Genomic DNA, 121,896 nt, shown 5'->3' with positions numbered 1-121,896 from the left:
TTGTTTACTGGGATATTACCTCATGTTTACTCTTGCTTGTTTTTATATTATGACTGAGGCAGAGAATGTGGATTTATATATATATATATATATTAGCTACGTTATTTTTTTATTTAATAATTAATTAATTAATTGAACCTTTTAGAAGGATGTTTGACAGACGTAGTTAGACGTAGGTCTTAGAGAAAACTTAGGTCAAACGGTTAGAATGATTCACAGAAAAGAATCGATTCGATGGCTGCAGTGAGGGCAGCTGACAGCCTCATGACAGCGGGCTGGAGCCTGCGCAGAGCCGCTCTGTGTGCGAAGAGCGAACATGGCGGCGTCCTGACTGTTTTTTCGGTCTGAGGGAAGCGCAATCCAGAGGCTCGGCATCTTAAGTTCAGAAGAAGAGAGCAGAGACGTTCATGCACTTTGGAGGGTGGGGGTAAAGGGAGCGAACCGAGTCGCGGCTGATACCGAGCGCTCAGGTAAATGCGCTGCCTGTGTGTGTCTGTGTGCTCTCTCACTCCTCCGTCCGAGCTCCATTGATGCGGTGGAGCCCGTTCGCTAAAGCTAAACCTGAGCTTAGCCGCTTAAGCCGTGGAGCAGTGACATATCTCACTGGAAACCAAAAATAAAGTAAAGGTGGTTAAAGAGGAATTGTCGGCGTCAAACCTTGGGGAAAACAGCCTTTCTTGTCTGCATTATCTGCCTGTTGGCATTCTCATTACAACTCGCTGAGCTAACGTCTGCTAGTGTAAGTTAGCGCTCTAACTTAACCCAACTTCAATGTAACTCTCCCTTAATTCACCCTTTCTCAGGCATCCTTTACATAAATTGTTTCATCCTTCAGGTTAGCTTGAAAATAAGTAACATTTGTGACACAGTCCTTCATTATTAATATATTTATTCGTGGTAAAAGGCCTGACAACTTGATGCACTTGACTGGACCAACAGAACCGGGCTCTCTAATCTCTCTACACTCATTAAATAGTATAACACACAGGTCATGAAACTGCTTCTGTAAAGTTAGTTAATTCATTAAATATTAGACGGAGAATAACACTTTGTGGCTGTATATAATTTATTTTCTGATGTGTGCTGCACTGTTTATGTCGTGTCCTACACGGTGTACCACAGAGGAGCTCGTAAACGAGTAGTTTCCGTCTTTTTGACCGTGACAGAAAAAAATAATATTAATGAATAATTCCACTAAATTAATAATGATAAAACTAAACCAGCCAGCCCCGGTTACATTCGTTAAATGTGTCAAATTTAGCTGAGAAAATAGGAGAGTATTAAACTGCTGAAGACGACAGCGCCCTCCTCTTTGCTCTTAACTGTCAGAGAAGCACGTGACGGTCCTTACATTTCAGAAAAGGATAAATATTAAACTGCGGATTGAGTTGGTAAAATGAGATTAAACGCGCACACCCCATGTTTAATGATTGACTTTAAGAGCTCTAATGTCTTTAATGAGCATTGTGTCTGCTAAGTCGGTTAGCCCGCTTGCTTTCTACCTTTAATATGATTCAAAGCTAATTTGGGTCTGTAAAGTTTCCTTATGTTTTTCATATTAGTTTTTTTATATTGCACTACATAATGTTGGAAGTGTGGTAAAGCCATTAGACACTGGTGAAAAGACTTGTTGGGTTTTTGTGAAGTTTTACTTGGTTCAATATTTATTTTAACAAACCGTCTAAGTGACGTCGACAGTGTAAGAACCAACGTTTATGGTTCCACTGTATTGAGCTGGGCTTAAAAATGGCTCGAACATCTCAGTACATACCTGGTTTGTCTGAGAATATGTTTGTAATTTATTTTTTTTACTGTATGCTATGTAGCGACTAACTTTACTGTAGTCATGTGACTGCTGTCTTCAGGCCTGTCAAACTGAAGGTCTCTTAAGGAGGCCTTTTTTTATAGAGTGCTGGATATAAAAACAAGTATACCATTATCTTTGGGCTAATGAAAAATGTTATCAGATTTAGCGATAATTTCCATAAATTTAGTTTAACGTCTTGAGTTTTCACATATGTCCATTTTTATTTTACCTCTTTCACGTTGTGATTTTCTGTTTAGCCATTCACACTGGCGTGTTCATAAAAGAGATTTTACTCAGTTATAGACTGACTTCACAAATGCATTCTTTAAACATAAATATTATAGTTTCCATCCTGAGTCTGGCAGAAATTGGTAGTGAAATAATGAAACAAGCAATATCCACAGGATGAGAGTTTCATTTTCACAAAGGGTAGAGTGCACAAACGTGTGCAGGAGAAGGGTGCTAGAATGGAAAGTCTTTTCATTTTGAACCAAACCAACATGAAGTGTTATATGCCGTCTGTGCTGAATAGTTATTTTCATATCTATATTAAAGAAACTAGCCCAGTTCTCACACTGGGAACTTTGGAACTGAATTTGGAACACATCAGTGTTGTTTATTGTCCTAATCCACCAGACCATTACAATAAAAAAAAGTTATTGTCCCAGCTGAACAAGTCTGAACCTGACTTGATGGAAGCAGTTAGAAATTCAGTGAATTACCTGTCAAGGCTAGACTGCCCCAAATCTTCTGTGTCCTCTTTTACTCTTTGAAGCCTGTATTGTAATTCCTCAGATTCAGAGCCCTTGTTAAGAAAGGCTCTAATTGCATGCATGCAGACACCCAAATAAAAGAAATGAGTAAATCTTCTACAAAAGTGCTTCAGAATTGCTGAATTCTCAGATTTAGACTCACTATTGGTGTAAATTTTATTTATATATTTTTTTACTAGTCCTCCATCCATCCATTATCCACCGCTTATCCGGATCCGGGTCGCGGGGGAAGCAGTCGGAGCAAAGAAACCCAGACCTCCCTCTCCCCAGCCACCGACGCCAGCTCCTCCGGGGGTATACCGAGGCGTTCCCAGGCCAGTCGAGACATATAGTCTCTCCAGCGTGTTCTTGGTCTGCCCCGGGGCCTCCTCCCCGTTGGACATGCCCGGAACACCTCTCCAGGAAGGCGTCCAGGAGGCATCCGAACCAGATGCCCGAACCATCTCAACTGGCTCCTCTCGACGTGGAGGAGCAGCGGCTCCACTCCGAGTCTCTCCCGGATGTCCGAGCTCCTAACCCTGTCTCTAAGGGAGAGTCCAGACATCCTGCGGAGAAAACTCATTTCAGCCGCTTGTACCCGCGATCTCGTTCTTTCGGTCACTACCCAAAGCTCGTGACCATAGGTGAGGGTTGGGACGTAGATTGACCGGTAAATCGAGAGCTTTGCTTTTCTGCTCAGCTCTTTCTTCACCACAACGGACCGGTACAGAGCCCGCATTACTGCTGACGCTGCACCGATCCGCCTGTCAATCTCACGCTCCATCTTTCCCTCACTCGTGAACAAGACCCCGAGGTATTTAAACTCCTCCACTTGAGGCAGGATCTCACTTCCAACCTGGAGAGAGCACTCCACCCTTTTCCGACTGAGTACCATGGACTCGGACTTGGAGGTACTGATCCTCATCCCTACCGCTTCACACTCGGCTGCAAACTGGTCCAGCAAGAGCTGGAGGTCCCGGCTCGATGAAGCCAACAAGACCACATCATCTGCAAAAAGCAGACATGGGATCCTGAGACCACCAAACCGGACACCCTCCGCCACTTGGCTACGCCGAGAAATTCTGTCCATAAAAATTGTGAACAGAACCGGTGACAACGGGCAGCCCTGACGGAGTCCAACTCCGACTGGAAACCAGTCGGACTTACTGCCAGCCATACGAACCAGACTCCTGCTCTGTTTGTACAGGGACTGGATAGCTCGTAACAAAGAGCCCAGTACCCCATACTCCCTGAGCACCCCCCACAGAATACCCCGAGGGACACGGTCGAATGCCTTCTCCAGATCCACAAAACACATGTAGACTGGTTGAGCAAACTCCCATGCACCCTCCAGGATCCTAGCGAGGGTAAAGAGCTGGTCCTGTGTTCCACGACCGGGGCGGAATCCGCATTGTTCCTCCTGGATCCGAGGTTCAACTATCGGTCGGACTCTCTTCTCCAGTACCCCCGCATAGACCTTACCGGGGAGGCTGAGGAGTGTGATCCCCCTATAGTTGGAACACACCCTCCGATCCCCCTTTTTAAAAAGGGGAACCACCACCCCAGTCTGCCAGTCCAGAGGCACTGCCCCCGATGTCCACGCGATGTTGCAAAGACGTGTCAACCAGGACAGCCCCACAACATCCAGAGCCTTGAGGAACCCGGGGTGAACCTCATCCACCCCCGGGGCCCTACCACCAAGGAGTTTCCCTACCACCTTGGCCACTTCAGCCCCAGTGATAGACGAGCCCCCCCCCGGGGTCCCCAAGCTCTGCTTCCTCTGCGGAAGACGTGCCGGTGGGATTGAGAAGATCCTCGAAGTATTCCTTCCACCGTCTGGTGACGTCCCCAGTCGAGGTCAACAGTTCCCCACCCCCACCATATACAGTGTTGGTGGAAAACTGCTTTCCCCTCCTGAGTCGCCTGACGGTTTGCCAGAAACTTCTCGGAGCCGACCGAAAGTCGTTTTCCATGTTCTCACCGAACTCCTCCCACACCCGAGTTTTTGCCTCAGCGACTGCCGAGGCTGCGAGCCGCTTGGCTCCTCGGTATCTGTCGGCTGCCTCCGGAGTCCCCTGAGCCAACCAGGCTCGATAGGACTCTTTCTTCAGCTTGACAGCCCCCCTCACCCGGGGTGTCCACCACCGAGTGCGGGGATTGCCACCCCGACAGGCACCGACAACCTTGCAGCCACAGCTCCGTTCAGCCGCCTCAACAATGGAGGTCCGGAACATGGCCCACTCGGACTCAATGTTACCAGCCTCCCCCGGGATGCAGTCGAAGCTCTGCCGGATGTGGGAGTTGAAGATCTTTCTGACAGGTTCCTCTGCCAAACGTTCCCAGCAAACCCTCAACACACGTTTGGGCCTGCCAGGTCTGTCCGGCATCCTCCCCCGCCATCTGATCCAACACACCACAAGGTAGTGATCAGTTGACAGCTCAGCGCCTCTCTTCACCCGAGTGTCCAGAACATATGGCCGCAGGTCAGATGATACGACTATAAAATCGATCATCGAAATGCGGCCTAGGGTGTCCTGATGCCAGGTGTACTTGTGGACACCCTTATGTTCGAACATGGTGTTCGTAATGGACAAACTGTGACGAGCACAGAAATCCAATAACTGAACACCACTCGGGTTCAGATCAGCGGGGCCGTTCCTCCCAATCACGCCCCTCCAGGTCTCACTGTCATTACCTACGTGAGCATTGAAGTCCCCCAGCAGAACAATGGAGTCCCCAGAATGAGTGTTCTCCAGCACTCCCTCTAGGGTCCCCAAGAAGGCATGGTACTCTGAACTGCTGTTCGGTGCATAAGCACAAACAACAGTCAGAGCCCTTTCCCCAACCCGAAGGCGCAGGGAAATTACCCTCTCGTCCACTGGGGTAAACCCCAACGTACAGGCGCTAAGCCGGGGGGCTATGAGTAAGCCCACACCTGCCTTACGCCTCTCACCCTGGGCAACTCCAGAGTGAAAGAGCATCCAGCCCCTCTCGAGGAGATTGGTTCCAGAGCCCATACTGTGTGTCGAGGTGAGCCCAACTATATCTAGTCGGTACCTCTCAACCTCGCGCACCAGCTCAGGCTCTTTTCCCACCAGAGAGGTTACGTTCCATGTTCCAAAAGCCAGTTTCAGTAACCGAGGATCGGAACGCCAGGGCCCCCGACCCCGACCACCACCCGATCCACAATGCACCAGACCCGGATTACTACCTCTCCCACAGGTGGTGGGCCCATGGGAGAGTGGACCCATGTATCCCCTTCGGGCTAAGCCCGGCCGGACTCCATAGGTGAAAGTCCGGCCACCAGGCGCTCGCCAAGGAGCCCCTCCCCCAGGCCTGGCTCCAGGGTGAGGCCCCGGTAACCCTGCTCCGGGCAAGGGAGGCTGTGTCCTCGTTGTCTTTTTCATCTGTGTCTTTATGGATCACTCTTTGTCTGGCCCATCACCTAGGACCAATTTGCCTTGGGAGACCCTACCAGGGGCTATTGCCCCCGACAACATAGCTCCTAGGCTCACGCAGGCACGCAAACCCCTCCACCACGTTAAGGTGGTGATCCAAGGAGGAGATTTTACTAGTCCTATTCACATTTAAGAGAAAAAAAATAACAACAAACACAGATCATAAACAATATAACTGTCATAACTTGTCGTCATATTGTTGAAATAGTTAAAAATAAAATTCTCATTGTTGAAATATACTGTACTTTAGGAATTCAAACACTTCAGTCTTCGTACTAGTTTTAGCTATGGTTGGTCCTGCTTGAAGACACAAGCCTGACAAGCCCTTTCAGCATCCTAACTTCCCCTCCCGAATATTTCTACATAACTGAGCAATTTATCCCTGGGTGTGAATCCCAGTCCATGGACATGCACATAATTGCACTTTCACTGTGTAATGTTGTCCTTATTGATCCGTACTGAGAGCTGGGAAGTATAGTCACATGACCAGCTCCAGGAAGCTTTATTCACCTAACTTGCCATTGTTTCCAATTGACTTTCAAAAAATAGACTCTTCAGAATAAATCTCCTTGCATTTTGTCAGGGGACAATGAGCAGAAATAGAAGCAGAATAAGTGATAAAATAAGCCAAGTTATAATTAGGATTGATTCTTCATCACCATTAATCTCTGAAATGCTGGCACATTGAATTGAGATAGCAAATGAGACCAGAGATTAGGTTCCATCTATGAAACTATTTTGTATACGGACACAGTCTAGAAAGCCATTACTCTGCTTCAGCAATTGTTTTTATTCACAGTGTTGTCTTCTTTGACATTTGAGGAGACACTGTAGTGGTTAGTGGTGATTTCATTTGCTATATTTACATGTGTTTTTTTTTTTTTTTTTTTTTTTAATAAAAACAACATTCCTTCCCCCTTTTAATCTCAACTTCAGAAAATTCACGTCCTCATTTTGCATTTTGCTTAAGGTAGTACACAGAAGCTGTGCTGCACAGTATGATGATACGGTTTTCTGAGCGTATTGAGTATTTAATCAGTACATAAAGGACACTGATAATTAGTGCAGTATCTGACACACCGGATAATGCTTAGATGAAAAGTTATGTGGAACAGTTTAATAGTATGTGTAGCAATAGTATTGCATAACATTTTATTGTGGCAAGTTGCACAAATACTAGTGTGCCTTGCCACATTAAAAACCTCAGAAGTATGAAATATTGCGATACTTATTGAGAAAATGTGTAATCACAGCCATTTTCAGCAGAAAGTGTAGTTGCAGACAGCTGCTTCCCTGAAGTAACGCTTTATTCTTCCACTTGAGCTTCATAGCCTCATTACGCTGTCAAAATCACTGGAGTTTTAGTACATTAAAACCTACTTGCTTTGATATGTTGAAATTGCTATAGTAAAATGTATTCTGGTTTAATTGTTAGAGAAGTCCCTGGTTCTAGAAATTTCCTGGTTCAATCCACATGACTGGCAGGAAATTGAGAGTGGAGGGAGTGAAGGAAGAGTCTTGTCTCCTCCCTCAACATCCACGGCTAATGGGCGCAGGTTTGTGTGTGATCACTGAAGCTAGTGCTCTAGTGTGTGCTGTGGGCTAGGGTTACTAGTGTTCAATGCCACGGATGACAATTTACTTTCAGTTAATTCAACAACAATATTTCAGACTTTTAAATGGCTCAGTGGATTTTATCGCAGTCTGTTCACCCAGTCTTCCCAGCAGCACAGGAATACTAAAGAATGCTGTAATGTAACTTGCAAGCCACAAGCTAATTTGTTAGCCTTGAGCTCACTCTCTAGCCCTGAGATAACATGCAGGCCACAATGGGGAATTCATTCATTGTCTATAAACACTTATCAAGTTCAGGGTTGCGGTGGGTCTGGAGCCAAACCTGAATCACTGGGTGCAAGGCGGCTTTTAAAATGTGCCGATATAAAGTAATGTTTTTTACTCCTGATTTTAATGCTGTTTGATATCAGTACTTTGAATACTTTTGAATAATGTTTGATATCAGTACTTTGAATACTGACATAATATGGGTCTGTGCTGTGTTTCTGGTGACTTAATAGTGCTCTTAAATGTAAGGTAGTAATATTAGCTCTATGAGTTTTTAATCTGTTGTTTCAGTGGAGTAATGAACCATTGTGAAGCCTCAGCTTGCCTGTCTTGTTAGTTGCTGAACACTGGATGGTAAGCATTTTGTTCTTTAAGTAGCCTAACATCTGTCACAGTTGCATCATTTATGTTTTGGTGATTGAAGGCTATTCTATTTTGCAGAATAGATTGTCACAGTTCATCACTATTTTTATATATTTGTTTGGGTTAGGTACATTAACATGTTTGTTATTAAAACATGATGCTATATATCCGAGTATAATATAACAAAGGTTATTTCTTTGTATTCTATAATACTGACTGAAAAAAAGGTGACCCAGGTTAGCCATATTGGCAGTGGCATCATAAGTGGTGTGAAGAATAATTAGTTTAGGTGATGAGAGCAGTTCAAAGCCTTACAGAATGCAGACCTGCACAATGCAGCTTGGTTGCTGCGTTAGCATTTTAGCACAGGCGGAGGAGAGAGAGGAGAGGAAAGGAAGGAAGGATGGAGTCAGTCTCTCTGTCCTGTCGGAGAATGCTGACAGAGGCACTGTGCCCTCAGCCTTTTACAGTGGACACGGTAAAACTGATCTCCTAGCTTCTTTCTTTTTTTTTCTTTTCTTCCCTCCCCCGCAACTTCTCTTTGTTCATATATTTTTGAACTCAGTGCCCCCATTTCCTCTACCTTTTCTCTTTTGGCATGTAGTTTTATTTACTAATTTCTATTAAGAATATGAGTTGCTGTAGAGTGAGTATCACTTTAATAAGCACGCAGCATTTTTTCCACATGATGGCATAACACTGGTGCTCCATTTTTGCTCAGTGACTTCATCCCCTTTTAAATGAAATGCTTTTGTCTGAGTGAAGAGAAGATTTGCTGACTCAAGTTAGAATGCACATAGTAGCAGCTGTTTGAAATGTGTGTGCTTAAATGTTAGCTGCTTTTTCAATTTAATATGTATGCTAATTTTCCAATTATTTCATGATTGAGTGATGACAATGAGGTTTTGAAAAAGGCAAAGCAATCAGAATGGATTGTAATTGATTATAATAAATCCTGAACACAGCTTCTCAGAGATTCCATAATATTTTGTTGCTAAAAGATCTATAAATCTTTAAAATAACAAGGTTTTTAATATGCAATACTACATTTATCAAGCTGTTGTTACAGGCATAGTTTAAGTGATAGAACTGTTTAAGATGGAGCCCTTGTCAGACTAATTGACCAGGCCAGTATGGGCAAAGCTGTTCTGTTTGTAGAGCATCTGTCAAGAGGCATTAAATATGAGGTGTGGAATGTGCATGTCCAGTGTCAAGTGTGTTCAGGGCCACGGGTCTGGCTCTGTGATGTAGCCTTGACTGTATGTAAGACCTTGCATTTTAAAATGAATACCAAATACCTCTGTTTGATTTTTTTTTTATTTTTGAATGACATTATAATGCATTGTTGGATATTGGTGATGCACTTTGTGGGATCTCCAGTTGTAATCCTTTGTAATATATGTGGATCCTTTTACTTTTCAGTCTAAATGTTGTTTACAGTTTCTTTGTTGTCAGGCAAAGTTTACTTACATAATAACATCTTATTATGAGCTAAATGGGGAATGTAGCTCCTCTTGTGATTAGAGGAATAGCTAGTTTGCTTGTCGTATGATTCTAGCGCTGGCTTCGATGGATGTCAACGTTGCCCTGGTTCAAATTGTTTTATTTTATTTTTTTAAAGAAACTTCATTAATCCTATCACTTAATAACCAAACCATTCAGCAATGAATTGCATGTGCTGTTACAGGAGACATATTAAACATTACAGAACATACAAAACATGAACTTTTTTTTAGATTAGTACAAAGTATCTTATAACACACTCCCTTGCTCAGATTTCCCACTCATTTCAGTTCTTCATAACAGTGAAGTCGCTACCACACAGCTTCAGGGTCCTGGGGTTGTGTGTTCAATTTTGGCCTTGGCTCACTGTCTGTGAGGAGTTTTTTGTGTTTTCCCAGTGCCGCGGGGGTTTCCTCCGGATTGTCCGGTTTTCTCCCACGGTCCAAAAATATGTTGTCTTGCACTGTATTGAGTTTTCAAGTTAAAAATAAAAAAAAGTGTGCTGCTCTTTGAGAAAAATAATTTATACAAAAGTATTGTATTTAAATTGCATTTAACAAAAGCCCACAATTTGATATGGCAACATTAAGTGGCTATAAGCTTAAACTGGAAAGCAGAACATGTTTAAATACAGAGATCATTCATTCATCCATTTTCTGTAACTCTTTGATCCTAATCAGGGAAAGAATAATTTTTTTACATCTCTAATGGGATAAGTTTACATGTATGGATTCTGTTTCAGCTCCTATGTCTCTCTTTATGTATTTTGACACTTTTTCTTTTTTTGCAGGCCTTGCCAGAAGATGAACGTCCTCAAAGACAACAAAGACTTGGCCTGTTTTTACACAACCAAACACTCCTGGAGGGGAAAGTAAGTTGTCTCCTTCCCTTTTTTGCCTTGTAGGCCAGCTTACTGACTGGAGTTCATGTATCTCAGCATAAGTTTGTGCTTTCAGTTCTTGCTGATTTAAATTTTTTTAAATTTAGTTTATTTTATAGCTGAATTACCTGTCTGATGTATGTCTGGGATTTGATACTAAATACCAGCTGAAAATGAAAGTGTTGAGTGTAGGCAAACACTTAACCTCCAAATAAAAAACCCTCCCTCTCATCTGAATTCTCCTTGTTTAATCCTTTGTACAGTACTACTTCCTCTAAAAGTCAAGGTTTATAAAATTCCTTGAACTGACTGCGTATAATTTTATGCTCTTAAATTAAGTTCTTTGATTTGGTTGTGTAAAATCTTATTTTGTTTTCTTCAGATGTTGAGGTTTTCTTACCTCACCCTGTTTTCACCCTCAAAACTCCAGGATGTTACTACTTATTTCATTTTTTAATTTACTGGTATTTGCCTTTATCATGAAAATCCTGATATCATCAGAGCATTAACAGCTAATTGTTGCAAGTGGGGAAAAAAACCCAAAACGTAAGGCATAATTGTATAACATTTCTCTTTTATTGTAAAATTAGGTATTGCAGAAAACCTAATTACTAACCTTTCTGGTTCACTTTTGCAGAGTTGCAACTATGTACACAGTACTTTAGTACCTCAGTTTCTTAGAATTAAGAGTGTGTGAACTGTCTGCTTTAATTTAAGGAACATTATTACTTTGTTTAAAATGAATTTGTGAAGATCTACAAGGCGTCTTACAAATAACATGGTCACATAAATTCCTCTTCATCTTCAGTCTGAAGGCACTGTGCCAAAATTCACTGATATTTGGAAGTTTTCATAATTCCTTCCACCTTCACTAAAGCCCCAGTTCAAGCTAAAAAAAAAATAAAGCCCCAAAGCCTAATGCTGCCACCACCATGCTTCATTGTGGGTTTTGTGTTCATTCTGTGATACGCAGTTGTTTTTGCACCAAATACACTTTTTGGAAATGTGGCCAAATATCTAACCTTGGTCTCATCAAACCATAATGTATTTTTGCCACATTTTGTAAATATGTAAAGAATACCAGAAGATTGTTGTCACACAGCCCGTACTTGCCAGAAATTTCTGCAGCTCCTTTCGTGTTGCCATAGATATTTTGGCAGGTCTCCCACACCAGTTTTCTTTTAGTATTTTCATCAGATTTTACAGGGGTGTTGAGTTCTTTGTAAAGCCAGTGTTGTGCCCTGTTTTATCCATTTGTTGATTACACTTTTCACTGTGACCATCTTTACTGGGATGTCTAATGCCTGGGAAACTTTTTGTACCCGTCTCCTGACTACTATTTTTGAACAATGAAATCCCTTTAATGCTTTGTAAGCTCTTTGTGAACAATGACATTTGCTGTAAGGGACAACTAAGTAAATGTCAGGGAAATCCTTCTAGAACAGCAAAACCAAACATTCGGTTAAGCAGCGTCACTTAAAACGAAAGCAGATGTGTACTGAATACTGTTTTAACATTATATTGAATGTGCTTGGTTAATTCTGAGCATAGCCACATCCCCTTTTATGAGGGCATGGAAAATTTTTCAACCACATTAGTTTAGTTTATATTTAAGTTTAATAGATGTTTTAGTTTAAATGATTTCTACTTATTTTCCCCTTTTTCCAATTTTATTTGCACTTCTTGTATGTCATATTAAAAGTGGAAACATGTATCTGAAATTAAATAGTTTTTTTTGTAAATAAATAAAAAAGTCATAAAAAATGGCTTTTTAATAGAGGTGTGTAGACTCTTTATATTTACTGTTGGTGCAATTTATAGTTCTGGTTTCTAGTTCTTTTAGCCCCATTTGTCATTGTTATTCAACGGTCGGTGGAGGCCAACAAAGTTCACTACAGAGCTACTACAGAGTTCACCAAAATGGTAAGGATTACTGTCAACCAAACCATTTTCATTTTATTACGGGTGTTTCCTTACCTTAGGGATGCCCTGAATTAATTAACCAACAGCTCATAACTTGTTAGGACATAGGCAGTGCATATGTTCTTATAGGGAGAAGCTTAGTGGGAGAGGAATGGTCTTGAGTTATTGAATGTTTGCTATTTGACTTAAAACATATATACACCTAAGGAGTCTCTGTGATCCTGGGAAATGATTTCTCATGGCCTTGTTCCATTAAGATGTCCATTAACTGTGCTATGGTTAATGCAGTGCCTTTTGAACGGGCCTAATGCAGCTAGATATCCTGTTTCATGTCTGTTTGAAGTATCCGGGCTTGCCAGAGTGAGTTATCACTTTAGCTGGTGGACATAAGAGCATAGGGAGATGTGCTTTGATGTGATGTGGGAGAAAACAGAGAGACGTACATCAGTGGAGTTGCGTTTCGTTTTCAAGGGGTAAACTGAATTAATACATTTCCTTATACTTTATTTCCATACAATCATAGGATCTACAATTCAGATATTTTCAGAACTGGCCTTCTTAGATTTGACAATTTCATTTTTTTATTTTTAAAATAGTATTTGAATTCACATAATTTTAGTGTTTATTGCTATACTAAACATAACATAACGGTTTGATTTGGCCGTCTGCTTCCATGCATTTCTCTTTATCTTTTGAGACATCAGAGATGGATGAGAGTAAATGCAACACTCATAAAAAGAAAGTGTTGCTTTTGCCAGGCTTCATTGGTAGCTGCATAATTGTTTTACAGAATCTGATCTTCCTACGTACATTTTGTCAAAAACCAGATGACTAATAACTAAATGTTACTAACTGTATTCCTTAAGAGAGGAAAAAAAGAGTTTAATACTCCTTCTGCGGCTTATCTTGCTTTTCATAGCCCTTCATACGAGTGACTTCAGGCTGCACAAATGTGCAGATCTCTTGTGAATTAGAAAATATGACTCAAGCGTAGTTTTGCCAAGTGATTCATGAGGGTTTTAATTAATTAATTAATTTATTTTTTCTTTGTGTTCACTGTAACATTTAGACTTTTCTGTTCATCTGTTCCCTCCTGGAATATTGTAGTGTTTTGATAATTACATGGTCACAACTTTCAAAGGGGACATATTACATCCGGTTTCCACACGTTAATACAGCTGCCTAATTTTGAACATGGTCTAAACACACTTTGGTCAAAATATCACAAGGTTCAAACAACACTGCACAGTTCTGCCCCTGTCTTTACTGTGTGTAGTGTATGTATTCTTCTTGGCTTTTTAATTAAGTTTCCACTGCACTTGTTGGGGGCGAGGGTGTGTTGGTGGGTTACGGGTGCCTGCCAATGCTGCTAAATAAAATCTATAGGAAACACTATACTGAAATATTGAAAATGGTTTTAAAAACCATGTAATTGTTATTGTGACATTTATATCGATTTTGAATTATTTTGCAGCCCTAGTTTTAAGGCATTTTGACTTTGTTGTCTTTCTTTCCTGTTCTATTTTTACCCATATTTAATCAGTACACTTATTATAATCTCAGGCCTTTAATATTATTATTTGTCAATAATTTGCCTACTCGTTTCGTCTTCTATATATATTATTTCTGGTTAATAAATGGAATTATTTATTTTTGATTTTGTACTGAATATAAAACACTTGGATGATATCACTGCTTAACAGTCCACAGTGAGATACATTAAGGTGGTGTGTTGGGCTGTGGATGAATCTTAATCATAACTGACCCTGTGAGGGCTTGTTTTCTTTTGGGGAAAGCCCATGAATTCTGTGGGGAATAAGCGTTTGGAAGACTTTAAAATAGCAAATGGAATTTTTTTCTGAGCCTTGTGAGTAGAAATGTACAGTTCCACAATGAGGTTTCTGTATACTGCTTAATATGGAATACTACGGAAAAAATACTATTATTGACAGGGAAATCTGCAGCGATATCAGGTTTTTAGTGTTGTGTGCCTACCAGATTGTTTATTCATACAGGGATTCTCTGCTTTAATGAAGCTTGGGGAACACAGAAGCAATAATAAATCTCTGAAGTGCTGCAGCCATTGATATGCTAAGCTTTGGCTGCTAGTTAGATCCCTCTTTCCCCATGCAAACCAGTCCATAGCAGTGGTGGGTACCACTTGATTGAAAGCTAGTTTCAGGCTTTCACATGTACTTTTTTTAGACCAAAATTGAGCAGGCGTTCTGAGCTTTAAAGAAACTGTTCCGTCTTTCACAAGGTAATGGAATAGAAATGCCTGTAGCCTGCGCTTAATTATCTGTGACCTTCTCCATCCTCCTTTCTCCTGTGTGAACACACTTTAATCACCAGTCGTCTTCATATATAGGACATCATATTACTTGTCTGGGGTCATCTGTAGTCTGATACCTGAAGAGGATAGACATTTTACATAATAGATTTTTGCTAATTGTTCCCAAGCTGCAGAAAGGTCTGTGTGCTTTTCATTCAGCAGCTTTACTGGTATTTCCCAATTCCTTGCTCCATTTGCAAGTATGTAAATTCTTAACAGTTTGAGACACATCTGTCAGCTTTATAATTTTACTAGTGAATCCATATTTTTATCTGCAATCTTTGCAGAGTTGCAATGTCTCTTGCTTTGCATCGGTGTGTGTCTCTGGGTGTCTGAGTAAAAGATGATAAATGTCTGAGGCACTAAATTATTAACAAGCCATGCGACAAGGTCCAAGAAGCCTCTAAGTGTCAGCAAGGTCACGCAGTGGAGGAGCGTGGACCAGAGTGTTTGGAGAAACAATACAGTCCTGAAATTAGGACATACTGTTTTGTGGTTTTCCTTTACAAAAACACTAGAGGAGCTGAGGATATAGTTTGAATGAGTTAGAAAGAGGGATGGAATGAGAAGGGAGTGGCTAGAGAATAAATGGGCCAACATAGTCTAAAGCAAACTGCAGATCAGTGTTTCAGACCTCTTTAGATTACAGCCTGTTGAAAACATGAGACACCCCACACATAATGACTTTTGTCACAGATTTGTCGGTGCTTCATCGTTGTTGGTCCTCGGAAGTCCCCACTCTGCACGATCCGCCCTGAATGAAACACCACGTTTTCCTATTACACGCACCAACAGATAGTTGCGCTCCTCAAAACCTCGCAGGAGTTTCTCAGAAAATGCTACAGCCAGAGAACAGGCGAGAGTTTCTCACACACTAGGGCTCTGTCCAAAACAGAAAGTAGCAGACACCTTGTGCTCTTGTTGCTTCACAAGGCAACATTTTGAAATGAAGCTATTAGTAACTGTGTCACGTATTAGAGCATTTAATATTTCAGTGCGTTGCCAGGGCACCTGTACACTAATGCTCCCTTGCCAGAATAATTACAACTTTAAAGCAAAAACCACCTGCTGCTAAATAAACAAGCTTTAAATACAGACATGACTCTGCCCCTTCCTCCCTCAGAATACTGCCACTCTGCTCATTTCAGACACAGCCTAAACAAATACACTGGATGGCGGTGAAATGACCCCAGCTTGAATCTCATTGGTTTATCGTCTTTCAGGCATGACCTTAATGTGGCGTTTCACACCCGAGAATCAGCGTCCACCCCACGGTACAGGATTCTGTGTTGTAAATATTGAACATGTTTCATATTTAAGATTCACAATCGGGGCAGCCCCAGCTGCACTGGGGTAAGATTAAAGGAGTAAAGATTGGGTTATAGACTCCCCACACGATAGGATAATCTGGGAAGATAATCCTTTATGAACACCCCAAAATTGGCAGACCTCTTGATAGTTTGGAGGACTGAATTGGCCTCAAAATCGGCCCAATTATTGTGTAGTGCGGGCCAGGCTTAAAGCATATTGTCCTTTTCTTTTTCATCTGAGTGACTGTTCTTGCACATTGTTAAATTATTGTTAAAGCTGATGTTCAGATATTCTTTGCTTAAAACGATAGTGAAGTTCCAATATCAGCACAAAGTAACAACAGCCACAAATGGCATTTCTGAAAAGGTACAATCTGAGAGGACAAGTAATGACAATTTGAACAAAAACAAATCAGTGTTTTTAAATTTTGAATGCCATTTCTGCATCAAAATGAAAGGGTGACAAGCCACATCTGTGAGAAATTGTGTCGGAAAAAAGGAACTGAATATGTCCTAGATCTTGCAGGGCAAAACGAATCTTAACTCATTCTAATCATTACATCACTATTTCCGTTTTTAAACTTGCTCTCTTTTCTGACACAACCAGAACTGTTTTTCAGATTAGTTGCTAGTAGTGGTGCTCTACTGTCTGCCGAAAGGACTGCTGACTACTGTAACGTCATATTATCACTACTTACTCTAATCCTGTGAGCAAATCAATGCCATGTATACATCTGAATGTTGACATGGGTTTTGTTTTGGTGTTTGCCATGAGCTGAACAATGTGTGAGATGAGATGTTGTTTACCATTTCACCATGAGTCAATGTACTTGCTGACATTTGTGAACATAGTGCACAATATTCTTTGGTGCAGCAGTAGTAGTCATGCAGCCTTGAATTCTAAATGGCCATAGACTAGACCATAGAATATCACATTTGACCATGCATAGCCTGAAGGAATTCTGTTACATAATTCTGAGAGATTATCAAAGAGGTGTTTAATCTAAAAAGACACTGGACGTCTCCTTTTGTTTAAAAAGTCTAAGAGGTGGATACAATCTGTGAATCTTTGCCTTGCTGCATTGCTGTGTCTTGTTTGTGTAAGAGATTGAAAGAATTACAATTCTTGTACACATGACATTGTTGATATTTCTATTTTAAGCTGTAATGCAGCCTCTCCTTTCACCTGCAGAACTGGTGTTGTCTGTTGGAATGACGTCATGTTTGCCATTTAAACTAAATTTAGGTAATAGTTGCTCGCAGCTGTGTGATTGTTATCGTGTTACACCTCTAATTAGCTTTCTAAGTTTCACAATCTTGGCAGTTGGTTTCGAAATTATTTGATTGGATTTCTCGTTTTATGTATTGCAGTCTAAAGAGCTCTAATGATATTTTTAATACATTTTTTTTTTGGACACAGAAACATTCCAAATTGTCAAAACAAATTATTGCAAAGTCACTTGTCCTTGTGAAAAGTGATGATCTTGACAACATTGTAGCGCATTCATAAACAATACAAGGATGCAGAAGTTTTGTGCAAAGCCGACATTTCCACAAATCGTTCTAATAAATTACTATATTTTTATTGTATTGCTTCAGGTTCTGACAGAACAGAAGTTTTCATTTTATTGTTACCTGTTTTGTTACCTCTAATATAGAAAGTGAATGGGAACTGTAAGCTTGTGTGCATGTCTAGTTTTGCATGCCTACAGCAGTTCCAGAGTTTGTTCCATGTTTTCATGCCTGCATTACTTCTGACAGGATAGTTTTCCCTTGGAAAAGAGCTACACTTCCATTTGCATGTGGATGTGGCCTCACATGTCTTTTCTTTGGTGAATTGTAGTTGGAGCTTATGAACGTAAAGCCTTTAGTTAGCCAAACTCTTGAGATGTATCTACATTTATCTGTTTTTGGACCAGACTAAGTGACCATATGAGATGTAGATTTTTATACATCCCGGCTTAGCTTTTATGTTTGTTTTAATTAGGGCCTGTTCTATATGTTGTTAGCTTTGCTGTAAGTTTATTTTGTTTATTTTGAAAGTTTAACGTTGGGAGTCTTTATGGTATTTACCTTTTGTAAAGTTAAGTTCACATGGCACACACAGACACTCACATACATTTTTTTTACAGTGGATATTTTAAGCCCTTAATTTTGTCAGTGACATCTCTGCATGAGCCTTTGTCTACATTTAAATTATTTTCATACTCTGATCTGCTTGGCTAGTGGGTGTCTGGTATAAAGAAATATTATCGTAGAGCGGTTTATTTTTTCCCCATTAGCTATCTATTTCTGTACTTGCTTTCTCTTCTTCGTCTCTTCCTCTCCTTCAGTCCTCTTTGTCTGAGCTGTAGTGACATTTTGGTGGCTCAGCCAGTGGAACGAGACATGGGAGTCCTCTTTGTTAGAAAAGAATTTGAATGGGGTGTTACATTTTCTTTTTTCTGAAACTGAGACACACACACACATCTGATGTTTTTCACACAGGATATCCTTCACCTCTCACACGCGTGCATCAACAAACACCCCATCCTAATGAATCAAGATGAATCAAGAACAGTTTCACTTTAATTAAGTTCGGTTAGATTCATCATGACAAACCCCTTTGCCCTTTTTCATAAAGTATTCACCAAGACATTTTGTCAGAAACTGACTACTGTTTTTTTTTCCAGTGTGGATGCTGTTTAAGTTGTGATGTTGACCTGAATATTGATAAAAATATTTTAAATAATACTGTGCATGAATAATATGTGTATATATAAAACTGTTGCATAATGCTGTTTATTACATTTTTGTATCTGTCTAGGTATAAGCGAGTTTTCTCTGTGGGAACAAATGGCATCACCACATACAACCCTACCACATTAGAAGTTACAAACCAGGTATGATAATGTGTGATATACACGATTACAGATGAAATATTGGGCAAAATACTGCTTATTAGTCCTTATTACAATATTAGCCCCTTTGATACTGAGACCCATTCCAAATAGATTCAGATAGATTTAAAAACTAAGGTCTGTGTTTTGTCTTGTCTTATGTCACTGAAAACCCTCTCCGAGGCGGACATTGTTGAAATTTCGGATGTCACATTTTCTTTTTCATGTGTACGAGGAAAACTCAGCTTTGCCTGTCTCTGGCTGAAATACAAACAGCTCCTCCCTCCCTATGTAGTGAATTACAGAAGTCATAAAACTGCAATGTACACATGCGGGATAGCACCAGATTTCAGATTTCCACCTATGAATGAATATAAACGATGTTGTATTAGAGATATATAATGCATTATTAAGATTTATGTTAATTAAATGCATGATTTAAGCAGTGCACTACATAAGGACTGTAGGGTGATCTGGGATGAAACCTCTTTCATGCAGATGGGGCCTGAGTATGTTTCAGGCAACAGCATGAAAATAAGTGCTTGGTATCATGCACAATTGTGCGCAATTTTACTTTTTAAATGCCTGTGACTGCTGTGTAACCGGGTGTGCTACATTGCCTCCTACAGTGGCCTTATGGAGATATTTGTGGCATCTCTCCTGTGGGAAAAGGCCAGGGCACGGAGTTTAACCTCACCTTCCGAAAGGGCAGTGGGAAGAAGTCAGAGACGCTGAAGTTTTCAACTGAACATCGCACAGAGCTGCTGACGGAGGCATTGGTGAGAGGCAGAACCTCTTGATTATCATGGATTGACTTATCTCTTCTATATTTTGTGTTTGTCTGATAACTCTTTCTGTTCTACAGAGATTCAGAACAGACTTTTCTGAGGGAAAGATAACTGGAAGAGTGAGTATTATATTGTTTTTTTACAAATAGCTTTTTTTATATTTATATTCAGATCTCTGAAATAACAACCAGTATTCCACACACCCAATAGCTGTGAAAAAGATGTGACATGATTAATGTTGGGATCTTAATAGTTGGCTCAGAAATAAAAGATGCCCTGTGTGTGTTTACAGATAAAGCGTACTAATGCCATGTTAATTTATGGACATAATAATGAGCCCTCTGTATCTAAGATGTTGTGATTGTTTCATATATATTCATCGTGTTAAGCTACAGTCATATTAATCACTGTCATTGCATCTGCTATATGTTAGCTTATTTTTCATTGAGATTTACTTACACAGACATCACTGAGCAGTGTCTTTTCCTGTGTGCTTTCATCCTCTATAAGTTTTTAATTTGTGTAAAAGCAGAAGTTCTGCTTTCTTAATGTTTAGATGTAATAGTAGGTGGGCTAAAGGTCTAGCTGTCCGAACAAACATGAATATTGTCACTACCTTGTTTTCCCAGCGTTACAATTGTTACAAGCATCACTGGAGTGACACACGGAAGACAGTGGGCTTGGAAGTGACACCAGGGGGCATTGACCAAATTGACCCCCACACCAACCGGGTCATCTGTTCCTATGACTACCGTTCCATTGAGGGCTTTGCTGAAGTGTCTGACTACCAAGGGGGCTTCTGCATACTTTACGGAGGCTTCAGTAGACTGGTGAGTGCACGTGCTGGTCAGTGTGTTGCATCAAATATGCTTTTATATATTTTTAAATGAAATAATGAGGTTAACGCATTTAACAAGTAATGTTTGCATTTTTTTTAATAGCTAGCAAGAGAAAAGTAGTAAAGTTCAGATGCCAAGTACTGCATTCAAACATTAAATGTGTAAGTGGACTCTGAGGTGTAGGCTGTATTCATATTGTAGGTCAATTTTCTAGGTCTGCACCAAACACATTTTTACGATTTGGTCCAGATTTGCTTATTGATTTGGTTCATACTGTGTTCATTCTTGAAACAAACCGCACGAGAGTTGAATTGAAATGAACCGAGACCCATCTGATCAGTTGGTCTCTTTCGGCTTGTTTGTCGCACACCAGAGTTCGAAAGAAAGCTTTCATATTTGGTCTCATGCAGACTGCGCTAACTGAGCAATCACAGCAGGATTCTAGTCAAACCAAAGCTGACAAGTAAGACACACTTGCATACAAATATTAGAACTCAACTCTCATTCTTCATCTGTGTTTCTCTTTGTCTGTCTTAATATTATGCCCTTCTTTAGCACCTGTTTGCATCAGAGCATCGTGAAGAAATCATCCGCAGTGCAATTGAACATGCTGGGAACTTTATCGGGATCATGCTTCGTCTCCGAAAGGATCCTCTGACCTTTGAGGGCTTTGTCAGTGAGAGGCTCGGCAAATATGCCTCAGACGAGAGCATCACCTCACTTGCAGAGTTTGTCGTACAAAAGATCTCCCCAAGACATGTGGTGAGACCACACACACGCGCGCACACATTCTGATTGCATAAGAGATAATATTTACATTTCAAATTCTAATGTCAAGATTTTCATAAATTTCTCTTCCAAAAGTTGTTACTTTAGTTTACTGGTGTTCCTGATGCACCAAGAAGTCAAACTATGAGACAGAAAAAGGATGCATTTTTAATATTGATTTAATCTGTTAATGGATCGAATTATTTTGCTATCGTGGTTTTGTGTGTCTTTCTTAGGAACCTGTGAAGAGAATCCTGGCCCTTACAGAGACTTGTCTGGTGGAGAGAGACCCTGCTTCATACAACATTGTCACCATAAAACCATTTGAAGAGGTCAGGCAATGTTCATTATTTATTTCAAATGAGATAAATGTAAGTATATATAGTGAAACCTTGACTTATGAGTGAATCAGCGTAGGAATTTTCAGACATACAAGCTGCCGCTTGATTTTAATTTTTTTTTTATATTTATTTTTTGCTTTTTTCGTTTATGCCGCGAGCCGAGATGTGAGTTACGAGTGTGCGAGTTTATGCAACCCAGCACTAGGTAGCCCAGCGAGCATTCCGTTCACTTGGTCATCTTGCCGTGCAAGCACCTCTGTCATATCGCTGTTTATTGTAGCATTAAGTGTGTAGTGAGTACATTAAATTAAGCGATAGAGCAAGAAAAGAAAAACTCCTCTACTTCTGCCAGCATCTTTGTCTGATCTTTAAGGTAAATACACGTAATAGAACCAGTTTCCATCTTTACATTCTTATTTATTATGTATTTTTTTATACATTTTTTGATATTTATAATTTACATACATATTAAAAACACCTAACAAAAAAATTGATATGACTTTTAGGGGGCTGGACGGATTAATAGCATTTCAGTTCATTTTAATGGGGGAATTTAATGTGATATAAGAGCAAATTGAATTACGAGCTCGGTCACAAAACGAATTAAACTCATAAGTCAAAGTATTACTGTATATATGTGTGAACATACACACACACACACACACACACAAAGTACCAGTTAAAAGTTTAGACATCATGTCATTAGTCATTGGTGGTATGCGGCTATTCACTGTAAAGGACTGTGTACCAGCCCAACCTCTGCACAACCCAAGTTATGATCTCAAACACATTAAGAAGGCGAACGGTTCTACAAATTAACTCTTGATTAGGCCACAGCTGTTCACTGAAAACCATTCCAGTTGACAACCTCATGAAGCTGATTGAGAGAACGCCAAAGGTGTGCAAAGCTGTCATCAAAGCAAAAGGTGGCTACTTTGAAGAATCTAAAGTATAAACCATATTCTGGTTTAACACTTTTTTTAGTTTAATGTTTTCCGCACATTCATTTACAATGTAGAAAACAATAAAAATCAAAGAAAAACCATTGAATTAGATGATGTCCAAACTTTTGACTGGTACTGTGTGTGTGTGTGTGTGTGTGTGTGTGTGTGTGTGTGTGTGTGTGTGTGTGTGTGTGTGTGTGTGTATGTATGCAAAGATTAAAAATTCAAGCCTTGTTTAAGTTAAGTTCATACTGCAGCCTTAAATATTAGTTTGCAGTACATCATGCAGTGAAACCACTACCGAGTTGTACAGAGAGAATGTAAATATCATAATAATGAGAAGGCTGATGTAGTGTTGGTGCTCCTACAGGTATTTGCTCTGATTTGTGATGGAGAAAACCCTCAGGTGTTCACTGTAGAATTCATCAGGGGACAGATACGAAAGTACTGCTCCACAGAAAGGTAATGTCATGTACACACACACACACACACACACACACACACACACACACACACACATAGCTTAGATAGTATTCCTGTATGTATTATATATAATATGTTTTTTTTTCCTTGTCACAAGTAATGAAACTCCTCTTTTCCTGGCTGGATTGCTCACTGTGACATGACAGTTGGCTTTAGACCAATTTAAATCCTTTTGTTGCCAATCTGCATGCAATATAAAAGTGCATTTTAAGAGTTTGTCCTTATGTTGTCTTATATTTTAAAAAAAGAGTGAATCTCTTATCTCTCAATAATCCCTTCTCTTTTGCTTCCTATAGGGACTCTCTTTTGGCAAGTCTTTTGGATGGGGTGAGGGCTTCAGGTAACAGGGATGTGTGTGTTAAGATGGCCCCTACACAAAGAGGTCAGCGCTGGGGGCTCCTCAGCATGCCTGTCGATGAAGAGGTTGAAAGCTTACACCTCAGATTCCTTGCTGCTCCACCGAGTACGTACAGCAGCCCTGTAATCTCCAGGATCACAGATACTCAGTACTGTTTTGTGGGGATTTTTAACCATGCTCATAATCCATATTTGGTTGTGTCTGTCTGCATAGAATTTACTTTCTTTTCGGTTAACAGTTTGACTCAAAAGAAAATTAATGCATAATTATGTTTTTGTTGTTCAAAGTTTAATAAAAATTAAGTGTACTGTCATATTTCAGATAAAACTGCTGTGGTTTTCATATAGAAACATTTTTTCCCTTTAATGAAAAAGATGTGTTTGACATATTTATGTATTGTTTTTTTCTTCTCTTAGATGGCAATTTTTCAGACGCAGTGTTTAGGTTTAATGCTAACATCTCCTACAGTGGAGTTCTGCATGCTGTCACTCAAGATGTAAGTGTTCTCTGTTTGGTATCTGTTGGTCTTAATTGAGTCTGTCATGGAAGATGTAGTAAAATAGTGCTTAGATATGGGATGATGTTGAAAGAATGAAGAGTTATGGACCCTGAGCAAAGTTTGCAAAAACACGGCCTGCTGGTAAACAACTTAGCCGATCAAAGTAAAATTTTAAAATGCTAGAATTTTGTAGGGGGAAAAAGGATTTTTCTCAGTTACCTATGCACTACAGCTGCTGTGTTCAAATGATGTAGTAGGGCAGGGCAGTTAATCGAAAAATTAATCGAAATTGGCATTCAGATCTTCTACTTTATATAATCTGGTCTATATCGATTATATTGATTATTTTTAATATGTCCCCACTGCATGTTCATGTACTGTCCCTTTAAAACCATAAAACCATGCTGTAGTCACATGATTCTATCCCCTATCTGCTACATGGAAGCAACCTAAAATCAGAGGCCAACCAATGGACTTGAGGAGTTCATACCAAAGAAAAATACCTCGTCTGTAGTTTGGACGTGCTCTGTTTTGACTATAATTAAGACAACACTGAACAAAAAGAAGTCAAATGTAAACACTGTAAAATAACAGCGTTTCAGGGACCAAAGCGCAATCACACACCAAACATAAACAGTGCTCACAAAACAATAGAGGAACAAGTTCCTAGTAACTGTAGAAAAAATTTTCCAGCTTTAATACTAGAGCATATTTACAGGGCAAGCCTCGTCACAGAACTATTAGGGTCAAAAATACAAAATAACAAAATAATCGTTCATTAACTGTAATCGTGGTAAAATGTACAATTTATCGTGATATTGATTTGTGCTCATATCGCTATGCCGTAGTACAATAAAATGTTTGGATATTTTCTTTCTCATTTTTACAGGGTCTTTTTTCAGAGAACAAGGAGAAACTGATCAACAATGCCATCTTGGCCTTACTGTCTCAAGAAGCTGAGCTAGCAGGGCCTAACGCTGATCTGGAGGCCCAGTTTCAGGCCATTCGGCGCCTGGTTGCCTCTAAAGCTGGCTTCCAGGCCTTCACGCAACTTCCCAAGTACGTCAAGCTGTCTTAAGATGTGTTTAAATGTGACAGACTCCTGGAGGATCAAAACATGTCAGTGCTGAGTGTTTTCCAAATGCTGATTCTGACACATGGAGGCCTTGGTAAATATGCATTGAATTGTGTGTTAAGTCAGGAATGCACTGAGGTCTGCTCAGTGCTCTGAGCCCTCTGGGTGTGGAGTCTGACACCTCTGCTTTAAAGAGTTCATCCAGAAGGTTAACACCCATTACAGTGAACATGTGAATAATGTGTAACCTTAATATCATATTGCCCACTCTTAATATTGTTCATGCAGTAAGGCTGGCTTGAGGTGTTAAATTATTCAGGTATTGGTTACTCACTCTCAGATTTGCTTCGTTATTTTTTATTTAGTATTCAGAGACATTGTTTAATACTTTATACCCCAACAGAATTTGTTTGGACAGCATGATTTTATTCATCTACGTGAAAAGCATTTTTAACCTACAGTTGTGAAACTCTCTAGAACAGCTTTGTTTTTTCCACTTCTTGTACTATCCTTGTGCTTATTACCTTTTTGGGTTTTATTGTTTTTGTTCTTTTACTTTCCACTCTGTCCATTTCTCTTTCCACATTATTCTACATTTGCTCTCTCTGTGCTGCTTCTCTGGTGCTTTGTCTGTGTTTTTACTAAAGCTGCTCTGCTCTTCTAAGGTCTGTTCAAGTGGCAGGACCTGAACAAAAAACGTAATTATGAGTGCATATATCTCAGTGTATCCCTCTTCTTGCACCTCAGAGCTGTCTGCCTGTTTTGGTGATCCTATGTAGCAGTCCATTTTTTTTCCATATCATTTAAATTCTAATTTCTCTCTCTTTTTTTTTTTTTTTTTTTTTTATCTGTTTTTATTTCCTAATTCATAGCTGATTTCTATCTCTGTTTGCTCTTTCTCATATATCTTGACTCTTTCTTCATGGGGTCACTGAGATGTATGAAGGGTCTGTGCGTCTGTACTGGATTCGGTTCCTGTCCAGACAATGAATCGTTGTGTATAACTCCATACTAAATACAGCCCAAACATGTTTTTTGGGCTGTCATTTCTTTATTTCAATTAATAATTTTCCAAAAAGACCCTCTTTAAAAAGTGTGTGTGTGTGTGTTTTTTCCAGGTTCAGGGAGAAACTGGGTGTAAAGACTGTGAAGGCACTGAAGAGGAACAACAATGGAGTAACACATGCTGCTATAGACATGCTCTGTGCCCTTATGTGTGTAAGTCACTAACCAAATTAAATTAAGTACTCCCCTGGTGCAATGCTATGTAATCTATGTGAAAGTGCTTTTCTATAATATACAAAGACTGTTAGCATTTTAATGAGGACAGCTGCCATGTTCCATCTTTCTGTTTCTATTACAGCCAATGCATGATGATTATGACTTGAGGCAAGAGCAGCTGAACAAGGCATCACTGCTCTCCTCCAAGAAGTTCCTGGAGAATCTTCTGGAAAAGTTTGTCAGTAATGTGGTATGCAGTGGGCAATGTTGGGGTAGTTTAACATGTACATAAATACATACATACATACAAACATATATCATAACAAAGTAGAAACAATTGGGAACGACAGCAACTCAGCCACAAAGTGGTAGGTCACATAAAATGGCAGACCTAGAGCAATAGAGATGTGTTCTCGAGGGTGACGAATCATCCTTCTCTGTCTGGCAGTCTAATGGATGGGCCTGGGCTTGGCGGTTGCCAGGAGAACGGTACTTGTCTGACTGCAATGTGCCAAGTGTAAAGCTTGGTGGAGTGGGAATTATGATGTGGGGTTGTTTTTCAGGAGTTGGGCTGGGCCCCTTTGGTCCAGTTAAATGAACTCTCAACTTGGAGGGGTTTTTCTTTGGGGATAGCTTCTTTCTTTACCAACATGACTGCCCAAAGCAAGGTCCAAAAAGACATGGATGGACAAGTTTGGTTTGGAAAAACTTGACTGGCCTGCACAGAGCCCTGACCTCCGCCCAATAGAACAACTTTGAAATTAATTGTAGCGCAGACTGCAAGCCATGCCTTCTCATCCAACATCAATGTCTGACCGCACAAATACGCTTCAGGAACAGTGGTCAAAAATTCCCATAAACACATCCTTAAACCTTGTGGAAAGCCTTCCCCTGAAGAGTTGAAGCTGTTATAGCTGCAGAGGGCTATATGAAATCATATGGGTTAAGAACAGGATGTCAATGGCAGTGTCACTGCAGCACTTTTAGATTCATGATGATAATTTGCCAGTCAGCTGGCATTATTGGTGAAGCCAACGGTTGAACATGTATGTGTATTCATACACTCTTTTCCTTGTGAATTTGGCTCTTGTTTTCCCTCTTTCACTTCATCTCCTTTTCTCTTCCACTTTCTTTCCAGGATCATGGTACAGGTGCTTTAGTCATCAGTTCACTACTGGACTTCTTGACTTTTGCCCTCTGCGCACCCTACAGTGAGACGACTGAAGGACAGCAGTTTGACATGCTGCTGGAGATGGTAGCCTCCAATGGAAGAACGCTCTTCAAACTCTTTCAGGTCAGCTGTCAAATGGAGAAAGTCAAATGTTTAGATGTTGTACTAATGGAAATATATTTGTTCCAATTCTGCTATGTGTATTATCCTGATATTCCTTTAATTCTGCAGCATCCCTCCATGGCTATAGTGAAGGGAGCAGGCCTAGTTATGAAGGCAATAATTGAGGTGAGATTGTGTTCACTTTTAGAGTGATATGGTGTGATGTTCATGTAATTTATGTAAGTATGTATTTGTGTTTAGGAGGGTGATAAGGAAATAGCCACAAAGATGCAAGATTTAGCACTAAGTGAAGGTGCCTTACCCAGGCATCTCCACACTTCAATGTTCACTATCAGTGCTGATCAGAGGATGCTTACCAACAGGTAAGAATTGAACTCAAATGTAAAAAAAAAAAAATAAATAAATAAATAAATACAATGTATGTGTGTGTAATGACAGTAACTGTTATTTCCTTATTTGGACTTTAAGCAAATAAGGAACTCCAAACAAAACATATGAACTGGTTTCATACTGCCCTTAGGAGGGGGATTCAGTTCAGATGTTCAGTTCTCCTGTTTCTGACCTCAATCTATTGTCAAAAATGGCTGATTTGCATATCAAAATCCAATAGTGCATTTATTGTTTATTTAGGTTTGAAAGTATCTATCTGTATCTGTATCTCTGTGCATATGTGTTTATTTATTTATTTGTTTATTTATGTATGAATGTGTATGTATGCATTTATTTATTTTACAGCTATTCACATGTCAAATTTCAGACACTGTAATTTTGTATGATGATGCTGTGTCCATAACAGTGATATGTGATGTGTACCCTGGTTGTACCTGAATCGGCTGATGCATACATTGTTGAGGACCACATGATCTGAATCAAACGTGTGATTGTTCTTCTGTTGCAGACAGTTGAGTCGACATCTTGTGGGTTTGTGGACAGCGGAGAACCCTGTCGCCATGAATCTGCTCAAGAGAATTTTGGTGAGAATTCACAGCTGCTCTATCTCTTTGTTTACTAAGTTTGGGCTGAAAAGGAACCGTTTAAGAGTGGGGAACTGAGGGCTGGAGTCTGGTTTGGTAATTTCCATGAACAAACACCTGCTAACCTCTGCATCTGCATATGGAATTGAACTGTGTGTGTTTGAGCAGGAAAATCACCAGACTGTTAAGGAATCCAACCCTCTAGGACTGGAGTTTCCCCACTTCTGCACTGTATTATGCAGACTGAAGTTGTTGACATGTACAGAATGATTAACTAATAGAGTTGCATGAGGCAATGAAAACTTGATGCTTTTTCAATACTAAAACACCACAAAATACATTTGGAAACATTTGATGTTTTTAAAATTGTATACCCTAAGCAGCTACATCAGTTTTTTGAATAAGTCAATTAAATCATGCTAATTTGACTTGGCTGGGTGATAAATACAAGCCAGCTGGAGCAGTTAGAAGGCACTAAATTAGTTAGCATGGAAACACCAAAAGCAAAAGATGTCCTCTCATGTTCATGACTTGTTAAAACACACAGCTTCAACAAGTCAACTGTGGACATGTTTAGCCTTCATCAGTGATGACATTAAAATTCAGTTCATAGAGTTCAGAGAGCTACCATAGCGTCTGTTCTAGACAGATAAACTATGGCAAATACTCCAAAGAATCCTTAAGTCTAAATAGAGCTGTAGCAGAGTACATCAACATGTATCAAGTGCCTGTATAACTTATACGGCAGTTGGAAATTGATACAGCTGCTAGAAATTACTTCATGCAAGAAAAAATCCCAGAAATCTACAGTGAGACCTGAAAGGTTGCAGATGCGCAACTGGCTGAGGTTTCGTTCTATGCGTGTAATACAGACCTCTGGACAAGCAGAGCTACAGATGTGTATGCATGGCTGTGACCTTTCAGTGCACAACAGAGGAATGCAAAATGCAGTCATGGTGTTTAGATTATACAGATGTGCATACAATTCTTACTGTAGAGAGTTAACTTTTAGGGCATTGAGGAAAAAATAACTGAAGAATGGAAATTCGAACTTATGCAAAATGGCTGAAATAACAGTGTGTTGTGCCTTTACGAATGCTTTAGGGGAGCATTTGAAGAATACAGCTTGGTTTCATGTTTTGGGCACAATTTGCAGCTGGCAGTAAACCAGGCCTTGGATAGATCACGTAGAGCATGGTTATTCTGGTTAAGAACGTTAAACAGGCAAAGAAACTCCCAAAAATGTAGTTACAGAACCACAAAGAAGCTATATTCTAAGTATTTAGCTTATAATATAGTAATGTTACTTGCTTTATTAACATGGTTTCATTTGAAAATCAAAACTTGTGCAGTCTGACTTGTGGTTTTCAGATTGCAGTTCAGACAAAGAAATTTCTTTTTTTGTGGAGTGTTTTTTTTTTTTTTGTGTGTGTGTGTGGAGTGTCATAACATTTCGGTATCGAGAATTGTGACACTACACTCACTATTGGTGTTGAAGTCATTCTTCTTTCTGTCTCCCTCCCTTATATTCACCTCCCCTAGCCGACTGGTCTCCTGGCATATCTGGACAGTTCCGACGCTGTGCCCGAGAAAGACGTGGACAGGATGCACATTCGTGACAACCTAAAGATTGCTTCAGTAATTAACACTTTTTTTTTTTTTTTTTTTGTGTTTCCCACCCAACGTTGATACTCTTAGTCTTGATGCCAAATACACTACAACTCATCTGTGGTCTGCACTCTTTCAATGTAGGATCAGTTTGGACGGAACAAGGTACCAGAATGGCAGAGGATAGCAGGGAAGGCCGCTAAGGAGGTGGAGAAGTTTGCCAAAGAGAAGGCCGACCTGGTGCTCATGCACTGGAGAGATAAAATGGGCATTGCACAAAAGGAGGTGAGCTGTGTTTGGCTTCGAGACTTAACAGCTTTCTCCATTATTGTGGCCTGGTTTCAGTCAGCTTGTCCCATATGTAGAAGTTTCACTCACCTTTTTCCCCTTCCAAAAATCACAGCAATCACACACATTCAAATGTTTGTAGATGTCTTTTTGAATTACAACTGTGAATCTAAATGAACACGCCTTAATTAGAGAACCTTAATCTAGGTCTTACTTGGGCTTTTATTGCTACATGTTTAAAGTGAATAAATAGACATTTAAAAGTGTTTAGTGATTGCTCATATGTTGTGATCAATAGTTTATCGATTAGTTTAATTATACCACAAATAGTTGATAATTACAGCAGATAATTTAGTGCCCTATTTCACATACTTAGTTATTATGAGTGAAAACACTACTGGAAAGTGTATTACATAATTCCACTTTCAGGAAATTCAACCTCCCATTCAGGCATTCCCCAGCTGTGGAAGGCCATATGAAAGCAAAAAAATATATTTTTGCCTAATATTATCTGCTAAATAATGTACGATGCATGTAAAGATGCAATCCCTATTATATTTTCTATTTCACCAAAAAAAAAAAAAATCCCTTAGTAAAATTGCCCTGTACGGTCTCGTGATCTACTACATTTATAATCGTATAAAAACTTTAGTGACCCGCCATCACGTTTTGGGCAGCTCTTGAATCTTGAACTTGAAACCAGGCCCAGTTGTAAAGCTGCTCTGCTCTGCTGTTGTTTACTTGGACTGCACTTGTGTTTTTGACCCACAGGCTGTTGTTGTTGGCCTCTTTTTGGCTGTGATCACTCCAGCTTTGGCTTCTTTGGCTTGTTGGTTTGGTGTTTGCTACATTGAGATTATTTAATTTGGGCTTTAGGGTTTCTGTTTGTTTGTGCGCTTGAATTGTTGGAATGTTTGATCTGACAGCCTTCATCATTCAGCTCCTTTTCCTGGAATGCAGACACATTCACACATTTTCAAGGGTAGCTGTCTGGTTATGTTGCCGTCTCACAGCTACAGTGTTGTATTCAGTAGAACCTGCGTTCATAAACTCCATATGTGAGAGCCTTGTGTTTTTCTTCAAGGATTTTTGCCTTTGAGCTGGTTTGGCTGTGCCACTAATAACTAGTGCATGAGCACTTCTCGCAGTTTTCTTCTTCCAGTCTTTGTCCAGCTGAGTAAAATTCAATGAATAAGGTCAACATTGTGAACCCAAGCTCCCTCACACCATCACAGTGCCACGTTCTTTATGCACAGCCTTTTCTAATATTTCTTTCCTCACACAATTAAGAGTTTACGTCATGTCTTCTGGACTCTGAATTTTCTTTTGTTTAATTCACGTTCATAGACCATTTGTGAATTTCCCCAAAAAATTAAGTTGTAGTTGTTGAAGCAAATATATCAATATTTATATTAATATATAACTTAATAATCAATACATTTACATTACTGAAAACTAAACACGTTGTTGAGTTTAAACTCTACATGTGTGCACAAATTTTAAGATGTTGAGGCACTGTGAGGCTATACATAAACATATACAGTACAAAAAAATAAACATGAGCAACTTGATTTTATTCTCTTTCAAGCTCTTCAATCAGGCTGCAATTTCCAAATCATATGTTGGCAAACAACGCTCATAATCAAAGTAAAAATGCTGAAGTTGATTTATGGAAATCTTTAAATTTGTAATTAAATTTTTACATGATTTGAATTGTGATTAGATGACCTCAGGAACAATAATCTCTCTTATTTCTGCCCTATCCATGCCCCCTGCCCCTTATTGTGGTTTTCTGCTGTCAATCAATGCAGCAGGACAGGAATAATCTGGTAAGTAGAACTTACCAATGGGATGCCTCCACCTCTCTTGAGTCTCCCTCCCCTGCCCTCACTGTCATATTTTGGATTCATGTAACATGCAGTGTTGGTTTCCCACCTTGGGGACAGTTATTGTTAATGCCACAAAATATTTTGGTGTTGTATCATGGCCTACCTCTTATGCATATATATATGTATGTTCGTGTGTCTTTCAAAACCTTAAAAGTATTATTCGCATCTGTCTTAGACTCACATTATTCATGCTGTGGTTTTTTTTTGTCATCGTTTTTGAGGGTCTGATCATTCTCATTTTCAAGTGCCTATGTAGATCTTGATTGTTGCGTTATATTCATGTCATTATATTTTGCCGTATACTGTATTTTCATTGTAGTTTTTGTTTGTAATAGATGTAGGTCTTACATGCATAACATGCTAATTATCCTTTCTCCTAATTAATTGAAAGGTTGTCTGTACAGTCAGGGATTATCTTTATTCACAGTTGGTTTATTGAGTTACTTGTTGGTTGCAGAACCCGAACCAAAAACCAGTCGTTTTGAGGAAGAGGAGACAGCGGATCAAGATTGAATCCAACTGGGAGCTCTTCTACTACAAGTATATATCTAAATATGTACTAAATTTTGGAAGATCCTAAAGATGATATCTACATTTACTTGAATTCCTATAAAACAAAACAAAATCCACACTCCTTTATAAATCACCTGCTATAAATCACTAGCGGAGAAGTGAATGACACGTTTCTAGTCATATATCGTATACCACTCTTGCTTCATTTAGCAGGAAAACAATGATTTGTGAACAGTTGCTGTAGTTAAAATCAAACATGATGTTGAAGGTATTCTTTTAATATGACACCAGTGTTAAAACACAGTATCTGCTACCTGGTTCAGGGCTGGTGTATAGTCGTTTTAACTTACTTGAAACAGTGGTTCATGAAGCTTTTTCCAGATTTCAGTTGGATCATGCACGCTCTAATCTGATCTGGAACCTCAAGACTCGTGAGGAGCTGCGAGATGCCCTGGAGAGTGAAATGCGCTCGTTCACTGTGGACAGGGAACTTGGCAACGTTAACGTCATCTCCTGGAATCACCAGGAGTTTGAGGTGTGTATTTGTCTCTTTGTGAACACTTTATTTAGGAAAGAAAATTGAAAGCATTAACTCAGTTTAAGGAACACTATGTAAGATTTGGGTTTTTTGCTCCTGGGGCTTCTCCTAGTGTAATTACATTTTTACAGCCCTCTACTGCGATCATTGGGGACAGGGAGGGGGGAGTTGGTTTCCTGCAGTCCTCCGATGGTTACTTAGTTCCGCTTCTGCAGTGCTGTACCTGGAATAGAAACGACAGAGACAGCTCAGTGGAGCATCTCAGTCATTTTCAAGCTGGACTTTTAAGGCAGTAATATTGCATAGTGTTGCTTTAAGCGGACTTCCACTTTTACTAGGAAAATTTTTACTTAATGAGTGTCATGTTTTCAGGGTCGTATATCAATTTAGATGTTATAATCTGATCTGTTTATTTATGTGTAGGTGAAGTATGAGTGCCTTTCAGATGAGATAAAGATTGGAGATTATTACCTGCGACTGCTGCTGGAGGAGGATGAGAACGAGGAATCTGGAGCCATCAAGCGATCGTAGGATTCTTACCTAAACCTTAGTTTTTCACTGACATTATTGTTTTGTGCCCAAAAGCTGAACACTAGAGTTTCATTTAAATTTCCATTTCTCAGGCTGTGTTTGAATGTATCTTCTATTTCCTTCTTGTCTGCTCATCTTTTCTCATTTCTGTGTTTCCTCCATCTTTTCCCTCACCTCTTCCCCATCTTCCTGCAACAGGTATGAGTTTTTTAATGAGCTGTACCACCGCTTCCTACTAACACCCAAGGTTGCGATGAAGTGTCTGTGCCTGCAGGCTCTGACAATTGTCTATGGGAAGTGCTGTGAGGAGATTGGCCCCTTTACTGACACCAAATATATTGTGGGGATGTTGGACAGGGTGAGTGCACATTTTACTCTGCTGTTGGTTTATACATAGTTTGTCTATGCTATATTGACCTACACTGAAATGTATCTATTCATCAGGTTACCCAACCCCAATAATTACTGACTAGCTCATTTTGATGATGATGATAATAATAATAATAATAATGTGGCATTTCAAAGCACTATTCAATACCCAGAGACGCTGTTTACAATGGGATGACCATGTAATAGACAATCATACAAAATGGTGTCAGTTCTGAGCTGTGAATTGTCTACCAGGTCGTTAAATCTAATCAGTTGTGATCCAAATGTGGCCCATTGATAGACAGGGTAGGAGCTGGTAAATTATGCAGCAGCAGATCAGCTACAGACAATGATGGGAAACCTATAGTGGTGTGCAGGAGTTTGGTCAGATTATAGACAGTGCTGAAATACACATCCTGTGCAGTGAAAACATTGGGGATTATTGTTATTTTCTGATGGGTGCTCAGATTTTATATATGGTATATTTCCAATATGTTAACAGGTGTGTATTTGAAATCCCTATGGAGGGTGTGTTCATTTTTCCACTTACAAACGAAGGAAAATGAAAATCACAGTAATGTCTGCTGTTTGTTGTAAATAATTGTAAGAATAGTGAAGGTCTATATCATATTGTTGCAAAATCAATTTTGTGTAAGTGGTGACAACTCTTATTCAAAGAGAAAAATACATTTTACGGTTTATACATCATACTGTATGAATGAATGAATGAATAAATGCTTTGAGTGGACCTGTGTTGATGTAAAGTGTTTTTTTCCAGTGTACAGACAAACTGGAAAGAGACAGGCTCATCCTCTTCCTTAACAAACTCATTCTAAACAAGGTGAGTACTGTCATCTTTAACTGCCATTTTCTGTTTTTCAAGCACCACTCTATTAAACAACAGTCGGAGGAGCACGTGTTCAGTCATTCCAGCATCTCCTTGTTTTAAGTAGATATGACTCAGTATGTAGCCTTCAGTTTGTATGGTCAGATGTGTCATTAGCTGTGTCATATTTGTCATGGGAATGAACTGGAAAGTGCTTATTTTGGCATCTGTCTGGATTTTTCTCCTTGTTCTGTTGAGTTAGTTCAGTTAGGTTATTCTCCGTACTAGATCACAAGCAGTACTTTTACAGTCCAACAGAAGTGGTCATCAAAAATGTATACTAATCATTTAGCACAAGGTAGGCTCATGAGAGATTGAAAGAGAGCTGGCCAGTTTCATATAGTAGTGTTGAATGTTCTGTGTTATGTTGCTGTTATTCACACTGTCATTGCAGATGAAGATACAAGATTATTTTTCCATTGTAAATGTAGTTTGTACAAAATTTTCATATTTTTGGTATGTTGGAGCATTCAGCTGCACATAAAATATCATTATTATTAATATTCACATTTAATTCTGAGGGATAGGTTTAAGCAATATTTTTAGAAGAAGAGGGTCTGCTTGTTTAATATTTTTAATTTATTTTACACAGTGTGTGTTGATTGTATTGTTCAGTACCTGCTTGTCCTGAAAGGAGAGGCTTGTACTGAACAAACAGTATAAGATTGGTATTTGTCGTTGTGTTGTTAAACTCCTTGTAGACTGGATGAAGAATGTGATCAGTGTGGTATCTATACTGATGGCTCTTACACTTTTATGTAACAGAAAAATGTAAAGGATATAATGGACTCGAATGGTGTGCGTATCTTTGTCGACCTGCTTACGTTAGCCCACCTTCACACCAGCAGGGCTACTGTTCCTCTACAGGTGGGTGTGATTGTTGTAAAGGAGTTTTCCATTTTTTATAATATTTATTTATTTTAAAAACAACAACAAAAAAACGATGCAGACATTTTGGGTGTCATCGCCCATTGATTGTGTTTATTTTATGTACATTTCAGAGTAATGTTTTGGAAGCAGCTCCAGATATGAAACGAGAAAGTGAGAAAGAGTGGTACTTTGGGAATGCTGATAAGGAGAGGAGAGGACCTTACAGTTTTGAGGAGGTAAGTTGGTTGAAGAAAAACTGTTTTATATTTACTGTTCACTATATGACAGTTATTTTTAATATATATATATATGAACTGAAGTAGAACTATGTTTTGCACACATTATCAATTTATATATATATATATATATAATTTTTTTTTTTTTTTTTGAAGTTATTATAAAAAAATATTTGAACATTGGTCTCTCAGATGCAGGAGTTCTGGAGCTCTGGGACTCTGACTGCAAAGACACGATGCTGGGCTCAGGGTATGGATGGCTGGCGCCCCCTGCAGGCCATCCCTCAGCTGAAGTGGTGCCTACTTGCCAGCGGTCAGGCTGTGATGAACGAGACAGACCTGGCCACACTCATCTTGAACATGCTCATAACCATGTGTTCCTACTTCCCCAGCAGGTGTTGCTTATATACATCCTTTGAGAAAAATACTTTTCATAAGTGCGTTTGGTTCTGTTTTATTTAGCTAGTTAAACTTATTTAGCTACTCTATTTAGCTAGTTAAACTTATTACTATGACTGAGCAGGCACATGAACAGATTATTTCTCACATGTATTCGTCTTTTTTTTTCCTTAGCATTTTATATTAGTTTCAGACTTGACGTTGTTACAGTTGTGTTTTTTAATCTTGAATCTAATATGCAGTGTATAATTTGAGTATGCATGTGTTTGTCTCTGTTTAGGGACCAGGACAATGCCATCATCAGACCTTTACCCAAAGTGAAGAGGCTAATCGGTGACAACACCTCGTTACCCCATATTGTTCAGGTACCGAGCTTATGTTTTGGGGTGTCATTAAACAGAACTAGCACATGCTTTCCTTTGAATCCTTTGTATCTCTTGAAAGCATTCCAGATGTTGAGGCAGCACTCGTGCCAATCTTCTGCTCTGCAACATTTGAACCTGAAAAAAAAAAAACTGATTTTCCTACAAAAATGACTAATATGTGCCCTTGCCTTAGTTCCCGTTTTTTAAACCTGATCTGGTGGCTGTGGCCCCATTTTGTAGTACAATGTGTAGTACAATTAGTGTTTCTTTAGTAAAGTTTCTGATGTAAAATATACATTACATTTATGAACATAATCTTTGCAGTTGCTCCTGACCTTTGACCCTGTCCTGGTGGAGAAAGTGGCCAACTTAATGTATCTAGTAATGCAAGACAACCCAAACCTTCAGCGTCTATACCTCACTGGGGTCTTCTTCTTCATCATGATGTACACTGGCTCCAATGTGCTCCCAGTAGCCAGGTGAAAAAGAACAGCAATTTGACAGCCATATTTTCTCTGTATTTTTCTCTTTATTTTTTTTCTCTCTGTATTTAGTATTCTTCTATTTAGCTGACTGAAATGTGTTTGCTTAAATAATCTAATTTCTACCAGGTTCTTGAAATACACTCACCTGAAACAGGCCTTCAAATCAGAGGAGGTAAAATTTCATAATCCATTACTGTCTTATAACAGTCTTCCTTTAGTAAAACAAGGTGCATTTGAATGTCTCCATCAGTAGCTTCTGCCAAACAAAAATATTTTGTTTTGTTGTTTGCTTGTATATTATTTATTCACAAAATTTGTTTATAATTTTTCAAAAAGAGATTTTAACTCAGCTGTTTTTCTGTTTGTTTAATTTTGACCTCTGTAATTGACCCTGACTTTGTGTGTGTTTGTATGCATGTGTTTATCAGGCTAAAGGCCAGGACATTGTGCAGAGGAGTGTGCTGGGTCCAGTGTTGCCAGAGGCGATGGTGTGTTACCTGGAGAATTATGAGGCTGAGCGCTTCTCCGAAATCTTCTTGGGAGAGTTTGACACTCCTGAGGCCATCTGGAGCAGCGAGATGAGGTGTGGACCCTTGCTTTGCTTTAATTAACTTTAATTTAAAAACTTGAGCCAGTCTCTACTTCTCTCTCTCATATGTTCTTTTTCTTTATTCTTCTCTTTGTCAGCTGTCCTCCTTTGAACATCGTTCTCACTCACTCAATCTTTTTCACTGCTGTCTTACTTAATTCAATGTTTAATGTCTTCTCAATTTGTGGATCTCTTTGTTCTGGTAATGGATATTTGGTTATACTTGCCTTGCTCATTTCTTCTACTACTGGTGTCAGTGATTAATACTTGCCTTAGTCATTAATAAAGTGTTGGTACCTATGTGTGGTTGCCTTTAGGCGAATGATGATAGAGAAGATAGCTGCTCACCTGGCAGACTTCACTCCTCGACTACAGAGCAACACTCGTGCTCTGTATCAGTACTGCCCCATTCCTGTGGTCAGTTTCCCTCAACTGGAAAGCGAACTCTTCTGCAACATCTACTACCTCCGCCACCTCTGCGACTCCAACCGCTTCCCCAACTGGCCGATACGTGACCCTGTAAGCACATATGCAAAGACACACACGTACATCCCATTGGCCTCATAACTGCACTTGGACAGTAGTGCAAACTGCATATTTTCACTATCATAAGAAAACACCATCGCTGGTTTTATGACAAGTGGACAGACATAAATGACTGCATTAGCAATTGTGTAGCTTTTCAAGTTTTAACCACTGTGTACTTGCTGCCCCCTGCAGGTGAAGTTGTTAAAAGACACTCTGGAGGCTTGGAAGAGGGAGGTAGAGAAAAAACCTCCATCTATGTCTGTTGATGATGCATATGAAGTGCTGAATCTTCCCACTGGGCAGGGCCAGTAAGTCTCTTCTATTTTTGCAATTACCACTTATTTTTTTCCAGTTTGTTATATAGCTTGCTGGTTAAAAGTACTGCAATATTCTTCAGAACTGAATAAATGTGTGTCTGTGTCGTTAACAGGCATGAGGAAAGTAAAATCAGGAAAGCGTATTTCAGACTGGCTCAGAAATACCATCCAGACAAAAACCCAGAGGGCAGGGTAGGTCCAAATTTAGTTTGTATGTGTTAAATGCATGTGTGTGTGTGTATAGCTACGTTAACTGTAGGGACATTCATTTACCACAAATTTATTCTGAAGTCCCTTGAAATGTTATTGTATGATACTGAATAATTTTGTTATACGTAGTATTGTTCAGACATTTATGAAGGAATATTTGTATTTATGTATGCGTACAGGACATGTTTGAAAAAGTAAATAAAGCGTATGAGTTCTTGTGCACTAAATCGGCGCGTATAGTGGATGGGCCGGACCCCGAAAACATCATTCTCATCCTCAAGACACAGAGCATCCTCTTCGAACGACACAGACAAGGTCTGCTCATAAATTCATGATCTGCTCAACACACACACAAAAACACACACACACTGGGACAGTTAATATAACATACGCTATTATGCTACGCAATGGTGTTCTGTGCTCTAATCTTGGTTTTGTACAAGTGAAGAGTTTGAAAAGTGTTCAAAGTGAATTTTCTAGACATTTACAGATGTGAATAAAGTCATGTCTATGGAAATGACCTGAAGATAATTAATAGTACACATGACTAGAAAGGCTTTTTCCATATTTCATCTGAAATAAGCAGCACTTGTTTCCCTCGAGCTCCTTGAATGAATATGCTTTTCAGCTGAAAATAGAGATTGTGTTCTGTTTTCTTAGAACTAGAACCGTACAAGTATGCTGGTTATCCCATGCTGATTAAAACCATCACTATGGAGACGAGCGATGAGCAGCTCTTCTCCAAGACCTCTCCTCTACTGCCAGCAGCATCAGAGCTGGCCTTCCACACGGTCAACTGCTCTGCTCTGAACGCCGAGGAACTTCGAAGGGAGAATGGCATTGAGGTCTGAACACACAGAAGTTAACTGTTTGATTCACATTACCTAAAATTTTTTGATTAAAAATTGATGTTTATATTAATTAATGAATTTAATTTACATTCACGTGTCATTCTCTACTAAAACATTTCCAGTCTGCACTTCTGGCTTTTTACAAAAGTCTTTAATCACGAGGCTGAATGGGACCTGCATGAATTTTGCATGGCAATAAACTTAAAATGAATGCACCAAGCATCGGTTGTCATGCCAGCAGCTTAAATATTGTCTGCTCTTTATACAGATGTTTGTCAATTGTCATGAAAAGCTTATGTACTTATCATGTAGCCTTTTTTCTTTGTTGTTGTTGTTTTACCAATATGAAAAATTTGAGGTTTTTCCATTTTTGTGAAAAGACTCTGTATTACAATCAATTATCCATTCACAGATTTTACTGGAGGCACTTTCCCGTTGTGTCGCTGTCCTCACAGCCTCCAGCAAACAAGAAGACATGGCAGTACAGGTACAAATCTCTTTCCCGCTGGTGCCACTTTTCAGTTTAAAGACATTAAAGAGTTCTTGGATTAAAAAAAAGACATTTTCGCTCTTGTCACAATTTGTATGTGTGTGTGTGTGATGGTTTATAGGTGTGCGGGCACATCTGTGAGTGCTACAGTGTAGCTGCTCAGTTTGAGGAATGCAGAGAGAAAATCATTGAGCTTCCAAACATCATCAGAGATGTTTGTCATATACTGTACTATGGCAAGGTATGTGATGAATATTCATTTAATTAAATATATAAAAATGTTTTTTTATTTTTTTGCATAATGAATATAATGACAGACAATATGCTTTTTTTCCCCCCATGGAACCTTCTCTCAGGCTCTTCCTCGTCTGGCCTCGCTGGCAGTGCAGTGTGTCAGCTCCTTTGCCGTGGATTTCTTCCTCCAGACTCACCTTTACCATGCCGGTGTCCTCTGGCACCTGCTGGTCCACCTCTTCAACTACGATTACACTTTGGAGGAGAGCGGCGTTCAGACCAGCCATGAGACGAATCAACAGGAGGTGTCCAACAGCCTTGCCAAAGACAGCCTAGTGGCGCTAGGCCGTCTTGCGGGCTACAGCTGCACAGCCAGCAGCCCAGAGGAGGGGGCCACAGTCGAGACAAATGGAGGAGATAAAGTGGGACCCCCTCCAGAGAATCCCACTATCAGAAAAAGTCTGGCAGCCATGCTGACGCCATACATCTCTCGCAAACTGGGCACCAGCTCACCACCTGAGGTGAGGAAGGAAGGATTTAATGTTTTGTTTCAGATGGGAAGGACCGCATGTAAAAAAAATCTAGTCACTTACTCCCTCACTAACACAGGTTTAACAGAATGCTCGGGAAGGGGAGATAATCAATGACTCCATCAATTAGTTGTAAGATGCAGTTGTAAGATATTTTTATTTTCCTCTCTGTAGGTTTTGAAGTTGTTGAACAGTAACTCTGAAAACCCGTATTTAATCTGGAACAATGGAACGAGAGCTGAGCTCTTGGAGTTTCTGGAGGCACAGCAAGAAAGCAATATTAAAAGGGTGTGAACAGTATTGAAATTTTTTTATATATATATCTACTATATTTCTCAGTAATGTCAGTTTTTTTTTATCACTGTAGTCATTCAGTTTCTCTCTCTCTCTCTCTCTCTCTCTCTCTCTCTCTCCCTCCCCTCCCAGGGTGAATGTGACAAAAGCTTTGGTGCCGAGTTTGTGTTTAGTGATCATGGTAAAGAGCTAATTGTGGGAGAAGTATTTGTCCGTGTTTACAACGAGCAGCCTGCCTTTCCTCTGGAGGTTAGAAACAGCAATTACACACACTGTTCAACACCACAAACTTGTAATTATTTACCTGTATTGTCTGTTTTAAAATGAGTTGTCCTCAGATTGTCTCTAATCCCCTCTTAACTAAAGTCTGTCCCTCATTATTTGTCTCTGTCAGTATCCAAAAGCATTTGCAGCAAGTCTTCTGGACTATGTGGGCTCTCAGGCTCAGTATCTGCACACACTGCTAGCTATGACCCAGACAAATAAAGTCGAGTCTCAACAGCACGCTCAGAGACTGCGCTGGGCTGAGATGGCCCTGGAGGCACTGCGCAACGTCATTAAAAATAATCCAGGTAACATTTGCTTACTTATTCTTTCATCCATTAACCATGAGGTGACTCTGTTCCTAATTGCTGTGTTATTGCTTTAAGAAAAACCTGCATCTTATTTAATGTCTTTAAAATGTCTTTTTTGCCTAGTAATTTTGAGTAAAAACACTGGGTATAAGCAGACATGTTTTTCTGTTGCTGTTGTGCAGGATCTGAGACGGAGTGTATTGGCCACTTCAAACTGCTGTTCTCTCTGCTTAGAGTCCATGGAGCTGGGAAGGTCCAGCAGCTAGCCTTGGAGGTATACACCTACAAGCATTGTAGATGCCATAGGAGGTGCCCTGTTTTTCAGATTCTGAGATTTTCCAGAAGATTTTCTGACCTATATTTGGCCTTAAAAGTGCGCTATGTATAAGGGGGAAAGCCTTTTTTTCAATTTATATGAAGTCCAATTAGCCTTAAGAAATTCACAAACGTTTCACAATGTCATGTGTTTTGGCCGTTGCCTTGTGCGTTTGGTTCCAGGTTGTGAACACGGTCACGTCCAACCAGGAATGTGTCAGTAACATAGCCGAGTCTCTAGTGCTGGCTAATCTGCTGGTGCTGCTGCACTCTCTACCTTCCAGTAAGTGTCTCTGTCTCACAATATAATTTTAGATACTCCTTGAGCATGATTTGGATGTGTATTGATCTAACCTAAATTAGACCGTCTAACTGTATTTGCAACTGCAAATAAACTGTTAGAAATATAACATCTAAAGCATTCCTTTTTTTTAATTGACTCTGCTTCTTTTCCATGTTCACACAGGCAGGCAGCTTGTTCTGGAGACTTTATATGCACTGACCTCCAACACCAAGATTATCAAAGAAGCAATGGCCAAAGGTAAGTGTGATCATATGAGAGTTTAGACTTGCAAAATATTTATGTAATTTAAAGGAACACTATGTTGCATTTTTAACTATAAATGACAGCTTCAAAAAGATTAGGTCTCCTCCGACCTGTAATAGAGAGGAGTGCCTCTGTCACTGCTCCCTGGGCTTCTCCTCTAAAAAACTTGGCTATGCAGCTTCAGAACCATGGGATGGAGATCTCTCACGAAAAATGCTTAACACTTTATGGCACATAGGTTATGGGTGCTAACCTCGCTACAAGAAGAATTGAGCTTGGTTTTTCTGGTACAGACATTATGGCAGAGGCTGGAGCAAAGAGAAGTCAAGGCGGATGTTCAAGAGTTAACATTGGACTGACTTTACTTTGTAGAGTGAGCTAAAACACACATGGAAACACAAGTTGGAGTAGTAACTGTCTTGTTGCTCTTTCTTCGTGTGTTGAGGTGTTGGTCAGTGATACGTTTTGGTGATGAAAATGTTATAATCAGGTTCTTGAGAGTTACAGAGCAGTGAGCCAGGAGATTGCAGCTGCTGACTTCAGCCAGATTGGCTCACTTTTTAGCATAGATTCTTGTAGTAAGGGCATTTCAGTGTGGTTTGTTTGTGGTGATTGTTTATCACTTGAAGCTCCGAGAGCTGTTTGTGACCAATGTGATTATTCCTTATCTCAGAAAGCCTGTTTGTACATGTGTTTGTCTGAGAGGGGGAGAGAGACGGAGGTGTGTGTGAGACTTGTTTTTATGACTGTACTGTAAACGTGACTTACACTCAGCAACCGGTAGGGGGAGCTCCAGAGACAGACTTATAGTATTCCTTTAAATACTGATAGTAATTCTCTCTCCTACCTCTTTGTTTCTTTCAGCTTCATTTTTTTTTGCTTATATATTATGTATACTAAGTATTTTTGAAAAATAAATAAAAGCAGCATATTGTCATTGAACTCTTGTTTACATTGAACTCTTGTTTACATTTAGTTTTAGCAGTAGAACTGTTAAATGTGAAGCAGATCCTCAATCTTATGCATTTTTTGGTGTCTTCTAATTTCTTGCAGGTGCGCTGATTTACCTGTTGGATTTGTTCTGTAACTCAACTCACCCTCAGGTGCGCTCTCAGACTGCTGAGCTCTTCTCCAAGATGACCTCAGACAAGCTTGTTGGCCCCAAGGTAAGATTCCTGCCAGTAAACACCTGCTTTAAAAATGTGTGGAGAGTGAGACAAAAATCTGCCTGTGATATTTTCTATATAACATTTTATGGGTACGAAGGACAAAGATTTTCTTCACAGCAAAGACACGTTTTAGAAATGTTTTACTGGTTAGATTTAGATGTTTCACTACTCTAAATAGAATAAATTGTGTGTTAGAGCAGTGTAGACAAAAGGTGTAGAGGGGTCCAACTGACATAAGGAAACATAATTTACCTACTGTATAGCCATCCTTTCTTATTCTCATGTTCTCTCTCCTGTCTCCACTTTAACCACAGGTTCGTCTGACTCTGATGCGCTTCCTGCCTGGCGTGTTCATGGATGCCATGCGTGACAATGCAGAAGCAGCTGTGCACATCTTTGAGGGGACGCATGAAAACCCAGAGCTGATCTGGAACGATGCATCAAGGGAGACTGTCTCCACCACTGTTAGAGAGATGATGCTAGAGTGAGTGTTCTCAGAAACATGTAAATGCACCTGCACCAACGGCCCGAAGTTTACTAGAAGCAATCTTTAATGTAGTTCAGCATTCTCCAGCAAATACAAAGGAACCTGAATTGTAGGTTGTTGAGATGCACCAACGTTCTAAACTTGACCATGGGCTTCCATTATTTAAAAAAACAAAAAAAGTGATGCCTCAGCAGTGACTTAAGTTCTTGTACTGTCCTGTCTTTTCAAAACTTCCTCTCTTATCACATTTCAGTCACTTTAAGCAGCAGAAGGACAATCCTGACGTGAACTGGAAGGTGAGTTGGAGCAGTTTTAGACAGATGACATCTACAGCAGCCTGAATCCTTGAGAAATATTTTATTATAACAGGTTTTACTGTGTTTGAAATGCTGCTTCCTGTTGCCACATTTTGTGGGGACTTAGAAAACATACAACAAATCAGACTATTAAGCTAATGTTTATGCAAGTTTAATGTTTTTGTAGTGAAAATGATTTTGGTAACTACACGGTTCATTTAATGACTTGGAGCACTTTGGTAAAAGACATTATATTCTAATGAACTGTGATATTTTATCCGAAGACTCAACCCACCCTCCTCCTCAAAGCTTTTGTGTTTTTGCTTAGAAACTTTATTTTCCACATGTATGATGTAAACACTTTACTTACTGACCTTTGTCTTTTCTTAGTGTTTTCCAGCCCGCTTGATTCAGGATAGCTAAATGTGTCAGTGTGTTTAATTGGTTTAATATTGTTTATAACTACAGAAGAATGGTTATCTATTTGTGTTTGTGTAGTTGCCTGAAGATTTCACAGTAGCATACGCAGCAGGACATGGTGAGCTGGAAGTTGGAGGAGTGTTCCTGCGGATCTTCATAACTCAGCCTGGCTGGGTATTGCGCAAACCTCGAGAGTTTCTCGTCTCATTACTTGAGACCCTCACTGAACTGTTGGAGAAAAACAATCCTAATGTGAGCCCCACACACTCCCACATTCACACTTGCACACTACTGCATAGATTCACAAAGTCTTATTTATTTAGACAAATCTGATTATTATGAATGATGCCTCTCCTCCTTCTCCTCACCCCACCTCCCTCCCCCCTTTTTGTTTACTGACCTCTCTACTATCAGGGGGAGGTGCTGGAGACTGTTACCACGGCAGCTGTGTGTTTGTTCAGTACTCAGACTCAGCTGGCGGACCAGGTTCCTCCTCTGGGTCACCTGCCCCGCATCCTGGCAGCTCTCAACCACAGGAACAATGCTGTGCCCAAAAGTTCCATCAGACTCATCCATGTCCTCTCTGATAATGAGGTACATGACATATTTCTTGTAGATCTATAGATGTTTGTTGTGTAATATATAATATATAATTACTTTCATAAAATTCAGCTAATCCTGTGTTATTACTAGGTCATCAAGCACAATTAACTAGTTATCCAACAAACCAGCATAGCATATCTGTTTTCCTTTCATTGTTATTCTCTGCAACGAGAATAATGCATATTTGCATATAAAACCCACAAAAGTGATATGGTCCTGATGTGTAAGACTTCACGTGTTTGAAATTTTTGTGTCTATGTACTCTGCAGTTATGTGTGCGTTCCATGGCAGCATTGGAAACCATTGGTCCACTGATGACTGGGATGAAGGTCAGGGCTGATATGGCAGGACTGGCCTGTGAGGCCCTCAACCGCATGTTCCAACGGGAGCAGACGGAACTGGTCTCACAGGTGTGTTTTAGTTATGGGTGAACTGTACAAACAGTCAATACAGTATTGTTGCAGAATGCAGTTATGTTACACTTGGTTTGTTTTACTATCGCTGAAAATATAAACATGCACCATGCACTTTTATTTGTTGTGTGTGTTGTAAACAGGCCCTCAGGGTGGAGCTAGTGCCATACCTGTTGAAGCTCTTGGAGGGAGTGGGGTTGGAAACACTGGATAACCCCTCAGCAACCAAAGCTCAAATTGTCAAAGCCCTTAAATCTATGACTCGCAGCCTACAGTATGGAGAACAGGTGAGGAACTTCACACATGCACAGTTACAGACTGGGTTTTTTTTTAATCACATTACTGTTTTCCTTTAGCGTTATTAGGGCTGGATGATGTGGTCAAAATTTATATCACAATATATTTCTAAATTTCAGTCAATACGATAGAAACAACATAAAAGCCACAGAAATCTGCCCAAAACAAACAAGAAACACGACATCACCCTCAGGGTGTCTATATTCATATTTTTAACCTAATTTTAAAATTGAGGGCAGTGAACTGGGCAGTGCCCTGTAATTAATGTCTGTGAAAGATGCTGTAAATAATGTCCATTTTTTTTTCTTCCTCCCCCCTTCAGATAAATGAAATCCTGTCTCGTTCCACTGTGTGGAGTGCCTTCAAAGATCAGAAACATGATCTCTTCATCTCAGAGTCAACAAACGCAGGCTACCTTACAGGTACGAATCCATCTCTCTCTCTCACTGACACACACACATATATATACACACACACACACACACACACAGCAAATCAGTACTTAATGCTAGTATATCACAATGAAAAACATTAGTCAATTTGCAATCTCAGATTATCTTAGTGGTTTGTAATCATGAACGCTCTGCCTTTCGATCCATTTTTTTTGCTAATTTTTTTTTCAAAAGGACTTGTACATGTACTTATAAAGTTCTTATGCAAAATAACAGCTGTTAGATTACTCCTTCTCCAAGTTCTAGTAATAGAATAGCAATAAGGTCCATATTGTTCATTTTTAATTAGAATGTTTAAATTCTGCTTAAATTTTCTCTCTTAGGAACACCATCCATTTTAAAACAATTTATCCTTATCCTTATTCTATTACTGCAGCAAAAAAACTCCCCAATATCTCCATCATCCTCTTCCCCAGAACTGATCAGTCGTAGATATTGAATGTGAGGTTTTGCAGATTTTACACAAAGCTCTTGCTGTGATGCTGTACTAGAGTATACTTTCCTCTTCATATCCTTAGTCTAATGTGACTTGGCCTGCTTCCTCTTTCCTCTCTCTCTTTCTTTTTCCCTACCTTTCTACTTCTATTTCTTCCTCAGGTATGTCTACTCCTTCTCTCCTGGCTGCCAGTAGTCCGTTGCGAGGCGGGCTCTAGGGGGTGCCATATGGGGACCCTCCCCGTTCTCTTTTACTTTAACGCAGGTAGACTTCCCTCTGCTGTGTCCCTCCTCAAATTCTTTGCAGTTTCTGCTTCATGTTCTTCTCTATATCTAGCTCTTGCAGTTAGCTAGGCACGTACTATAGCAGCTGTCACATTTTGCCTCATGTACATGTGTTTATGGGTTGGGCACAGACTTAATTCTGTTCATTTGTTCCCTAATCCTGAACATGCTTTAGATATACAGGAGGTCCTCCGGTTACGTCAGTCCCGAGTTACGATGTTTCGTAGTTACGACACATCTCCCATTTACGGTATAAAGCCTTGTTTCGACTTAAATGGTTTTGCGTTGTAAACGTTGTGTTTGTTGTGCATGGCGGAAGAATACACGGTTACGCTGCTCGGGACCGAGGAGTATAGGTGTTAGGATAAGTGCTTACAGTATGTTATTTACATACAGTATGTACGTATGTTCCGACTTACACCGATAATCGGTTTACGACACGATGTAGGAACGGATCAACGTCGTAAGTCGAGGACCCCCTGTAGTTGATTCAGATGTGTAAGTACATAATAAAATGAGCCTTCCGGAGGTGTCTGGTGTTAGGTGTTTCATTAAATCATATTCTGTATGTTCTGTATGGCCTGTGGATTTATGAATTCTAGACCACTATTCTGAGCTTTTCATTTTTGTTTTTATTCACATCAGCATGAATGAAATAATAAAACATTTTCACACATACTGTGCTGTATGTCAGGCAGCTAATGTCTGAGCTAGCTGAGCGTCCTACTTTCTGCTAAGTGACAGGGACATGTGAAACATGACACAGATTAATATTTTTTGTCCTCCTCCTGTATTTCATTGATGTAATGAAGTCCTTTTCAAGGAGATCTAAACTCCCACTACAGTCAAAAATAATAACAGAAAACCAAGAATCATCTTTTGTATTAAAAAAAATAATAATCTGATTAGCTCTTCTACACTTGCAGAGATATATTTATTTATTTATTTACTTTTTTTTGGTGGAAAACATTTAATCATCTTTATGCAGACTTATACAGGTAACATGATACAAAAAGGGGGCAGTGATAACATAGACCTACACAATGTAGCAAACGAGTCTGCAAGGTTTGGGTTGGTTCACAACAGTCCAGTCCCAGTCCAGTTGCAGAACTAGCAAAAAAATATTTAAATAAACAAATCATAATTTATTGTAGCGTATTACTGCAATTAACAGTGTTTGTAGAATTATTGCATAAAATCAATATCACACTGAATGTTGTGCTATTAACTGAACATATTTGGGCCATACAACCAAATCACAACTGTGGAGATATTCAGAATAACAGCACTCCCTCATGACTAATATTGATGAATTCTGTAAGTATGTAAGTCAGTTTTAAACTGTGTGTGTGTGTGTGTTGTCAGGTCCAGGAGTAGCAGGCTACCTAACCGCGGGCACGAGTGCTACGGTTATGCCCAATGCCCCTCCACCCGTAGACAACGACATTGGAGACCAGGGCTGATCCACAGACTGACAACCCCAAGCACTATGAACAAGCTCGGCTGCCTAATTGCACCACTTTCTCAGAGCAGCAGCCTTCTCATCTCTGAGAGACTAAGGGAGACAAAGAGAATGATGGATAAAAAGAGAGAGATGAGAGGGGGGGAAGAAGGGAGAACATTCTGCCCATTTGTGCCCTCCAAATGTCTGTGGTGCACTCAGTCTTCAGTGATTCGTATTCTTTCTGCTCTCGGTTTTAAATCCACATTTGTTTCTCTTCTTCCACATTCTATTAAATTCTGGTCCTCATTTTGCCATATTGTCTGAGGAGAGGAAAACGTTTACTTTTGTATGAATTATTATTTTTCCTTGTGAAATGAAGATGGCTGCAAATTTAAATCTAGCATTATTTTTCCCTTTATTTCATTCCTTGATCATGTCACCCAGCCTATTTCTCTTCACTGTCTGGAGTTAAAAAAATAAAAATAAATAAAATAAACAAAACAAAACTAGGAATCCAAAACAAAACCTCAGCTCTGTCAGAGTGAATCCTCAATTTCTTTCCTCCTTTACTTTTATACCTTAAATGTATGTTTAGTAAAGTTGAAGGAAAGTTGGGAAGTAAATCTGAAAACTATGATGATGTTGGTGTCTCCTGATTGACTGAGATCTGTTTTCAAGTTTTTGATGTTCCTCCAGATCTGCCTTTCTATAAATCTCATGTCTCCTTTTTCACTCATTCTTCTATTCTTCTGTCTTCAGCAACAAAGTCCTTAGTTTTTTTTTTGTTTGTTTGTTTGTTTTTTTCTATAAACTTTATTTTTTGCCCCCAGAATGCAAAAAGCACTGGACTATTTATGCCTAACCGAATAATGATCTTCACCACCTGGAACAACAAATATGCTTCTGAAAAAGGACCCAGGAGGAATGATACTGACTCTGATTACAAATCTATGTATCTATGTAAAAGACTAGTGCAATTGTGAAACTGTCTATATATGCCGTATATAAACTTTCTATATTGAATGTACATTAAAAAAAAATCAGTCACACTTGTACATAAAATTTTAAGAATAAAAGGGAATCCACAGTGTTGTTTTTTTTTTCTTTATTGCATCTGCCCAAGAACAGACTAAAGACCGATGTTTTCCAAAGTAGGAGTTATAATAATTATCCACCAAAGGCTAGTGTGGATATAGCTTTCTCCCAATCAAACAGGAGCAGACTGTTTAATCTAAATATAAACCATTCATCCTTCAAAGACTTGGACCAGCTGATTAAGCCACTGGTATTTTGTGGGGGTTTTTTTCTGCTTGTTTTTAAATAATTCTTGTATTAGACCATTTAAGAAGTAATTCAGCTGAAGGTCTTCAGAAGCATCCAGACATTTAAGCAAGGCATATTTAATAGGCTGGTTCTGAACTCTTCAAAGTGGTAGATGGCCAAGAGCAGGGCTAGTCACTTTTATTTGTTTATATCACAGATTTAAGCTTTTACGTATTATTCACTTTGATTTAATAAACTGTTAACCAGCCATCCAAGACTTTTAGCTTTCCTGCAGGTGTTAGGTTTGAAATATCCCAAGGAATGTAGACCTGTGGGTGCAGGACTGATAATTACTGACTTAAGGGCTCCTTAAATGGACAGTGCTAAATCACTTTTAACAGCAGTGTCTAAAATCTGAATCAACCCTCAAAATTAATGATTGTTTACACTGAAAACACCATCTTTAAGTATTCTAAACCAAAACACACACATTATTTTCCCAAAAACAGAAAAACTTGCTTTTGCAGTGCATTTTTCTTGATGAAACAAATGACAAATTAATGTTCTTGCATTATTTATGATACTGTTGGTAATTATTTATTTGTACAAATTGACAATTGTCGTTTTAATACAGCACCATTGCCATAATAATAAAACGTGGTAGCTTAAGTGCTTCTAAGAGCAGGAGATTTGAATAAAATTTATATGTTACACAAAAAATATACATATATTTCATGGTCATTTTTGCAGGAAGTACAATGATTTATTAGAGCAGAATGTAGAGGATGCTGTTTTACTCAGGAAATTAAAGACTTATGTAATTCTTTCTAGGGTTGTCCACACGACTGTGTAATATGTGATATATAGATATATTAGTCTATTGAAAAGTAAAAGAAGCATTTTCTAACTAGAAATAAAAACTAAAAAAAAGGCAACTGCCGCTATTCCGTAACCGCGCATGCGCTGGAGGAGCTCGGTTACTTCTCGCGGTTCCTGCCTGAGGTTCTCATTCAGTAAAGATGGCAGAAGCGAGAGCTGCTTTAGCTTGTGGAGGTATTGCACATTTTCACTTATTTTATCACTCACGTGTTGGCTAGCCTCTTTATTTCCTCTCATCCTCAGCCTTGTAGTTAAACCTTTTTTTATTAAGCAGAAATGTGTTAGTAAGGGCACCCCGAGGCTGTGAATCTGAGTAAATGTTATCTGTAAAAGGCAGAGGCGTTGTGCTGCAGCTGTCAATGCTGCTGTGAACCAGAATCTCTTTATCTGACTCACATAAACACTTGTATCTCCACAGTTCTCACAGCGGTTCTCTTCAGCTCGGCGGTGCTTGCTTATGTCGAGGATCTAGATGACAAGTGAGTGCTAATTTCGTGAACTTTTTCGTCTTTTTGGCGGTTTTTCTCAGTGTGGCTAGATGCTATTGAAGCTATTCAAAATGCCCGGTGTGTGTGAATGATTCGCAAGCTAAAGCATTGTATATTTTTGTTTAATATCTCATAAGCACTCTGATACCGGCTTTCACCCCCCTAAATCCAAGTTAATGTTTGTTTATCTTAACTACGGAAAACCTGCTAATTATTTTCAAGATGAAAATCCAAATGCCTTAAAAGTGGCTTAGATATAAACCTGCCTCTTAATGAATATGCAGTTATTTCCCACCCCTGTCTCAGTTTAATGTCCCACCACTCCCCACTGGTTTGTGAGCCCTGCCCCACAAGTTCACGGGATTGGTTCCTTAGGTTTATGATGTAAGAACCTCTGGCTGTCTGAATCTGCGCTTTTGAGTCTTTACTGATTGGAGATGCTCAGTCAATGTGTTGGCAGCTTATTTCACTTGTGATAAAATTCCTAGATTATTATTATGGTAAAAAGCTGATGCAGGGGGCCTTTATTACAGCTTCATTAACACACCACTGCTAACTACAAGTTTTAACACAGGCCTACCCCCCCCCCTCCACTCTGACTTTTCTGACACCACAAAATACCTCTGCATAAAGGTTTATACTCTGCAAATGTAATGCTTCATTCACACAGGTTAATAAGCAGTGTCTAATATACGGTGGCTTCTTTTTTGTAGATGAGCCTAGTGCTTATATATATATCCCCCTTTTTTTGTGTAGGTTTAAGGACAACAGAATGGATGACGTGTGGCTGGTGGATGTGAGTGTTTTCTTTTACCCCACACTGACACAAACACCATTATCACATTGTGGCTCAATCCAGGCGGACGTACCCCCCAATAGAATGAGAAGCCGTCCACTAGGGATTCAGTTAAAGGAGAAATCATGCATGCAGGAAAAGATGAGAGACAGTTGTTGGTTTAGGGGTGAATGTGGTGGGATGGGTGAGTGAGTTCTAAGCTGTGGCTTTATGACTGAACATATGCTGTTGGCAACTTCCTGTGGTACTGCAGTCCATCTCCAAGTGAAAGGTTCTAAGTTAATGTTATGTGTAAAACCGTGATAGTTGTCAGGGGGCCACAATTTCAAATATAGAATACCTGTTTCACGTTCTTGGGGATACGTTGTTTTGGTACAAAGTTCTATATTTTCTAAGCAAAAAAAATAAATAAAAGTTTGTTGGACCTCACTGACTTTTGTTATATAGATCAATTATGGCACATTATTAAAATGGCCCTATATGTCATATTAGTTAATAACCAAAAAGAAGAAAATTGTGTACGCACAAAATTGTTGATTTAATATCATGTTTATTCTACATTTACACAGTATACGTCTGGGTGTAAGATTTTTCAAGATAAAAATTTATAGCAAATAGCTTTATTGTTTTTTAACATTTAATTTTGAACACTAAATTAGCTCATGTTAAAAGTACATGTGTATCACTTAAAACACATGAAACAACCTAAGGCTGAGTAGTATTATATTTCTTCATACCATCTTACAGTTAGGTTGTGGTGGGGGGTTGTTTTTAACTGGGGTGTTTGGGCATTGGGGTTTAATTGTCGTGTGGTGGCGTGCAGAGCAGTGTTAAAAGGATCCACTGTGGTTCTTGGGGTGACTTGAGTTGAGTTGAAATGCTCTGCAGTAGCTTGCAGAGAGGGCTTTAATTACCCCAGGGCAGGTGGAGGAGCAGATATGTAGAGCAAAACTTTGCTGGCCATTTTGTTTTTTTCTGCACTTCTGATCAGCGTGTTACATAATCAAACAGCTAATACGTGTGTGCTATGGGCATTTATGATTCCCTGTAAGCCAAAAAAAAAGAAAGTGATGGTCCCATGTTATGGGCAAATATAAATGAAGATGAAATTTGTTTCTTACAATAAATAAAGAGGAGTCAGTTCCTGTATTAGTTTGGAACACTGAGAGAGGAGGATTTTTGGGGATTTTCATTCCTTTTGGCATTTCACCAGGTAAACCTGGAACCGAAATTTGTGACATATTCGTATATGCGAGCACATCTTTTAAATACAGATATAACTGTAATACCTCTCAAACCTAACCCCAACTAACAATGTAGTGCTTAGCACTATGGATAGCAGAGTGCTAGTTTTACAAGCCCTGTGTGTTGTTTTATAGTTCTATGCACCCTGGTGCGGATACTGTAAAAAGCTGGAGCCAATCTGGTACGAGGTTGGAGCAGAGCTGAAGAACTCTGGGTCACCTGTCAGAGTGGGCAAGATGGACGCCACTGCATATTCTGGTATGAAATGTATACTTTTATTAAGACAAAAGAAAGTTAACCCATTGCAGCTGGGGGTGATATATGTTGCAGATAAATATGAAATAAGCATGAGCAGCCATTCCTTTATGGAACTTGTTTTGTGCACTGGGGCACAGTCATGCTGGAACAGAAAAAGTCCTTTATGCAGACTGATCTGACAAAGTTAAACCATGATATTTATGGTCATGAATGTCCTAATATGCTGAAACATTAAAGTTTGCATTTACTGGAACTAAAGTACCTAAGCCAAACCCTGAAGAACATTTCCATTGCTCAAATTCAGTGAGCTCTTTTGAAGGGACCATTCCTTCACAAATGTGAAAATGTTGGGGTTAGTGTTTAATTTTATACCACATTGGAATTGGGATTCAATATAACACATGAATTCAGTGATTAGCAGCTGTCTCCCAATACATTTGTCCGTCATGTTTGGTCAAAATAACACAACAGGCTTTAACATTGTTTCACTGCTGCATATGCAGTTATTTTGAACATATTTCAAGACAAACCGCAGTTGTACTTTGTAGCAAATAATTGCAGAACTCTTATGCACTACACATGATATCCATAGTGTACCCGTAGCAGCTGAGGAAGTTTCTCCTGGGTTTTTCCTCCCCCCTCTTGAGTAATGAATGCGTTTTGCGAAACAAACCTTTTTTTCTCGTCCTTTTGAGGAGGAGAAATCCTCTTAAAGTTGCTGATAAGGGAAACTAGCCTCGAGAGCCAACAGTAGATTACTGCTTGGAGATCAGGCCAGGTTTAAACTGAGAGAAGACTAAGAACTCATAATGCCAGTGCCTCCAGCTCTCAGCTTCATGTTATTACAAACCAGGTGAGCGCTGAGAAGTGTGGATTTGAGACTGACCATACAAGATTAAAGGCTTCGTTGTCTGGAGCTGCAGTTGGTGTGGAAATATCTCCTGTCCAAAATTGAATAACAGTATATGAAGCACAGGTTAGGTTCTAATGCTTTAAAACTTGAAGCTGGAGGGTTTTTTCCACCGTTTTCCTCTACTTTTAAGTTAATTCATTTTATCTATGGCATCTGTTGTATTCTGTTATCAGTATCTAAATCAAAAGAAGAAATGTTCAGTAATATACAGTCCCTGTTCTGTTACCATTTTTAATTAACAAATGGTTTTTGAGGTTAAATAATACAGTGTAGACTAAGATTCCAAAATAAATGATTTCTTCACATTTAGGGTTGGAACATTTTATCATGCTCTCTTACTGTTACAACACAATCGCACTGGAGATGCTGGAGGATGGAGCACAGTGACATTTAATTGCTCTGGGTACACTAGTGTACTAATAGTGCACAGGTGACTTTAGTGGAGGAATCTGCGCGAGATTTAATTGCATCGGGCAAGCTCACAGAACAGGCGTAGCATTTTGCTAACCATTTATTTATCATCATGTTATCTGAAATGCTTCAAAAAGATGTTGTGCCTATAATATGCATAGTGCCACACTAAATATTACATAAGAAGATGGTTGAAGAAAACTAAGACATGTAGTCAGTGTCCAATGAAAAACATGTATCTCCTAAAATAGTAATTTACAGGAGAAGGCTTTCCATGAAAGTCAATGTAAAAAAAAAAAAGATTCTATTGGTCCATACATCAGGAAATGTTCACACAGTGTGAATGGCAGCTGCAGTGTTCAAATGATGAAGGAAACTTAAAAATCCACAAAAATGGACATACGTGTTTTTAATTGGACAGTGTCAATGACATGTGTTCTTTAGTATGTGAAGTAAAAGAGTTTGTGGTTTGGATTGCAGTCAGTATGTTCAAAGAGTGGAGGTTTCTGTCTTAGTGTGGTGGGGGGGGGGGGGGGTGTTTGGTTCACTCTGAGCCAACAAAAAAGGAGGGGCCTGTGTCTTTTAGGGCTCTTGTGTTATTTTAAACATAGTACAGATAAATAAATGGAACAGACATTTTCTGATACCACCAAGCCTTCAATTACTAAGTGTAATTTATTTTTTTTAAATTGTAAAGTGTGTGTGTGTATTTATATTTAAGCTTCGCTCTTAAGGAGGGGAATGTGTTTAATCACATCAAGTCACAAATTAATCACATCAAATCACAGATTTAAAAAAAATGAACTAATTTGTTGCACAGTTTGCTGTGGTTATATGTAATTGTGAATGTGTGTGTATACATCTAATGTATGCATCTTTTTTTAGGTGTGGCCTCGGATTTTGGAGTACGAGGATACCCTACAATAAAGTTGTGAGTACTTAAACCGAATGTCTGCAAACATTTCACAGCATGTAATTTCATGTGTGGCTTTATATATTTGCATAGCAGTAGTGCAGATGTGTAGAGTGATTAAAGGTTGTTCATAAATATACTGATGACTGGCACTGACCAAGTATCCTGACAAGTTTAATAGCTCCCATTTTGAACACATTTGTTACCATGCAGCTTATGCGTTACAAAGACTATTCTTAAATACGAACAATGGATAAACCTCTAGCGGACCGCTCGTGTCTAGCCCTCCCTGTGCTTTAGTGTATGTGATTTGTAAATAGGGTGTTAGCCAAGTTGAATATCCCTGCATTAGTTGGACTCCTCATGAGACCATTGTCATGTTACTTTGGGCCAATTTAATGGCAGGGGAGTAAGGTGTTATTGCAATTTATCCCAAAGGTGACACTCATTCCCAAAGGCGTCTACCTCTCATTCACAAGCCTCTGTAGAAAAAGAGAGGAAGCAGCACTTATTTTATGATCTGTAAATTCCGACTGTGTGGTCTCCAACCTCTGAAAGCAGTGCTAATGCATCTCTAAGTGGGAAAGCTGTAGGTTTTGTCCTTTTGATACATAACTTCTGCCAGTGGTTTTCAGTCTCGCTCCACAATTTGTTTTCTCTGCTCCAGCAGCCTCTAACCTCCTTAACTAATTATTAAGGCCTTCCAGAGCTACAGCAGAAAACACAAAAACAAGAAATGTACGTTTGTACAGTGCCCAAATCTGTAAGCTGGGTTGAGAATCAATGTCTTAGGCTTTCTCGTCTCATAGTGAACTTTATTTAGATATTGCATGGTGTGGTCTTTGTAGCTCTCTAATGATCAAGTGGTGGGAATATTGCCAGAGGTTCTTTGTAATAGCTGATCCTCTGGGAGAGAGGCACTGTAAGAGAGATGCCTCATTAGACCTCCTTGCAAGGGTTTTGTGTACTGCAGTAACCTTAGCAAGAGGTTGTTAATGTTGTGCAAGTCTCATAATTGTACCAGTGCTATTATAGAAAGTTATGCTTTATTGCATCAGCTAAGCGGCTGTAAGATGGTGGCTAGACCAAGTTTGGAGGTGTCAGTCAGTCTATTGAATTATCTCTTATGCCCTGCAGTGATTTATTTGAGAGTAGTGTCCGTTTTTATACAAATAAACTTAATCCCTAGGATTAAAGCAGTCACACACTTAAGCAAATAATTGCTTTTTTATTTTATTTTATTTTTATTATATATTTAGATTTTTTTTCTGAGCCAGAGCAATTTGTGTGAAATTTATGCAAATTACTCTGTAGCGTAAGGGCACTTTGAACATACACAATATCAAAAATACGACTAATTAATGTCTGCAGAATTAAGTTGCGTTGAACCTGAAAATGTGCACATATTCTGGATTGTTGTGTCTTGTGTTTCCAGGAAGTAGATTTAGTCTCCAGTCTTTTGTAGAGTATTTTAAATTACTCTCTTTATTAACTGCCGGCAAAGTTCAAATGTAAACCTGACTCAAAACTTTAAATTAAGCTTTAAATGTCACCTCCATTTAAAAGGCAGAACTTGAGTTTGAAGCACATCTCTGAAGAGCTACATTCTGTGCAGATTAATGCAGTGTAATACTTAATCCAGCTGAAGGTTTTCCTCACCACCACTGTGAAGAAGTCAGAATTAACTATTTGCCTTAATCCACTCTGCCGTATTAAATCACTGAGTGGCTTTCTTTACCTCTCAAGGTCAGATGTACAGGACGATTGAAAAAGAACAGGAATTTTCCTTGAAATATATACTACTTCTATAACTTACTCTGTTAGCTGCTCATTAAATATTGCATTTCAGAAAATGTATTCTGAATATATTTCATCAGAAAAAAACCTGATAGAGTTTGGTGATCTTCCCTGTTCTCACGCAGGTGATTCAGCTCTGCCTCTAATGTCTAACACTAATGTCACGGTCTATGAAAGCAGAGATGTTTAGATGTTAAAGGCTAAGCACCACTTAATGGACCTCCATGAATATTTCACATTATTTTAGTTACTGACATATATAAGTATGAATTAAAATGAAAATAGCAGCTTAATTAGCTTTTAAACTGACAAATTTATTAAATTGACGGAAAAACCCGAGCTCGCTACAGAAATTCTTGAACGCAACCATAACGTCACTGGTGGACAACAGCTGAACAACGTCACTGTAAAACACCGTTATGACTGACTGTTATGACAGTATCTAGCTAAATAACCAACATTATTCATGACAATAGCCTAGTAATAAGCTAAACTCAAATGTAGAGGTACCGTTATTCTTGTAAATGTGATCGAAGTCGAACTCGAATTCATCCGACACTATAAACCTCCGTAATGCAGCTACGTAGCCGAGTATAATCTGAGACACCGAGTTTAGCAAGTCAAGCTAACGTTAACTAACACCAACTAAAACAGGCGAAGTAAGTGTCCTTACCCTGTTTACCTCCATGTTACAGAGGCTCTTGAACACCTTTCGTTGGTGTCCTTACATGCCCATATTGTTGGAAAAGCGCCAGTGAAATGAGCACTACAGATATTTATTTGTTTGACACTTTCATATAGCTGGTGCTTAGCATTTAAAGCTGAGATGTTGTTTAAAAATATTCACCGCAAAAACTTCGTCTTTTATGTTGTGTCCTGCATGAGTTTCAGTTTTAGACTGTTTGAAATTTGACTGTATTTCTGATTTTTATTTATTTATTTGTTTATTTATGCTTTTTTCCCCCAAAAAACAGCAGTGTTGTGAGAAAGGCCAACCTTGTAAGAAAATAAATAATTGGATACAAAGAGATACAAATAATTGGAATTTTCAAAGAATAGCCACTGCCAATTAGACAGTAATTAGTTGTATTTTTTTCCCTCCCCCCCCTTCAGTGCATTATGAGAAGAAAATAAACTTTGTGCAGCTTCCTAAAATGTGTGTTTAAAACAAAAACCTTTGGATGCAGACCACAATTTCCAGACACGCATCACTGGGGTCATTTGCTGTGGGACAGAGAAGAACTTATAACTATTTTCCTATATTTATATCCATTCTCTCAACTCTTATTATATTACATTTTTTTTCTTTGTGTTTCCTTTCAGACTAAAGGGGGATCTAGCCTATAACTACAAGGGTCCCAGAACCAAAGATGACATCGTTGAGTTTGCTAACAGAGTGGCTGGGTGAGGCATCTTCAATTCTGAAATGTGGAATACATTTGAGACCAGTTTCATATCTGAATTTTCACTGATGAGGATAAATGGTCACTATAATCACTTTAGGTTACTGTGTGGAGACGAATGCTTTTTTTTCAGTCAGACTTTATGTTCTCATTGAGTAAGTATTACTCTTCACCAGCACTAAGACTTATTAAGTTAGTGTCTCAGTCACTCTTAATCTGAACTAAGCCTTAGATATTTAGGGGTTAATGTATCTGAAAACGAATATGCTTATGATCGGATTCCATGGGTGAAATCTAAATTATGTTAAAATTGATGCATACACCATCCAAAGGATTTTCTGTAACTCTTTATTCATGACCACCAGATGTCACTAGAACTGCATCCAGTTTATGAAGACTTCTGTGATTTTCTGTTAAACAGCACTTGCGTTATTAGCAACAGCATGGGTCTAGCTGTTGACTCTGAATCTACACGTCTGACAACTGGAAGAAGCTGTTTGTTATTTATTTTGTCATGAACATATTCCCACTCCCTGGCTTATGTGAAAAATGAGTGTGTTATTTGTTTGTGTGCATGTCTTTGGAATGTAGGCCAGCAGTGCGTTCCCTCCCCAGCAAACAGATGTTTGAGCATGTCCTGAAGAGGCACGACGTGTTGTTTGTGTACGTAGGGGGAGAGTCTCCGCTCAAGGTAAGCCTTCCCGAGCCTTCGGTGGGTTGTAGATACAGCTGGCACACACACAGAGAAAATGTTTTTCTTTCTTCCCTGACTGATCTTGGACAGTTCTGCATCCTATAAAATATATGCACTGGGTTTTCACAATATCCTGTACCCGCAAATTGCTGGGTTGTCTCCTCCACTTGATTATCATTTGCAGGGTTTTGTGGAACAGTCCTATTCCTGTGGCATTTTTGTTTTTGTATTTACCCACACATGCAGATTTAACAATCAGCTCAACTCAAGCCTTCATTGCCTCCTCCTCTATATGTTTATGAATCATGCATGAGTTAGATGTCGAGAGAGACTATTCCTTCCTGAGGCAAAGTCTGTCTCTTATTCCTCACACACAGATTTACACACAGGCTCAATATCGACACCTGAGACCCCGATTTACATTTGTGTGAAGGCTGGGCATGATGTCAGCATGGATTTTAAAATCATAATCTTTGACCTTTTAGGGTCATTTGAATAGTTATAGTAGCCACATCAAACGGGAGTTACCAAGCCTCCGTTCCAAAATCAACACACCACGGCTTGGGTAACCATAAGATGAATGTTTATGTTAATTATACAAAAATAAACCAGAAAGCTTTAATGTTAGACCTTTGCATTATAAAGGCATAACGAGATCACCGCACCCACAGGTGGAGACACCACCGTTATATCAATAATGCTTTCAAAATACAGATGTTTATATGGTTGCATGAAGCCAGTGTTCACAAAACATTTAAACAAACATTTATTTGCTGACATATAATTAAAAAGATACTTGGCATTAGACTCATGGGTAAAATTGTGTGCAGGTTTGAAAACCCTGATTGAATTAAGAACTTTATATGGTCTGATTTATGAAACCTTTGTACAATATGGAAGCAAGCGGATATTATTTGGACATTTGTTTTATTTAACAGACAAAAAAAAAACAACAACACATGCATTCATGATATATTTGAATTTGGTTTTCAAAAATGAAACTAATGAATGTATCAAAACATTGGAAAAAAGACATTTGCGTGCACTTTTATTATAATAATAATAATAATAATATAAAAACAAATGTATATCTTGTTAATGCTGTAGGCCATGTAACACAGACAGGATTGATTACAATATCAAAACCTTAGTTATGAACTCTTCTAAGAATACAGGTGTGCCAGCACTCCTCGAAATATGAATCTACTCCTCCCCAGGTTTACAGTGTGTTCTTACTCAGTACTCTGCAATATATATTTAAATGTTCTTTCTGCAAATGAATCATGAAGAATCTTGAAAATTACCATAACAATGAAGCCAAAACCAGAGGGACCTGGGATGGTTTTGCTCAGCATGCTTTCTGCAGCACAGTAAAATTGTAGCAAACAGATTGCTTTGTCATAAATGTTGTGTTTGACAGCTGTTGACTGCAGATAGCCTATCAGCTCAAGCAGCTTGGAGAATAATATCCTGGGGGTGTCTTATCTTAGCTGGGAGAAGTTACACATGGCTTGTTAAAAATATGAGACTTTGTCATTTTTCCATCGTTTTCCATCGTCTTTTCTCTTATTACAAGTAGAGTCTGTTGACGTAACACATTACTGAAGATTTGATACTCAAATGCATAAGCTGTTTGGGGCACTACTGCCTGCTTGGTACAGAGGTTTATGTGAGATGGTTATTAGAAAGTTCTGGAACTGTTGAATGTTCCCTGTGAATGCTGCTGTGATTCAGCGCTAATGAGCTGTTGTCAAGTTCAAATAATGAAATCATAACTACAGAGGTTTTTGTTCTTTACTTTCAGCTTGCGGTGGTGTCTGTCTTTTGGGAAATCATCAGTTTGCATTTTTTTCCCCTTTTGTTCTTGTATTGAAGCTCCAAACAGACCCGAGCCAGGTGTAAAAAACACTATAAAACACTAATAATGTGTTAGAGGCAGAGCAAACCTGTGCACTGACACTGATTCTGTGAAATGACTTTAGCATTAGCACAATACACATAATTTGTGGTACAACAATTCTGCTGTTTTCTACAAGGCAAACTAGGTTTAGGTTTCAAGTTGGGGCAGGAATAACTCACCTCCTTATATTGCATTACCTTACCTCTGAAACATGATTTAAAAATTGTGATTGGATGGGTGTCTGAAAGAACAGACCGACCAGATCAAAACTATCAAAATTATTGGTTGATATCCCAAGGTGAATGCAGTTATGTTCAGGAATTTTAGGCCTGAATCTTTGGGGTGTCATCTTTTGAGCACAAAAGATATTACACAGAGATTTTGGATGAAAATTTTATTGGCAGCATCTCTCATTATCTGGCATTAAAAAAAACGCATTAGTCTCTGGCTATTACACCGTTTACAGTAGACCCAAAGCAGCATTGCAGTGGCTTTGTCCAGCAATTGAATGAGTGGTAATGACATCACATCACTCGTCAACTGCAAATCTATAGCTATAACACTGGTGTCAGGTCGGATTCACAGTCTTTTTGAAATAGCCACAAAATATGTCAGAATCGATGAGTTGCAGCTTTTCCTTGCGCCATCCTGTCAGGCTCCGCTATGAGCTGTTTGTCCACACATCTGAGGGCTGCTTCTGGAAAGAGCCACGGAGACAAAAGCCGCTCTATTGATTGCATCATAAATTCAGCCCCGCCAGGCCCCGACACCACCGGTCCTAAATGAAGTGGAGCGAGTTGATGTTTGCGAAGCCTCGTCATGGGGCATTTCCAGCCCATGGTGAAGAATTGGCCATAAAATGATGCTGATGCGAAACTAGCAGAGTAATTGCCCCAGAGCCTGCAGAGGGAATCATGTACGCAGTGCTTGTGTGGCTGATGCTGTGGTGTTTTGAGATCTCAGGATCTCTGGAGCCCAAAATTTGAATGACTATTTTCCTTCCTTTTTTGCTTTGGGGTGGGGATGAGCTAGATTCTTGGAGATGGATGAGTGCTTGATTAAAAGGATCTGTGCTTATTTTTGGCTTGTGCTTAATTGGTGTCTATGAATTATGAAAATACAACAGTATTAATTTCAGCGTTCCTACAGCTCATACTGTTCTCTTGCGTAACGTCAAGGCCCAACTTATTTATCATGTAATTGATCAAAGGATTATTTGGCATTAGCAAAAATGTTGCTGATAAAACACTGATATTATTAAGTGAGTAAATGTAGATGTTTTAATTAACACTGCTCTAATGCAGTGAAAATCACTAACAAGTTTGAAAACAGAATGGAGTATTTTTGCATGTCTTCACCATTATAGTTTATTATTCTTTTCATAATAGCTTTGGACCTACTTAAAAGTAACAGTATGTTACTAGGAGAATTGGGGCATCTTGTCTTTACAGTGACTTTGACAATATTCCTCAGTGACTTGCTGTTTTGTGGTTTCAGGAGAAGTACATCGATGTGGCCTCTGAGCTTATTGTTTACACGTACTTCTTCTCTGCCTCTGAAGACGTCTTACCAGAGGTGAGATGTGTGTTCTTTTAAAGCACGTTGAAGTGGAAAATATCGCTCATACCTCCACAGACTTTCTGGGGGTGACCCAAATTACAGCCGACTTTAACTGCTGGGATTAAAAGTTGTTGAAAATAATGAAAACCAGCCCCAAGCTGAATGAAATATAGGACTTTTCAGGGGTCTCCTAAATGTGTTAGGAATTTCTCTTTTATTAGGTGCTGTTTTATTAGTGGAGCATCACCTACATATTTTCATAATTTAACATGTTTATAACTGGAGATGAGACATTTATTTAACTACATCGAGTATAATTTAACTGTACTTTCACTGTTACCTTAGTCATAGTTTACAAGAAATGAACGGACTGGAAAGCATAATATAAAAAATATTTTAGTTATTAAAATAAACTAGATATGCAGAGTAATACTCTGGCATTTATTATTGCTTTTTGTCAGGTTTCTTCTGGGTTGTAGAACTATTGCTTTAATTCATACGTGTTTACAGATACGTTTGCTATTTTTTGGAGAGTCTTTAAAAAAAATGTGATGATGTTAACTTGAAATACTTTATTGCTTTTCTGGTTCCTGCGCAAAAGTCTGTTTTTATACCTTTCTAGCCCTATACAATACCATTTATTGCGTATACAGATTCATATTATTGGTATTGTTTTGTGTTACTATGAAAAACCCTGTGTGTGTGTGTGTGTGTACATGCCTTTTGTACATCTACAAATATTTATCCTCTTATTTAATCAACCGTAGTGCAGAAAATGCTCAGTCAGTAAGTTTCAGTGAAAGGGAAAAATCCATGAAAGTATTCATCCGACAATTCTGACTCTTTCTTGCTCATGCTTTACACTTTGGGTCTTTTTTTTCCCTCTTTGCAGTCTGTAACTTTGCCTGAATTGCCCTCAGTAGTTGTCTTCAAAGACGGCACCTTCTTCACTTACGATGGTGAGTAACGAGTCTGTAAGCTTACACTTTTGCTTTCGTGAAGAGTGTGCTGACTCATTTTGCCTGTTGGTCTGGCTGCATTATTGATATTGGTTTGAACATAACTGCCACTTTTATCACCAATAAATTGACAGATTTAAACTGCAAATAGATTTTTCCCCAAAGTCATTATTTTGTAAAAATGTTTCACACAATGAGGACTAGCATGCCCACCAGAGGACAAGTGAGCCCAGTCGATCTGGACTGAAGCATCAGTGCTGAATGTAGCATACAGTGCCGAACCGAAACTGAGAACAACTGCATTAGCACATTTGAAAGGTTAACCACCTGTCCTGAAATTGTGGACAGCTCTGCTTTGTTTCCAGGTTTGTCGTTAAATATTAAAAGGGAAATAGTGGTTTATGCATCTAGAAATAAGTTGAATGTGGTGGTTCATCTTTGAACTGGGAGCTAAAAGAAAAATTTACAACACAGACAATTTCTGACGGACGATACTGGGGGATTCTAGTGTCGGTTAAATGTGCTGAGCCTCGGGATGAGATTCGTAGCAGACAGCACTTCAGCATGTGCGCTACCAAAGATTTACGAAGAACATGAACAAGGGTATCATTGTTTGAAGAAAAAGGCTATGCAATATGTTTGTGTTCCTGCAGCATCTCTTGACAGTGAGAGTTTTCTCAATAGCTGCAGACATTGACTGCTCAAATGGCTTCTGCCATCTCATCAGAGAAGGAGCAGAAAATGTTGATATTTTCAAGAAAAATATCACAAAGAAAGTACTGTGGCTTTGTGTTTTAGCTGCTTCATCCGTGTGTGTGTGTGAATTTTTTTATTATTATTATCTATTTATTTTTAATTTGTCACATTTTGTATTATACTGACGTTTTAAATGAAAATCAGTCACAAAGGAAATTTCACATTTTTTCATTGATTTTTCAATCTGAAATTAAACCATGGCCCAGAAACTATGGCCTGGCCCGAACCGTGAAAATCTAGCATCGTTATACCACTGTTAGTGTAACACACTGCCATTATTGTACTGTCATATGTGCACATTTGGCTATAAAAATGATAATATGGAAAATAAAAGGTAATATGGAAAATCCAGCAGTGTCCCAAAACGTCACGTGTGCTTGGCTCCTTCTGGCCGGTCTAAATTATGTTAAGACTCTTCACAAACTCTCTCTTTGGTTTAATTCCCCCTGCCTTTCAGCTGTTTCATATGGCTATAATTAACATTGCAGCACATACGATTTAAAAAATTACACATTTTAAATTGAACTACCTGCTGAGCCCTAGTCTGATACTGAAGTAAATACCAGAGAGAGAGGTGTCTCACCAAGCCACACGTTTTGCATGAAGTGAAAAAGAGGTGTGCTCATTTCAATGAATGCAAATGCAGCATCAGGGATGTGACGCTGCATTGTAAATGGAACAGATCCTCTGTGATGTACACACCTCGACTGAAAGCCTGTAGAGGTTATTTTCCTTTAAGGGCTTCTCTGTACTATGTAAATTCATAAATCCATATGAGATCCATATGAGAACTGCAAAACATGTCCGGCTGTGAACTAATTATAGGCAGCAGACCTGTTAAAGCATGAAATGTGTGTTTTTTTTTTTTTCAAATACATTTTTTATGGGTTTAGAAATGTGTTGTCTGGAACATTTTTCCCCTCCCTCCCCCAATCAATTAGCAACCAAAAGTACAGTTAAATCTGAAGCACAGATCAAAGTTAAACAAAAAACAAACAAACAAACATGAAAGGAAGACTTAAGATTTCAAAATCACTTTGGAATATCAAGACTCGACAAGTCTAGAAACTGAAAACCTAACGTGCCTTGACATTCTCACAGTCTTTGAGATTCTCCTGCAGTTCCAGGAGTACGTCTACACTGAGTAAATTCTTTGAAAACCTTCTCAATATGTTTTCTTCCTTTCCAAGCTAATCAAAATAGTCTTACTAAATTGTCCAGAGTGACATTTCAGCTGGTGTTTCTCCCCAAGCTTAAAAGAACTGCTCAACAAAAATTGATCCAAAAAATTGAACCAAAAGCTGTACCTAAGGACACATTTATTGCTTAAATCAGTTTCAGTTCTTCTGTATGGTTCACCGTTGTAGCACAAGCTCCCCGGTCTCCTGCATTGCTTCCTGAATTCCCATAGCCTGAGCCCATGTTGGCAGCCGATAACGAAAACGCAGGGCGTCCAGACACAGCCTCAGGATGAAGGGACTCCAGTAGTGTGCGTTTTGCAGGCCAGGTGCTCTGTGTCTGACTCGAAGCACAAACTCCAGTCCCAGGCTTTGGTCTGGATTGGTGGCTCTTACTACGCCAGTCTGCTCCAGTAGCTCACTGTGGAAGGGCTCTTTGTTCCACCAGTAACCAAGTAAGAAAAGGTCATTGCAGGTCACTCTGACCACAAAGAGTCCGCTCTCTGCCGAGTCCTCGAGGGTCTGGATGCAAAGCGTCTCAGTTCTGTTAACTGTTGTCATGTTCGAGGAAAACCTGGAAGAAAATGAGGGGAAATTTGGTCTGATTTGAGTTGATATTCACAACAGTCAATTCTGCTATTTCCTCCATCGAGGTCTAACATAACGACCCAAAATATTTTACCACCTCTAATGGTGAGGCATTGACACTGCTGTTTGTGTCTTTGACTGCACTGCCATCTACTATTCACTTTCAGTAACATGCTTTCTCATTTTCACTGTTTCCTTTTTTTTATCAAATCGTGATCAGAACATTGACCTTTTTCCCCATTATTTTTAACAAGCGGGCAAATGTATATGCATGTGATTCGCACATCTGTTTTCTCTTGTGATGAAACAAATCAATAACAAGCTCTTAGCTATTTGAATTTTGTTTGAATGTGCACACACACACACACAAGCTATAACAGCAACAACAAAAGCAACACTGTGCTCTTTATATAGTGGCACTATAAATGGAAAGCTGCAATGCCACATGCTGTTTCATTTTCTGGCTTTTATTACAAACTGTCATATAAAAAAACATGCATCTTCGTTTTTGTTGACTTTTAGTGTACTATATATTGGAACCTAGCAGCTGTCCTTCAGCTGTGTGAAAATTTCATGATGAGTCGACCAATAGAAATGCTCCAATTTTACTTTTACTCCAAATTTATTTTTTACCATGACTTCCATTTAATTTAATTTTATTTTTTGGGAAATACATGTTTTTAAATTGGACAGTGATGATATATAAAACATGCATGTGTATATTAAAGAGCAAGGAACTAAACTCAGAGATGAGTCTTTAAGGTTTGAGAAGACTGTTGTGGTAGCTTTTGCTCTCACTGTGGTGGTACCCTCAAGGGCAGTACCTTTAGTTAGGAACTTAATTGTACTACACTCTGTAATGATTGTAGATTTGAAAACTGTGTTGATTTCATACACCCAGTTTAATCTCCAGGACTTTTTTTTTATTTTTATTTATTTATTTATTTTTATTTCAAGCGGATGTTATGTACGTTTAGGGAACACAACTGTACTTTTAAACACTGGTGTACCTTTTAAAGGTACATTTACACTGTGTGTACCTTCAGTGACCATAATGTACATCTACTCCAGCTTTTTATTCTGAGAGTGAGGATACGTGACTAGAAAATTGTGTTAATTAGCCAACATTCAGAAGCCATCAGTATCCTAACACTTGTCATTGAACAAGTATCACCTATTTTTTATTTTTTTTTTCTCCATTTGAATTATTGAATCAGCTGTGAACTGTCTGCCAAACACATTAACTGTGGATAAGTTACTGATACATGAACTACGAGAGCTGCGTGAGAGAGAGTTAAATATGCTGTTTCTCCTGAAAGTGGTCTGAATGGTTCTCTAAATTCTTTGACATCACTTTGACAGTAACCTTTGCCAGTGAGCATTTAGAAGGACTCACGATCAGTAAATGAACCCTGAGGGGTTGAAACTAAACTTGCTGTAAACTGTTATTCAGTATGCACTACTTTACTGCTGGGCAACAGAATCCTCACATCCATTTAGTTTGTTGCAGTCTGATTAAACATTTACGCGGGTTTGCGGCATTTAGCAGTACTTTGTTTTCCAATCAGAGAATGCCTCCCAGCTAGAGCAAATGGTTTAGGGTCCAAACTATCCATGAATTATAGTAGCTCTGAAAATCCTGATCAGTTCTTTTCCATCAGAACTTCACAAGTGTTTAGAGAAACCTAAACAAGCTTTAAGCTGATACCTAGGAAAGAGAAGAGAGTAGACACACACAAGACACACATGTGTTAAACTACACATTTAAATGTTTCTTCAAGGCTTCTTTAGTAAAGGAAAATACACACACACACACACACGTATGATGCCTACATTAATTGAGGGAATTCAACATTAGGGTATGCCTTTCATTGTGCATTTGGCAATTAATTTTCTGCATTTGAAACTTACAAATGCTTGTATTATATTTGCTGCCAAAATCCTGACTGGCTGTAATATATCAAAAATAAATAAATAGATAAATAAAAGATATAAGGACTGCAAAGCCACAGATTAATTAAAGCAAATGCATGCTACCTGCTAAGTTCCTCTTACAGAAATCTATTTTTTATCCAAAGTGTAAGGTTTTTCTATAATTTTATGACAAGGAGAACAGAAAGCTTTTTTTTTTTCCAACAGAAGTTTTTTCCATTTTTTCAGATGTTCTCTTGAGCACAAGGTGGAAGTACCTCACAATAAGAGGCTCATGAATGAACACTGATGCAAAAATCAACATGTGATACTGTAAAAATGTTGAAAATATAACACTTGTGAATTTTCCAGAACTGTCACTTATTTCCAAGCTGCTGAATCATTCTAGTCTCAATATATAACATTTTAAGCCCTAATTATCAAAGCAAATTTAAGATATTACCAAAAGGATAAAATACCAAAAAGCCCTTCCATATATTTTCTTTCCGTTACCTTATGTTGTCATCTGTTCTGGGTTTCTGCCTGTGTTCTGTTTATGACATCAGAGCTGTATCATTTGGTTTGCGCTCTCCACTAAGATCAGTCGGTTAGCACTGAATTTGCATGTAGCGGTATCTCCCTCTGAGGACCTCTCATTAGCAGGATGAAGGCGTGTGCATGTTTGCTTTGAGTGCCATTGATAGGAGTGTAGTGAGTTTGTGTATACTGAAATGTAACACGTTTCCATGTGGTGATGCTTGTTGACTTGAACTTGAATTTTTGCCAAGAAATTAAAAAAAAAAAGTTTTCAATTTTTTCAGGCCCAAGTATGTGCCCTGTCACCAGGACATCACAAGTTCAATCTCCTGCGTTGTCTCAGCTGTCTCTCTTTATATAAAATTAATCTGAGTCTCTGACTGGGTAGGAGAGCACCCCCCCCCCCCCTTTGTGGAGGGTGGGGGGGTGGGGGTGGCAGCTTGGGTTCTCATCTGATGCATTAAGCTGTTGAGTGCTATTTTACCTTCATTTATGTGCATACAGCAGTGTGTATTGTTTAATAAATCAGGCTTTACTCTGGGTTCTGTTATGAAAGCAAATCATGAGGACACTGTGTGCGTAAACATATTCACATTTCTGTAAGTATGATTTTTACATATTTGGTATTTAGCTCCAAAACACTTAATGTGAACTGTTGCACTAAAAGAAAGACATAGCTGGCCTTTTAGCACAAGTTATGTATTATTTGAATTCTGTTTTGTTTACCAGCAGCATTTAAATACAATTTATTTAAAAAAAAAAATACGTTCCCTCTTACTTGATTGGAACATGTTTTGATTCTGATTATACACCCCTGCTTGTTAGGTAAAGTGCCTTGTAGATCCAGTTCAAAAGCGTCTTTTTTGATTTCAGTCGACAGACACATCTTGGTTGAATAACTGTAAGGGGTAAGGAGATAGATTTGTTGATTTTTTTCGCTGTTGCCTCCAAGTGTAGAGATGTATGTTGATAGTGCTATAAAATGTGTAGTTAACTTTCAAGATGACCTTATTTTAGTGACCTAATCAGTTAATGAAAATGTGTGGGCGTCTGTTTGGGGACAGGTGTTTTGTTGTTACATCTACTGGCACAAAAATAAACCTAGCCATATTTTAAATACTAGGCGAATGTGAAGTGTACATCAAACAGCATATCAACAGATTAATTTGTGCCGCTTTTCTTTATGCGCAACCTTCTATTTCCTACATCCAAAGAAAAAATGATCTGTTCCATTTTGGACAGATATCATCAAAGCAAAGACTAGGTATTTAAATTTCCTATTGCATCTACTGGCAGTTCATGCATGTCATTCAATGTAAAGGTAGTTAGTCTTAATTAATTTGGACATGTATGATTATGCATCGCTTCCATTTCACTGTGTTCATGCTGCATGTGGAAATGTATTGCTAACTACACAAGAACAAAGGGAAGCTTAAATCCCGACACATCTATTCCCCGTCTCTGAGAGAAAGACAGTCACGTCAGAGATTGGATACGCACAAAACCAGTTTGCTGTCCAAACAAGGCGTCCCACTTTGCGGCAACCCTATTCCACGGCCTGCTGTCAGAACTTTGATTGTTTTACAGCTGCGAGTGAACTTCAAAGTCCACTCCGGAGGATGAGGCGCGAAAACATCTGTGGCTCCTCATCCATTTTTCACCTGCCTAAGTGCTGCAATTTCAGAAGCCAATGCCACGGCACGAAGAGTGGTTCCTTTTTCAAGAAGAGCGTAGGGAAGGGTTTTTATTTATTTATTTATTAATCTTATTTTTAATATATCTTTACAGAATTTTCATAGAATGACTTGGTCTCTTGCCTTTTCAGACCTCACAGAGATCTGCAGATCCAGCGTTGTTAAATCAAGACATTGCCTTTTAAAATAGTCTTCTAGCCCTTTTTTTTTTCTTCCCCCTTCTTTTAGTCCTCCTTTGTAGAGAAACTGTAAAAAAAAAAAAAAAAAAAACACTTCCCGTGCAGATTAAATGCTGCAAGGTCTGACTGAAGAGCTGTGTGAGATACTGGCCCGTGAAGGTGGTCCATATTGGGTTTTTTCCCACTCTTGTTTGCTAATGGTTTTATCAGCTGCTAAAAGGCATGTGAGATAACGCAGCTTGCAATGTAAATTAGAGGCAGTAAATGAGTGTAAAATGTTTTTGTGTGGATGACCAGGAATAGATGTCTGCAGGGACTGATTTCCCTATTCAGAAACACCTACATTGCTGCTGTGTGAAAAGAGAAAAAAAAATGTCCTTTTTACTGATAAAACATGAACGGTAAGAAAGCATCTGTTTGAAGGTTTTTGTGATCTGACCTTGTTAGCCAGGTGCTGTGTGTGTAGTTTGGTGGTTTGGCCTCTGCTGGCCGTCTCTGCCCCTTCACTTCATGCACAGATATTTTATCAGTGTCTTTTTCGTGAAAATGATGCATGTTTTTTGTTATCAAATTCGCCTTTCTAAGGGCTGTGCAAATTTGTCAGTGGCTTATAATGCATTACCTAAAATTAACCATACACTTTCTGAAGAGGTCTGGGAGAAATGTTTGTTATCAAAGTTTAAGGAATGTTTTAAAAACAAATGTAATATAATAAATCCTCGTTTGACCCTCGGGGCTATATGTAGATGTGCCCCGCGAGCTTCTTGCTAAGTCTCTTTCACTGTAGCCTTTTTAGTCAAATATACTTTTGAAGACGAAGGTCATTGATGGTTCTCTGTGCTGTTTGCAGAAGGATTATTAATTAAAAATGGAATTAACAGACCAATAATGGCTATTGAATATTGGGAATTTAACCTATTATTATTATTCTTATTTGTTCATGTCTGAAATAAATAAATTAATAATAAGTATTAAATAAATAGTAAAAATATATATGAGAAAAAAATAAAAGGAGGAAAAGATTCCATGCTGCTGTGCTGTTGTACATTTTACATAAAATTCCATGCGTAATAAAATGGACACCAAATATATTTTAAGCCTGGGGTTTAGGGGTGCTTTGTGTTCATTTTTTAAAATTAATATTAGAATAATGCTATGAAAAAAATCTAATATCAGACTTGATTGAAATGCTCATCTTTAGTTTGTGTCTGTGAACCATCCCTAACCTACTGTAGTGAATACTTTCTTAGGTATCCCCTGGATTTATTCAGCAGCACATGAGAAACTGTAACTAGCACAGTGCCACTGCTATAGGATCCATTAGGTCTGGATCTGCAGTGCAGGACTTTGAAGATGACAGCTTCTAGGAAGAGGTGAGAGGTCGCTTATTTTTCAAATGTGAGGGCATGAATCAAATTAACCTCTTGCTAGTGATTTTTGTCAGTACATGACCTCACCAATCAATGATGTCCCACCCTACAAATCAGATCATTTTAGTTGTACTCATTATTGTTTATAGAATAAACCGAAAACTAAATGCTTTGAGGCAACCTAAAATAGCATATGTCTCATATAAGTACCTTTTAAAAAAGGATTCTTCTTCCAAATTTTGGCCATATGCCCTTGGATTCAGGGAGACTACGCTTTAATGTAGCAATGAAAAGCTCCACTCAAGCAACTCACACTTCAAATCAGGGTTTATTTCAGTGGAAACGTTCAAGCTGAAAACAACATAAAAAATATCAGCCAGTACTTTTGAGCCCCTGCCTGACTGCAACTGCAGAACACTGTAGGAGTGAGATTTCCCAGTGGAGTTCATACAGTAGATATGGTATGTGACTAAGGAAAGCCCTGAAACTTCAGATCCTCAGCACAGACGAGACGTAAAATTCAAAGCATAAAAGTACAGTAATATTAAATTTTTTTTTGGGGGGTGGATTTAAGACTACATACCAGAAGCATAAATGTAGGACCATGAATCAGAATATATATATATATATATATATATATATATATATATATATATTATAATAATAAATGTAATGGTATAAATTAAATTATAATATATTGAATTATTTGACCATTCACGCTGGGTTGAATTTTTTTTAATTTATTTTTTCTTTTATTAAAAAAAAAAAAATAATAATAATAATAAAACAAAAATATACCGAGATATTGTGCTAGAGATGTTAAAGGTAAATATTAACCTAAAACCCACATAGAAGGCAATTCATACCTCATGAAATTGTCACAAGTTTGAGACAATGCAAGTTTCTATAGCAATCCAAATAGTCCTTGATTGTCTGTGAGGAGTTTGATGTGTTCTCCCAATGTTCACCTGGGTTTCTTCCCACAGTCCAAAAACAAACGTTGGTAGGTGGATTGGCGATTCAAAAGTGTTCATAGATGTGAATGTGTGTCTATGTCTTGCCCTATGAGGGACTGGCGCCCCCTTCGGGTTGTGTTTCTGCCTTGTGCCCAGTGATTCCGGGTGGGCTTCGGATCCAATGCTACCCTGAACTGCATAAGCGGTTAAAGTGATGAATGAATGAATGGTGCAGAGCTTTTCTAGTCAGTTACTGTTCAGTTGCAACTCATGACTAAAACCAAAGGTTGTGCGCTGGCTGTGCAAATGCCATAAAGCATTATTCAATTGTTTTCAAGTGCCTGTGGCCCCAGTGCAAACATAAATAAAAAGTCCAAGGAGATCCAAACGATAAAAAAAAATCTCAAAGGGCATGGTAGAAATCCAGAAATGACATCTGCACTGGCAATAACAGCAGTGCAAGAAGCCAAGTATCACCACCAAGGCAATCCTTTTCAATCTGAACATTTCTGCTATCAACATTTCATGGCAGACTTTTATAAGTATTAGATCTTGTCCAATAAATATTTCAGCCTGCCACGGACCCCAGCTCCCTTGAATAGTAGTAGTGACTCGAGGACTAGGAAAGTCATTATGGTCCTCCAGGCAGAAGTTCTACAGTTCAAGGCCTTTGTGTCCACCTGAGGGCTATTAGAACTACAGAACAGCTTGGTTTCCTCACCTGAGCTGAGGTGTGAGGAATTAGGCAGATGGAGGGGAAAAGCACTTGCAGGAGAGAGAGTGTGGATGATTCAAGTGTCTCAGAATCCACTGAGGAGTAGCATATCTGACAGTAGGTGTTTTATGTCAGGATGAAGGCATACCTCATATGTCCCAGGCCCACTTATGGAGGGATTATTCAAATGGAGATGGAATTCTCTCTGTTGAACCTATTGGAATTTTAAATGGAGGAGCTGGCGCATGAATCGCACATGGTATGCAAGGTCAAGACTAATTTTGTTGTGAAATTTATACTTTAGGTCGTAATCTAGTTTTTATTATTGTTGCATATAGTAACAGCATCATAAATGGACCAGTTGCATCTTCTGAGTAAATGGTCAAGATTAACAGGTGAGGATATCTGAAGTTATGGGTGTTAGTGGAAATCTTTGGGTTTTAAGTTTTACAGTTGAAACAACTTTTAAAAAGAATCACTTATGAGCTTACGGTGCTTGGTATCATTTTTGGCGAAGTGGGACATTTCCGAATAAGACGCTACAGCATACAGCCTTGATCATAAAGGAGTTTCATGAATTAGTTGAAAGGATATCGCAGAGCGCTGCTCTTCAAAGTGCCTTGCGGAAGTCGGTGACTGACAAGCGAATCTGATTATAATTCAGATGGTGGCTGCCTGGGATTAGATCTTATTAATGATTTAAATGGCTACTTATTGCTGTAGTTGACCCCCAATTACCTCTCTCTTTGTTTTCATTTCTGTCATTAATTTTATGTCTTCGAGCCTTGGTCATTAACGACTAAGTGATTATCATGCTCTTAAGTTGGGGCATTTGTTGGAGCTTATTCAGCACAGTAATGAAGGTGCCTTATAAAGAAGTTTATTCAGTCTTATGAGTTGTCTATTGCTTCTTTTTTATCTTTTGTGGCAAGTGGCAGTAACGAGTTCCATTTAAACCAATTGGAGCTTTAACACACATCAAATATTTGAGAAAAATTTTTAGAAATGGCTAACGGTGCTGAAGCTAGTTTTTGTTCGATTTATTATTTTATTTTCTTGTTTTGTTTTCTGCCCACATGCCTCGCATATTCAGAATCCTCACAACCAAACCCAAAGCGGTTGACTTTGACGCACAGGAGGGTGTTTGCCAGAGCTGGTGTTCATTAATAGCCTGTCGTTTGTAAACATCTCTCCCAAAGGCAAACATTTGTCAAAACATTTGTCCGACTGCGCTTCTTCAATTACCTCTTTTGCCGTCACAGCCAGTGGTCCAAACTTTGATTTAATTCATCTCCTCCAGCAAGATGGGACCATGTCACAAGACCCATGCAGCCAGATGGAGATAAGATTGCAGAGCCAAGAGATTTTTTTTTTGTTTTAGAATGTTCCAGGTTTTTTCTGTTGTGATAGAAATCAATTTTCTGGGTTTTCAATTTTCAAATTTAGGGGTAAAGATGCATATTTATGAAATGCCGAAAATGGACAGATCTTGTGTCATTATTAAAAAAATCTGCCTGTACCTACTCCCTTGGAACTGTAGGCAAGTTATGTACAGTATGTCTGCTTGTTGGTTTCTGAGCACGCCTCACTGCATCTGCCTCTGTTTTGTGTTGCAGAGTATGAAGATGGCAGCTTATCGTCATGGGTGAACAGGGAACGTTTCCAGGGTTACCTGCAGATTGATGGCTTCACACTCTACGAGCTGGGAGAGACTGGTACTGACCCGCATTACAACACACACCATCAGGCTCTCGCAAACAAAGCAAACCAAATAAAACAAATGAGGAAACCTGTCCTCTGACCTATGTAAAGAATGTGAACAGACATGATATTTGCATTCATCTGGAAGGTACTGCATTGCACAAAACCTTTCGGATACTACTTCCTCATTTGACGCTATTTAAGTGATGAGACTTTTTGATCTTTGTAAGTTTTGTATATATATTTATACACTAACATAAAAAATTTAGAAGCATTCATTCAGGTATAACTTGAACAGCATTGTTTTGAAGACAAAGCTGGTCACTTTACGAAAAAATAACAGCATGGCTTGTGTGTTGTATTACTTTTATACAACAGTTTAGGAATTAAATTTAATAAATAAATAAATAAACAGAGCTGTTAAGTAGTGTCAGATAATTGTCAAATTCTGACACTGACAATTCCTTCCTCCAGATTAGTTTCTCAGCATGCATCTTGTTACTACTCTTCTGTAATGAACTGCAGAATCTCAAATTTCCCTGTGTTCGCTGTGAATTGTACAAATTAAGTAGGGGAGGTAATGGCTTCAACGGAGCAATAGTGATTTATACTTCTCATGTGGCACTGTTCACATATTCAGCCACAAGCTGCATGACTCAGTTTTAACTTTGTAGAGTATTGAGAGTGTTTTAAGACATGGCCAGAACATGACTAGTCTGTCTAAGCTGCAGAAGCTATTGAGCTCTTCATGAACACTACAGAAACTCTGTGTTTGAAATGGCCTCCTATTCTCTATTCCCGTTATTCAGTAAATAGGTCACTATTGTAAGGAGTTTAATTTAGGAGGCCAGTGAACGATTTCGGACGCTACCTCGTGGGTTTGATCGTTAATGTGTGACTGCAGATCATGCTATAAACATCATGCCATCAGTCCACTGTAACCCCATGAGAAGAGCTTGCAGCACATGCTTAGAGTCAGGGCTTTGAAAAAACTTAGATTATTTATTCAATGAACCTGCTATTTAAATTTGAAACACGTCTGCGGAAAGGTTGCCATTGCTGCTCTGTGTAGGCCTCCTCAGACAAAACATGAGAATCTTCAAACCAAACAATCCAGTCTATTATGGGTATCTGCTGTCTGCTAGGATACATTGGTTGTACACTTATTGTGGTGCATTGTGGGATAGTTTGAGTTCACTGACAATTGTGCTCTATGTTTCTTGGACACTGCTATGAAATGGTGGAACTCTAAAAATTGTGCACTATATGATGAATAGGGTACAGTTTCAGACACCTACTGCATCTCATTTCTCTCTCCACTTAGATTTTCTCTTTAGCCAGTTCAGGTTTTTTAGTTTGTTTGTAGTTTTTTGCATGTGCTCTTTCAGATTAAGGATACTTTTTGATTTATTATGTTTTTATTTTATTTTATTGTTAAAGCTACGCTGATTTAATGTTTTATTTAGTTTTTTGATGTTGAACTTTTTTTTTTCCAGAGAAGTTTTGTAAAATGCGATTAAAAACAAGGATATATGAGCACTGCCTTGGGTGACTGTCAGTGAGGAGTTTGGTGTGTTCTCCCCTTGTCCCTGTGGGTTTCCTCCCGCATTGCAGAAACACACTGGTAGATGAATTGGCTATGCATTTTTTGAACATTAACAAATGTACAATTTAGCGTATGCCACACTGCGTACGTTACATAAGAGTGTAACGTTTATAGAATATTCAAGTTCCACTAAAAGCTGGAGAATATGAAAGATGAAAGGATCATGCAACATAGGATCAAGCTTTGCAAGTAAAGATAGGTCATGGCTGACCACTTTGTGCCAGACTTAATGAGAGAAATGTCAAGCATTTGAAAAAGAACATTTCTCAGCACAAGACTTCAGTGAACATAGGCCTTTCAGCGTCTACAGAACATAATGCTGTGAAAATCTGTCAGTCTGGGACATGGCTGAACAAAACCTTCAAATATTTGTGAACTTGGAGCCCTTACTTAATACAGTCCACCGCTATGTTAAGAAATGCAAGGTGAAACTGCGTTATACAAAGACACACATTAATTTTCTGGACACTGTCTGTTTAAAAATTCCAAATTTTAGTTTTTAATCGTATGTTTAGAAAGTGTCCCAACTTGAAATAGGGTTTTTTATAAATAGTGTTAAAATTTCTGCATAGGTCGAGGCAAAATATATTTGCCATGAGGTTTGATGACCACATTTTAAATACAATAATTACTAAACTACATTCTCAATATTTAACATCTTTCTCAGACTTCTGTTTCTCGGGTTTTTTTTATTTTTCTTTAAACGCACCTATGAAGTATAGTTGTAGAAACTGATTAAAGTCACTTCATCCTGTTAGTTGTGTATTAATGTATTTATAATAGCGTTGTGAGGATAATACTGTAGTACTTAGCATAGCTGTGCAAATGTTTTGACAGACCATGTGTGTAACATTTCGCATTATTATATTTCTCTTTGGAGGTGCATGGCTTATGCAGCTCCACCAGGGGGCGCCCATGCATTCTCTTTTCTCTATTGACTTCCTGCGCAGTGCAGAATGGTCCTCAGTACCAAAGCACATTACTCTGTTCATTAGAGGCATCACTTTGCTTAAGTCTCTTTTCTCATCCAGATGAAACTTGGGCAGTGTTCCAATCCGAACCTTATCCAAACTCGGTATTTAAATATAAAAATAAAAACGAATGGTAGGTTATGTATGTACTTTTAGACAATGACTGTGTTTTTATGAGTGGTGAAACTTGATTATAGTTTTTCCTCCATTTTCTCTCTTTGCCTGGGCAGGAAAATTGGTGGCAATCGCAATCATTGACGATAAAGATGCAACAGAGGAAAGCACGAGGTAAATAAAATGTTCCAATTTTTCCAATTTTTATGTTTTTTTTTTTTTTGAATAACTCCCACGCACTGACATCGCAAACACAAGCGCTGCCATGGAAACGCACAGACTGCCATTCAAATACGCCATGCTCCGTGTCAGTTAAGCTTTTCTTCTGTGATGAAAAGAGTTTACACAAAATGGTGCTCATTCAAATCCAGTTCACCCTTAAAGAGCCTTATTTGAATTCTTCCTTTCTCTCCGACTCTCCTTAGGTTAAAGAGTCTCATACAGAGAGTCTCCAGCGAGTACAGGGATGACTTCAACAGGTAAGACGAGGCGGAAGTGAAAAAGGCACTCCAAAGCTGCATTCATGCCTCTCTCTCAAATTAGAGGAGACGTGAGAAGAGCTGCTTACTGCGTCTGTCCCATCAGCCGAGTTAACCTCACCTTGCATCATGTTCCATTCATATTCATCAAGCCTAGCGCCACTTCAATCACTCCATATTTGACAGCGGACAAATTTGTAAATTTCAAAAAGTGAGGTCTTCCATGTCTTATCCTGTCATCAAATTGCATTTGAATATTTATTTCTTCAGTTCTACACAGAAAAAGTTAAAATAAGGGATGAAGCAATGATCAACTGGGCAGTGTGTTTGTGTCACTCGTGAATTGACTTATAAAGAAGGCACAGCAGGAGGAATATTTAACACTGTCTCTTTTTAGCACGCTTTCAGCTGAGATAAATGCTTCATCCTCTTTGCTAAATCTTTCTAATCAAAGTCTTCCTTGCATTTGGCCCCATTAGACCCCACTGCTTTTCTTAGATCTCCCAAATCAGCTATTAAAGTTTCTGCCTTTCTGTCTTGCCCTCCGTTTTTTCACAAGTCCCTGGAGATTCTGTCTGAGATTGGCGATGTACATCCTCGCTTTGACATATCGAAGCTTAAGCGGTTGTTTTTAATTGCGTTAAGCCCAAGACCTCCCCAGTAGATGGCTGAAAGCGATCCGCCCTGGTGGCTGCTGGGAAGCTGCATATGAAATGAAGCTAAGGGGATGACTGGCTAATGAGAAAGGAGCTAACCAACCCACTCCTCTCAGATTCATCACTGTACGTAGACATACTCAAGACTGCTGGATCAAACACAGCAAGGAGAAAAGTGTGTGTGTGTCAGTCACAGCAGGGAGCAAGATTGTGTGAAAGGAAGTAAAGGGGGGGAAAAACTGAAAATAGACAGAGGAGGTTTTATGGTGAATCAACTTTGATGGTAGATAATAAGTGTACTCTTTCATTCCCTCTCTACTCTTCATTCTTCCCTCGTTTTTCTTTTCTTCTGTTTTTCTTGTCTTTTCCTCATCTCTCTCCCTCCTACCCCCCGTCTCTCTATCTGTCTCTAATCACACGCATCCTCTTTTGATTCTGTTTCTATTCCTGCTTTCTACCCATATCTTTTTTTTGTTTTTTTTTTCCCCCACTGTTTTGTCACCTATTTTATTTGCTTTACCTTTCTTTTCTCTCTCAGTGCAGCACATTCTGGGTCTCTTGCTTTTTTCCCATTCTTTCTCTCTTCTGTTCTCTTTCTGTCATCTTCCATTCCCCTTCTCATGGTTTTCTCTTTTTACCTAATGTCTACTCTCTCTTTCTCTTTGCTTTTTCTTTCATTCAGACTACAAACAGTTTCCAAAAACATTGGCACACTGCAAAATGTTGATAAAAAAATGCAATGATGTGCAAATAATTTCCACCAGATATTTAATAAAAAATTATTATTTTTTCTTTGTAGAATTACACAAAATTAACCTGTCTTTTGTTGCCCTTTCCCAACTGTTTTGGAAAGTGTTGCTGACGTCAAATACAGATAGACACACACACATTTTTTTAAAGAAAGTAAAATGTCTCATTGAATTTCAACATTGAATTTGTATTTTTGATTTTTTTTTTTTGATTGAATTCACAAAACATCATTACAGTTTTTATTTATTTATTTTGCACATCTTCCCAACTTTGTTCTGTTCTATGTTCTGTTGTGTCTCCTTTAAGGCTCATCAGGTTCCTTAAAGTTGTGTACTGTATGTGTTTGCTATGAAAACAAGCTTCCTCTGCTGTTTCCTTTGTTTTAACCCAATGAAAAACTTACTCAGCTTCCAGAAGCAACAGAGTCATCACAAACATGCAGAGGACTGATGTTATTGACGCATGCAAACAAACAGCGGTATTCAGAAGGAGTTTTAAGCCTGTGACAACTCTGATATCTGAATAATGAAGGCTCTCTGGTGACTTGATGTCTTTTTTTACTGATCTGACTACAGATGAATGTAATATACAAATGTATCTAGGAAAATATAATCCCTTCCAGAGTCAGAGAGAGAGTCCTTGGCCTCCCGGCATTAACGGTCAGATGAATCATACTGGTAATTTGCTATGGAGAGGAGAAGAGAAAAGACAGGGAAAAATGGACAAAAGCATTATGATGAAAGACCTGATTATTATTATTTTTTTTAATAATAATAATAAATAATTACAAAAATCCTTGTTCTTCTCCTCTGAGCATGTGATTGAAATTAGGTCCCCATATAAAGTCTGTACTGTTCTTTCTGCATCAAATTATTTACAAATTTTTACTAGATGTAGTTTTACAGCATTGATTACTGCATTTATTAAAATTAAGGCATATTTATAAAATCAGCCTTGACTGTGTTAATCCTTTTTGGCGCTCGTCTCATTGTATGCTGCTTATTTGTACAAGATAATGAGCAAGTTGAGGCTTTTTTAAACAATATCTTGGAATGGAATATCTTCAATGAGGGACATTTTTCAAATATCTGGGTTTTGTGCAGGTGGAGACTCTGTGGAGGCCACATTCCCAAATTTAAAACAGCCCTATCCTGTGTTTTTCTTGTATTTATTCCCCTCCCCTTAGGTTCCACTTACAATAGAAACCTGAGTGCTAATTTCCATTAGAATTAAACATGCTGTCGTTTGAAAATGACCTCTGTTATAATCATCTATTCTGCCTCATTCCAAAAGCAGTTCCATTGCTCGGGTCCAAAATCTATGTTCATTAAAACCACGTGAGGAACTTGTAGTATTTCATTGCATGGTCCACATTAAATTGTGCACAAGACATTGTTTGATTGACTGACAAATCTAAACACTTACCTTAGCCAGATGGTGCTGTACTTTTTTTTACAAAATATTAATGCAAGGGTCCTCCAAGGTTGATTTAAAGGAGAGCAACTCTGAATCTTCATTGTCTGTAAAGTACTTGTGTAGGACTAATATATACACTCAGAAATAACGAAGTAATGTTACATTTCAGTCACCCTGAACTGGATAAGCGGCAACAGACAATGAATGAGTGATATTACTTGAATTTAAAATCTCTATATTTAAGTGTAATAAGAGTGAACGTTCCTTACCAGAAGGACACCATTCCCCAGTCACACTAAAGTCAACCAGCCCCAGTGATCCACAGCCGGTTGTTGTCCCTTAAAATTGATGATGTCCAGAAGTCAAACTGACAAGCCTGCAGACCAGAACTGTTCCAGAGGCTTCTCAGCAATCTAACACATTGTTCACACCAATACTTGTTTGTGTGTGTTTGTTCAGTCGGAGTCGAAAGGGCTTGAAGTTCCAGGATGATTGTGAGAGTGGAGTGTATTGAATGGTATTTAATCAGAGGTGCTATGTGCTTACACTTGGATGAATGTGCACTAGGTATGATGTGGAGTAAATTAAAGTGACTCTGATTCTAAATATTCTTATCCACCCATAGCAGGAATGTCTTTGTGAAATTGTCCCATACGTCACAGAACTCAGAATTGAGTTTGGTCTTTTTGGATTGTCTCAGATGATTGAGTTTTACCATTACATTTACATGTATGACATTAGGCAGGTTATCTTTTCAGCTCTAATCCAATACAAATGTAGGTGAACATAGTGTTAACAGTCTTTCCCAAGGATCTGTTGTGCCTTGTGGGTATGGAATCTAACCCTTGCCACATGGAGGATAGCTGTTTTATGCTTTGTGGTACTTGAACCACAGCTCACAAGCTTCCACAGGTATATGTTGGTAACCTTTGAAAATACTGTGTTCGAGGGCGTTAAATGTGCATTTGTTGGAGTAACAGAACACACATCAACCATCTTAACCCATTCATTTATACACTCCAGGGTCTATTTCTGTTGTTTTGCCCACCAATGTTTAGTTAATAGTGTGTTGTTTAAATGCTTAATTTGATATGCCAAAAGGTAAAATGTGAAATCGCACACACTTTTCTGCCTTGAAAAGGAACTCTTTTGCAGTGATAAATACAGTGGCCCACGCAAAGCTAGCTTCAAAATATCTACTCTCCAAAGTGATTGTAGTTTTGCTAATGGGTATATGCCTTTGGCTTCACTCCTACGGGGACAAATTTAAATGATTAGCTTCTTTTCTTCTATTTAACTCATCATACGGTTCATCCAAAGTGGAAAAATAATTGTTCATTATTTCTTCTCTGATCATCAGGGATTTCCAGTTTGGCCACATGGACGGCAGTGATTACATCAACAGCCTCATCATGGGGTGAGTGTGTGTTTCTCTCCCCCTCTTTTCTCTCTCACCTCATCCATTCATTGTGCTATCCCTCCATCCCTGAGCTTTAGAACTCTAGAAAGTTGATCGCGTAATCACCAGAAAAACTGAAGCATTTGCACAATCATATAGATTAAATGGACATTTTTTGTTATTGTTGTGGATTCAAATGGACTGGCAACTTATTTACTTAACGTCTTTATATCTTTGGATGTTGTGGTTGAGAGATTGCTTAGAGGTTACTCAGGTTGACACTTATCTTGTCAGCTATCCATTAGAGCTTATTAAGCGGAGTAGATGAGTGCTTTTCCAAGACTCTTTATGGCTTCTATCCTTAGTTAATTATCCTAAGGTAACATCTCTATGATCATTAAGTTTTAATATTCTTCAGTAGGATGGACACCCACACATTGCCTTATGTCATTTGAAAGCATGTCTAATAGTTTCCTAAACATACTTTCTTCATTTTATGATACTCTTTGGACATGTGCATGTATTTATTAATTATTTATATTATATCTTTTCATGAGCTCTGGTTAGTCGTTATAGAATTGGATAGTTTGGTTTTATGAAAGTCGTAAGCAACACAAGGCCATTTGTTGTCACTGATTTCACCCTGTTTTACGTTTTGGGAATATCGCAGTCTCTTGAAGCTTTTTGCTCATTACGAGGTTTATAAAACATGGATGGTACATAATGCATAAAGCCCCTGAGCTTAGGTACCCCAGATGCTAGAATCAAAAGTTTTTTGAATGTTATCCCAGTTACTGCAGCCAAAAGTATGTCATAAAATCTGCTTAAATAATTTGATCCATTAGAATTTTGTTCAAATCTTTTTGGTTCAGTGTAATATTCTGCTTTGGTTTTCATAAACGTAAACGGCCCTTAAAGTCCCTTTGTTCAGGTGGCTTTTGTGCTGGCACTACTGTTTGAACTTGCTCTGGACAGCCGTTCGAGGCCTTTAATGATAAGCAGAGTAATAAAATTGTAGCCCAGACAGGAACAGAAATAGACTGGTGTCACTGTCTGTTATATACAGAAACTTCTGCGCAGACTGAGAAAGGAGAGGAAAATATTTTCAGCATATAAAGCTTGAAGCTGCATAATGAAAGTGTGTGTGTGTGTGTGTGTGTGTGTGTGTGTGTGTGTGTGTGTGTGTGTGTGTGTGTGTGTGTGTGTGTGTGTGTGTGTGTGTGTGTGTGTGTGTGTACACAAGCTCCCACATCTTCATTGTGCTCTGAGTTGTGAATTGGTCATTGTGCAGACCACTCTGTAGACCTACAGGCAAGAATGAATTGGGTTTTTTTGTGTGTGTGTGTGCACTTGTTTGTGTGTGTGTGTTTACCTTGCAGACCACTCTGCCCCAGTCATTTTGTGGATTGAGGCTGTGTGTGTACGTGTGTGTGTGTTATACTCTGTCAGTTGAAAGCAGGATTAATTGGCCTCCTTTGCAGAATGAAATCCTGGCCTGTCAATGGGCACTAATCCCGTCCTGCGGGATTTCCATGGAAGGAGATGTTTTATATTTCCAGAGTACAGTCATTCATCCATCCCTGAATATCTCTCTCTCTCTCTCTTTTATTAATATATATATATATTTGACCATTGATCTTCACACTCATCTGTGCTCTGAATCTGTCTGAGTCACAAACCTGTTTGAGTATTCAAATTAACAATCTGCTAGTCTCCCCCACTGTGCATATTGACTGTAATGGCCAGAGAGAGAGAGAGAGATTGCAAGAGAGAAACACAGAGAGAAAGAGAGCGAGTGTGAGTTAACAACAGGTGCACAATATATTGGAAAGTAATATCGCCTATTATTCTGTTGATAATTGAAAAAGGGAATTTTTATTAATCCAGTAACAGAATTACTCTTCGTAATTACAAATTCTTATTTAGCACCCTATTTTTAGTCTGCACACTCACGTGTGTGTGTGTGTGTGTGTGTGTGTGTGTAGTTAATTGTAATACCAATAAGAGTGCTTTTGCATAAGAGGCTCAATAAATAATAACATAACCTCATGTAGATGTTTCAACTATTGTCTGATTTGTGCAGTATGGGGGCTTTAGAAATGGATCAATATGAATCTCTGGCGTTTTTATCTGTCCTACATGTGCTGCACCTCATAAAACGGAAATAAATTGGGTTTATTATTGTTCCAGTAATTCTGATTTCTGTATTGGGTTCAGAGTTCTTTGAGTCTGTATCTGCTCTTATCAAATAGTGATGTTATTTAGTTGAAATTTAAATCGGGCTTAATATATAAATCAGCATTGTTCTTTATACCCCACCTCCCTGTTTGGTGAGTTGTGTTCTGGAATGCCTGTGAACATACACAGCGTGTGTAGAGTGTAGGGGAGGCTGTGTTTGTAGGAGACCTGTCTGCTCCTGCAGCGGTTTCATGTTTCTGACAAAGGAGGAGCTTTTAGCATCTTGTTCACGCCGTCGAGTCTGGTTGCCAGGCGCAGGATGTCCGAGCAGAACACGGCAACTGTCTGACGGAGGAATGCTTTAATACAGAATGCTGTGTATTAATAGAATGCAGCCAGAGGTTCAGCAGTCAGGACGGCATGTGTTTGGGCATTGTGTGTGTTAAGCCATGGTCTCAGGTCCCGCCTTGTTCTCTGCTGCAGACGGCTAAAGTAAATCTCAGGGCTTTGCAGTGATTCCATCCTGTAACAATTCTTATAAAACGATTTAGTGTGTCATGAATTTTCAGTACAGTACAGTGCCTTCCAGGATATAAATCTTAAATGATTAAAAGTTATCAATTGATCATGGAGCTGTGAGATTGCAGCTATTTCGTGGGAGCCTGTTGAAATATTGTTTGATAATAAAGCTAATTTAATCCATGGCTTGCCTTGGTTTAAGGGGGGAATGTCTGTAAAATCATCGCAAAAATGTTGCATATACCTCAACTACAAGCCGAAATAAGTTGTGTAATGTGATCTGTGGTGGCAGATTTGGTGCCTTGGAGACCGAAGACAGCATAAATTGAATTTCTGGCATGAAATGTCTGTGCGATCCTCATATCTTCATCTAAAATTAAGTTGGCGACAGTAGGGATGCAGCAATTCTGAGTTTGCCTGATTTTCTTTTAAAATTCTACATGGAAACATGCAGAAACCTTTTTCATTTAATGGAAACTTGCTATATACAAATATGCACTTAAATAAGTGCAAATAAAATAGAGTAATAAATAGCTAAGGAAGATATCAGTCTTGACTGGTGACACAACACTAGAAGCATGAGTGTTTGAGCGCTGTGACTGACTGTCTAACTTTACGGCTGTGACAGACTCAACAAAACTAACAATGGCGCTCGGAGTCGGTCATAGTGGTCAAATGAGCGGCTCTCATTCACCATCTCCTCCCTCTTCTCCTGTTTGAGTTTGTGTGTCCTTTCACCACTTTTTCTAAAGTGAAGTGTGTGTGTGCGTGCATTCTGTGTGTGTGTACAACAGCAACTGCAGTTGCTGTGTGTCAGGCACTCCTGTTTTAAGTGCATCAGATTTGCTCTGTAATGGTGTGTGTGTGTGCACTCTCTGAGCGACACGCTAGTGGCCTGGGCTGTGTTGTGCTTGTCAGCTATCATTTGTAAAGGTCAATGTAAAAGTGAGTGGTGAAGCCCCGCTGTGACCTGGCCAAGTGCACCATTTACATAAAGAAGGAGCTCAGATTTAAAATCACTGCTGTTTTTTTTTTTTTTTCTTTATCTGACAGAGTGAATCTGAGCTTTACTAATTACTTCCACAGAGAAAACCATATCATAACACAGCATTAATACAATGCAAGAGATTGGCAAACCTGTACATGTTTGCTGCCCTGGTCCCTCTATACACAGATGCAGATGTATATGTTTAAATCAAACTACACCCAAACAGAACTATTTTTTTTCCCTGGTAATGTAGATTTAAACGTATTCATCCAGATATAAAACAATAAAGATTTTATCATGAAGCCATAAGAAGCATGGCAAATGCATTATGAAAAAATGGGCATTACTGTAGGCTATAAAAATATAGCTTAGTCATCCCTTAGTAATGTTAACAAGGTAAAAGCTTGATTATCACTGGAGGTGAATTTAAAGATTAAATAAGTGTAAAATTTTAGAAGAACCCCAAGGTGATTCTGCAAGTTCAATTCCATCAGAGCCATTAGGGAAGAAATACTGTCCATTTCTTAATGCAGCCCTTCATCCCTTTCTCCCTACAGAGAGGTGTCTGTTCCATCTATCATCATTCTGAACACGTCCAACGAGCAGTACTTTCTGCCCAGTGAGCCAGTGGAGAGTCTGGAGCAGCTCATCCACTTCATCAGGAGTGTCCTGGATGGCACAGCTCAGGTACCAGTCTCTCAGCAGTCGGTCTCTTTAAACTTTGAATCCTAGCTGTTGGATATTCTGTTTAAAGCTAATGGCCTATTTATATAGCTGATTACCTAATTATGTAAAACATTAAGTGTACATTTTGTTTACATTATACGTCGATTGCTTTGAGACCACACTCGAATGTACTTTCATCAAGTGCACGCAGTGTTGGCCTAATGTTAATGCAAGTAAATATTTCTGATACACTACATGTCAATTCCAAGTTATCTTTCATTAAATGCTGTTGTGATGAACCGATTAAGGGCATTAAATTATGGACTGTTGTGTCCATGTAGATCAGAGGAATGAAATGGGAAAATGAATCATAAACAATTACAACTCAAATGTTCATCAATGATTAGGATCATCAATTTTATCAGAACTGTTTTATTACTTTATATAAGTGAGAAGTTTATTACTGTACCTTGCATTTATCTCTGGCAGTTACTGGGATTGTATTGGTTAACCCCCAATGCTCTCTAACTCAAGGACACTGCGGTCCAGATTAGTCTTTACCCTCTTTTAACACATTAGGCTTGATTTGAATGTCAGGCCTTCGATCACAGGTTTATATTCCACACAGTTCATGTGCTTCTGTTTAATTTTCCTCACAAGTTTGTCCTACTTGTATCAAATCTGGTGCAGACCACAAGAGAATGTGTTCCTCTTTTCAGACTTTGTCTCTGAGTGTTTTTCTCCTGCTCTCAGGGAGTTATTCCCACCACTATCACATTCAGCTTGATCATCAGACTGTCTGTACTCTAAATTCTGGAAGGTTTGTTGTTTAATTGAATTGAGCCAACCGTTTGGATCAAAGAAAAAGACTGATCTATGGAGTGCGGCTGCTCTGAACTTTATCTTCTCCCAGCTTCTGTTGACCATCTTTAGGTTTTTCTTTGTAAATGGTCTACGCTTTTATGTCAATCCTCAGTGATCCAGCAGGATTTTCGCATTCCTAGTTATTTTGAAGCATTCCTGAAAAAGCCTGCCGTCTAAAGGCGTTCGAGCAAAACAGAGAATTTGGAGTTTGAAACCTGCAGTCGTTTCCAGTCGTACTGTGAAGTGCGTTCTTGTTAGGGGAGCACCACAACAGTAGTTAGCACCCAAACTGATGCACAGTGCTGCAGCTAACGTAGCTCAGATCTGGAGCTGTCCTTAACGTTATTCTTCCAGTCTTCTTTTCCCTGTAATACATCTCACACATTGTCTGTTTGATATGCTCAGGTGCTGTGAGCTTATGACACATTTCATTATCATGGAGACAAAGTTCTTCCAAAGCTCTGGTTCTTACAGGTCCTCTCTCCTATCTTTCACTAGGGTTCATTATCACATGTCGAAGTGAGAGACCCATGGCTCTGTGGCATACTCGCCCCTCTTCTTCACACTGCTTCCTGCACTTCCATACCTCACTTCATTATCACATGGATCTCTTGTTTGTTCAGGTGTCGAGGCAGTACACTGCCACTAATGTTCTCATAACCTACCACCTTTTGTGCGCTCTTTTTTCCCCACAGTGCTGAAGTCAGCTTGCTTCACGTTTTTCGCTCCTGTACTCAGGAATTTTTTGTTTAAAGTAAAAAAAAACAACAACAAAAAAAAAAAACTGATTTCCATTTTAAACAAAATATAACACTAAAACACTTTTGGTATAGCCGGGTACATCACTTAAATATTTGCTTTAATCGTTAGACTGTTTAACATTTGTAGAATTGAATGCCTTTATCGAGACATGAATTGGATAATAATAATCACATTCTGTCACTGTAGCTGGGTTTCCATCCAAAACTATCACAAATATTATGCACAATAAAGAAATACCATCAGAAAAAAAGTGAAATGAGCCATGTTTCCATTCACTGCACTTTTGCGAATAAACTTTAGATGATGAAGATCAGTGATGGCATCGAAACAAGGGAGATGGAGATAAAAGTTTGATTTAATATTTATTTGTCGTCGTATAGAGCTTGTTCTAACAGGAAAGTAACATGCTGTGTGGTCTCTGACTTTCGCAGTTTTGTATATGTCTACAATATCCCACACATGCACTAAAATAAGAAGCTCAGGTGGTGGTATAAGAACAGAGCGGTGAAATGTAGAGAGGAGGGAAAGTCGGGGGGAGTCTGTTAAAAGCCAGTGATCGCGGGGTCAGTCCGAGTGTAAAACTCTTTTTGCTGTTTTTTAAAAATTTGTCTGTTTTCCATTCCGTTTTTTCTATGCGCATTTTCATTGTTTGCAAAAAACTCGGTCGATGGAAAACCCATGATTGTCTTTTCAAGATAAATTGTAATTTAGAAAAAATAAAATTATTTTTTTCTTTTTCTTTAAGAATTCCATTCTATTTTAAGACATTTTCAGCTGTATTACATTAGTAGTTTGAATGCAAAACTATTTATAATCCATTAAATTGCGATGGAATGCGCCTACGGAAATGTTATGTAGTGACACTTTAAAGGAACACGAGGTAGTATTTTTACCTTTCAGCTTCAATATCATTTGTGATCCTTCACTGACCTGTAATAAGAATGGTGCTACTCTATGCTGAGCACTGCAGAAACTACACTATGTAGCTTATAGAGGACCAATCCCCCTCCCTCCCTTTCGCCATTGATTTAAGCACAATGCTGTTTAAAAAAAAAAAAAAAAAAAAGGAAAAACACTAGGGGGAGCCCCAGGAGCAAAAAACCCAATCTTAACTAGTGTTTCTTTAAATACATGATTAAGTTGCATAAATACACTTACATCTACATCGACAACTTTCTCATAGAATCAAACACAATTTTAAATTTTTGTTTAATCAAATCAAATCAAATCAAATTTATTTATATAGCGCTTTTCACAACTGATGTTGTCACAAAGCAGCTTCACAGAATTCCAGTAAGACAAGATTTGACATGAAATGTAAAGACAAATGTAAAACCCTCAAGTGAGCAAGCCAGGGGCGACAGTGGCAAGGAAAAACTCCCCCAGCTGAGGAAGAAACCTTGGGAGGAACCAAGGCTCACAAGGGGTGACCCATCCTCCTCTGGTCAATCTACTGGTGATGATAGTTAGTAGTCCATGAGAACTTCAGTGTAGGGACAGCTTCAAGGCACTTGGTGGTTGCTGGAGCGTGGGCAGCTGGTCTGAAGCGTGGAGGAGGATCTCGACAGTCATCCATCAGTGTCCAGACAGACAGGTGGGCAGTCGTTTACTCGGAAAGATGTAAAGGGATGGAATTAGTTTTGAACTGTTTTGTGTTTGTAAAGTAGAAAATATGAAAATTTCCAGAGTGTGGCTAATGACTCCGGCAGATCTGACTATGACAGCATTAACTAAAAGGAGAGAACCAGGAGGACACACAGACACGGGAGCATCCTGAAACACTGGCATCCCTCCGCTCCACCGTCAACAAACCTGAGTGATCGCGAGAAGCGGCGGGACGACAGCACCAGCGTCTCAGTATACTATAATTCCCTGTGTCCATGGACCCCCCGGATCTGCCGCCTTTATCTAGTTTAATGGAAACTTTTATTTATTTTTTAACCTTTTGGAACGCCGGATTTGTGCTGAAGAAAGTCATAGTTTATATAAACAAAAAAGTAAAAATCCAAAACAATTTTCTTTTTTCCAAATTTATCCTGTTATTTTTCACTTGGCAAAATGGAAGAGGGCCACCATATAAACAGCCGCTGGCCATGTTGCTGTGGAGACGACCGGGCATCAACTTGCGTTGTGTGTCTGGTTTGGGACCGTTCGGCTGGTGGGTGCTTTTTGACTCCGGGCTTCTGTCCAGCATAGCTAACACCAGCCTCTTTGTCCTTCTGTTCACATGGACAGGCCTACGGAGGGGACGGAATATTCCAGAGGATCAAGCGCGTGGCCTTCGATGCCAGATCAACCATCATGGTGAGTTTGATGTGACCAATAACATGACAGACCTCCAGCATTTAGGATTAGTCTGAGGCTTCCAGTGGGTACTGGCAATGCCTTTGACCCTGTTTACACTTGACATTAAAATGCATCCCATGTCTTGTTACAATCTGGCTCATTGAAAGGACACAACATAAAGAAGAGATACCACTCAGTGTTTAAGTAATAAAATGTATTATTAATCGACAATAAATACAAATAAGGAATAGTCCTATTAAGCATTATTGGAGTTTATAGGTATGCTTACAAAACACTATTACCAAATTACAAAAAGTACTTCATAATACTGTACTATATATAGTAAGGATTACGTGGCGCAACAGGTAATATGACTGTCACACAACTCTAGGATCCTGGGGGTTGTGGGCTCGAGCCCCACTGAGGAAACCTCTGAGTTTTTTTGTGTTCTCCCCGTGTCTGCATGGGTTTCGTCCAGGTGGTTTGGTTTCCTCCAACGATCCAAAAACCCATGTTGGTAGGTGGATTGCCACATGTGTGTGAGTGTGTGTTGCCCTGCTATGGACTGGCGCCCCCTCCAGGGTGTGTTGCCGCCTTGTGCCCAGTGACTCCGTGTAAGCTCCGAGCCCACCGTGTCCCTGAACTAGATAAGCGGTTACAGACAATGACTACACTAATGTTAATTATTGTAAACACATTATATTTGTTTAAATTTCTTTCAATGGGTGGGTTAAATAAGGTTATTTCTCATTATTGTTTATAATAAGTAATGATGTAAACCAACAGTCACTTTAGTGGAAGCACTCAATAATGGCATTTTAAACATTTATTATGTATTTATCGATTTAAAAGGCTTTATAATGAATAGTGACAGTTGTGTATAAGTTAAAAGAATGAATTAATGCTCATTATAAGAGCCTTATGACATATAAGTATCCATACAAAGCATTACTACCAAGTTACAAAGAGTTATAACCGCATTTATGAAGACTTGCATACGTATATTGGGTTCATAGAAATTGGGTTAATTTTTTTCTGATTCCTAAAAGCCCTGATCCCTGGTCACCTTCATAATTACAACCTGAATCAGACCTTTAATTAAAGTCCTTCATGGGGATTACAGGGGGTGAACAAGAAAGCTTAAGGAAAGGGCCACCGAGGAAAGCGAGTAAGAGAAAAATACTGAAAATAAATGTTATGTGGACGTGTACGAAGCAGTAGCCTGAACCGTGTCTGTGGTCTAACAAAGGTTGTGTTTATTTTGAATGGAAGGGGAAGACACACAAACCTTTACACTGCAGATGAAGAAAAATATTATTGACATTTTTCTCTATTGCGCAAAACGAGGGAACTCAAGGTGCCCTGCGGTCAGGGACAGGGGGGCACAATTTCAGGAGCAAAATGATAGATTAGATCTCTGGGACTGCTGATACTGCAGAACGCTAAAGCCACCGGAGGAGGGGAAATGGAACACGGCAAGGGTGAACAGGAGTGTTTTTATTTTTTAGCACTTAAAACTTCCACTGTCCTCTTAAAACTTTGTCATTTCACAAAACACAAGCATGGGCTCTTGATTAAGATACAAACCTTGTCTGTCAGATACGCCAGATGAGTTAAGATCATTCAGATTTTTTTTTTTCAATCATATTTCAGTAGATTAGAACTGTTAATCAGATCTTGTATTTTTGATTTTAATGTGAAATGATGCATTGTAGGTGGAAAAAAAAAGATTACTTTTGATAGGAAGGAAGAGAGTGTCTACGGCGTACAAAATGTCATTTTATTCACCAGCCTCAAACCTTTTTATGTCCTGGAGGTCTGAATTATCCTGATGCTGCCTTCAGAAACATTTGTTTTTTTTTTAATAATCATTCTGACCTCACAGTTTGTAATTGTTAAGTGTAATTGTCTGTAATTTTCACTGTCTGTTTTTGTGACTAAGTAAAGAGTTAGCTAACAAATTGACAGCTCTTAAATTAAGGCAGAACTGCAGTAAACAATTAGAGAAAGCGCACATCCTGCCTTTTTTATTGTTCTTCAGGGATACGCCAGTCTCCAGAAACACAGTGGCATCAGTTTAATTTAATTCGACCTCTGATTTGAAAGTGATGTGTCCTGCTCATGGACAACCAGCATGGCTCTGCTGCCGTTCTGTTTTCCAAAGATCAAACTGAGCAGCACCTTTGCTTCCCACCTTTTCAGTTCTTTTCAGCTGAGATGACTTCAGTTCTGCAGAGTGAATAACAACTAGACATTTCGATTACAGTCACAGTTGGAATGCCTTCTCTGAGAAAAAAAAACATCTTGAAGTAACAGACGTGGTTTGCATGGGCTTCCTGTGTCCCTGCGTAATTAACATCATGCTGACTAATTGACAGCACAATTGGCTGGGCTTCTCATTGTCCCAAAGTTCAGTCTTATGGCATTAGTGCATTGTCTGATCCGTGTATTTTTAGGTGAATTAAAGTTTTGAAATATATCTTATATTATTACAAATATATTGCCTTGAGCAAGACAATTACTCTACATTCTCATGTCAATAGACGTTGTTTAGAATAATGCTTGGCGATATGAGCCCAAATCAGTATCACAATTAATTGGAACATTTTACCTTGATTACGATAAATGAATGATTAGTTTTTAAATTTTTGCTCTCATAGTTAACTGACAAGGCTGGTACTCTAAACGTGTTGGGACCTTTTTTCTAATATTGCTTGAGATTGTAAGTCTTTTGAGCCATGTACTGTTCATATTTGTTGATGTGATTGTCCAGACTGGTGCGATTAACTTTTTGTCAGTGTTTTCATTTCATTCGGTACAATCTGCTCCAGTTGTTCAGTTGGCCTCATGGTTTAGGTTCTCCTCCATGTTGCTTTCATGTGGCAGATTGGAAGATACAGGAACAGAGTGGGGGACATATTAACAGATTTAACATAAAAGGATGAACAAAAACTTATATAATCAATATATTAAGTTAATTAGAAGTACTGAATATCAATTGTGATTCATTTTTGATTAATTGCTCAGCCCTACTTTAGGATCATTTGAATGTGCCCATGTAAATAGGAGGACTGCCATTTCTGATAGTATGGAAAGGTGTTATTTATTTTTAAACGTTTGCTAGCAAAGATATGATTCATGATTTATATCCTGAAAATATCTTGATATAATACATTTTTGATGCAATAATTGGCATATCACAAATCTTATACTGGACTGTGACTCACCGGTTGTATTGTAATGGACGCCAGTTTCCAGATTCCTGTTTATTGCAGCACACCTCACATGTAGATCTTTCGCACTGTATTAAGTCGTAAGGCCATTCTGACCATTGAGTTTATTGTGGTATTTCGGCATTGTGCTTTTCAATCAGTCGTCAGGCCCTGCTTGCGTGCCTTTCAATAAGTATTCTGGCTATTGTGCTGAGTTGGACAACTGCCACAAAGATGAGCTCTCTTTCATCCTTTTGAAAGGCATAGTCACATTCTCACACACACACACACACACACACACACACACGCCGTGATATCTTTAGCTGTTTGTTTATAAGCTGCTGTATTTGGGTTGCTGTCAGCCTGAAAGTCTACAAACTCAATATGCTCATATGGTGAGAAAGCCTGTCCATTACTGCACAGTTAATAAACGAAGTTGCGTATGCACAAATATGTTTGTTAGATAAAAGCTCTTGCACAGGTAGCAGCCCCTTATTTGATTTTTTCCCCTGAGATTTCAAGTAACAACAGTCTGGTAAATGTTTAAACAGCTTTCGGGGCAATCTTGTAGCTTGTTAACACAGTGCACATTACCACATTTAAACATTGCTGTAGTAGTAATAATGTGGTAAATATAACACCATTCATACTGTTGCTACTTCTACTTCTACTATAACAAATATTAATTATCGTAATTTTAAATGAGCATACATCGCAAAGAACCATATTTATGACTTTTGTGCAAACAACTCTTAAGACTGAAATGACATTGTTTGAAGCTCTCTATTTAAAATGAAGCAGTCTAGACCCAACCAAATCATTTCTTTTCTTTATTAGGCTATATTTTTCCATTTAAACATAGGCTTAAAAACTAAAATCTCTGTCACTGCCAAAACTGAACAAGTGAGCAGTGCCAATAAAAAACATTTAAATGCTATACGCTATATGCTATATGTTTCTTCATAGCAAGTGTAGCAACTATTGAATGTTTGAATATTGAACTATTGAATGCAACTATTGAATGTTCTTTTAATTTATTCATTTTGATTAATGCAGTAACCAGCATTTCTTTAAGAAAGACAAAAGTGGACAAATACATTTTAATCAAAACTTTAAAAAGTAAAATAGATACATCAGGAAGCTTGGTAACTTCTGAAAGTGGTAATGTTATTATAATCTTTTGTGTCTTACAACATCAGGCATTCCTATTACAAATACATTGGACACAAGGGTTGTGATAACAATAAAAAGCATGAAGCAGGGATTGCTACTGTCACAACAAACCTGCATCACCATAATAAATTTAATCATAAAGTGTTGGAAATCTATGTATCTATTCATTTAGCCCTAAGACTACAGTTGGGGTACTAAGTGGACTGCACTAAATCCAATTAAAGCAGTGTACCTATGCTGTCTTTGTAATGAAACATGCAGGTACAGAGCTCCGTCATTATTTCAGTGTCCAGTCTAGCAGCTTACTTGCTGTTAGTTGGCTGACTGTGGTGCAGAATTGAATTGTACAGTTGAAAAGGGGTCACGTTCAGAGTTCAGGCTGCTGCTGGACCGGGCATTAGTGGCACCATTAGCTCCAGTGAGTCATGCAGGTGGGCTTTGCACCGTGCAGTCATTTCCCTTTACCCTGCTTGAACATGGCCCATTATCATCTGTCTTAGACTTCAGAACATCTACAGGTTTCACGTTGAATTTTCTCCCTGTATTTTCATCCTTTCCTCCTCCCCCATGTATTCATTTCAGAATTCTCAGGTGAAAGATTCTAAACAATCACAAGTATGGGTACCCATCATGTCACTGGGGGAATACACTCTCAAAAAACCCTGTCACTGAGGTGGTACCTTCAGAGTTATGTCTTCAATACTTCTAATTTTGGAACATAACTTTACTGTATTTCATTTCAGTGTGAGAATTTAAAGTTGCACTGCATTCATAAAACCCCTTTAAATTCTGGGCTTTGAAAAATGGTGTTATAAAAACTTTTTAAGGGAACACTAGGTAAGGTTTGGTACTTTTGTCTCTGGGCTTCCCCGTACAGTTGCAGAGTGTAATTCACTTTTATAACCTTCAAATTAAAAGGGGGGAGGAGCACTGTTTGTTGCCTACCTCCAGTTATTTGCACAGTGTAGTTTTTGCAGTGCTGAGCCCAGAGTATGGTTGTCAGAGGCCCTCCCTATTACAAGTCAGTTAAGCATCAGTGTTTTCAAGTTGTAGTTTTAACGCTAACATTTACTTAGTGTTCTTATACTTGTATAATCAATAAGAAAGCATGGAGTAGCTGCACATGGGGCTATGGTCCCAATGCCAAGTGTGGGTTAAAGGGGTATTAAGACTCCAGAATTTGACTGTGAGGGGGGGTGTGAAGCTCTTCTCTGGGCTAACCGAATGCCATTCAGTGCTTCTGGGATGAGGAATGTTTTTTATATCCGTAACTGATCATCCATTATCAGTCAGTCATTCATTCATTCATTCATTATCTGTAACCGCTTATCCAGTTCAGGGTCGCAGTGGGTCCAGAGCCTACCTGGAATCATTGGGCGCAAGGCAGGAATACACCCTGAAGGGGGCGCCAGTCCTTCACAGGGCATGCAGACACACACATTCACTCACACACCCACACCTACGGACACTTCACCAATTCACCTACCAACGTGTGTTTTTGGACTGTGGGAGGAAACCGGAGCACCCGGAAGAAACCCACACAGACACGGGGAGAACACACCAAACTCCTCACAGACAGTCGTCCGGAGTGGGAATTGAACCCACAACCTCCAGGCGCCTGGAGCTGTGTGACTGCGACACTAGCTGCTGCACCACAGCCATTATCAGTCATAAACCTTATTAATGTTCTTGCTGTGGAATGCCATCACATCCTTAGTGTTGGACAGCAGAAATGCTTATATATTTCTTCTTTTTATGCCTTTTAATTTCTTTTAAACCTCTGGTTGTGGGTTCAGATATTTAAGCCAATGTGTAAGGGTCCTCATATTGACCCACAAGAGTGATGTAACATCCCGTATGAACATAGAGGAAGACGAAGAGAAATAATGTGGAGAGAGAAAAGGAGTGGGATGAGACCTTGGGTGAATTAATTTGTCTTGTCAAGCCAAAGGTGCTTTATGAATCATCACTGGAGTGTGTTTTTGTACTGTACTCATCACGTACATAAATCTCTCTCACATCTGCTCTTTTCCCCCTCTTGCTGAACTGCATTCTGCTTTCTTTTCCTTCCCTCTCCTCTTTTCCAGCCCCCCTTCCCTCTATTTTATGCTTTAAACTTTCCTTCAGCACACTGTCAATCCTTGAGTTTTTACATGTACGTCCTCTGTCCTCTGTGTTGTCTCACTCAGTTTCTCTGTTGCCCTCACAGTCTCTGTCTGGTTTTTGTTATATTTTGGTTTTTTCTTGCTATCTCATGTTCTCTTGTGCTTTCTTGCTCTTTCTCCCCTGCACTCGCTGCTTCTTTCTTTTCTTTCATTCCATTTTTCTTTTATCTTTTTTAATTTGTATGCACTTGCACTCTTCTGCTCTCTTGTTATTTCACTCTTGCTCTCTTTTAGGTTCCTTCTTGATTCTTTTCCTTTTATGCTTTCTCTTGCACTCTTGAACTCTGACTGTTTCTCAACTGGACTTTTTTATTTTTGTTTTTATATTTATTTTTTAAACTTTCTCATGCTCATTGCTCATGAACTTAATATTCTTTTTCTTTTTTCCTCACTTTCTTTCATTCAGAGTCTCATTTGTGTTTTCTTCTTTTTTTTTTTTTTTTTTCTTGCTTGTTTTCTTTACTTTTTTTTGTATTTTTGCTCTTCCTCAGTGGGACCGTTAATCTGATTTTCTGTTTTGCTGTCTCAGTCTGTGTTCCGCAGTTCTCCAGTACTGGGCTGCTTCCTCTTTGGCCTGCCGTTAGGAGTCATTAGTCTCATGTGTTACGGGATCTGCACGGCAGAGTCTGACGACGGCACTGAGGACATGGAGCTGATAAAGAGAGAGGGGCTGACGGATGAAGAAGAAGAAGAGGAGGAAGAGGAGGAAAGACGCCTACAGGCTAAGCTTGAGGGACCTAGAGAGGAGGATGAGGGCGATGAAGACTTGGAGGAGAAGAGTGCTACTGAGAAAAAGCTTGATTAATGCTGGGAAGGTGTGTGAATGAATGCGAATGGATGAGAGAATGCTAAAAGTGACCGAGACCTTAAACACACATCTGTGGGTTTTGAATTTTTTTTTTCCTTCTTCTTTTTCTTTTCTTCTCCCTTATCTCCTCCCCTCTCCTGATTTTTGAGCCACTGCTCCTGTTGACTGGGACTGTCAAGTCATTCCTTTTGAGTGACTAATTTTTGTTTCTATTTATAAGAATAAAAAAAAAGTGGAATATCTTTTAGGAAATCTTTAAAAATCATTCTGAGCCGTTGCTCACTTTAAAGGGTTGTCTTCTGCAAAGGTGGATGGAAACAGATTGTGGGGATGGAATGGGGAATTAAGCCAAATATGTGGATTAAAGTGACTTTTAATCTTAAGGGCCATCTTTCATAGATCATCTAATTGTTTTGCCAGATATTTCTAGCATGTAGACCAGCCCTTTGTACAGTGGTCTTTGTAGTAGTATCCTCTCCCTATAGATTTTTAGGCTGATTTTTGTTGCCAAGTTGAACTTGCTTTTCTTTGCACTGAGTTTAAAATACATTGTGCATTATCACCCTTTTGATATTGGTTATTTTGTTTTGTTTGTTTTGGTTTTTTCTAAATCCCAACCACGTGTTTAGTCATACGACTACTGTAATCAGTTGAAGGGCCACTTGATCTTACATTCTAGCTTCAGTCTACTGCTGATTAGCTTCAAGCTCCAGCCAATAGTGCAGCCTGGACCTCAAGTAAATCAGTCACTTTAACCCTTTCAGGAGTACAGAACTGTTGAGTTTTCCTTGATTTATTGGGTCTGTAATAGTTGACTATTATTTTCATTCCCTGATGCAAAAGCATCTGTTTGTAGCAACTGTTTTGAGGGTGGACATTACAAAAATCCCACTCCACTTAATCAAAATTGCCACACATCTCATATACGATATACCGTACTGTGCAATAGGCCAGACAGCGTCCTCATTTCATTTACTTTTAGTAAAAATAACCAGTAAGTACAAGATAATTATAGTTATACACATCAGAAAACATGACAGAAAGTGCCGCACTCCTTGCACTTTTGTGCTTATAGATAACTTTTGTCTGTAAGAGCACCTCCAGGCTTCTCACAGTCTGAGCACGTTCAGTGATACTGTTCAGGTCGGAAGCAGGAGTGGAGCAGTTTTTGATGGTCTCCCAAGCATAAATTTTAGAGTTTTATTTTTCCTCCTCTTCTCTAAATATTTTCCACTCCAGGTTTTACATCCAAATTAAATCAGAATAATGTCTCATGACAAAACTGAAGGTCTTGTACTTTTGTAAGTTTTATAAGTAGCAAAAATAAACCCAGTATACAATTTTTTTTTTTGTGAGATTCAGTAAAGCTTGCCCATCTACACAACAGTTGCTGTACCATTTATGGCTGGGGCATGGATTGGTCTGTTCTAGCACTAGTAAAATTTCAGCAGGTGTGTGTGTGGTGCCTGGACCAGATTCCAGTCCACTCTATTCCACAGTGTAAGTACATCAGCATGCTAAACAATAATGTAAACCAGAGAAGGACAATGTACTTCCCATCAAATCATTGGAAAGTTTAGTGTTGTGTAATTAGTTTTAACTGTGAAGTGAGTGCATTTCGGTTTTAGTTTAATTTGCTAAAAAGAAAAATTGAATTATTAGTACATATGACTTGCTTTGGACTCACTAGTAAAGTATTTCAATCTGCTTGATATCAGTTCTTTATCTGGCCTTTGTTCTAATAGTATATGCAACTAAAAACATCACCACTTTGCTTCTTAGTGGCACATTTGCTCAATATGTCTGTTAATGTTTTTTCTGTATATTTAGTAATAATTCAATCTTTAAAAACTGATATTACTTTTTACTCTGTTACATTATTATTCTATTACTTACACCGCATTTTTCTACTTTTTCTATTATCTTTGGCCTAGTTATAGTACGAATAGTTTCTCTCATTAGAAAATACGTTGAGTAGTCATTTTAATCTTGCTTTCATTTCTCACTACTCCTTGGCAGTTCCTGTTTTGCTGATTTAAAGGTGTACAATCTAAGACTTGACCGAATTCGGCTTGTTTTTTAATGAAATTGTGAATGAGCAGTATGAAATTCCAAATCTGCAAACATTTTAAATGGTTTGCTCCTACATATTTAACCTTGAAGTTTAACACAGCTTGTAGCTCCTAGGTTTTTTCTATTTTGATTAAATTTTGTGTGAAATTTACCCTTTGGGAAGTAATCGAGGATCTCCTGAATATCTATAAAAACATCACAATTCCTCCAACTGTGGTTTCCCCCTTGATGGCAGATCTCTAATGTTTTCCAAGGCAGAGATCTAATGAATTTAATGGACTTAAACCATAATTGTGGGTATGAATTTATAGTCTCTAAGTAATGCACTTATTAAACCTTTTCCATGTCAGAACTTAATGTATGTCATGCCCGGGATTAATGCTGTCTCACAAACATGTAGCAGTTAAATCTGTTGTTCGTTTTTCTGTCATGGTCCAGTACTGACCGATCAGCATAAAATATTCCGAATTGATTTTTGAGTGGAGTCTCTTCTTGTAGATACAGGTATCTCCTCTGTCTCTCACTATTGGATTTGGTGGTTAGAAATGAGGTCTGTCTTTCCCTGGGGTAATACAACCTGCAATGCACTGCTATTAGGAGATGTTTACTCTATGCACTGAACACATCCATAATGTGATGGACAGTTAGGGGTCTTCAAAACCCGACCTGACTCCAATGCCTGGCCACAGGTAATGGTAGATATAACAATGGGTGACCAATCAGTTCCATTAACAGGTCTATTATTCTAATATATTCCTCTGATATTGATTGTTTGTTTTATGGCTCACGTTATCTTCACAACATGATCCAATTTACTTGATACTGTATACAAAAGAAGAAAAAAAATTGTAGATCATCTTAGCCTGCATTGTTCTTTGTTGTTTTTATTATTTATTTTTTAACCACCACTTTCAAAGCCAAGAATAAAACAGTGTAGGTTTCATTAAATGAAACAGAGTATTGCTTGTGAAGCCTGCATTTTCTTTAATAGGAAATTTGAATTTGCATTAATACCACCTGATATACCAACAGAAGTGATATTTATGCACACTGGCGTGGTATTGATTTTGTATATGATGATACGAATTTATTTCCATTTGTTATTTTTCATGTGATTTACAACTGTTACTTTTAGTTCTGTTGCTATGGCTTTTGCCTGTGCTCAGTGCTCCACCCGGTGTATATCTGAAACCTCCTGTATATGACAGCTTATGATAAGAGCTAGTTCATTATTCACAGCTAGATTTACTCAGATCAGGTCATAGATTACATTATCACCTGAAATCCTCTGTTGGTACTGGGCTTCAGTGGAGCTCAGAAGCTTGCTGTTACATGCTTTATTGACTAATTCATGTGGTTTTGGAAATATGGGTAAAGAATGAATGGATGGAAAATGCTTTGTACTAAAGTAAACAGGTGTCTATAAAAATGGATTACATATATTTACTTTGCCCTTTTTCTTTGTCTGTTTAATGCTTTTTATCCTCATCATCCAACATGCCACTAAATCTGAGGGCCCTGAACACAAGCACACCTTTTTTTATGAGGTGACATTTCCAATGTGAGTCAAATGAAGAATTAGCCACTTATAAATGAACACATTGACCAGATTTAAAGTGTTACAGGAAAGCTTTGTTTACGTTGCAGAGAGAACCTTTGTAAAGTGCTTTTTTTTTTGTTTTGTTTTACACAAGCGACTTTATATGGTCATATTGTAGTTGCATTTGCTGATCTAGCCTCATTGTTTGTTTTTTTTTTGTTTTATCATGATGGCACAGCTGAGAGTCACTGAGGGCAGGAAAATGACAAAGTCATGTCGAATCTAATCTGACGGCTCCAGTTGAAATTCATGTTCAGACAATTGATTTGAATCAGATTTGAAATTGCCTACAAACACGGTTTGGAAATATTAGATTTCATGATGTTTCTTTCTGTGTAGATTGCAGAAAACATGACATGAGTCAAAACGGATATGGCAAAAAATTTGAGCTGCCTGTTTGAACAAGGCCTGAGTTTCTCAGTGTTTCCAGTAATGTGTCCTTCCTTTACATGATGTACTGATATTACATTTCAGCATTTCATTCTGCATTATTTGCATTATACTGACGCTTAGAGATACAACTGCATCAAATCTTGACTGTTCACAAGTTTAAATACATAAATATATATTGCCTTATGCACACAATCTCAGTTGACTTTCACTGGTAATGGTCAAACATTTAGTTACAATGAGTGTGGAGTTTTTTCTCTCTCTCTCTCTCTCTCTCTCTCTACCCTCCTTCCTTGACAAACACAGTACTGGTTGGTACAGAGATTGTCTTATGACAGATTTCAAATAAATAAATGGTCTTTTTCTCTGTGTTTAGGGTTTGTACACCTCGCCTTATTTACTAGGAGTATAACAGAGGACACTCGCTCTTCAAATGTGGCTGAAATAATCCATTAGGGGAGTGCTTATAACTGAGAGTTGGCCTATTTTTAATTTTCTGCCTTTGCCCATATATATTTATTGAGAGCACGTCTTCTGAAGCCTGATACACCAAACTAAAATCGCTGTTAAAGGTGAATTGCTAAGTTTAAGTGTTAAAATTGTTTAATTGTAGAATTGTTTTTGGTTGATCTTCTCTTTGGCCATAAATATTTTTACAGTTTGTTCATGGCAAAACATTGTAATTCGAGAATTACATACTGTAGTCCATCTGTTGCCCTGCTTACTTTATTAGCCCCCTTTTACTGTGTTGGTCAGTGGCCAGGACCACCACGGAGCAGGTATTATTTGGCTGGTGGATCACACTCCACTGACCTGGTGCTGTGCACTGGAATGAGTGGATCAAACCCATTAGTGCTGCCAGAACTTTTAATGCCCTCAGTGTCACTGCTGGACTCCAAACAGTTCTCCATCCAAAAATATCTGACAGCATCCTGCGGGCAGCGTCCTGTGATCGCTCATGAAGGACTAGAGGGCGACCAACACAAACTGTGCTGCAACAGACGAGCTACTGTCTCTGACTTTACATCAACAAATGAGTGTGTTTAATAGAGCAGACAGTATCAGGGCAGTGTTTAAAAACTCCAGCATCACTGCTGTGTCTGATCCACTCATACCAACACAACACACACTAACACACCACTACAGCATCAGTGCAGCACTGAGAACGATCCGATGTTTGTTTAAATTATACCTGCTCTGTGGTAGTCCTCTGGGGGAGGGATGTATTGATTGGTATATTGCAGTGATCAAATGATTTTGAAATTTTAAAGTAATCCCTTTTTTCAAAAGGCGCAATGAAGCAGGAGTTCACCACAGAGGTTTGTGAACATCAGCAATCAGATTTGAGGACACTGTAGCGAATGTAGCTCAGAAACCCCCCGTTTAGTAAAACAAGATTTGGCTGACATCTATTGGTTCCAAGTGCACAATGGGTGTCCTAAACCACCCCAAATTATGGCAAAAGTAATGGATGTGTCAAGTGATATTAGACTCCCACCGCTGTGTGCATAGAAATTGCCCATTTTCAGTGTTCACTGAGGTTTTCAGGCACAGCATTGCTTTTTAACAGTGTGTTGGTTACGTGTGCCGTCAAATCTGTAACAACAATGTTTTCTTCGATAAGAAATGTTATGTTTTTCATTACAGATTCTCTCATATCCTGCTGACATATCGAATATAAGCTATATGAAGTGTGTAATAGGGGATTCATTCACCTTTGCTACAGTAGCAGCCTTGAATTTATCCTCTACGTTAGGTGTTGTGCTTTTTCTGTGAGGAATTAATGGCATGCAGCCACGAGCATTTTGTGCAGTAAGATACTGATGTTTGATGATTAGCTTTGGATTAAACACCAATTAAATTCATCCCAAAGCTACAGGATGAAGCACCATCAGTTCCTCGGCTCCACAGCCTTCTGGCCAGTGCTTGGCACTAAGCACTGTGACCTAAAGCTTATGTACATCTGTTCCAGAGCGTTTCAATTCATTTTCATTTGCTGTTTTTCTATGGAGATTAAACAAGCTGTGTACATGCACAGTGTAATATACGCAATGGTTGCATAATTTAATACCCCCAAAAGTAGTTTCTCAGTTAGAGAGGAGGTCTACAAACTTTTGAACACAAGGAACGCCTGGAAAAAGAAGCATTGCATAAAGCACTTGGTGTTTTTTGTTGTTTTGTTTTTTTCTTTTCCCCTCTGTTCTCTCTCACTTCAGATTTCCTGGTGCTCACTTGTTTTGACGGAGGGGGGCGGATGAGTACTTTTCTAACTGCGTACATTAATCAGATGGGTTATGAAGGAGTGGTAATCCTCCTGTCGTACCGTGGCGGCTCTTCTCATCTCGCTACACTCACATGAAAAGCAATTCACTGCTCAATTACCTCTCACTGGCCTGAGAGCCAATCTCATTGTGTGCCAAATGAACAGAAATTGCTTATGGTAACTACAGACGTCTAGTTTTTCTCCTGTATTTGTCCATATAGGAACGTTTTTGTAAAAATATTAGTGTTCATGCTAGAGGCCTTGTGTGGTTTTCTTAAATTTCACTCATTTGTGACACAAGGTTCCCTTTTTATTGTGGGTCTGCATTCGTAAGGCTACATGGCATGGCAACTATCTCAAAGCTGCAGTAGTCCAGCCATATTTAACCCCACCTGGCTGTTATTGTGTCGAGCTCTGACCGGTCAAGGCATGGACTCCTCCAGACCTCTGAAGGCATCCTGTGGTATCTAGCACAAGGACATTAGAAGCCTATCCTTACATTGTGAGGTGGAGCTTCCATGGATCAGATTTGTTTTTTTTTTTCTTTTTCCCAGCACTCCCCATAGATGCTCGATCAGTCTGAGATTTGGGGAATTTAGAGGCCAAGGCAACTCCTCGAACTCTTTGGCATGTTCCTAAAAACATTTCTGAATTATTTTTTTGCAGGATGAACCATGAGAAGTTTGAAATAGCTTAGTGATCGCTGAAGATATGAGGATAAAAAAAAGAAATAAATAAATGAAATAATAATTCCGTGATGCAGATCTATCTGGTCAGCTTTACTAATATCTAGCAATCCAGATTGGCAGTTGTAGCTGGAGTTGTGTTGAGAGAGAGAGAGAGAATGGAGCAGAAAAAACACACTGCCAAATTAATATGGCACAATAATGTGCTAGACAAGGAGATTAGCACACTATCACTTCATCCAAGAAACTGTTACATATGATACAGCTCTCCTGAGAAATCTCTAACTATTATTCTGAGTTTCTGTCTCAGGTTCTTTCTCTCTCTCTCTTTCTCTCTTTCTCTTTCTCATATGTATTAGCTGCACAATGTCAGATGGCTGGTTACTGTAGAGGTCACAGGGCCCCTGCTTCAATTTCTCTCGTTTCTAATATGCATAAGCTGAGTAATGTCAGCTGGCTGGTTACTGTAAGGATCAGATGGGCTCTCTCTCTCTCGCGTATAAGCTGGGCAATGTCAGATGGCAGGATACTGTACAAGTCAGAGAGTCCACTCCCCCAACAACCCCACCCACTGTCCATATGTATAAGCTGGGCGATGTCAGATGGTGGGCTCTCTCTCTCTCTCTGTGTCTCTCTCTCTCTGTGTCTCTCTCTCTCTGTCTCTCTCTCTCTCTGTATAAAGCTAAGCTGAGTGCTCTGTCAGGCTCTAAGTGCTGAATGTTGTGCTGCTTGTCTTTGCTGCTTTTTTTGCTCTGTGACTCACTATAACTGGTGAGAGTAGAGGCAGAGATTACTTATTCTCAGCCACGTCTCCTGCTCTCCATATCTTTTTTTTTATTTTTTTATTCTGTCCCCCCCAACCCCCAATTCTGTCTTTCTGAGGCGCATTCCCGTCAAATTGTCGGCCCTGTGAAGTTCAGCAGCGTTCAATAACACCTTGTCACGTCTGGAACGGAGGTATTTGTGCTTGTTGTTTTGCTTGACAGCTCCCATAGAACCGAGAGAAATTCAGTTTACATCTATCCATGGGTTTTGCGTTCGTCGCATCCGCGCGCATCCTAGACCTTAAAAAATGAAATAAAATATAAATAATGCATTCTACTTGATTGTGCTTTCTCTTCTCAAATTCCATATCTCAGCTCTCAGAGAAGAAGAAAATATCAATAATTGCGGCCTTAACCTTTCCGCATCTCTGGCAGCTGAATAGCTAATTGAGCAATTATCTGCTGTAAATGAGCACATCATCACCGGCAGATCTCTTGACTCTTCTGTTCACCCAGTTGACGCACAGCGCACCTTTCGAAACGGTCTCTTTCAGAAGGACGCGAAAGTTGGATGAGTTTTCTTTGCCGGAAATCATATCTGTTACTTTAAATTACTCTGAAGATGACAGCAATTTGTTGTGAAACGCTTCCAAGGTCCCTAATTGTGCATTATACCTTACAAATTGTTTACGCTTCCCTATCTTCACTACTCAAATGTGCATATTCTAAAGTCTCAATCTATACCTGAATTCATAAATAGAAGTGGAGAAGGAAAGTGTTTGGGCAAAATGTTGTGGACACTTGCTCGTCTGAGTGGTATAAATTATACAATCAGGACATGTATCCCCTTATTCCTGTGGTAGCAGGTTCTACACTTCTGTCTAAGCAGTAGATCATGGAGCATTGCTGTTGGGATTGTTCAGCACTCAACAATAGGAGAGCGTAGTATTCATTCATTCATTTTCTGTCACCCTTTCACCCTGATTAGGGTCATAATGCATCTGGGGCCAAAATAATTTGGTTACACAGGAACACTCACAGGAGTTACACAGGAACACACACATGAGCATCACTCACACTCACCCAGTCACACACTCAAACACACCTGGGGACAGTTTCACACACCCCAGTCACTCTCACACACACACCTGGGGACAGTTTCACACATTCACCCAGTCACTCACACACACACACACACACCTGGGAACAGTTTCTCTCACACACACACACCTGGGGACAATATCTCACCCATTCACATACACCTGTGGGGGGTTTCAAACACACTTACTGCATCACTTACACACACCTGTGCACAAATTTCTCTCACTCTCTCTCTCTCTCTCTCTCTCTCTTACTCACACACACAAGCGCGCACAACACGGGGAGAACTCTTCACATACAATAAAGATTCTGTGTGGCTATTGCTTTATAAATGTTATGGCTGTTTAGGGTGGGAGCAGGGGGTTGTTTGCCCCCTTGAGGCGCTCTGAGCTCTCAGGGTGACTTCCTAACCTAGCAGCTGGCCTCCCTGCAGAGAGGAAGTGACACGGGCACAGCAGGGACTGTCACTCTTGTGTGGGCTGTTTTGGCAGTGAACCTGATTATTTAAAGAGCTTGGAAATCAGCTTTCAGAGCCCACAGTCCTGCTCTGTTTATCTGTGTGCGCTCGTTCATTAGTCTGGGTCCAGCATTAAATCTCCGGCCTGCGCAGCTGTTCAGCGGCAGCTAATGCTTTAATTCCCCCTGACTGTTGCTTTGTTGCCTCATGTGCCGGGAGAGGCTTTAAAGTAGCAATAAGTAATATTTGTACCACCGAATAGTAGCATACCATCTTTATAAAATTCATTATTTTGGTTTTATTTTGCCATTTTGAAGATGAAGAATCATGTTAGCTTGGTAGCCCTTAATGAACCATAGAGGGGGTCCTGCAAATGGGGGCAGCCATGTTTTTAAGTTGGATTAATACAGACTCTCTGACACACGTCCTCCTTTGTGTCAGTGTAATGTGTGTTTCATAATTTGGAGAATATTCACATAGAGAATAGCTCAGTGTTCTTTTAAACTGTTGGTAATGCAGTGCATTAGTGTGTGCTTATCACCTTCAGATCCGCTGAGGCTGCTGACCTCCCTCAGGGCCAGTGGAGCTATCCAGAGTTCTGCAGGATGCTCGTGCAGATGGTGTGAAACACGGTGGTCTCCAGGCTGCTCCATGTCCAGTGGCTGGCGGGAAATATCCTCCGGTGAAGGGCTCTCGCTACTAAAAGCTTCCCCAGAGGGATGTGGAGCAGCAGGGGCACTTCTGGAAGAGCTCTGCTTGTACTGATAACACCACAGCTTTATACATACCACTGTTCATTTTACTTTTCAAAGGAAACTGCCCATTAAAAGTTCCAGAAGACTTTGAATGTCTTTTTTGTAGATGTACAAAAATGTACCTCATTATTTTTTACACTGTCAGAATACAAAGATACCATTGGGGGGGGGGGGGGTGTCAGTGATGTGATACTTTCTAAAGTATTAGGTGTACACAAGTTGTAGAGCATTTTTGTGTAAGATATAACTGGAATTCTTTTGCCATTTTTATTGTGGCGTAGTATTAAAAATGACAATTGTATGTTTAAAAAAATAATAAATTAATACGTTACAATGTTACATTCACGTTTGACAGCATCCAAATCACCAAATCGTCCAAACCAAAACTCACCTGTTCGTTTGGATACAAAATTATTCCCAATGACAGACCCATTTGATGTGCATGCCCCTGCAGTAGGCATGAACCTTAATGAAACTCATTCATTCAGTTGAATACATTCATTCATTATCTGCAACCGCTTATCCAATTCAGGGTCGCGGTGGGTCCAGAGCCTACATGGAATCACTGGGCGCAAGGCGGGAATACACCCTGGAGGGGGCGCCAGTCCTTCACAGGGCAATACAGACACACACACACTCACACCTACGGACACTTTTGAGTCACCAATCCACCTACCAACGTGTGTTTTTGGACTGTGAGAGGAAACCCCCGCGGACACTGGGAGAATACACCACACTCCTCACAGACAGTCACTCGGAGTGGGAATCAAACCCACAACCTCCAGGTCCCTGGAGCTGTGTGACTGCGACACTACCTGCTGCGCCACCGTGCTGCCCCAGTTGAATATAGTGACTGATAAATATTTTTCACTTGCCATTTCCAAACTACTTCAAAACACATAATGCCAAATGAGAGGGAAAAGGTTTGAATTCTGAATTACAGTTTATACATTAGACATTTTGAACCTGGTTCTGACTACAGTTTAATGCTTTCTTAGTGGAATGCCATTTCAAATCCTGATTGGAAAGCTCCGGCATCTTGTAAGCCTTGCCAAAAAATTAGAAGCTGTTACTGTAGCAACAGGACAAAAATACTAAGTAATAATATTGATTTCCGAAAGGTGTCCCCAAACTTTGGCAGTGATGTGTATATATACATCCCCCAGCTCCATGCCCTGGTGATATTGGAATATTGGGAACATATAACAGCATCATGAATATGTTGCGTGGACTTTCAGAACGGCTGACATTTTAGTTCTTCCTTATGGTAGCTACATAATATACAGTTTCATGGTGACTTAATAATTCATAACCGACACTAAACAAATAGTCATAAGATTAGTGGTAAATGAATAACTCTAATAAGCGTTAGGTACATTTACTTAATTTATGTGGCAAAGACGGCATTCTCGGAGTTTTGTAAGGCACTGTGTCCCCAAACTTTTGACAGGCCCTGTATATTTTCAGTAGGCCTCTGATGCTGTACTGAACGCTGTATCCTCAGGCTGTGGGGAGTTTCTCAGATAATGTTTCATTGGAAGTGATACTTTATCGACCTTGAATAGCGACTTCATTACGACTTTCTCGGCTTGCTCAAAACAAATAATGCGGAATTGGGCCTTTGGGGCTTTTTCAGGATTTAAATTGCGCCATACATCCTCGCTTAGATGTATGCAATCCACTGCAACTTTTCAGATGGATCTGGGGGTTCGTGCTTTTACTCTTTGCTGAGGTTGTTCAGTATACTCTTAGGAGTGTCCTCTGCAAAAAATAATAATCACTGGAGCGATATTTCAGCAGATCCCCACATTGCCTTTTTTAATTGCTTGCTTTGACATCCCAACCTTTCTCCTTGAACAGCCTGGAGCTTCCAATACTTCTGTTATGCCAGAGCCCTTTCAGTGTAATTACCAAACCATTATGATTACTCTGATATACAGTAAATGTTGACATTTCTCTGTGGAGAGTCACTAAAAGCTGTTTATCTGTTTTAACTCAACCTTGGCTCAGATCCTTGAACATGTTCCATTGAAAGGACATGAAAATAAAAGTGTCTTAAGGCTAGAGGAGAATTAGAGAAGGTAATTTCCCTCTTATGATGAATTCCACCAAGGAAACAGGACCCAGCTAACCCCAGAAGTCACAGTTGTAGTCTTCCAAACTGAAATCGCCCACGCTCAACTTTCCCGGGTCTCAGATTTGGTGTCTAATTAGGTTCTTCTCGTCCTCTTAGCTCCTAGTCTCTCCCTGTCATCTCTCTTTCTCTCAGTGACGGTATTTCTGGCCTAAGTCTTTCTGAGAAGAGCCGCAATTAAACATTTTTCCTCCAGTGAATCTGGTAATCCCCATCCAATAGGAAGAAATGAAGAGCTTTTGATGTCTGAATATAACATGACCTGTCAGAAGTCCACCCGCCGCTTCATCTCTCTCTTTCTTTCTCTCGTTTCGGAGGGATTTCTTTCAGAAGCTGGCTTCTACCCTCGCTTGCCCAAGGACATAAGCGGAGGCTGGGAGGAACTGAAAAGGTTTTTTTTTTAAATAAGACTCCTCAAACCCACCAGACCGACGCTGACCACCCAGGCATGCGGCAGTGTAGGCGGTCTTCAAGGACAAGTCTCCAACTTTTCAAACCCAAATAGTTGAGGAGAGGATGCGAAATGCTTGTTTAAAAATAAATCGATAAATAAAATACAGATGAGTACATTATATAAACTGTCAATAACAATCCAGAAAAGCAACTTACTTTTACACACATTGGTCAAAATACTGTATTGATCAAGCACCACAGCACCATTCTCTCTCTGTCCAACAGCCAGCCCATTGTGGCCTGTCTGAGCTCCTGTTCCTTTAAGTAATAATGAGCCACTAAGGAGCTGACTAAGCATTTGATTTCACAGCTTATGTGTGGTTTTCTTGTTTTTCTGCTTTCGTATTTTTTCAGTCGTATAATTTTTTATTGAATCTAAAGTTTTCTGACTTGGCAGCCCACACAAAACTAACTGCATTGTCTTGTTTCACAGTCTGTGGGTTTCTAGGCCAGATGCTCCAATGTATGTGTACAAGCTCCGAAAATGTCATAAAAATCACTTGAGAGCTGAAGACACCAAATATATTGTTTTGAAATCAGAATGTATTGCCATTTTCTCTTACACAGGGCCTTTACAGTTTTACTGGGCTGTGTAATGTCGAATTTTGTGGTTTGACTTCAGCTCTGGACCCACCGTGACCATGTTCACGATGAGGTTGTTAGAGAAAATAGACAAATGAATGAATCAACACATCACTGCTTTCTTTTTTATTTATTTATTTGTTTATTTTATTTCCATTTAATTTGGAACTGGGTTTGTAATTTAACTTCGGAGGGATGCAGCTGCCTGTGTGGTCCTGAGTGGGAACACTCTGTCTCTCTTTCGCACCTCTTTCTGTCTCTATCTTTCTAACTCTATCATGGTGCCAGTTCTCTGGAGGACAAAGCAAGCAGAGCACCTGGATTCAATCTGAGAATCTGGCTCCTGTGTGGAGCATCACGGGTCCTAAAGGATCAGGGCCTGTCTCAGGCAGTTAGAGGCTACATTTATCAACAGCCTGACTCGTAGAGAGAGAGACAGAGAGAGAGAGAGAGAGAATGTGAACTGGAGACTCGTAACCCTTCCTCTTTCAACATTTCTTTCCATCAGGATAACTGACAGGGCAAAGTGAGAAGGAGAACCTGGCATCTTCAGGGTCAAAAGGAAGATCGTGTTTACCCACATTGCTGTGCGTATAGTTTTCTTCTCAAGTCCGTGACTGATCGAAGATGGGGAATCCATAGCAATAGCAGGTTGCCAGGTCAAACAGTATAGGGAGAAGAAGGGCATTATTTCTCATTAGTGGCTGTAGTAGGCCTCTGACAGAGCAGAGTGGAATTGAAGTATCGATTATTAGTGCTGCTCTGCTCAGGAGGGAGGTCTGTCTGACTGCTGTGCATTTTCACTACGCCTGAAAGCTGTTCTGCATTTTAGAATCAGATAATGAAACACTCTTGGACTCAGTATTTTGATATTTACAGTGGGAGAGGAAGGACATCTGTCCTGTGCTTAAAGGGGACATCTGCGATTTTGGAGAAACACTGTTCTCTGGTCTGCAAGGTCTGGTCTGTTAAGAAGCTCTGCGGTTTTTTAAAGGTGGAACGGTATGATTGAGGGCAGAAAACGTCTGTTGTTTTGAACTTGTTCAAAGTTTAGTTTTGTAGCACTTTAGGTCTGTGATTACTTTCATGCAGTTAGTGCTTTCCTGAATTTAGAGTCAGTTCCATCAAAACCTAGTTGCAGCTAAAATCAATATTACCCACCTATGGAGCAGGAATAAAGTAATATCCTCATCTCAGTTCATGCTTTTCAACATTTGGTAGTCTCTTCATTGTCTAAAATCCTTCAAAATCACACTTTATTGCCATGAACAGAGAGGAAAAACCTAGACTACAGGACACATTGACCGCTCTTGCTGCAGTTTGTGGTGGTCATCCTCTAGTCTTTCATAGCTGGTCACAGGACATTGTTAGGAAGGTGGACTATCCTCCAGATGGACTACAGCTTATCACTGTAGAGCTGCAGTATACACCTCCATTTTCAGTGGAACTGAGTGTACAGCTGGTTCTGTCTCATTATTGAGTCTAACTAACACATGTGCTCATAGTAACTGGACAGCTCTAATAAGGTGATGCACCCAAAATTATACATGCTTGTTTATGTTCCAAAAAAGCACTGCAGTGACACTGACATGGTGGTGGTGTGTTGTGCTGGTACACGTGGATCAGACACAGCAGCGATGCTTGAGTTTTTAAACACCGTGTCCACTCACTGTTAATCTTTTAGACACTACTACCTCGTTGATCCACCTTGTAGATGTAAACTCAGAGAGAGTAGCTCATCTGTTGTTGGTCGTCTTCTACTCCTTCATCAGTGGACACAGGACGCAGCACATTGGACACTGTTGGCTGGATATTTTTGTTTGGTTAGCCATTCTCTGAAGGCTTTAAAAACTCTAGCAGCTCTGGGAATGATCCACCACCCAAATTATACCTGCTTTGTGAGGCTCCTGACCATGGAAGTAAGCATAAGGACGTATGCAGAGAAACAGTTGGACTACAGTCTGTAATTGTAGAACTACAAAGTGCTCATGTGTGGTCAGTGGAGCTGATAAAATGGACAATGAGTGTAGATACAAGGTAGGTGTTCCTAATCCAATGATAGTTCAGTGTAAGTCTATGGCCAAAAATGTGGACACATGCTCATTTCACATTTCTTCTTAATTTAAGATGTCAACTAATACTTTTTCCCTTATTGCTGCAGTAACAGCTTCTATTCTCCAGGGAGGGATTTACACCACACGCTGGGACGTTTCTGGATGACGTGATGGTCCCCACAAGAGCATTAGTGAGGTCAGATACTGATGTTGGATGATTAGTTATTGATGGAATGAGGGGGTGATTGTTGTAGAAGTTTCTGGAGTTTGTAAAGCTTACAAAACACAGACCTCGACCCCACCGTGTGTCGTGTAAAGGCTCTAAATCTAAAACCTGTAGGACAAAGGAATGGATCATCATTTTCTCAGCCGGCAGGGCGTGCGAGTGTGAGGGGCTTCAACTTTCGAGTCAGATTTATAGACTACATTTCATGTGCATGCTTGCCCTCTCTTAAAAGCCCTTTCTGAATTTCAAAGCCACTGTAGCTTCTCCTCCTCTTCCTCCCCTTGAGATGCTCTCTTACTGTCACTCAGATGATATAAAGACTCGGACAGCTAGTGTGCGCTCATGCGTTCGACTCGAATAGAGCCTGTGTGTCTTGACTCTTCAAGGCGCTCTCTAGTTTTGTAAGTGTATTATTTGTTCAATTATGAATAATAGGTGCAGCGCTTGATTTATCTTCTCTCTCCTTCATTCCAACTTGAAGCCATTTGTCTTTCTTTTGTACAATTACAAAAGTAATATACCCACTGCTAGTTACTGTTCTCCATCATGAGAAAACAGAGGATGCTGAGAGGTGTCTTGGAACTTGTGTTTGTGTGTGTTTTCTCTGCCGATTATGATTCAGCTTAATTAATTTTAGTCTTCAATTAGACAGCAGAAATGAGACTGCCCTCTGTGAATTCAAATCACCAGCCATATCAATATGGAGAAAAAGCTGATTTGTCTCGCTCTCAAACTATGTTTTCAAGCCGAGTTAAAATAGTGTGAAGCGTGAATTTAAATAAGGCGAGGGATCAAGTGGCCGTGGCAAAAACACAACCTCTGAGCCCTCTCGGTGCCTCTGAGGCAGCATATTGTTGGCCTTGTTGTTTCTTTGTGGAGGCTTTATAAACAATAGGTTTCTCTCGCTTATAATGAATCTCTTTTCATATTCAGGCCTTCTGTCAGCCCCTAGCCTCCAGTCAGCCAATGAAATCTTGGCCCCTGGTTAACAGCTCTGATACAGTTGACAAATCGGATTTATGGAAATCATGTGTTTCTGGATCACTTGTTTGGACACATTATACAGTGTGGCCAATTCTGCATAATACACTGCTGGCAGTAGGATTTGAGCCGTTCTGGATTGCATGCTCCCAGCCTCGCTTTCTGCATCCGACCACATATCTCCTGCTTCCGGATTGGAACTGAGTGTACAGCTGGTTCTGTCTCATTATTGAGTCTAACTAACACATGTGCTCATAGTAACTGGACAGCTCTGATAAGGTGATGCACCCAAAATTATACATGCTTGTTTATGTTCCAAAAAAGCACTGCAGTGACACTGATATGGTGGTGGTGTGTTGTGCTGGTACACGTGGATCAGACACTGCAGCGTTTTTACTCAAGCATCGCTGTCCACTCACTGTTAATATTTTAGACGCTACTACCTCGTTGGTCCACCTTGTAGATGTAAACTCAGAGAGAGTAGCTCATCTGTTGTTGGTCGTCTTCTACTCCTTCATCAGTGGACACAGGAAGCAGCACATTGGACGCTGTTGGCTGGATATTTTTGTTTGGTTGACCAAAACTCTAGCAGCTATGGGAATGATCCACCACCCAAATTATACCTGCTTTGTGGGGCTCCTGACCATGGAAGTAAGCATAAAGAAGTATGCAGAGCAACAGTTGGGCTACAGTCTGTAATTGTAGAACTACAAAGTGCTCATGTGTGGTCAGTGGAGCTGATAAAATGGACAATGAGTGTAGATACAAGGTAGGTGTTCCCAATCCAATGATAATTCAGAGTAAGTCTATGGCCAAAAATGTGGACACATGCTCATTCAACATTTCTTCTTAATTTAAGATGTCAACTAATACTTTTTCCCTTATTGCTGCAGTAACAGTTTATATTCTCCAGGGAGGGATTTACACCACACACTGGGACGTTCCTGGATGACGTGATGGTCCCCACAAGAACATAAGTGAGGTCAGATAATGATGTTGGATGATTAGTTATTGATCACAAAATCCATTCCAACTCATCCCAAAGGTACTGAATGGAGGTCTATCTCTTCAAAGAACACAGTTCTACTGCTCCATAGTCCAAGGCTGAAGGATTTAATACCTATCTAGTGCACAGAGTATTTAGCTGCTTGACCGTGCTCAGGAGTATCTTTGTCAGAACATAACTTTTTATCGTATGCTTTGCTCTGTAACTTATATTAGGTTTAAAAAGATAAATTAAATAAAAGAAAAAAGCCACTAAATATTCAATTGTTTGAAAATGGCACATGAGAGGAATTTATTGGTCACTGCATTCTTTATAAATCAGTGCACATGGCTTTGAAGTGCCTTTTCCTTGATGAATCTCATGAAAGAAATTTGCAAATTTTTCTCGCTTGCAATTTTTAAGAAACTTAACATTGATTATTTTTCCTTAAATAAAATGACAATTGAAACTTTAGTATTTCACTGTTTAGTACAACACTTACCTTAAAATGACTAAAGAGCAAGAGAATGCTTAACATGTGAATTACAATTATTTTTCACAAAAAACAAACTTGGCCTGACAAACTGAACACTTGTTATAAAAAATTATATTAAAAAAAGCTTTTGCAATGTACTGGATGTGAGTGTTTGTTTTGAGACATCTGTATAGTTTCTGACTGTTGAATTTACACACCACCAGAAACACAATGGAGAAAGAAACGAGGAGAATGTTCTGGCATATAAGGTCTTTAATTACCAAAACACAGTCTGTGCTGAGCTGGCAGGTACGTGAAATGAGAAAAAGACATTTGCGCTTCCAATAATGGCATATAAAGAGTAAAATGAGGAATTGTTGTTGACAGGTTGTGTCTGCTATAATAGTCCGCCTTGGCTGTGTTGCAATGATGAGGGAAACATCGTGTGTGTGGAGAAAAATGGCAGTTCAGTGATGGCATCCGTTTAGAGCATAGAGTGTTTTGTGTGTGCGTGTGTGTGTGTGTGTGTGTGTATATATGTGTATTCGGTTCGGCGAGCTGGCTAATGGCTAGATTTAATAGGTATTAGCTGGGGTGCGAGTGCCAGACACTATCAGCTTTCTATGGGCCTCCGGTTACAGCCTGGTGAAAAGAAGCCTGACAGGGAGTCGAGGGCCTATTTTTAAGAACCGTTAATTAACTGCTGTGTTTAAATAATAGCTCCCGTTTGCGCTGGTACTCTAGAACCCTGAGGACTTGTGGCATGCTCTATTCACAGTTGATCCTCCTCTGGTGATGGTTCAGATCGTCCAATCAAATAAACACAAACAAATGTCCTGTGTTCTCTAGCTGGAAGTCGGCTTCAGAATGTCAGCAAAAGCAAGTGACAAGCTTAATGAAGCATTGCGAATGCGAGAGAGAGATCGTTGTAGAGGCATGGTCTGTGCATTATCATTATTATAACGGCACAAGCTCGTTCTTGTTTGGCAGGCATGCGCTTTGTTAGCTTATAATGTGTGACTTTTATGCAATGTTACTTGTGTATTTCTATGCTTTGAGTATTTTCCCTGTGTTGAGCATGAGCTGTTGATTTTCTAAACATAGGATCACACACTACTGATCATACACACACTGATCAGCCAAAACATTATTGGGCCTACTTATTATGGGCCAGACTTATTGCCCATTTTATAAGCACCACTGAAAATATGGAGGCACTTTGAGGTCCTACCATTACAAAATGATGCACTCCATCTGTTGCTCTGCATATATTGCTTGCCCCAATTGTCAGGGCCCTCACTCATCATCTCCAGTACCAACCCAACACAGGGCATCGTGCACTCACACACTCTTGTGGAAAAGTTTTTATAGCTTTTGTTTGCTGGGAAGGAACCTCCACACACAGTGAGAACATGCAAAACTCTTCACATACAGTAAAATCAGGTTTTTGGACATATTCCGAACCTGTTTTATAATGATTTCTTTTTTTAAATAACTCACTCATTAATCTGCTGTTATCAGTCACTCAGTATGACCTAGGTGCATGAAAACAACTGGACGGACACTGGATATTTTTCATATTTGGTAGTAGATCATATCATCAGCAGGGTGGTTTAGTAACTCTGCTGCAATAGTTGCGTTTGATGTTGTGCCTGGCTCCTGTCTGCCATGATCAAAGGCTTGCTCGGCTGTTGGAATGAAAGATCCATTAACCTTTAGGAAAGATTTTTATATGGTGCTTTCAGATAATGGCTTTACCTCTTAGCTTATGGACCAGTCTTATGGGACTCTTCAAGATGCTGTTTTTGTTCCCTTTTCCAGCATGGTCTTAATAAATATAATGGCTCTTTCCTCTGTTTACTATGTGAAAGCCCAGATTTATGTCTAGAAGATACTCTTTATATTTAAAGAATTCATCTACTTTAAGATACACCCATTGTGAACGCAGACTTTCAGTTGTATAATCACCATACAAAAATTAGGAAATGAAATGGGATCTTCAGGAGCAGCTGCACATAAGATAAAGGTCTTGATGCCTGATGCCAGGCATCAGCTAAAGGGGTGTCAAGACTATAAGTATTGTGCTGTGGAACAGCATTATCCAGATTCATGACGCACCATTCCTTTGAGATGAGTGGGAGCAGGGATTGTGATCAAGAACTAATCATCCAGCATCAGTACCTGATCACACTAATGCTTTCACTGAGGAGTATTGCCATATTCACATAGAAATGATCTAAAATCTTGTGTACAACCTCACAAGAGTAGAGGCTCTTACTGCAGCTGTCTGAGACAGACACCCAGTTGCACTCATTGTTGAAAATATAGTTGCAGCCAGAAGGAACTGTCAGATTGCAATGACATTTGGAAAGTAGATAAAGGTTACCAGGAATAATAAACATTTAAGACTGATTTGGGCAATATTTAATGAGCTACACATACAGAAGTAATGTCTTTGAGTATGGCTTGGCTCTGACATGTTTTGTACTGAAATGAGAATTCTATCCCTTAGCAAAGGGATTTTCGAGTGTTTTCTTGTCCCTCGGAAATGAGTTACAAAATGTAAATCTTACCATTCGAAATGGGACAACCGTTTAAGAGCCTGATATGTCATCAGAACACACCAAGAAGAGCAATGTTTCAGTGGTGCTCTGCAGCAGTATCAAAGCTTCGGGATTTTAACATAGCTAAATTTAGGGCATCACAATGTGGCGTGAAAATGAATTGAGCTGCTTATTTGAAGCTTTTTGTCCGTAACGTCCAGTTCTACCTTAAATGCTGCAGTAGCTACAGGCGCTAATATGTAATTGCTTCAGCATTTAAGATGGAATTGGATATTTAAAGTCATAAATTAAAGGGACATACTGCACTGTAACTACATTAAAGTAAGATTATACAATGGTTATCACAATTAAAGAAATTATTGACATTTGTGTTTTCTTTTTTTTTTTTTTTTTTTTTTTGTCACCTGCACAGCCATGTTACCAGTGATTTACAAGGCATTCATAGCCCTTAGCTTAAAGTGTGTCCCAGAAAAATCACAGTTTCAAGGGGTATAAAACCCTACCCCTCATCCCTACAAAAATGAAGACACCTGTACCACTAGGCAAAATGGAGGGGTAGGGGTAAGTAGTAGGGGTAAGAGGTGAAATGGGGTTTACCCATAGTCTTGGACGAGAAAGGCCCATCCCATAATTTGCTAATTTTGATTATATACATCTGGGACAGGAATACTAAAGAGTTATGGTCTGTACATACCATTACTGCCAAACTGCCAAACTGTACCAATCTATACATCAATATGTTGAAGGACTAACAGCAAGGCTAAAGCTGCTTTTTCAATGGTGGTATAGTTTAACTGATGTTTTTTAAATTTACTGATGTATATTTGACGAGTGTATTACCCTATTTAAAGAAGAAATATTGCATGGACAGGTACAAACCATACAGTTGCCATAGAGTGTATTTGCAGACCGCCATTTTAGAGGCTTCCCAGTGGTGTCAGTGAGAGTTTGCTGTCTTTTGTTTCATGTTTCTGGAAGGTCCATGTCACCCGCTTCCTTGTGATTGGAGTGCATTCGAGCAGAAGTTTAATTATGACCTTTGCTCCACCACTGAAAGACATTTTGAAGGTCTATGCGATGAAGCTTCTTGGAGTTAAAGCTGTGACGACGCAGACCCTGCGGTCATTTCCTATTTACACTGAGCAAATTCCTCATGACACTCAGCGCCGGTTATAAAGGCCCCAGGGCTAATGTTGAGATCCATAGTAAATAAAGATATCTCTGTAATCAGAACCCAGGACTTCCATTCATGCTTTTGCCCGGCATTTAAGTGACAGGGTAAGTGTCCTTCGAGGGCCTACAAGTGCCATCTATTTTTCTCAGCTGTCTTATCATATGGCTTCTCTTTAAGCATGATTCACGACCTGACTGACTGAATGTGACACACACTAAAGCCACCCCCCATTCCCCCCACCCCCCAGTTCCGTGCTCTTCTCTAGACTGAAGACACTAAACATTATACTGCCGTTTCTCTGCCTCTTTTTCAAGGCACAATAAAGCCAGGCCCAAGACGTCATGGTTGCACTGACAGCAGATGACAAGGCCAGTGCAGCATGGGCTTCACGTTGGGTTTGTTTTGGTTTGTTCTTTTAAAAGAAGCCCTGAATGTCTGAATATTGTTAAGATGTGGAGCTCACTAAGCTGAAAGTGGCCAATATGATTATGATGCACTGTACGTCCAGAGTTTTGTTGTCACCCATTATATATATAATTAATGAATTTCTACTTCAGGATCAGACAGACATTAGATTATACACACAACTTGTGTAATCTTTATAGTAAAGCAATAAATTAAGTTGTAAAATTGGGGTTTTTTGGAGGGTTTTTGAAATCCAAATAGTCTAGTCACTAATAAAATGACAAAAAATTTAATTTAAAGCTTGGAT

The 121,896-nt window shown here is 39.2% G+C and overlaps 2 protein-coding genes across 7 annotated transcripts; both read left to right on the top strand.

The window, feature by feature from the left end:
- Positions 1-296: 296 nt before the first annotated feature.
- Positions 297-50,471, top strand: LOC136669149 (dnaJ homolog subfamily C member 13). Of its 6 annotated transcripts, XM_066646789.1 has the most exons (58): positions 297-470; positions 10,516-10,596; positions 18,977-19,052; positions 19,679-19,828; positions 19,915-19,956; positions 20,467-20,667; positions 21,232-21,438; positions 21,681-21,776; positions 23,100-23,191; positions 23,509-23,675; positions 23,987-24,066; positions 24,959-25,128; positions 25,810-25,842; positions 26,263-26,362; positions 26,508-26,615; positions 27,504-27,659; positions 27,768-27,824; positions 27,900-28,021; positions 28,558-28,633; positions 30,176-30,271; positions 30,386-30,526; positions 32,341-32,358; positions 32,876-32,958; positions 33,313-33,466; positions 33,893-33,996; positions 34,199-34,358; positions 35,148-35,210; positions 36,021-36,122; positions 36,257-36,361; positions 36,554-36,756; positions 37,041-37,125; positions 37,450-37,604; positions 37,737-37,782; positions 38,039-38,193; positions 38,517-38,718; positions 38,920-39,035; positions 39,158-39,236; positions 39,434-39,569; positions 39,915-40,099; positions 40,518-40,592; positions 40,717-40,836; positions 40,952-41,350; positions 41,534-41,647; positions 41,786-41,902; positions 42,048-42,225; positions 42,411-42,502; positions 42,727-42,826; positions 43,010-43,084; positions 44,144-44,256; positions 44,574-44,743; positions 45,000-45,042; positions 45,541-45,714; positions 45,877-46,056; positions 46,335-46,475; positions 46,622-46,765; positions 47,098-47,197; positions 47,825-47,927; positions 49,313-50,471. In XM_066646789.1, exons 2-57 carry the CDS (start codon positions 10,529-10,531, stop codon positions 47,878-47,880), a joined length of 6,780 nt encoding a protein of 2,259 aa, XP_066502886.1. In that variant the 5' UTR covers positions 297-470; positions 10,516-10,528; the 3' UTR covers positions 47,881-47,927; positions 49,313-50,471. The 6 variants fall into 6 exon arrangements, with proteins under 6 accessions (XP_066502886.1, XP_066502882.1, XP_066502885.1 ...); XM_066646785.1 differs by lacking the exon at positions 47,825-47,927; XM_066646788.1 differs by lacking the exons at positions 25,810-25,842; positions 47,825-47,927 and having other exon boundaries at positions 32,344-32,358.
- A 1,167-nt stretch (positions 50,472-51,638) lies between these two features.
- On the top strand, positions 51,639-102,012 carry LOC136669216 (protein disulfide-isomerase TMX3-like). Its single transcript, XM_066646791.1, has 16 exons — positions 51,639-51,707; positions 51,952-52,012; positions 52,778-52,817; positions 54,197-54,320; positions 56,530-56,575; positions 59,678-59,758; positions 60,349-60,448; positions 63,849-63,926; positions 64,804-64,870; positions 76,371-76,469; positions 79,263-79,320; positions 79,572-79,625; positions 83,808-83,864; positions 88,089-88,218; positions 92,059-92,127; positions 99,189-102,012. Exons 1-16 carry the CDS (start codon positions 51,674-51,676, stop codon positions 99,462-99,464), a joined length of 1,374 nt encoding a protein of 457 aa, XP_066502888.1. The 5' UTR covers positions 51,639-51,673; the 3' UTR covers positions 99,465-102,012.
- Positions 102,013-121,896: the final 19,884 nt, after the last annotated feature.

The sequence above is a fragment of the Hoplias malabaricus genome, chromosome 1 (assembly GCF_029633855.1).
Source record: "Hoplias malabaricus isolate fHopMal1 chromosome 1, fHopMal1.hap1, whole genome shotgun sequence".
Lineage (NCBI taxonomy): Eukaryota > Metazoa > Chordata > Actinopteri > Characiformes > Erythrinidae > Hoplias > Hoplias malabaricus.
This window is presented reverse-complemented; position numbering and strand designations above follow the sequence as displayed.

Excerpts from the sequence above, each read along its gene's own strand:
- LOC136669216 (XM_066646791.1), top strand. The coding sequence starts at position 51,674 with ATGGCAGAAGCGAGAGCTGCTTTAGCTTGTGGAG. Across the intron at positions 54,321-56,529 it reads GGACGCCACTGCATATTCTG|GTGTGGCCTCGGATTTTGGA; the intron begins GTATGAAATGTA and ends ATCTTTTTTTAG. Across the intron at positions 56,576-59,677 it reads GGATACCCTACAATAAAGTT|ACTAAAGGGGGATCTAGCCT; the intron begins GTGAGTACTTAA and ends GTTTCCTTTCAG.
- LOC136669149 (XM_066646785.1), top strand. The coding sequence starts at position 10,529 with ATGAACGTCCTCAAAGACAACAAAGACTTGGCCTGTTTTTACACAACC. Across the intron at positions 21,777-23,099 it reads CCATAAAACCATTTGAAGAG|GTATTTGCTCTGATTTGTGA; the intron begins GTCAGGCAATGT and ends GTGCTCCTACAG. Across the intron at positions 28,022-28,557 it reads CAGAGGATGCTTACCAACAG|ACAGTTGAGTCGACATCTTG; the intron begins GTAAGAATTGAA and ends CTTCTGTTGCAG.